The 144,179-nt window shown below is 44.9% G+C and overlaps 1 protein-coding gene across 1 annotated transcript; it reads left to right on the top strand.

The window, feature by feature from the left end:
• The first annotated feature begins 414 nt into the window (after positions 1 to 414).
• Positions 415 to 59,322, top strand: MAP1S (microtubule associated protein 1S). Its single transcript, XM_088478462.1, has 7 exons — positions 415 to 570; positions 7,077 to 7,178; positions 32,796 to 32,878; positions 32,971 to 33,114; positions 33,204 to 36,327; positions 38,475 to 38,716; positions 57,152 to 59,322. Exons 1-7 carry the CDS (start codon positions 456 to 458, stop codon positions 57,305 to 57,307), a joined length of 3,966 nt encoding a protein of 1,321 aa, XP_088334588.1. The 5' UTR covers positions 415 to 455; the 3' UTR covers positions 57,308 to 59,322.
• Positions 59,323 to 144,179: the final 84,857 nt, after the last annotated feature.

A 144,179-nucleotide genomic window follows, 5' to 3' on the forward strand; every position in this document is an offset into this window, starting at 1 on the left:
TAATAGCCATGTGCAGTTTGCTTCCAAGTTCCTGGACACTTCTGCAAGTATATTTGTTTACACAAAAGAATCGCAGATGGGCAAACAGTCTAACTGATGATGGGGCCATCACTCACACTTGCTGTTAACTTAGCATTATGTTTATGTAACTGGCGCTGGTATATGACATTATTTTGCAGCACTGTAAAGTACATGTTGGCAACACGCATTCTATTGAAAGGACAACACTGAGCCCTCGCTGCTCAGCTAGAGAGTAGAGACTCTGTCTACAGCATTCTATAGTGGCTGAATCTCCAGTATTCTCAAAGACAACGCGGTCACCACTGAGGGGCTTAGTGGGTGTGACTTTGGTTGGACTCGGCCTCCTCCGTGGGCGGGTTCCGGCTGCTGAGCTGACCGCCGCTGACTACATCACTCTCCGTGCAGCAATTGTGCGTGTTGATGTCACATGCAAGATGGCGGCGGCTCGGGTGGGTCCTGGGCATCCTTGCTGCTCCGGGCTAGTGGTGTGTGGCGAAATCTGTCGGGGACAAGGGCTGGTAAAACGGGCGGTGAGCGACCTAAAAAGAGGTGAGATGCCTGGGTGTGACCGGCTGTATGTGATTATACCGGCTGCTGCACTCTGCATGGATGTGTCTCTATTGCATATTAAGCTCAGGGCTGCTCTGATCTGGATGTGTACTGTATATTGCAAATTGCTTGAGCTCCGTCCCCGGTGTGCTTACTGGCTGCTATGCACGGGTTAATGCAGGCCAGGCTGCAGTTGAAATATCCCCAAAGGACCATGCATGTATGAAATCTCCTCCTTCACTTCATTTTATATATCAGATCTCAGCTGTCCAAACCACTTTGCTTTGCACAATCGCAGTGACTGTCAGTTACTAGTTGTGTTTGCACTGTGCACTCCTTACTTCTAGCTGTCAGAGAAGTTGTTGGGTGATAAAGTAACTTTGAGGTCAAATTATGTCAACATCATTCCTGGCCAAGTCTTCTCTAATTTTCTGTGTGTTGCATTTGACCTACTTTTATATACTAAGTTCTGAAAAGTGATAAAGTGGAGAGTAATAAACTACCAGCCACTCAGCTCCCAACTGTCATGCCACAGGCTGTTTGAAAAATGACAGCAGCTGATTGGCTGGTGGTTTATCACTCACCAATATATCACTTTCCAGAGCTTAGTACATCTGGCCCTTAGTGATCAACTATTTTTAATTAATGCATGTTAAGTTGATTTACTTTTGAATGGAACATAGAAGTGGGGACCCCAGTAACACCCATGGCACTTACATTTCTCAAACTCTTTCATACTAGAGTGATTAAATCTGACAGCAGCACTTCTAATTAACTGCAGTTGTATGTATTTTTTATTTTTTTAAAGTAACATATAAAAATGAGTTGTGTTGTGATTAAATGGGCATCCAAGCCAGGTCCTTGATTAATGCTGGGTACACACTACACCAGCGATGACATGGTACATTGCGCCATTTGTGCACACTGTATGATGCAGTGGATGATGGAGCACAGTGTAGTTCCATTCTGCATTTAGTGGCATGGCAAAGTTCATCGCATTGTCCCATCTGTCGTGCTGCACATCAGATGGGACAATGTGATGAATGACCTGCGGGCACGTGCGATCGGGCGTACATGCTATGCGTTCCGCATTATATATCGTTCCGATCCGCGTCGGAATGCTATATCGTGCAAAGTACTGCGTAGTGTGTACCCAGCTTTAAAAATAAAATAAAGCTTCCATTAGCATAACCAAATGTAATGACAGAAAAGAACCCAGAGATTAATGTAATCTACCCTTTTTTTTATATAGTTTTGTTTTTTTAACATATCGTCTGTAACAATAGTCATATGTTTGCATGCCTTCTTACTTTCCTTTAGTGTATAAGTCTGTTCCACAGTTGCTACTATTTGTTTTTTGTTTTTTAAGAAAAAGTTATGTTACATTTTAGCCAAACTTCAATTTCATAATTGTGTAATTCTCTTAAGATTACACCTTTCTGTAACTATTTAGGTCTATGCTTGGTGAGCAGAGCCAGTGGGGGAGATGTACGAAGCCCAGAAACGGTATCAGCACACGTTATGTGCGCTGATACCGCTTCTCCCCGTGCGCCCCTGTCATTATCGGCGCTGCTATCTATAAGATAGCAGCGCCGACGGCAGGGCCATGTACGAATGGTCATAACGCATGACCGTTCGGCCGGCTGTAGCTGTCGTTATCGACAGCTACAACCTGGCGCTAGCCTATCCCCACAGCAGGGACAGCGCTGTCACTGCTGCGGCGGATGCCGGCTCCAGGGCTCCACGCGGGGATCTCGCGATACTTGCGAGATCCCGCGCATGCTCAGTGGAGCTGGCCGGGAGAGAGACACAACGCATCAGCACTAGGCTGATGCGCTGCCGTCTCTAGCGGGTAGCGCCGGAGGGGGGAGTTAACGCTCCCCCTCTCCGACCGATGAGATGTTTATACATCTCATCGGTAGTACTTCCTGCTTCGCCTCGGTAAAGAGGCAAAGCGTTATAGCGGCACGTTAAGTGCCGCTATAATACATCTACCCCATTGTCTCCTACATGCACTGAGATCCAGGCATTGTGCTGGATGATTTCCCATATGAACAAGTCTTTCCCATTTACACTTCCAAGTTATGCCGGATACACACTATCACCACGGATTGGTCAGCAGACCGGTCTACAGTCCGCACGGCCAATTGGTAAGCTATACACACTTACCAATCGGCCTCTCGATATGTCTGGCCTGACATCACAGCTGGGTGGGCATTTAAACTTGCCCGCCCAGTTGAGATGTCAGTCCCTGCAGCTAGGGAATGGGTAGTCAGCGGGTCACCTGTACATTGGCTGTGCTGCAAGGCCAACCTGATATGTCTGTGTACGAGGTCATTTACAGGCATATCGGGTGTATACACCTGCTGATGTGTTTGTGATATATCTTTCATTGGGCCAAATTCATTTCAATGTGAAGATGAATGGCCGCGGGAGGGAGCTCCCGCAGCTATTCAATACACTGCGCTGTTTGCCTAGTCTGGAATTGGTTAAGTCGGAGAATGCCGGTTCTCGCGACTTAACCTGGGTGTTTAGTCATGAGAACCAGCATTCTCCAACTAAAGTGCCGGCCGCGCGGCTGTTAGTGCTGCGCTAAGCCGCCAAACAGCTGCGCGACCGTCACTTTTGTCGGATTTATCCTTGCTTCCCCAGGCGGGTGCGAGAAGAAATCCTTTAGCCCGCCCAAACAGTGCTGTGTATTGAATAGCTGCAGGTGCTCCCTCCCACGGCTATTCATCTTCGCATTGAATTGATTTCGGCCCATTGATTGAATAAATGATATATTGACAAGTGCGTACCCGGCATTATTCACTAAACTTGTAGATTGATGGCTGTGCTGAACACTTTATCATTAAAAAAAAAAATTGCCATATGTACTGTAAAGTTGTTCTGATTGTGTTGTTTTTGGGCCAAACTGAAATGGATTACACCAAGAGTTGTTGTAGATTAAGATTACATTTGTTCTTCTGCACCTCCTGAGTGCGAAAAAAAAAAGTGCTTTGCTGGTGGCCACAAGGAACCTGCATTCCAACAGTTTACTGGCACCATGCGGCCATTGTCGCTATTTGAATTGCCCCCTAAGAATGATGCTATATTTGGATTCTTAACTGCTGATTGTAGCAGGTATCATCAAAGAATGTACAGTGTTTCTGTATAATTTATATTTCTAGATTTATATTTTTTAATTTGTTAATAATCGAGTCAAATGATGACTTTAGAATAATTTTTAGTTTGAATAAGTTATTGCAAAAATCTTCTGTATTTTGGCTACCAAAAGTAAGCATTCAGTAACATTTATACCTCTTCCACCAAAAACCCTGGTCCTACCTGGGTTTTCAGACATGGTTCCTACCCAGGTCAGACACCGTTTACACAGCATCTGGGTTATTCTCAGGTCAGCCCCGTTCACACTGAACCTGGGTCTGCCCTGCTAAACTTGTGAGGTCATAAAAAGTGGGAGGTGACTGCTCCACAACCACCAATCAGCTCTTTTTAGGCATGACCCAGGTCGGATAACCCGGGTTGCGCCATTTACACTGTATCATTACCCAGGTCCATCCTTAGTCCGACCCTGGAAGCTACCTGTGTTGGATTGCTGGGTCACTTGACCTGGGTTATTTTTCAGGGACCCTTTTACATTTAGCTGCGACCGAGGTAGACCCAGCAAAAACCCAGGTTTTTGCTCTGGTGTAAAAGGAGCAAGCAAAATGTAGATCTGAGGTGAAAAAGTAGAAAAAGAAAACCCTAGTATGCTAGGGACCTACCTGACAGAGGTTACCCGGATGTGGTGGGCAGGCCCATAACCTTGGCCAAGATTATGCCATAAACCTCTATTCACTGCAAAAATGTATTTATATACAATCAGTTAATTTGGAGTTGAGCACCTGTATTTCTTCTTTTTGTGCATATATCAATTGACTCCACAGGTAGCACCTCCAATTATGTGTGTATGTGTATGTATATGTGTGTATATATATATATATATATATATATATATATATATATATATATATTTTAGTATGTATATATAATTAGTATGTATGTTCAAGGTGTGCAGTCTGAGGTCCATTTCCTGAGGTGAAATAGTACCTTTACCTAGGTGTTAATCTATTGGGGAGTTTGCAAGTTTGAAAGAGTTTAGTTCTATTGATAATTCAAGCCAACTTGCTATGTTTGAGAGCCTTGTTGGTAATCCAATCAACGCATGACTGGTCATTGCAAATAAGAAAATGTTGTCAGGCTTTTTGATACCCTGCCAAAACAGTGATTTGCATAGCGGTATCGGCCTAATGCCAAGATATCATTCTGGATGCTTTCACGTCTGTGTTTCCATAATATACAATACAGCACATCCCGGGGCGGGAATGGGATATATAACTTAATAGGCTGGGGGTTGTCATACAGTAATGGCTTTTAAGAAACATTTGTTCTCACTACTGATTAAAATCAAATATCAAATGTATGCTTCTCTGTACTGTATTTATCTGATGGAATTGTATTGGAAATGAAATTCACAGTGCAAGTGTGCTGTGAGAACGGCTCACAGGACTCAACACCCACCTAATTGAATTGCCCCCATAGGGTAGTGTAGTTTACTTTTATTTTGTAAGGATAAGGGTCCTCTTGGATGGGGGAAAGGAGTAGAAATGAGGTCTAAGATGTTCTCTATATTGTGCTGAAGATTATATTTTTAGCCAAAAATGTCATGATTTATAATATAATATTTTTAGAGACTACCTTGTTCTTATCAATATACATAATGTTATGTTAACTGCTGGTTGGTATATAATAAATTAATGGGAGAGTTAGGATGATGGTGACATACTAACACAGAAGTTGGGGATGGAAAAAATATGGTGCTTAGCAGAATAAAATTACACGTTCACTTATGATTGGAAAAATGGGTGGTGGCTAAAAAGTCACATGGCATGGGCAGTGTTTAAGCAAATGTTTAGTACCTGCTAGCTAAAGAAGAAGTCGAATAGATTATTGGGGAAATATAAATGGAAAAATAGATTTGTGTGACGATGAAATAATGAATACAGAAAGGTTGATATACGAGAGTTATCTACGAGCTGGTTGTTGGGGAGCATTTTTGGTTATTACATAATTAAATATTTAATTACTGATGTAAAGTAGTTAAGGAAAAAACAACCAGAAATAGAGTATGTTTAATGCCTTTCTTGTAGTTTTTAGGGGGAGGGGGGGATTATTCAATTGTTTCTTGGACGCTCTTACTAATAGGAGCAATACAATTGAATTGTTACACACAATGGGAGCAAATTCTGCGGGCACCCATATTTCTGCTTCTGAGGTGGCAGGCAGAAATAGTCGGTAAGTGTTTTGGGCACCCAAAAGGCAGTTTGAGCGTACTAACCAGTATGCGTTATGGTGCTAAACACTGTGCTTTTGGCTGCGACAAGCAGTGGGCGGCCTACGGCAGTAGTGCCCAATCAGAGCAACAATTGAATTGCTCCATCTGGTGCCCATTACTTAGAGCACCCCTCTCCCCCAAAAAAACAATTCAATCTCCCATGCAAGAGTTTAGAGTATAAATAATGCTGAAATAGAACTTCAACAGTGTGGATAATGCAGAACAAAATGCAGTGTTGGAGAAAACCATTATGTTTATGATTAAATTAGATGCATTGAGCTTGTATGGTAAAATATTTTGTTTAATAAACTGTATAGGAAATGGTAGTGTGAGAACAGAATGGAGAAAATGCAATTACAGGTAGAATAATGAAAATGCAATGTTCTTTTGGATACAAAAACTGTAATATTGTTATAAACTGAGAAAGCATAAAACAGTAAATAAATGTAGATGAATTACAATTACATACAGAGATATGCAATGCAAAGTAATGAGTCAAAATACTGATATGGTTATGAATAAAGAAGGCAGAATACCATAAAATAAGTGTAGATGATGGCGCTAACTAGAAATGCAGTTGGTGGTAATACAATGAAGAAAGTATCTTATTTTTTTTCTGTGAAATGGAATGAATAGCCACAGGTTTGGTTAGTGGCATATGATAACAATAGTTGTCGGAGAAGAAGGAAGATGCAATGATGCCTGTGGTGGCACTAGGTCAGTGACAGGGTAAGGTGCTATAAGCTCTTACTCTTAGAGCATTTTGGCTTGCATAGGCATGGAATAGTTTCTCATGTATTTAATGAAGCTATTTCTGTAGTAATTATGGTTTCAAGAGGGGCATCGGGTTGAGCAACCGTTGGCATGGTTTCCATGCAGGCTCGATTCTCTATAGTGGCAACACATAATAAGAAATTTGTTTTATAATGAATGCTGTTGCTTGTACAAAAGTCACTGTCTGGGTAGCGGAATTTAGCCTGTTTCGCGTCTGCTTCCTAAGGAATAAGTTTGGTTAGTCCATGCCCCATGGATGTTATGACGCACTAAATTTGTGAACGCCCTAACACTTGTTACTATTTATTTCTTTTTTTACTTTGCAATATGCACTAAACAGTCTTACTTTTCTTCATAGGTTTTTGTTCGTGGGACCTAGATTCATCTGTCTGTAACTTGGATGATCAGCTGAAATTATTTGTGTCTCGCCATTCGGCCACATTTTCCGCAGAGTTTAAAGGTATGGTAATTATGATTATCCTTTATAAATGTCACCACAGGTGTTCCGCAGCACCTTACAAAGTACATAAACATAACTGAACAAGAAACCAGTGACTTACAGTACAATACAGGACAATTTTAAAATCTCTATGATGAAATCTTTGTAGTTTCTGCTTTTAATTTGCAGGTTTGTGTATTATTTAATTTTTAAATCTGTTAATATCATACTTCTCCCTGTCACTTTGGCCACACATGAGATTGGGAAGGTTTTGTGAAGAAGTAATTCTGAATGCATTGTCTTTTCAATCTGATTTCATGACCTATAGCTTTCAATAGGAAGCACTGTTTCCTTGTACACAGGAGTGCTGCAGCTGTGAATGCATACAACAGGATGTTAATGGCTAAAGTGCTCTGGTCAGTAATGTTAGTGTGACAGTACCCAAGTACACTACAGTTTGGTAACCGCTTTACAGAAGCTAGTTAAAGCTCTGCAGGATTCTACTGTATTTATTTTCTAATGTTATCAAATACAAGGGGAAAACATGCCGCTTCCTTAAATCCCTATCGGTGATGTGGAAGAGTGGAGCTGGTAATACTTAAATTCACCATGATTGCAGCTAATTACTTGTCTTATTGGTTTAATTTGCTGCTAAATTACAAAAAAAAGGCCCAACGAGCAAGCTCACTGGAAGTTGGCCACATAAGGCAGATCCTACCACTTGACCTAAAGCTGGGTACACACTGGGACAATGTCGACACCTTATGTCATTTCCGGCTGAATCGGAACGTCATATCGGCCGCATCGCTCAGTGTGTAGGCCGATGTGTAAGGTATAGTTCTGTTCATTACCTCGTTTTAATGTGTACCCGAGATATGATATGTCGGCTCTTATGGCCGGCATATCGTACTAGTACACATCACTCAGTGTGTACCTGGCATAAGAGCCAAATAATAGGATACTTTTCAATTTAGCCACCTAGGGGTGACTACTGTGAACAGATCTGACCCGATTACATAGGCGCTGATTCGCACTCTGCTGTGACTGCTTTAGCGTCTTATACTGTAGTCGCACCTGTGACTTTGTGCTACTGCTGGTATCAGTCCTTCCCCCTGATGTACAAGCCTGCGTCTGAATGTGCATGGACCGAGACGCTCACTTTGAAAGCCTTTAGGTGCAATTATCGTTAGCACTATCAAAACTTGCGCCAACCCTATGGTACGTGCAGATTCTCATCTGAGTATGGCCTCCAATGTGAGAGATTAAGCATCTGTGTACACAACCAGTTTAGCGACACGCCTGCGGCAGTCCCATAAGCACCCATAAGACGGACCATCTCCATCTATTTGTTTAGCCACCTCCAGGCACCACCTAGGAACCAGTACATTTATGAGACCGTAAGTCTCAATCGCAACTGCGCCTCTGTGCACATGGACTCTGGACGCTTGCTCTGTGCAACTTAGATGCATAGGCAGTATTGAAATGTTGCTTATCTGTGTCTTGTTAAAGCATTATTTGCAAAACTTGCATCTATTCCAGTAGCCGAGTGTCTGATGTGTCTAAATGATTTAACAGTAGAAATGTGTTGATTGTAGGTTGGCTCGCTGTTATCTCTTCTACATGTTACGATCACAACCCCACATTACCTATGAATAGCAATTTGTGATTGCAATGATGCATGTAATTTAAATGAAAGAAATATTGCAAATCGTATTCTATATAGGACTGGTGATGAAGTAGGGTTCAGAGAAACCCACAGTGCATAAAGCACATGTAGTGGTTGTTTGGTTGTCGAAAAATTACTGTGGATGCGATCAAGTTAGTGTCAATCCAAGAATAAATCATTGACATTTCATGTGCAGATTTGATAACATCAATCAGTATGGCTGCAGAACTGTCCTAATTATTTATCAATATCTTATATATACTTACCCTATACTATACGTTTCCATTAGATTATTCATTAGAAGAGCTCGAACTTATCTGTATCTGACGCCTTGCAGTGAGAGATACAGATTGTAAACTGCAAAGAATATGGTGTGCTGAGTGAGACGGCATGTTCCTAATTGCATAGCAAAATAATTATTTCACTATTGTAAAAGGATTCACAAGAGATAATTGTAGAAAGTTTATTATATAGCAGATATGTTCATATAACAAATCCCAGCACAATTAGGATTGCAGGGTCCTTATGAGATCAAATAGATACAATATATAGCGGCTATAGAGCAAATGAATGTTAACTGTAAAATGGATTTGTTCAGTATGCCATAACTTAATTGCACCTGACATGTTATGGTGCGAGAGACATATTTTACAATGAATCCTGTAAATACAAGGGAACCAGTTCCATTGGCAGCCATACATGCCCACGCCATGACACTACCACCACCATGCTTCACTGATGAGGTGGTATGTTTTGGATCATGAGCAGTTCCTTTCCTTCTCCATACTATTCTCTTCCCATCACTCTGGTACAAGTTGATCTTTGTCTCATCTGTCTGTAGGATGTTGTTCCAGAACTGTAATTACTTTTTTAGATGTTGTTTGGCAAACTCTAATCTGGTCTTCCTGTTTTTGAGGCTCACCAATGGTTTACATCTTGTGGTGAACCCTCTATATTCACTCTTGTGAAGTCTTCTCTTGATTGTTGACTTTGACACATATACACCTACCTCCTGGAGAGTGTTCTTGATTTGGCCAACTGTTGTGAAGGGGTTTTTCTTCACCAGGGAAATAATCCTTCTGACATCCACCACAGTTGTTTTCCATGGTCTTCTGGGTCTTTTGGTGTTGCTGAGCTCTCCGGTGCGTTCTTTCTTTTTAAGAATGTTCCAAACAGTTGATTTGGCCACACCTAATGTTTTTGCTATCTCTCTGATGGGTTTGTTTTGATTTTTCAGCCTAATGATGGTTGCTTCACTGATAGTGACAGCTCTTTGGATCTCATATTGAGAGTCGACAGCAACTGATTCCAAATGCAAATGTCACACCTAGGGCGGAATTCAATTGTATTTGCGGCCCGCATCTCCCGTCTAAAGTGACAGGAGATCGCGGGCCGCTATACAATTGTCCAAGATGTTCGCGCTGATCGCGCCCATAGAGGTCAGGTTTAGCCGCGTAAAGCAGCTAAACCCGACCAAAGTGCTGGGCGCGATCGTGAAAAGTGATGTTTGGGCGCCCAAACATGTCACTTTTCGCACATTTCAGCTCTCATCCCCCAGGGGGTGCGAGCTGAAATGTAGCGCTGGCTGCTGATCGCGCCCGACAGGAGCAAGAATAGAATAGCTCCGTCGGGCGCAATAGCGGCTAGAAATAATTGAATTCCGCCCCTAGAATTAACTCCAGACCTTTTACCTGCTTAATTGATAATGAAATAATGAGGGAATAGCCCACACCTGTCCATGAAATAGCTTTTGAGTTGATAGTCCCATTACTTTGGCCCCTTAAAAAGTGGAAGGCACATATAGAAACCGTTGTAATTCCTACACCGTTCACCTGATTTGGATGTAATTACCCTTAAATTAAATCTGAAAGTCTGCAGTTAAAACACATCTTGTTTGTTTCATTTCAAAGCCATTGCGGTGGTGAATAGAGGCCAAAATATGAAAATTCTGTCAGTCCCAATATTTATTCACCTGACTGGTATATATATCGAACAGATCTATTGAACAGAAAGAGAAAATTAAATGCTTTGTAGATTTGAGTTTGTGAATTCAACACAGATTTAATAATCCCACTGTAAATTTATTGTGAATTCACTAGAAACCCACTGAAAATAATCCTACTTTGTACACCTATTCACTGTTGAGGAATTTAGAGTGTAACAGTTATAATTGCTAGAACTCTCATTAATGGTAACTGTATCCAATACACTCAACATTGATTTATATCTGATACATGTAACTAACATTACTATATTTTGGTGCATTGGTATAACGGATACACAGCTATTGATTTTAGGCACTAATTTCACCAGTTGGAGGTTGTTTGATAAATTTTTAGCTTACACCATAACTGAAACTGTAGTTCTAATCACATTTTCTTGGATACAGCAGAATGAGTTATAATTGAAAGCTACTAGAATCGACACATACTGACACAAATATAAGAGTACTCTTACTGAATATATGGAAATCTATTCTGGGTCAGATAAGCAATTATATTTGTGAAGATTATAGAAGTGTACCCTATATATTTGAGCAATTTAATAAGTCAAACATCAACACAGGATAATTAATTTAACATTTTATTGAGAGACAATCAAATAGACACCCGGCTACTTAAAATAATTTACAATCTTTTATTTGAATCATTTTTTTCACACTTTATACACAATTCTTACTTTATTTTTAAAAGGATATTTCACTTTTTGTAGTGTTTGATATAAAAAAATATATATTAGTTTATTTAAAAATATATATAAAGATTTCAATTTTAATATAAGTGCACCATATACAGATTCCCTTTTTTGTTTTTATTTTCCGTTATCGACATAAGGTGCGTCTCAGAAGCAGGCCCATAGTGCGGTCACATGAGATGGCACTCTTATATGATGTGCAGTTCTTTTAGGTTGAGTATCTACTGTCCTTGTGGCACAATAAAATTGGTGGGGTTATTGTGGAACAGCCCTATGACTTCTTTCGTAATTCAAGTGTTGCCAGATCGCCTCATCTGTAAAAAGTGTCAGAAATGTACCAATAATCATAATGTTCAGATCACATTTAGCGGCCAAGCAAGTTGGCTGCAATTGCACTTGCAGTGTGTGCATAAAACTAAATACAGATATTCACCTGTTACCTCTAAAACAGGTAAGCGGTTAGATTAGAGCTAGGGATCGCCAAGTGAGAATTGAATGCATGTACATACCTTATTTGCCATCCTGACAAATTACACAAATGCTTCAGAAACATGTTGTGAGCATCTTCACAATACAAATAATAAAATTGTCTCTTTTTGGAAACAAAGGTGCAAATATATTAATGACCTCTCTAACTGTGACGTCTTTTCATTTACTATGCACAAACGAAAAATGGGTGTCCCTTCAGAAATCAGAATGAACTTTGACAAAATTGGTTGAAAAAATAAACATCTGCACATATTTCTTGAGAATATATCTGCAGAATTATGGGCTTATGTATCAAGCAGGTTTTTTTACATAAAACTATGTAGAAGCTGCAGGTTCTGCATAATATGTATTGTACCTAATGTACAAATGGCACAATGCATGAGATTTCACAGAAATCTCCATCAAAGTGCTAATCACAGTCCCCATTATTAATAGGGACTACGATCTGACCCTATGTACAAAACTCCAAAAATCTAAGCTTTATGGAGTTTGGCCCCGGTAGATTACACCATTTTCACATGGTGTAAACTGCTTTAAGCCTATGGGGGCTTAGGAGTAGGGGACGGCTGGCTCTGGAAGCTTATCAGTATTATGTTACATGTACAACTAAATAGATGGTTTAATAAACAAAGCGTCTACACTAGAATCTGGGATGGATAGAAATGACTGAACATAACTTCTAACAACAATTACATAGCAACATTATCCGTGAAACAAACACTGTAGAAAGCACAACATATAATATGGTTAGGTATGTGGTGTGATCACTGGACACATGCTTTTCCTCTTACCATAGTAGTTTTTTATGATGTTTGTACTGGTAGTTTTATGCAAACTTTGTCTATGGGACACAGAGTAGGATAGCTACCCATGGGTGACTCATAAACTGGCTGGAAGTATGCACCCTTAGGAGCTCCTTGGAGTATCTTGCTCTATTTTGTTGGTGAATGTACATCAGACTCTGTAATAACTGGATTTTTCTGTCTGGTGACTTCTATTAGGGGGGGTGGGGGGGGAAATAAAATACAGTTCTTGTCATTTTTTTCTTTTTCCTTTTGGTAGACCGTTATAAAATTTTAGAATGTCAATATAAAATAGAAAAATACTATAATGATTTTGTTGAATAAACTTAAAGTACTACTGAAAGCTGAACGGGACCCAGGTTGCATCGACCCGGGTTACCCGTTCACACTGAACCAATGTTCAACTCTGCTCGTTACCCATGTTTAAATGCTAGACCTGGGTTATTTCAACTGGGCCCTTTCACACTGAGCAATGTGCCGGGTTGCTGCACGTTCGCAGGAAATAACCTGGGTTATTGCTGGAAGTGTGAAAGGACTATTATAACTCAGTGGTTCTCAACTCCAGTCCTCAAGTACCCCAACAGGTCATGTTTTCTGGATTCCTTTTAATCAGGCACAGGTAAGTTGATATATTTAGCTGGGTCAGTAACTACCCAGACAGAAATCCTGAAAACATAACCTGTTGGAGGTACTTGACTGATGTTGAGAACTACTGGTATAGAGGAATGAGTGCCTGCACATCAAACTACAGGATGGACATTTTTTTCTTTTATTGAGCAGGGGCTGTCCTGTGGGAATAGTACTTTAGGTATGTACATTTCTAAATAAACAAAACCTATCCCAGGCACAGTATAGATAGAAGGGCCCATTTTCTTAAAACCAAATAGAGCAGGGTTACTGCTTTTCTGTGTCAACTTGAAAATATAAATCGAACAATACTCTAAAAGTGCCTCATAATTAAGGCAAAATTGATTTTCAATATAACAATCAATAAAATTCAAATAAAAACACACAGCACAGATGCTGTAATGGTGGGTATTACTGCCTCACCAAACTGAGGTCTTGAGTTAGATTCCCACTATGGCCCTAACTGTGTGGAGTTTGTATATTCTCCCTGTGCTTGCGTGGGTTTCCTCCCACACTCCAAATGTGTGTGTATGTATGTATGTATGTATGTATGTATGTATGTATGTGTGCATATGATAGGGAACATAGATTGTAAGCTCCACTGGATCCGGGACTGATGTGAATTACTAAATATTATCTGCAAAGCGTTGCGGAATATGTCCGCTAAATAAACAACTGGTTATAAATAAATGGTATTAAACGTAAAAGGCTAAATAGCTATAACATTCCTCGTACTCATTTTAAATTCTATAAGCCCACGTTTGAGTCCCAGTTAGTGCAGTGAAAAATAACCCCTATCTCCAAAGTGAAGGCATGTGTAAAACTGCTTTTGCTAGTTTAGGATAAAGTTCTTGTAAATAAATGAATGTTAAGCCAATATATCTTAGGAACTCTTTGGCTGGTAGCAGCCTCCCTCAGGTTTCCGAGTCCTAGCTTTTGAAATCTGGCTTATAAGCAGGATCCTTGTTGACTTCTCAATCCAAAATGTAGTTCAGCAGCAGTGAAATCACAGTAATCAATATGAGAGGTAGGATTCCCCGCTTTAGGTTCCTGACTAGTTTCTGTGTCAGACACTTTTCTGAAAGGATCAGCATTTAGAGATCTAATAACTGCTGTTTTAAATCTCCTACTGACAGTGATTTACCTCTTTAATAACTGCTGCCGCAACTACATTTTGATTTGAGAAGTCAACAAGGACCTTATAAGCAGTATATCAACAGCTAGGACTTAGTAACCTCCCTCAGGTTTCCATCAGCCGAAAAGAGTTTGTAAGATATATTGGTTTAACATTCATTTGTTTATACTGACTAAAATGGCAAAAGTATTTTCTACTAAAGAGTTAAGCTTTCAGCCTCCCAGGATGCACTAGGTCCCCCTCCTATACCCCGCCCCCGAGCCAAGGCATCTCAGTTTCGTTTGGTGCCTGGCCGTAGTCGGAGGCACCTGCTAGAGGGGGGCTTAGAAGAGCCCCTGAAGCTTTTTCTTCATGCAGCTGTGGCTGCACATCTGGATGAACAGCATGGACAGTCAGTCCTGACGTCTATGCTGTCTTCCCTACACCCCGCCGGTACCAGAACGCCGGTACTGATCCGGGGATGCTGGTGGACATCTGGGGTCACAACTAGCGGTGACCCCAGATGTTCCGGACCATGGCCGGATTCAAAGGGGACAGAGGTAAGCAGCGGGGTCCCGCGGGGGGTCCCCGCTGATCACATGGTCCTAAGTCCCCAGGCAGGGGGCTCCCTGGGGACTGGCTGCAGCATGGAGCCAGGCGACCAACCTGCGTTTCCACTACCCCCTGGGACAGCGGACCGCAGCAGAGCGGTAGCGCTGTGGCGTCCCAGGGGTTAAATGCATGCCAGGGGAGCGCGCCTTCCCTGTCTCACAGCCGGCGCCTCCCCCGCTGCACACAGCCCTCTCTGCACTGTGCTGACTGGCCCTGTGTCAGCGCTCCTCACCCAGGCCAGCCTTCTCTCTGCTCCTCGGTGGCCATCTTTTCTGAAGCATGGTGAACGCTGCTGGAAGCCTGCATTGGAAGCATCGTGGTCTGGGTCCCCCCGAATACCTCTCCTCCGCTGTGGTCAGGTCTGTGTATGCAGCGCTGTGTCCTACCAGGCCCTGTGTCTGTGTAGTTGAGTGATCAGCGCTGTTAGTGCAGGAATTGTTATTTCTCTGCATTGTATGTGACTGTGCTAGCGCTGCTGCCTGTAACTTTTTTTTCTAAACGGTCAGCTTTATACTGTCCCTGTTTTTTCTGCTAAGCCCTTGCGGTGCGGTGCTGCAGGGTGGTCTCTCGCCTCTTAAATATATAATTGGTGAGAGGGGTCACATACGTGGTGCCATCATGTCTGAAAGTGATTTTCCCCTCCGGCTACAGTGTACTACGTGTAAAGTACCGTTAGCGGAGGGGGAGGGTAGCGCGGAGGGCCTCTGCCGGCAGTGTTTGTCTATGGCGCGGCCTCTTACGGTTACTGCACCGGTACAGGAGCCGCCCTGGGCTTGTTTCGCTCAAGCGCTTACAGCCTTAGTAGGCCAGTTAGCTCCGCAGCCCGCGTTTACACCGATGGGTTTGTCCTAGCAGTCAGTGGTGTCGTCACCCATGCAGGGTTTCCCACGACAATTGGTGGTACCCCACAGTCTCCCTATTTCCCCGCTCCCGGTTTCTCAGGAGCCAGCGTGGGTTAACTCCCTGACGAGTTCTGTACAGCACTTGTCGGATGTGTTGCAAGGGGAGTCTGTGATGCGGCCGCATAAACGGCCGGTGGCGCCTGTCGGCTCCTTATGAGGATGACGAGGGGACGTCTGATGATGGGGAGATTCTGGATCCTTACGATCAGGAACCTCTCCATGCTAAGGACGCTGATGCTAAGTCCAAAGTATATATTCCTGGACTTATTCGGGCGGTCCGCACAGCCTTGGTGATTGAGGACGAAGTTCCCCCAGCGGCTAAATCTAAGTATGCCTTTTTCAAAGATGTGAAGGGCGATGCCACAGTCTTTCCTCTTTCGGGTCAGTTGGTGGACCATTTAGAGGAGGCGTGGAAACAGCCTGGCAAAAGATACCAGCCGCAGAGACGCCTGGCGGTGGCTTATCCATTCGCGGATAATTATTTAGCAAAGTGGGAATCCCCTCCAGGTGGATTCTCACGTGACCCGTCTTGTCCGTAGTGCCACATTGCTGATGCCATCCATGTCCTCCCTTAAGGATGCTACAGACCGCAAGGTGGAGATGTGCCTGAAGTCCGCTTATTCCCTTGCGGGGGGGGCAGCACGGCCGGCTATGGCCATTTGCTGGGTTGCCAGAGCGATGGAGCGCTGGGCGGATTCATTAGAGGCTTCTTTTGATTCCGACTGTCCGGCCGAACAGGCAGAGTTGATTGGCAATCTCCGTGATTCGGCCACCTACATCAACGAGGCGGCCCTAGACATTAGTACTCTGGTGTCTAGGATTTCTTCAGCAGCGGTAGCTGCTCGTCGCACCTTGTGGCTGCGATCCTGGAAGGCGGACGCAGATTCCAAAAAGGGTCTGGAGGCGTTGCCGTTTACCGGAGAAGTTCTTTTCAGTCCGGATCTGGATAAGATTGTGGCCACGCTGGCGGCAGCCAAATCGGCTTGTCTCCCGTCGGCCGCTGCTCCTTCTGGTTCTGGACCATCGTCCTTTCGGTCATCTAGGGCCCAGGGCAGGCCCAAACCACAGTCGTTTCCTCGACAGGCTGGCCCTAAGAAATCGGTCAAGCCCCGGAAGCAGACATGGAGTACCAGACGTCCGGCCCCCAAGCCAGATGACAAGCCTGCGGCCTGACGGTCCGGGCCTCCCTTTGGGGGATCCCAGGGTGGGAGGCCGCCTGCTGCAGTTCGCCCAGTGTTGGTCGACCACTACGACAGACACTTGGGTTCTGGAGGTGGTCTCCCACGGGTACGCCCTCTCCTTCCGGCACAGACCCCCGGCTCGATTCTTCACCACTGGTCTACCATCAGACCGGAACAAGGCTACGGAGCTGCGGAAGGTATTGCACACTATGCTCCAGGCTGGAGTTATAGTGCCTGTTCCATTCTCCCTGAGGGGCCAGGGTTTCTATTCAAATCTTTTTTTGGTACAGAAACCCAATGGGTCGTATCGTCCGATTCTCAACCTCAAAGCACTCAACAGGTCTTTGCGGGTACCGAAGTTTCGGATGGAGACCCTACGGTCCATCATTCTGGCGCTGGAACCTGGGGACTACATGGTGTCATTGGACATACAGGACGCTTACCTGCATGTCCCTATTCTTTTGCGCCATCAACAGTTCCTCAGGTTTGCAATCCGCAACGACCACTTCCAGTTTCGGGTGTTACCTTTTGGCCTGGCGACAGCACCACGGGTTTTCACCAAGGTGATGGCGGTCATGGCGGCTTCTCTGCGGCTGCAGGGAGTCCGCATGTTGCCGTACTTGGACGACCTGTTATTGGTGGCAGGATCTCCAGAGCTCCTGTTACGCCACTTGGACCTGACCATTGCACTGCTGCAACGGCACGGCTGGCTAATCAACTGGCAGAAGTCCACTCTAATCCCGTCTCGGAGGATTCTGCATCTTGGAGCCTTATTGGACTCGGGACAGCAAAGGATCTTCGTGACGGAGGACAAGATCTCTGCTTTACAGTCAAGGGTGCGCAGTTGTCTGCACAGCCGCCGGGTGTCCCTACACTCGGCGATGAGGTTACTGGGCTCCATGGTGTCGGTGTTCGACATGGTGGAATATGCCCAGTTTCACTCCATACCTCTGCAGCACCTGATCCTGTCCAAGTGGAACGGGCTGCCTCAGTCTCTGAAGTCCCAGACGATTGTGCTCACCCCGGAAGTTCGCCTGTCCCTTGCTTGGTGGTTACAGACGACCCACCTCAACAAGGGACGTCCGTTCTGGGTTCCAAATTGGGTCCTGTTGACAACAGACGCCAGTCTTCGGGGCTGGGGAGCGGTTTTGGGTCCACACTTGTTCCAGGGCAGGTGGACGCCGACAGAAGCGGAGCTTCCCATAAATATCTTGGAAATCCGTGCGGTCTTCAATGCTCTCCAGCAGGCACATCGGTTTCTCCAGGGTCACCCGGTACAGGTCCAGTCGGACAACGCTACCACCGTGGCCTACATAAACAGGCAAGGAGGAACTCGCAGTCTGGCGGCTCTCGTAGAGGTCTCTCGGATCCTGGTTTGGGCGGAGCGCAATCTTCCGGCCATATCAGCGGTCTTCATCCCGGGAGTGCTAAATTGGGAGGCGGACTTTCTAAGTCGCCAGGACGTTCATCCGGGGGAATGGTCCCTGCACCCGGACGTTTTTCAACTGCTGGTGGACAGGTGGGGTCTTCCAGAGATCGACCTCATGACGTCCCGGCACAACAAGTTGCCGGTGTACGGGTCTCGCACAAGAGACGAAGGGGCGTCTCTGGTGGATGCTCTGTCCGTCCTGTGGACGTTCCGGTTCGCATACCTGTTCCCTCCGGTCTCCCTTCTTCCATGGGTAATCCGGAAATTCAAACAGGAAGGAGGGACGCTCCTGTTGATAGCACCCGCGTGGCCCAGACGGCACTGGTTCTCAGACCTTCAGGGTCTGTCCGTGGTCAGTCCTCTGCGGTTGCCGCTACGACCGAACCTTCTGTCTCAGGGTCCTTGTCTTCACCCGGACCTGACTCGGCTGTCTTTGACGGCCTGGCTGTTGAGACGGCCATGCTGAGGTCCTGGGGGTTTTCCAGCTCTGTGGTGCGTACCATGTTGCGAGCTCGGAAACCGTCTTCCGCGAGGATATACCATCGCGTGGGGCATACGTTCTTCCAGTGGTGTCGACCGAGAGGTTATGCACCGCGGGAGTTTCGTCTGTCTCGGATTCTCGCCTTCCTACAAGCGGGACTAGATCATGGGCTTCACCTTGCTTCTTTGAAGGTACAGGTTTCGGCCCTGTCTGTCTGGTTTCACCGTAGGATTGCTATAATCCCAGATGTGCGCACCTTTATGCAAGGTGTTGTCCGCATTCAGCCGCCCTTTGTTCCACCTGTGGCGCCTTGGGATTTGGCTGTGGTCCTGAGGGCACTCCAAGGACCGCCGTTTGAACCACTGGGCTCAGTGGATCTTAAATGGTTAACAGCTAAGACTGTTTTCCTTCTGGCTATTGCTTCGGCCAGACGTGTTTCTGAGTTAGGGGGTCTTTCTTGTAGACCCCCTTTCTTGGTTTTTCATGGGAACAGGGCAGTGCTCCGCACTCGGCCCGAGTTTCTTCCCAAAGTTGTTTCCCAGTTTCATGTTAACGAGGAAATCGTTGTTCCGGCCTTTAACTCACCGGGTCTTTCCGTGGGTGAGGCCTCTTTGGATGTTGTGCGGGCCTTAAGGACTTATGTTGACCGCACTTCTTCGTTTAGGAAGTCGGACGCTTTGTTTGTCCTCTATGGCTTCCGTAAAAAGGGTTGGCCTGCTTCAAAGCAAACTTTGGCAGCCTGGATCCGTATGGCTATTTCTGAAGCTTATCTTCATGAAGGCCTGCCGGTTCCTCCTTCTGTGAAGGCTCATTCCACTAGGTCTGTGGGTCCTTCGTGGGCAGCTCGACGTGGTGCCTCTGCAGTCCAGATCTGCAAGGCTGCTACGTGGTCCTCTGTCCATACCTTCGTGAGGTATTACAGGTTTGACACCTTCGCCTCTCAGGATGCTTCCTTCGGGCGGCGGATTCTCCTTTCTGCACAGGAGCGTCCCCGCCCTTAAAGGATACTGCTTTGGGACATCCCCAAGGTATCCTGTGGATACCCTATGGACCCTGAAGTAGAAAATATGAGATATGGTAAGAACTTACCCTTGTTATCTCTATTTCTACGAAGTCCATAGGGTTCCACAGGACTCCCGCCCTGTCGCACCTGTGCTGCAGATGGGCTTTGCTCTGGTCACCGGTTTTCCGTCTCCCTCTGGTGAGAATGTGATTCTTGTATGTGTCCAGATCTTTTTTCTCTCTCTTCCTTCTCCTCCTCCGGCCTATGGCTTGGTAACTAACTGATATGCCTTGGCGCGGGGTATAGGAGGGGGACCTAGTGCATCCTGGGAGGCTGAAAGCTTAACTCTTTGGTGCCCGATGACTGACGTCACACCTATACCCAAGGTATCCTGTGGAACCCTATGGACTTTGTAGAAATAGAGATAACAAGGGTAAGTTCTTACCATATCTCATATTTTCTCAAATACTTGCATTTTGGAGAATTAGAGGTTATTTGTCACTTCACCAACTGGGACACAAATTATTACCAGTTATTTATATAGCGCACCGATATTACGCAGCACCTTACAGAGTATTTTGGCTATTCGCGTCCATCCCTGTCCCAGTAGAGCTTACACTCTATTTTCCCTATCACATGTACACTTAAAAACACACACAATTTTTTTCTCGGTAACCAATTAACCTACCCGTATGTTTTGGGATTGTGGGAGGAAACCCACATATGCGGGCTTATGGAATTTATTGTGAGTAGCAGGAATGTTATGGCTATTTTGCCTTTATGTGCTTTTTGTTTTTTTTGTTTTTTCTTTCACAATTTGTTTATGTTGAATAAATGTCTTAATTACAAGGCACTTAGTATTATTTATTTATATTTTCAAGTTGACAAAAAGCAGGTTGTTACTACATTTCTAAAAAAAAAAAATCTATCTGATGGTAATTTAGTGTGGTTATGTAAAGTGGGGGCTTGCTGCTTATTTCAGGATAAGGTTACTGTTCTGCATTTGTTATTCAGTCCCTCTGACCTGTAAATTCAGCTGTTTACAGCTGTTACATCCATGGTCAGTCTATTATGTGTTTCACCAGATGCTTCAAGGATCTTGTCATCTCTTCAGCTTTCACCACTGTAACAGAAGTTGTGGTTTTAATATTTTACTTTGTGTAGGTATATAGGCAATCTACACATTATATCCTGGTTTATGTACCAGTCCCTAGTCATTCTTGTGTACATGTCACTAACACTTAGATTGTTACATAAACTTGGCTAGAAAGGGAAAGTATGCTGACCTATTTATTCTACAGTCGTGTGAAAAAATGGCTAAGCAAGATAACTGTTTTGAGAAACGTAATGTTTTCATTAGCTTTAGTGAGTAATAGATCAATGGTACATAATGCTCAGAAACCTCTCGCTGCTGGAAGGGTAGTGTCAAGAAATGGTATACAACAAATCTGTTCCAAGAGCTTTTTTATGTTTATATGATCCTACTTTTTTTATAATTGATTTTATGGGACCCCATTGTACATGGGCTGGTATAGCATTTAGAAGGTGTGTTATAATATATATTTGCCATTTCATCCCATTTTAATTTGGGAATTACACAGGTTCTGTGGCCGATTAAAACCAGGCGAAATGGGGACTTGAAGTCAGCCAGCCACAGAATCTGTATAATTCATAAACGTCCCGAATTAAGTGGAATATATCACTCCATCTTTAGAATGAACAAAGTGCCCAGGCGCCTCTGGAGGTAATCGCATATAAAAGTAAGCATAAAAGCTTAGACCAGCGAGCGCTAAATGTGATTACTTTTGGGTTAAGTGGTGACCCGACCAATAAGCTGCTCCCATTAATACCACCAGGTTTGTTTATTAGAGTGCACATACCATTTTCTACTGCCTCTGGAGGTAATGTTATAATCATGGAGGATAGTCCATGGCTCTCACGGGACTTGTAAGATGCAGAAACAGGCTGGTGGCTGACACCTAGCCAGTCTTGGAAATCTACATTTTATTTCCTTGAAAAATTTCATCAGGACAATGACATAAACAAACTAATCTTACCTTTATACACCTGGGGGTTGTGTGTGTGTATGAAATATATATGACGCACTCAGACACGTCACATTGTTATGATCAACAACTAATAGCCAGAGTAACCGCTATGTGCAGCACAGACAGATGGGCTGGGAGTGACTCAATAAGGTGCTGGTAGGTTGGCATAGGTATCTGGAGCCATGCTGACTGCAGTGCATCCCACAGCTGCTGGAGTGTGCGTGGTGGAGTATCCATAGAGCGAACACAATGATCGAGGTTGTCCCACAGATGCTCAATTGGGTTCAAGTCTTGGTCGTGCTTGTCCAACCACTCTCAAACATATATAGCCGTGTGACATGTCGCATTGTCTAGCTGGAAGATCCCATCTGCATCAGGGAAGACTATCAGCATGTATGGGTGTACGTGCTCTGCAAGAATGGATTCATAACCAAATTGGTTGAGGGTGCCTTCCACATAGATGAGTGGGCCCAGAGGATGCCATGAAAACATTCCCTAGATCACCACCAGCTTGTGTTCTTCCAGCAATGGTTGCGGGGTGTTTGTTCTCCTATGCTGGATGAAGCAGAAAACGTGACTCATCAGAGAACGCAACCCTTCGCCAATCAGCAGAGGTTCAATTGCAATACAGGTGAGAAAATTGAAGCCTTTTCCGCTGATGCACCTTTTATTAGCATAAGTGCAGTGACCATCCATTTGCTTCAGAGCCCCATACACAGCAGGGCTCGCTAAACTGTCGTTTTAGACACACGTCTGGTGGCCCACAGGTTCTTTTTTGGCAGTGAACTGTCCCACTGTAGTGTGTTGCTCTGCCCTCATGCACTTTCATAGTCAACGTTCACCTCTCACATCAATGGCACGTGGTGCTCCGCAGCTTCCACGTCTGTTATTCGCAATGGTGCATTTTGTCCAGTCACTATACACCTTCAACACAACAGCACGCGAACAGTTAACACACGTGATGCAGTTATTATACCTACAGCCTGCACCCTGGCTGACAAAATCCTGGCACCGGAATGCCACTATCCGTACAGAAGACCGGTGCCGGAATACCGACAGTAGTGGAGATGCTGAGGCCGGAATCCCGACAGCCGGGATGCAGATTGTAAGTATAGTGGAGCTGGTTAGGTCTTAGCCGCGGGGGGGGAAGGGAGGTTGTGTGGTTAGATTTAGGCATCACGCGGGAGGGGGGGGGTTAGGCTAGGGGAGGGGGCGGTAAGGTACCGCTGGAGGTGGCTTAGGCACTAAGGTGAGACGGTTAGGCACCAAGGGGGGAGGGGATAGTTAGTGTTAGCGTGCAGGAACAGAGGTAAGGGGGGGTCGGTTACCATACTCTTATTGGGATCATGCGCATCGGGATGCTGTTGTCGGCATATTGACAGCAGGCATCCCGACTGACTGACAGAATTCCATACCGATTCCTCACAAACTGCGCTGTTTTAGAAATACTGCCATTCTTGTCCCGAAAGCCAATAATCATGCCTTTTCTTCTTTGGGGTCCATGGGGTCCACAGCCATTATGTTGGGGTATATGGATTTATCCAGGCACCAAACAGTTAATCCAAGTTCTCAGCTCCCAGGATGCACTCTGTCCTCCCCCATATACCCCGCCCCTGGTTATAGGGTGTCAGTTGTTCTGTTTGGTGCGAGAAGGCACCGCACTACCAGTGGGACTGCTGGAGAAGTCTCAAAGACAAGTTTTTTTTTTTCTTTCCTCAGGCGGCATGTTCTGAGCAGCTAAGCGTCTGATAGGAGACACATGTCACCTGCTCCATCTACCCCGACTGGTACTTTCGGCAGGGGCATACGCTCTGGACCGCGACTGGGTACAGGGGATGCAGCTAAGTATGATTGCGGGCGGCTGCCTTCGCCGCAGTCACGTGTGGTCCATCCTCCGGCATGGAGACTGGCTAGGGGGACTGCTGTTGTGAGCAGCCAGGGAAACCTGCCTGCTTTCACTAGACCACCGGGACTTGATGTGCCTGACAGCCAGGGGGATGGTGGCGGTCATGTCAGTGTGCCGGGTGGGTCCATGCAGCATAGGGGGTGCTATGTTTCCCCGGCGACCCCAACCCTAACTACGGCCCTCACGAGGTTTCCTGCGTTTGGGTTGCTCGTCCCAGCCTCCAGCTTTATGAGTTTGCCACAGTCACTCCTGGGTGCTCTTCATGGCTGGTTACTCAGGAGGTATTGGATCAGTCTCCCTGTATGCCTCTACCTTTGGACCAGGCATACAGAGCACCATATGCTGCTAAGCTTCAGGCTGTTCGTAGTTCATTGGGAGCCTAAATTGCTTAAGCTCTACAGATTATATAGATAGAATAAATATATAGATATATATATGAGAGAGAGAGAGAGAGAGAATATTAGATATAATACATATGTATTGTTTGTGACTTTTGTTTGTTTGTTTGAAACTGTGTGTGTGCTAGAAAGTGCTAACCTATCACTGTTTCCCCTTTTATAGCCCTCTGCTACAGATGTGTGGGGTGATTAAAGGGATTAGCATTTTCACATGTGTACTCAGTTGCTTGCATAAGGAAAAATGATGTCAAAGGAAGCTGAAAGACAGGTGGCAGAGGCCCCTCTGTTGGTATCTTGTATAGCCTGTAAAGCGGGTTTATCCCCTCAGGATTTTATTCAAAATGGTCTGTGTGCTCACTGTTTTAGGGGGTCTCCACAGCAATTTAATTTGCCGGTTTCTAGGCAGGAACCCCCTTGTGCTTCTTTTTCCCAGATCCTGGCACAAGTGGCGGAACGGTTGGCCGTTCCATCGGCTCCAGTGATGAGAGATCCTCAGCCACTCAGCAGCTATGTCCTGCTACCTATGATGCCATCTTGGATGGACATGTATGCGCATACAAGTCAAGCTGTACCTTCCTCTTCAATAGCTTTTCAGCAGCAGCCACAGAAGGCCAGGCCAAAGGCCAGAAGTTGTTTGGTCGCTCATATGGCCCGGGACACGGACTCTGATATGTCCTCGGAGGAGGGCGAGGAGGCCCAGGTGTCCTCTCAGGAGTCTTTTTCAGGAGAGGAGAGAGATCATTTTCTGGTGTCTGATGTCCCCTTCTTAATCAGGGCAGTCAAAGCAGTATTGAATATTGATGAGGAAGAGCCGCTGCAGAGAAAGACGCCGGTATTTAAGCGCCAGAGAGTAGTTAAAGCTGAGTTTCCCAGATCAGAGCATTTGTCAGAGCTCTTGGGGAAGCATGGAAGGTTCCGGATAAGAAGTTCCATCATTCCAGAAAGATCACAGCTTTATATACCCGTTTCCTTCGGAACAGGGTTTTAGGTGGGAGGTCCCGCCGTCAGTGGACACACATGTGGCACATTGCCTTTGCCATCGGCCTGTTCTCTTAAGAACCCCACTGATAAGAGACTGGATGGTTGTCTTAAGGCAGTTTTTTTTCAATCTCTGGGGCAGCCACCCGCCCGGCTATGGCTAGAGCTTGGGTTGCCAAAGCAATCGAAGAATGGGTGAAAACATTTGGCGGAATCCCTGCCAGAATTCTCTAAAGAACAGCTGGAGATTTTGTGTCTTATGTCAAGGAGGCTTCGTCCTATTTGGGGGAGGCAGCATTAGATGCAGGGATACGATCTGCTAAAGCATCAGCTGCCTCTCTGGTGGCACGTAGAGCCCTATGGTTAAGGGATTGGAATGCGGATTCTGGGTTCAAAAGGGCCTTAGAGTCCCTTCCATTTACAGGCGGTCCTTTTTGGCATGGAATTGGACAAAATTGTGGCTTCAGTGGCAGCCTCTAAGGCAGCTGGATTACCCTCAGCATTGGCACCCAGGCAGAGAACTTCTTCCTTTTGGCCACAGGGGAAGGTCCGAGGTCAACCCTCTGCTAGAGCAAGCTTTAGCAGAAAACCTCTATCAAAAAAGCCCTGGCAGAATAAACGCCCAGGTTCCAGGTCCCAGGATAAGCCTGTGGCCTGATGGGGCGGGGGACCCCAGGATAGGAGGCCGACTGCTTCACTACTCCAGATACCTGGCATCTCACAACAACAGATGCCTGGGTTCGGGAAATGGTCTCCCAGGGTTATGCTCTGACATTCTGGAATTCCTTCCCGAAGGTTCTTTGCCGTATCCCAGCCAGTGGGTTCGGTGAAGGCTTTGGCCCTACAACAGGCTGTTCAGTCCCTGTTAGGGATGGGTGTGATCATCCGGGTACCAAGGGATCAGGTATGGAGGGGATTTTATTCCAACTTGTCCCTGGTTCAGAAGCCAAATGGGTCCTTTCGACCTATTTTAAATCTGAAGGAACTCCACAAGTTTATTCAGCTACCTAGTTTTCACATGGAGACACTGCGATCAAGCGTATTGGCCATGGAACCAGGGGATTTCATGGTTTCTCTGGATATCCAGGATGCCTACCTGCATTTTCCAATTTAGTCTTCCCAACAGCAGTTCCTTCAGTTTGTGGTGGGACAGGATAATTTCCAGTTTCAAGCACTGCCGTTTGGTTTAGCCACAGCTCCTCGAGTGTTCACCAATTCGATGGCAGTGATAATGGCACATCTCAGGCGCCAGGGCGTCAGAATTTTGCCTCTCCTGTTACTGGGGCAGTCCCCACAGGGGTTGTTGTGTCATTTCAAACTGACAATCTCCTGTCTACACAGGCACGGTTGGGTCATAAACTGGAAGAAATCTTTTCTCAAGCCAGTGCAACAGTTGGTGCATTTGGGAGCACGTCTGGACTCCGTGAGGCAGAGATTATATCTACCGGAGGACAAGATTGCGGTCCTGCAGGGGCGAATACGCAATCTGCTTCACAACAGACGAGTCTCAGTACACTCGGCAATGCGAGTGCTGGGGTCGATGGTGTCCACCTTCAGCAGGGTGCAATATGCTCAGTTTCACTCCCGTCCGTTACAGCAGTGGATCCTCTCACGCTGGAACGGGGAGTATCGGTCAATAAAGTCTCAAAGGTTCCAGCTGTCTCCAGAGGTGCGGTTGTCCCTGTCCTGGCGGTTGCGGACGGGCCATCTCAACTAGGGTCGCCCATTTTGGATATCGGAATGGGCTCTCCTCTCCACCGATGCCAGTCTTCGGGGCTGGGGAGCGGTGACGGGCCGGCACATCTGCCAAGGGAAATGGACAGAGTCTTCTGCCCATAAATGTCCTGGAACTGAGCGTAGTGTTCAGGGCTTTAGTTCAGGCCCAGAGTTTATTGCAAGGCAGACCTGTGAAAGTGCAATCCGACAATGTTACCACGGTTGCCTATCTAAATCGTCAGGGAGGCACTCTGAGTCGGGAAGCCTTGACGGAAGTGTCAAGGATCCTGGTCTGGGCAGAGCGTCACCTTCCTGCGATAGCAGCCATGTTCATACCAGGGGTCCTAAATTGGGAAGCTGACTTCCTAAGTCGGCAGGATATATAGACGCTGGAGAGTGGGCCCTCCATCCACAGGTATTCCAGAGCCTGGTAGACAGATGGGGTCTTCCAGAGGTAGACCTCATGGCTTCGAAACACAACCACAAGTTGCCCATGTACGAGTCCAGAACCAGGGATCAGTTAGCAGAGTTCACAGATGCTCTGACAAGGTGGAATTTCAGACTGGCGTATCTTTTTCCGCCTCTGGCTCTTCTTCCCAGAGTCATCAGGAAGCTCAAGCAGGAAGACAGTGTGGTGATTCTTATAGCTCCTGCTTGACCCAGGCGCCATTGGTTCACCGATATACAAAATATATCCGTGGCCTCTTCCTCTGAGGTGGGACCTGTTAGTTCAGGGTCCCTGCCTGTATCCGGATCTTCCTTGTCTGTCTTTGACGGCGTGGCTCTCGAGGCCTCCGTCCTCAGAGCCAAGGGGTTTTCAGATTCAGTGGTACAGACGATAAGGGCACGGAAACCTTCTGCCCGCATTTACTATAGGATTTGGCGCTCCGTTTTTCCAGTGGTGTAAACTGAAGAAATATGACCCTAGTGTGTTTAAGGTCTCTCGAGTGCTTTCTTACTTCCAGTCAGGTTTAGAGTGGGGTCTTCGTCTGGCCTCCCTGAGTGCGCAAGCTTCTGCGCTTGGGGTTTGGTTTCAGCGCAGGATTGCTCCGTTGCCTGATGTAAGGACCTTCTTTTTTTTTTTTTTTTTTTTTTGTGCAGCTACCTTTTGTTCCCCCGGCAGCACCGTGGGATTTGTCCTTAGTACTCAAGGCATTACAGGCTCCCCCTTTCGAACCTTTGAAATCTGTAGATCTCAAGTGGAAGACAGCAAAGACAATACTTCTTCTGGCCATCGCTTCAGCCCATAGGGTGTCTGACCTGGCAGCGCTATCGGTACGCTCTCCTTTCTTCGTGTTCCATCAGGATAGAGCGGTGCTGCGTGCCAGGGCAGGGTATCTTCCTAAAGTGGTATCACAATTTCTTATAAATGAAGAGAATGTGGTCCCAGCCTTTCAGGCCTCAGGATTGTCCAAAGGTGAGGCCTCCCTAGGGGTTGAGCGTGCTCTACGTATTTGTGGATCGCACCAACAACTTGAGAAAGTCCGATACTCTTTTTGTGCTGTATGGCTGTCATAAACAGGGTTGGCCAGCCAGTACCTTAGCAAGATGGCTTCGGATGACTAGATCACAAGCATACACTCAGGCTGGTCGTAGGTTGCCAGATTCGGTCAAGGCGCACACTACTCGGTCTGTGGGTCCTTCGTGGGCAGCCCGCTGGGGCACCTCTGTGGAACAATTGTGCAGGGCAGCCACCTGGACGTCTGTCCACCCATACCTTTATCAAGTATTATGCTTTTGACAGCTTTTGCCTCTCTGGATGCCTCCTTCGGGTGTAGGGTCCCCCTTTTTTTCCCGAGATACAGGAGCATCCACGCTCTTAGGGGTACTGCTTGGCAATATCCCCAACGTAATGTATGTGGTCCCCATGGACCCAGAAGAAGAAAATAGTAAGAGTTATGGTATGACATACCTTTTTGTTAACTCATTTTCTTCGAGGTCCATGGGGTCCACAGGACACCCACCCTAAACGCACCTGGTGTTATTGGGTAACACTTTATATCTCTGGGTGTTTCTCTCTTTCGTGAGGTTGGTCTAGAGAACAATGTGTCCTTCCTTCTTATCTGTTTTCCTTCTCTTGGTGGGCTTTATAACAAACTGACGCCGTGTAACCAGGGGCGGGGTATATGGGGGAGGACCGAGTGCATCCTGGGAGCCAAGAGCTTGGATTAACTGTTTGGTGCCTGGATAAATCCATATACCTCAACGTAATGGCTGTGGGACCTCATGGACCTCAAAGAAAAAGAGTTAACAAAGGTATGTCACTCAGGGCTTGACAAATTTTTCCTAAAATCTAGGAGCCAGGATGTAAGTGTAGGAGCCAGACCACCGCCCAAACCCCAAGATGAAAAAAAAATAAAAAAATTACATGAGTGAGGAGCACAGCTCTGTGCATTATGCAACTGTTCTACACACTATACTAGTCCACAAAATGGTCTCATCTGAATGGATACAGTAAAATGGAGGCCCCCACACTGCTCCGCACAGCTCCTCTGCTCCACCCTCCAGTAATAACAGACCACATTTCACATAAAACAATGGTGCTAGAAAGTACAACAAAACCCCCTCCCCTCGTGGTCACACCACTATTCCTCCAAAGCCACTCCGCAATTCCTGGCAACGCATAGACCCTATTACCGGAGAGCTCTATGCAGCCAAAGACAGTAGACAGCCGGGGATGTACAGGAGGATTAATGTAGAGTGGGACAGACAGCAGGGGTCAGAGCAGGCCAGGATGGAAAGGAGGAGTCGGGACGGAGAGGAGAAGTCGGCGCAGGATGGGACAGACACAGGCACAGCAGTCATCGTAGGCGACACTCATCACATGCACTCCTGTGCATGAAATGAACACCACAAAACTATAGGTAAGAATATCTGCCGGGGCTGATGTGGATCTGCTTCCTCCATCACTGCAAAATCTGGTAGCCAGGCAACAAAATCTAGTAGCCAGGCAGCAAAATCTGGTAGTCATGGCGACCTGACCACTGGGATTTGTCGAACCCTGCCATAACTTATTTTTGCAACTCTGATAATTCGCCCCTTTTACCCATGACGACAATGATTGATATGTGAGCAGACGGCTTATCGCACACATTATATACCCACCAAGCCAGCGCACAGCATGTGACATACTTCATGAGCTACGCTCTGCTTTGATGTATGCATGCTGTTCAGCAAAGCTTAGTACAGTGAGCAGATGTGGCTGTGGGGTTATTTTTTATTCTGCTCTCAAAGCTGCTTTTGTTTCTGGATGTTTCAGCTGCTTCTCAGCTGATGCTAATCCTAAAAATGTGTCCCTCTCTCTGCCCTTCCCAGTATGCTTGTGAGCAATACCAATAATATATGGGGATATTGTGTTGCATGGGGGTGGAAGTGAGCTTTGCCAATTCCAGTAAGCAGAAAATGAATTTCCTTTTATGACTGAACTGTGTTAATGTTTGTTTTGGATTTACTTTTGCCTGGAACTGTGCATTGTTTTGAGCCCAATCCTGGACTTAAAGTTGAATGTTTTAGTCTGTAGGTAGTGAACTCATTGGCCAATAAACTGTGGAAAAGGCAACTATGTTGCTTGTAGCTATTTCCTGCCTCCTCCCACCAGAGGGCAATATAGCTGCCATCAATGGCTCATCATTTCATGTGACAGAAGTGTAAATCACTAATTGGAAAATGGTGGAAGTGCGGTTTAGGAAATGCTTGAATGACTTCCATGTAACAGTCACTGGATGACCGAGGTTAGAAAGGGGTCTCTGTTCCTATGGCGTTTTTGGGCTTTGCATTCATAAGAAATGTAACTGCGTTCTGCCTTTTAACTGTCTCGATCCTATTAACTGCGATGATCTCGCTGGTGCGAGTCTTCGCTGCAGTGGCCGCACTTTACGGCAGCCCAGATTCGCTGACTGGCTGCGAGTAAAATTCAGTGAATTCTTGCTCTGAGTGGGCCGTGAAGGGAGCCAGTTGCCGGCGTTTTAACGCCGTCACAACGGCAATTCGCACATAATAGGATTAACCCGTTTGTCTTCTCTATACCTCACACCCTCTTTTGACTCCTCTCTCAAATATCTGTCACTTCTAATCCCTGTTTATACTCTGACATTAACCTTATGTACACAAACAGAAATCTATTAGACACGACACAAGAAAAGATAAGATTTTATCTGGTGCACTGATGGGATACAAAATATCCTAATATTCTATTGTAACTCAAGATTCATATAAAATATAACTTATTTACATTTATTAAAATAATAGCTGTGTCCAAAAAATAAGGCGAAATATAATTAAAGTGGTTTAAAATCCCACCTGTCGTCGGTCATTCACACGTATTCAATGTGATACCCAGTATTTATAATGTGTAGTTTGTCAAAAATACTCGCAGTTTCAATATTGCTGCAGAACGTTTATATGACATATATTTGCACCTACACAAAAATTATAACATAGGTAATGTGTATGGGAGATAGTATTAACCTAACACCAGCATAGGTTAATTTGGTTTTTGTTTAATGGGGAGTATACAAGAGAAGTAGTTCATATATTGCTGTTAGTAAGTTTTCTCAGGTTCTGCAATGTAATATCGGTATTATAAATAGTCCCAATATTAATTAGCTTTCTTCCAGCAGTTGATACATCTTATATGCATATATATGTAATGTGGATTCTAAATAATAGCATTGTCACTTAATAATTTTTCTTACATATGTATACACATCATCTTCATACTTCTTTATTTTAATTATATTTTCGCCTTATTTTTTGGACACAGCTATTATTTTAATCTAAATAAGTTATATTTTATATGAATCTTGAGTTACGATAGAATATTAGGATATTTTGTATCCCATCAGTGCACCAGATAAAATCTTATCTTTTCTTGTGTCGTTTCTAATAGATGTTACTATAAGATTTCTGGTAGCACCTTCATTTACATAGAACATTTTCTATATGAAATAGGTGAAGATGATGGGTTCTGAGAGATTATAAGATACTATTTTTTCGTAACTTATATATTGATATATATATCATTGCTGCGAGATCATATTTGTTGTTTATTTACAAACAGAAATCTGTCTTACACACAGTGCTATCAACAAGTGTAATATATAGCACCATTCATTTGTATGTTTACTATAATTAAATTGTAACAATACCTTTTGGGCCTTACATTATTTCTACACCACATAACCACACGTGCAATTACTATAATGTGTCAGAAGAGTGTGGATCATATTACCAAGCAGATAAAGCTTAGATCTGCAAAAGGACATTTGTGGTTTTCAGTTCAGTTTTAAAAAAGTTTCATTAACTGTTAATAGTATAATGGTTGGGGAGCTTGTTTTCTTTTACCCATATAGTAGCTGAATTACATCTACACACATTAACCAGGTTAGGAATGTTTCTGTAATGGGCAATTTTAGCCCTATAATGACCGAAATGGGGCAACAGGTGGTAGACCGTTACCTTTATGTTCTGAATTAATATTACTATTCTTTATTAATGTGCCTTTATGTTCTGAATTAATATTACTATTCTTTATTAATGTGTACTATTACCTGCTTTTCCCTCTGACCTGACCTGTCTTATTTTCTTTATAGGTCAAAGAAGTCTCCATCATGTAGGTGACACATTAGAGACCTTAGTTCTGATTAACCCTGCTAAGAAGTCATTATGTGATGAGGTATGGTGGTGATTTACAATTACATGTCCAGGCAGTGTCAGTCTGGTAATTGATAAGGAAATCCTTATTTGATGTTTGTCTACCGATTTCAGATTCGTAACCTGATCTGCCACTCATCCAGCCACAAGCTGCTAATATTTACTGGCCCTTTTCTAGAAGAAACAGGGGAAATGCTTTTGCAAGGTGGTGGGGGTTTCTCCATTGAAGACTTCATTCATATTTTTACAGACCTAAAGGTAATTCCTCTTATTAATCATAAGGAAACTTTGAGTGGAGATATAGTAAGTGGAAACCACTAAACCTTAGTATCTCTCTTTCTGTTCAGATTGGGGAGGCATTGAGCTCTTCTGACCCAACAGCCCGTGTCAGTCTGACTGTTTCCTGTCCTGAGGATTGGGATTTATCACAGCTGGACAAGTGCAGCCTACAAGATTTTATTGAATTACGGTTTAACAAATGCCCAATGCTGCCAGAGACTGAGGGCCTGCAAGAGTTGGCAGAGTACCTCTCTGAGTCTCTTGAGCCCACATCTCCCTTTGAACTGCTGGAATCCCCCTCCACAGTGGGTTTTCTGAAGTTATTCAAACCATGCTGCTATGTCTTCCCCGGAGGCAGGGGCGACTCTGCTTTCTTTGCTGTCAATGGATTTAACATGTTGGTGAATGGAGGTTCTGATACTAGATCCCCATTCTGGAAATTAATTCGCCATTTGGATAGAGTGGACTCCATCCTTGTCACACACATGGGCATAGATAATCTTCCTGGTATCAATAGTTTACTGCAAAGGAAGATAGCAGAGGTAGAAGAGGACACTTCTCAAGTTCCACAACCCAGTGATGAGTGGTTAAAAAACTTAGTATCTCCAGAGCTAGGAGTTGTGTTTTTGAATACTGCAGAGAAGCTGATTGCTGAAGATGATCCCAGTAAAGTTAATATTAGAGAGGAAGCCACTCTCACACTGCGGTGTTTAGAGAAATTGGGTATTCAACCAGAACCATTATATAGAAACAGTGGAGCAACTGTGGAACCAACTATTCTTTTCCAAAAGATGGGAGTTGGCAGATTAGAAATGTACATGCTAAACCCTGTGAAGGGAAGCAAAGATCTGGAAGCTTTCACAAAGCACTGGTCTGGAAGTGAGAAACAAAAAGGATCAGACTTACCACTGACCTCTCTGACCTCTGGATGTGCCCTACTTGTGTGGCATCCATCTGCACCTTCTGAGAGGATTGTACGAGTATTGTTCCCAGGCTGCACCCCTCAGCACAAAATTCTTGAAGGTTTGGAAAAGCTGAAACACTTAGACTTTTTGAAAGATCCAGTTGTAACACAAAAAGATTTGGAGATGACTGGAAGTAGTCGCATAGAGCGGATTGGTGCAAAACCAAGTCGGACTGCGAGCAGAGAGAGTCTGGGATCTGGTTCAGGAAGACAGAGTAGTGAGCTTAAATTTGGACCAGTTAAAGAGAAGTCCTTGGAAATTCAAAGAAAGGAACTGAGGCCAGATGGGAAAGCTAAAAGCAAAACTGTTATAGAATCCACCAAGGTATCTGCAGCAGAGGCAGACAAACAAAAAGAAAGCAAAGGTAAAATAGAAAGTACAGCTGAAAAAATGAAGCCTGATTCAAGATTGAAGACTACGAAAGAAAAGATTGGTGTAAAGCGAGAGCAATCAAAAGAGGAGAGGAAGCCTTCTGTAAAAAGAGAGGATATTCAAACTGATAAGAAGAGGGAAATGGTAAAACCAGAAATAAAGAAGGATTTGAGGCCCACTGTCAATGATGTCAGAGCAGACACGCCAAGGAAAGATATAAAAGAGAGCAAGGGAGAGGAAGCAAAGACCACAAAAATAGGGGGAAAAGACATAAAGAAAGTAGCCATTACACCTTCTGATTCAAGAAGACCCATTTCCAAAGTAGGATCTCTAAAAAAGGAACTTGGAAGCCTAAAAAAGGATGTGGCTGTAGGTAGCAGAGTGGTGAGCAAGGGCAAGCCTCCAAAGAAGGAGCAAGTAAAGGAAATTATCAGTCAGCCCTCTGGAAAGGTTATAGCCACAGAGAGTAGCAATACAGTTTCTGGTGCCCCAATGAATAATGCTGAAGAGGCTGGTAAAATTATTGAGGCTGCTGTGTGTGGTGCTGCTGGTAGTGATGGTTATAATAAAAATGGACAGAAATGTGCTGAGAATGGTTTATGCTCAGTTGAACCTGAGAGCCCAAATGGATTCCGTTACATGGAAACAAGTCCTCTCAAAGGCCTAGCACCTGTGTCCCCACTAGCTAAAACACCCAAAAGTGAAATTAGTGTGAATTTTGACCTGACACCCACAAACCTGGAGATTCAAGAAAAAAGTAAATCTGTGCACCATGGCCAGGAATGGTTGGATGATCCCTGTGGAAGCACAAAAGAAAGAACTATGGAGATGGTATCCCCTGTCAGTTCAGAGCATCATTCACCTGCCATGGCACAACAGAAAAATTTAAACTCCTCTTCTTCCTCCTGGAGGGCTCCACCCAAATCTTCCCAAGAAAATTCAAATTCCTCTCAGGGTAAGCAGACAAGCTGTTTATCCTTGAGTCCATTTCGGGAAGATTTACCTGATGTATCGCCAACAATCACCACTCCCTCTTTGCCCGCTGAAGTAGGCTCCCCACACTCTACAGAGGTGGATGAATCACTCTCTATCTCTTCCTTTGAGCAGACACTCCCTCCAGTCAGTGAGTCTCCTAGAGATGTCTCACCAGAGACACACAATGCAAATAGAATGGGTCTGAGCTTACCTGTACGCCCATCACACTCCAGCGAACCTGATGGACAACATGAAAGGTCAGCATCTCCTCATGATGTTGACCTGTGCTTGGTTTCTCCTTGTGAGTTTGAGCATCCTAAATCTGATGCTGTAATAAGCCCACGAGACAGTGACAGTGATCCATCCCAGGAACTACCCAAACCCCCATGCTCTCCTGCAAAGAACTTTCTAAATGGCTCTGAAACACCACCTACTTCAGTAAGCGAGTCTTTGCCAACAATCTCTGACTCTGGGCCGGAGGAGTGTCCTTCTATAGCTGCTGATGGAGCGTCTGATTCTGAGGGGGACAACACTCCAAGACTTTTAGACCCTATCCCACCACCTCTGAAGGACCCTCACCCTCTGCCACCTCAACCAGGAACATGTATGGTGGACCCAGAAGCCATACCTACAGACCATGGGCACAAAAAACCCATAAACCACTCCTCGCCCTCTCCCCTTCATAGTACCATCAGCAAAATATCAGGGGTGTCTGGCAAAGCCAAAGGTACTGGAGAAAAAGTGGGTAAGTTTGCCTCGGGCAGAGCTGAAATGTCTGAGAGACCTCGTTCTACAGCTGACACCAGACCATCTGTTGCCAGACGCAGTGTAGGGAATTCTTTCAAGTCAACTCCAACAGGAGGTCGTTTGTATTCAGCAGGTGGGTGGTCGCTTATTTGTTTGCCTAGGAAAAATTAAACGCAAGCTATGTAGTTGTTGTTAAGCAGACTTGACCATTTCAGCTGCTATCATGTTAAATATTAGGTTCAGCAGTTTCTAATATGGACAGACGTTTGAGCCAGCCATTTTCTACTATGAATTTATTTGCAAAAAGCTAATGACGTGGGGCTATGCACAAATACAACCGTTGCACAGCATATTAACATAGTAGGTTATAGTCAACAATGAGTGAATTTTATTTTGTCAGTTTTATAGATTTTCAGGCCAATATATATGTTACCATATACAATTCGGGTGCATAAAAATATTAATGAAACAATAACTCACTGTATTCATATCAGCTGCTCCTACCAGTGATTGAATCTGTTAATCCCACCAATAATTACAACAGTCTGGAATTACTTCACGTGAGAAATGTAGAATATTTTAATAAGAAGACGCAGTTTTAAATACAACACACACTACAGATTTAGTAATAGATTTTTCATAAATCTACCTACAATTTATTTGTATCCTGATATATATTATACAGATGATTCGGATAGTACATTTACCTAATTGCCAATGGATCTTCATTGGTGGACTTGGGTTTAAAATGAAGCACCGAATCACCGGGAGATGTATCCTCTGATGAAACCGCTGATCTATCTAGCGGAGAAACACTTAAGGACCACCTTACTTGTCAAACTGGTGACACATCCAATGAGTCGGGAGTCAGGTGGACAGCGCTTCTAAACTAATTTAGTGATAGGTAGTCACTGAGAGCACCAGCGACTCTAAGCACTTGGGTACTGCTGTGGGATAATTCTAAACTGTGTCCCCACGGATAAGCACAGACTGCTGCCTGTTCCATTTAAGCCAGTCGGCTGTAAGATACATCTCATTGTAAGTTTGGGTATTGATGATTGCTGTCATATGCATATGCAGGGAATAAGCTTAATAATAACTTGAAGTACCAAGAAAGTGACTCACGCCCCTAATATATCAACCATTTGGAGTTAATCCATAGAGAATGTGGGCTATTTGGAATTCATCAGAAGCTATTGGGACATACTAGTTAAAGTGCAAAGGCTAGCTCCAACGCTAATAATCCCAGACTCCCCCCACATTTCTAACTTGAATCAAGACCGGGTGATTATACTTTTCTGTCACCATGTCAGTGCTAATAGATTGTGGCTTTTTGTTATATATATTTTTAGATCAATTTTTAAATAGTATATTGATGCTCAATAGGGACACCTACTGCAGAGGTGATCCCTTCCATGAAGCGTGTTTATTAATGCTATAAACTAAATGTATTCTTACCAGTTTGACACATTGTGGGTAGTGTGTGTTTGTTGTATTTTAAATTGTCTCTCTTTATTAAAATATTCTGCATTTCTCATATGTTAAGCGCTCCTTGTTTGGAAAAATTCCCTTTTTTTTTCAATTTATGTATCTATTCAAGCATTATATTCTGTGGTAGTGAAGTAATTCCAGACTGTTCTAAATTTTATAGACCATATGAACAACATACTACACCAGGCTATATTAGTTTACATTTCTGTCTTTCTTTAATTTTTTGTTGTTTGCCATTATATTAGAATTGCATCTTTATTGACATTCTATGGTGTCCTTCATTAGGTTTATTGACCAGAAATGCAGTATACTACAAATGGTGATGATGTTAATGTATTTATAGTTTTATACCATGATTCTCCTCTGTGTACAGAGCTTTGTAATTTGTGCAAATTATATGTTCCCTGACACAGATGAAGTAAATAATTTTTGGTTTTAGGCTTACTGGACATATTTAAATATGTGTGTGAAATACTAGCTTTGGGTAGTGTGTATATAATCTTAAATGAAAATCACATGTGTTCCAAAACCCCCCCACCCCCCCCCTCTCTCCCATGTGTTGATCTGTCTGTTCCCTTTCTAAAGGATAACATAGACACATGCTGCTGTTGCTTTGCCCATTGTTTTGGCTCAGTTGGCTGCCATAATTAAAAGTTGAATATAAGTTGTCACTACACCAAAACCCTATTTTTGTAATTCTAACTTATCCATAGCCAATCTGCTGCCTTTACAACTGTGATTCTTCTTGTGCTATTAATGGTAATCTTCTTATTGTTGTCAATGTTCTAGCTTCTGCTTCCAGCAGAAATCCGCAGTCTAGCTCCCCTTCACCTCCTGCTCTGCCAGTATATGTGGACCTTGCGTACCTGCCTGGTGGGCCTGCTGCCCAGACCGTAGAGGAAGAGTTTTTTAGGCGTGTGCGTTCCTATTTTTATGTTGTTAGTGGGGATGATCCTGTGAAAGAGAAATTTATCCGCAAGATTCTGGACTCCTTGCTGGCTGGAAAAAGTCATTGGGCACATGAGTTACAGGTAATTACATTCCATACACTATATCTCTTGTAGAAGTTATAACCTACAGTAACACTCTTAATTTTCATTATCTATTTAACTTCCATTTCATAAAACTACCTAATTTATTTGTATCATGATTCGCCTCTGTGTAAAGAGCTGCACAATACGTATGCACTGTATATTCCCTGGCATAGAAGAATTAAATCAATTTTAACAAATTATGAAGTTGTTTTCCTTGTTTTTGCATCTGAAAACAAATCATATTAAACAGGTCAAACCTTACATGCACAGCTTATCCACTTCCCAAGCATACAATAATACCAGGCATATTTTATTGGTTTAAGTTGTTATACACCTTCCATATTCAGTAACGGTAGGTCAGGTCCCCTTCTTTCTTAAAGAGATAAAGTGCTTCAATTAACTGACTCCTTATTAGGACTGACTTCCTTCTTTCATCTTTCCAGGTACACACTATCCAATGATTTGTCCTATCTACCGATAATTGGGTAGTGTGTATACAGGAGAGTTAGGCGATAAGTGGCTTCAAACGCTCCTGCAATGATCAGATTTGTGAGGCTGACGACCTAGTGTGTACTGCACATACAATCTTCTTCCTGAACCTGTTGAAGAGCTCAAAAGAAAGTACACACTGATCAAGAAATTGCTCAGTGTGCACACTGATCCGATATCTGCTCCTTCAGATTACTATCATTTATCGGGTAGTGTGTACCCAGCTTAACCTCTCCACTGTCCTCTGCAATACATTATTTTTTTTTCTCTACTTCAGTCCTTGGTAGGAAAAACTCTAATGCTCTTTACACCATACACAAGGATTACACTTGGCCAGCAGAAAAGACAGTTTCTGCAACAGAGCAACAATCGCTTGTTCTATCCAAAATATTTTAGAAGCAGCCAGCATATAAAACCAACATGGGAGCTTTGTGACATTGTTGAATGCCTGTCAAATACTTGTAGTCTTAAATCACCCCTTGTTGCTTCAGACAGCTAATTATTTAGGCAGTTTGCTGAAATTGCTACCTAATGTTTCAAGTGTCCTCTAGACTTCTAAGATAGACAGGACCATCTTCATCCTTTTTTTTTTTTTTTTTTTAGGTCACTGTTTGTTTGTAGCCTGATCCTCTGTGTGCAGCACTGTATAATACACTGGTGGCCAAAATTGCGGACACATTTTGAAATTTGATTGTTTTTCAACTTCGAATGCTTATAAAAACTGTTTCACTTCACGCAGTGTAATGATTCATATATCAAATGAAAGGAAATTTGAAGCTGAATTCAACACAATAAACAGAGGGCAAATATTTGCATTACAAGGGAAGTTATGCTACTTTCAGTCAGACAAAGAAGCACAGATGCATGAGATTCAAGAACCGAATTGTAGTAACAGCTACTACCAGCCAATTGGAATCATCGTTCTGAGGACCAATTAGCTGTTGTTTATGAGCAGGTGCAAGGTCATGTTCAAAGGTGGGAAAGGTCAGTTTGGCAGTTTCATTTTGCAAATAAAGTTGGTTACTGACGTGCAATTACGGTTGGATGTTTGTGTGTATTGTTTAGTGCTATTGACTGTGTTGTCCAGGCAAAGTGGTGACTGGTCAGCCAGGAAGAGATCCAGGATTGTGGTGGTACGTGTAAATGGTCTTTCGTATGCAGCAGTTGCAAGAGAAGTTGGTGGAAATGTGACAACATCAGGAATATGAAAGTTTTGTTTCCGCTATCAGGAAACACAATCGATACAAAACAAAGAAGGAAAAGGCCGGAAAAAGTGCATAACAGCTGTTGATAGAAGAATAAAACGAATTTGCGTCAGGGACAGATGGATGTCATCTGCGACCATTAGCAGTGAACTGAGTTCAACTGGTGTTTTTGTCGGTGCAAGAACGGTACAGAGAAGACTGAAATTGGCCTAAAAGGTAGGATTCCCAGAAAAAAGCCATTGCTGAATAAAAAGCAGCGGCAGAAATGAATACAGTGGGCAAAATAACACATTGCATGGACAGAAGGTCAGTGGAAACAAGTGATATGGAGTGACGAAACTAAGATATCAATATTTGGTAGTGATGGGAGAAAATATGTGAGACGTCACATCGGGGAAGAGGTACATCCAGATTGCATTCAAGCGACAACAAAGAATCCTACAAGTGTTATGATCTGGGCATGTATGACAGCAGATGCTGTAGGCCACCTTTATGTCATAGATGGCACACTGAACAGCAGAAAGTACATTGACACCATCCTACAACCAAAACTTCTACCTTCTATCAGGGATCTTTTTCCAGATAAAGCCCCATCTTTTTCCCAGCAGGATTTGGCTCCCTGCCACACTGCACATATATGCAAACAGTGGTTCACGGAGAATGACATACAGGTGCTGGGATGGCCAGGAAACCGCCCAGACCTGAACCCCATAGAACATTTGTGGTTCTGTTTGAAAAAACTGGTACATCTGAGGCGTCCATCCAATAAAAGACAATTAATTGAGGCTGTAATTGTCTCATGGCATTAAATAATAAAGAAGGAACAGCTCCAAACATTGGTTGGCTCAATACCACGTCGCTGTGCTGCTGTCTTGAAAAATAAAGGATACCCAACGAAATACTGATTGGATAGTAACATCATAAGTACACAGGGATTTTCACCCTAGGTGGTGTTTTCACTGCATAACTTCCCTTGTAATGCAAATATTTGACCTTTTTTAATTGTGTTGAATTCAGCATTAAATTTCCTTTCATTTGATATATGAATCACTGCACTGCATGAAGTGTAACAGTTTTTATAAGCATTTGAAGTTGAAAAACATTAACATTTAAGTGTCCACAATTTTGGCCAAAACTGTATATTGTGCAATCATTGCATATAGGTCAAACTATATTAAATGGGCCAGAATTGGTTGCTTGACCATTTTGTTTTTTGTATGTGATGACACCTGTAAGTTAGTCAGAAACCACCATTACTTTATTATTATTTACCTTCATATGAAGATGGCGGCCATTTTTGTATCATGGCGTATGACATTTTTCACTTGTGGACGTTTGGGGTAAATGCAGTATCTCTGCTGAGAAAAGTCATAGAAAGATGGGATAAAATTTCAGCACATTTCAAGCTACATTTTCTTCTTCGGGTTCCATAGAGTCCACAGACATTACCTTGGGATGTAGCTGGAGTGATCCAGGCACCAAACAGTCAACAAGCTTTAGTTCCCAGGATGCACTGGGTCCTCCTCCATACATACCCCGCCCCTGGCTACAGGAAGTCAGTTTCTTGCTGTTTGGTGCAGGAGCACCATGCGGTCAGTGGGACTGCGGGAGCAGTCCCCAAACAAGTTTTTCTGATTCTGTAATACAGACAATGTTTAGGGCACGGAAACCTTTCTCTGACAAATTCTGTATTAAATGCGGTCACTCATTTTTTTTTTTCAGTGGCATGAACTGAGGAAGTATGACCCTAAGGTGCTTTCTATTCTTCAGACCGGGTTGGACAGAGGTCTCCGTCTGGTTACTCTGTGAGGGTGCAGGCCTCAGCACTGCCTGTTTGGTTTCATAGAAGGGTTGCCACCTTGTCCGATGTAAGAATATTTTTTCAGGGTCTTCTGAGGGTTCAGCCTCCCTTTGTTCCCCCGGTAGCCCTGTGGGATTCGACATTGGTACTCGGAGCTTTACAGGCTCCTCCATTTGAACCCCTGAAATCAGTAGACCTGAAGTGGTTGACAGCGTAGACCGTTTTTCTTCTAGCTATCGCTTCGGCCCGCAGGGTCTCTGATCTAGCAGCCTTATCTTTTCGCTCTCCTTTTTTAATATTTCATCAGGATAGAGCTGTTCTTCGTACCATGGCCGGCTACCTTCCTAAGGTGGTATCTCTGTTTCATATGACTGAAGAAATTGTGGTTCCGGCTTTGCAAGCTTATGGCCTTTCGGCTGGTGAAGCATCATTGGATGTTGTGCGGGCTCTACATATCTATGTAGACCGCACTAGCTCCATTAGAATGACAGATTCTTTATTTGTGTTGTATGGCTGTCATAAGCGAGGCTGGCCAGCTAATAAACAGACTTTGGCCCAATGGTTGCGTATGACAATTTCTCAAGCTTACACACAAGCTGATCTTGTTGTTCCGGACACTGTTACAGCACATTCTACGAGATCTGTGGGACCATCGTGGGCGGTGCAACGGGGTGCATCTGCTGAACAGATTTACAAGGCAGCTACGTGGTCTTCTGTCCACACCTTTGTCAAATTTTATGCGTTTGACACATTTGCCTCTCAGGATGCTAACTTTGGGTGTAGGATTCTCCTTTCTACTGAGACTCAGGAGCGTCCCCACCGCTAGGAGGAACTGCTTTGGGACATCCCAAGGTAATTTCTGTGGACCCTATGGAACCCAAAGAAGTAAATAAGTTATGGTATAACATACCTTTTTGTTAACACTTTTTTTTCTTCGAGGTCCATAGGGTCCACAGAGCACCCACCCTAATGCACCTGTTGTTGTTGGGAAATTCTTTTCTGTTGTATTTCTATGATTCCCTCTTCTTACAGAGAGTGTGTCTGGAATGCAAGGATACTTCCTGCCTTTTAAATTTTCTTTCCTGCTTGGGCTTGATAACAAACTGACTTCCTGTAGCTAGGGGCGGGGTATGTATAGAGGAGGACCCAGTGCATTCTGGGAGCTAACACTTGTTGACTGTTTGGTGCCTGGATCACTCCAGCTACATCCCAAGGTAATATCTGTGGACCCTATGGAACCCGAAGAAAGGGTTAACAAAGGTATGTTATACCATAACTCTTTATTTTTTTTGGTCACAAAACGATTTCCCTACCTCACTTCCTTATGACTGAAATGTAAGCCCAAAGTTAATTGTCAGATTTAAAAAAAAAAAAAAAAAGTATATTTTTTGGATTGTATTTCAGTGGGAAGGAATAAAATTTCAGAGCTGTAATTTCTACTTCAGGGTCCATAGGGTATCCACAGGATACCTTGGGGTATAGGTGTGACGTCAGTCGCAGGGCACCAAAGAGTTAAGCTTTCAGCCTCCCAGGATGCACTAGGTCCCCCTCCTATACCCCGCCCCCGGGCCAAGGCACCTCAGTTTAGTTTGGTGCCCGGCCGGAGTCGGGTGCACCTGTTGGAGTGGGGGCTAGAAGAGCCCCTGAAGCTTTTTCTTCATGCAGCTGTGGCTGCACATCTGGATGAACAGCATGGACAGTCAGTCCTGACGTCCATGCTGTCTTCCCTACACCCCGCCGGTACCAGAACGCCGGTACTGATCCGGGGATGCTGGTGGGCGTCTGGGGTCACAGCTAGCGGTGACCCCAGATGCTCCGGACCATGGCCGGATTCAAGGGGGACAGAGGTAAGCAGCGGGGTCCCGCGGTGGGTCCCCGCTGATCACATGGTCCTAAGTCCCCAGGCAGGGGGCTCCCTGGGGACTGGCTGCAGCGTGGAGCCAGGCGACCAACCTGCGCTTCCACTACCCCCTGGGACAGCGGACCGCAGCAGAGCGGTAGCGCTGCGGCGTCCCAGGGGTTAAATGCATGCCAGGGGAGCGCGCCTTCCCTGTCTCACAGCCGGCGCCTCCCCCGCTGCACACAGCCCTCTCTGCACTGTGCTGACTGGTCCTGTGTCAGCGCTCCTCCCCCAGGCCAGCTTCTCTCTGCTCCTCGGCGGCCATCTTCTCTGCAACGCATGGTGAACGCTGCTGGAAGTCTGGAAGGAAGCATCGTGGTCTGGGTCCCCCCGCATACCTCTCCTCCGCTGTGGCTCAGGTCTGTGTATGCAGCGCTGTGTCCTACCAGGCCCTGTGTCTGTGTAGTTGAGTGATCAGCGCTGTTAGTGCAGGAATTGTTATTTCTCTGCATTGTATGTGACTGTGCTAGCGCTGCCTGTAACTTTTCTTCTCTAAACTGTCAGCTTTATTACTGTCCCTGTTCTTTCTGCTAAAGCCCTTGCGGTGCGGTGCTGCAGGGTGGTCTCTCGCCTATTTAATACTTAATTGGTGAGAGAGGTCACATACATGGTGCCATCATGTCTGAAAGTGATTTTCCCCTCCGGCTACAGTGTACCACGTGCAAAGTACCGTTAGCGGAGGGGGAGGGTAGCGCGGAGGGCCTTTGCCGGCAGTGTTTGTCCATGGCGCGGCCTATTACGGTTACAGCACCGGTACAGGAGCCGCCCTGGGCTTGTTTCGCTCAGGCGTTAACAGCTTTAGTGGGCCAGTTAGCTCCGCAGCCCGCGTTTACTCCGATGGGTTTGTCCCAGCAGTCTGTGGTGTCGTCACCCATGCAGGGGTTCCCATGACAATTGGTGGTACCCCACAGTCTCCCTATTTCCCCGCTCCCGGGTTCTCAGGAGCCAGCGTGGGTTAACTCCCTGACGAGTTCTGTACAGCACTTGTCGGATGTGTTGCAAGGGGAGTCTGTGATGCGGCCTCATAAAAGGCCGGTGGCGTCTCTGTCCGCTCCTTATGAGGATGACGAAGGGACGTCTGATGATGGGGAGATTCTGGATCCTTACGATCAGGAACCTTTCCATACTAAGGACGCTGATGCTAAGTCCAAAGTATATATTCCTGGACTTATTCGGGCGGTCCGCACAGCCTTGGTGATTGAGGACGAAGTTCCCCCAGCGGCTAAATCTAAGTATGCCTTTTTCAAAGATGTGAAGGGCGATGCCACAGTCTTTCCTCTTTTGGGTCAGTTGGTGGACCACTTAGAGGAGGCGTGGAAACAACCTGGCAAAAGATACCAGCCGCAGAGACGCCTGGCGGTGGCTTATCCGTTCGCGGATAATTATTTTGCTAAGTGTGAATCCCCTCCACAGGTGGATTCTCACGTGACCCGTCTTGTCCGTAGTGCCACATTGCCGATGCCATCCATGTCCTCCCTTAAGGATGCTACGGACCGCAAGGTAGAAATCTGCCTGAAGTCCGCTTATTCCCTTGCAGGGGGGGCAGCACGGCCGGCTATGGCCATTTGCTGGGTTGCCAGAGTGATGGAGCGCTGGGCGGATTCATTAGAGGCTTCTTTTGAATCCGACTGTCCGGCCGAACAGGCGGAGTTGATTGGCAATCTCCGTGATTCGGCCACCTACATCAACGAGGCGGCTCTAGACATTAGTACTCTGGTGTCTAGAATTTCTTCAGCAGCGGTAGCTGCTCGTCGCACCTTGTGGCTGCGATCCTGGAAGGCGGACGCAGATCCAAGAAAGGTCTGGAAGCGTTGCCGTTTACCGGAGAAGTTCTCTTCGGTCCGGATCTGGATAAGATTGTGGCCACGCTGGCGGCAGCCAAATCTGCTTGTCTCCCGTCGGCCGCTGCTCCTTCTGGTTCTGGACCATCGTCCTTTCGGTCATCTAGGGCCCAGGGCAGGCCCAAACCACAGTCGTTTCCTCGACAGGCTGGCCCTAAGAAATCGGTCAAGCCCCGGAAACAGGCATGGAGTACCAGACGTCCGGCCCCCAAGCCAGATGACAAGCCTGCGGCCTGACGGTCCGGGTCTCCCCTTGGGGGATCCCAGGGTGGGAGGCCGCCTGCTGCAGTTCTCCCGGTGTTGGTCGTTCACTACGACAGACACTTGGGTTCTGGAGGTGGTCTCTCACGGGTACGCCCTCTCCTTCCGGCACAGACCCCCGGCTCGATTCTTCACCACGGGTCTACCATCAGACCGGAACAAGGCTACGGAGCTGCGGAAGGTATTGCACACTATGCTCCAGGCTGGAGTTATAGTGCCTGTTCCATTCTCCCTGAGGGGCCAGGGTTTCTATTCAAATCTTTTTTTGGTACAGAAACCCAATGGGTCATATCGTCCGATTCTCAACCTCAAAGCACTCAACAAGTCTTTGCGGGTCCCGAAGTTTCGGATGGAGACCCTACGGTCCATCATTCTGGCGCTGGAACCTGGGGACTACATGGTGTCATTGGACATACAGGACGCTATGGTGGTCATGGCGGCTTCTCTGCGGCTGCAAGGAGTCCGCATGTTGCCGTACTTGGACGACCTGTTATTGGTGGCAGGATCTCCAGAGCTCCTGTTACACCACTTGGACCTGACCATTGCACTGCTGCAACGGCACGGCTGGCTAATCAACTGGCAGAAGTCCACTCTAATCCCGTCTCGGAGGATTCTGCATCTTGGAGCCTTATTGGACTCGGGACAGCAAAGGATCTTCGTGACGGAGGACAAGATCTCTGCTTTACAGTCAAGGGTGCGCAGTTGTCTGCACAGCCGCCGGGTGTCCTTACACTCGGCGATGAGGTTACTGGGCTCCATGGTGTCGGTGTTCGACATGGTGGAATACGCCCAGTTTCACTCCAGACCTCTGCAGCACCTGATCCTGTCCAAGTGGAACGGGCTGCCTCAGTCTCTGAAGTTCCAGACGATTGTGCTCACCCCGGAGGTTCGCCTGTCCCTTGCGTGGTGGTTAAAGACGACCCACCTCAACAAGGGACGTCCGTTCTGGGTTCCAAATTGGGTCCTGTTGACAACGGACGCGAGTCTTCGGGGCTGGGGAGCAGTTTCGGGTCCACACTTGTTCCAGGGCAGGTGGACACCGACAGAAGCGGAGCTTCCAATAAATATCTTGGAACTCCGTGCGGTCTTCAATGCTCTCCTGCAGGCACAGCGGTTTCTCCAGGGTCACCCGGTGCAGGTCCAGTCGGACAATGCTACCACCGTGGCCTACATAAACAGGCAAGGAGGAACTCGCAGTCGGGCGGCTCTCGTAGAGGTCTCTCGGATCCTGGTTTGGGCGGAGCGCAATCTTCCGGCCATATCAGCGGTCTTCATCCCGGGAGTGCTAAATTGGGAGGCGGACTTTCTAAGTCGCCAGGACGTTCATCCAGGGGAATGGTCCCTGCACCCGGACGTTTTTCAACTACTGGTGGACAGGTGGGGTTTTCCAGAAATCGACCTCATGGCGTCCCGGCACAACAACAAGTTGCCGGTGTACGGGTCTCGCACAAGAGTCGAAGGGGCGTCTCTGGTGGATGCTCCGGTTCGCATACCTGTTCCCTCCGGTCTCCCTTCTTCCACGGGTAATCCTGAAATTCAAACAGGAAGGAGGGACGCTCCTGTTGATAGCTCCCGCGTGGCCCAGACGGCACTGGTTCTCAGACCTTCAGGGTCTGTCCGTGGACAGTCCTCTGCGGTTGCCGCTACGACCGGACCTTCTGTCTCAGGGTCCTTGTCTTCACCCGGACCTGACTCGGCTGTCTTTGGCGGCGTGGCTGTTGAGACGGCCATGCTGAGGTCCTGGGGGTTTTCCAGCTCTGTGGTGCGTACCATGTTACGAGCTCGGAAACCGTCTTCCGTGAGGATATACCATCGCGTGTGGCATACGTTTTTCCAGTGGTGTCGACCGAGAGGTTATGCACCGCGGGAGTTTCGTCTGTCTCGGATTCTCGCCTTCCTGCAAGCGGGACTAGATCATGGGCTTCGCCTTGCTTCTTTGAAGGTACAGGTTTTGGCCCTATCTGTCTGGTTTCACCGTAGGATTGCTACAATCCCGGATGTGCGCACCTTTATGCAAGGTGTTCTCCGTATTCAGCCGCCCTTTGTTCCACCTGTGGCGCCTTGGGATTTGGCTGTGGTCCTGAGGGCTCTCCAAGGACCGCCGTTTGAACCACTGGGCTCAGTGGATATTAAATGGCTAACAGCTAAGACTGTTTTCCTTCTGGCCGTTGCTTCAGCCAGACGTGTTTCTGAGTTAGGGGCTCTTTCTTGTAGACCCCCTTTCTTGGTTTTTCATGGGAACAGGGCAGTGCTCCGCACTCGGCCCGAGTTTCTTCCCAAAGTTGTTTCCCAGTTTCATGTTAACGAGGAAATAGTTGTTCCGGCCTTTAACTCACCGGGTCTTTCCGTGGGTGAGGCCTCTTTGGATGTTGTGCGGGCCTTAAGGACTTATGTTGACCGCACTTCTTTGTTTAGGAAGTTGGACGCTTTGTTGTCCTCTATGGCTTCTGTAAAAAGGGTTGGCCTGCTTCAAAGCAAACTTTGGCAGCCTGGATCCGTATGGCTATTTCTGAAGCTTATCTTCATGAAGGCCTACCGGTCCCTCCTTCTCTGAAGGCTCATTCCACTAGGTCTGTGGGTCCTTCGTGGGCAGCTCGACGTGGTGCCTCGGCAGTTCAGATCTGCAAGGCTGCTACGTGGTCTTCTGTCCATACCTTCGTGAGGTATTACAGGTTTGACACCTTCGCCTCTCAGGATGCTTCCTTCGGGCGGCGGATTCTCCTTTCTGCACAGGAGCGTCCCCACCCTTAAAGGATACTGCTTTGGGACATCCCCAAGGTATCCTGTGGATACCCTATGGACCCTGAAGTAGAAAATATGAGATATGGTAAGAACTTACCCTTGTTATCTCTATTTCTACGAAGTCCATAGGGTTCCACAGGACTCCCGCCCTGTCGCACCTGTGCTGCAGATGGGCTTTGCTCTGGTCACCGGTTTTCCGTCTCCCTCTGGTGAGAATGTGATTCTTGTATGTGTCCAGATCTTTGTTCTCTCTCTTCCTTCTCCTCCTCCGGCCTATGGCTTGTTACGAAACTGAGTGGCCTGAGGCTCGGGGGCGGGGTATAGGAGAGGGACCCCAGTGCATCCTGGGAGGCTGAAAATGTAACTCTGTGGTGCCTGGATGTCTGCCACCATCGCCTATACCCCAAGGTATCCTGTGGAACCCTATGGACTTCGTAGAAATAGAGATAACAAGGGTAAGTTCTTACCATATCTCATATTTTTTGGGGGGGGAATAGCTATATACTCAAAGATTTGCCAAATTTTTAGTTATCTATTTTACATTTTAGTCATAAGGAAGTGAGGTAGTTATATTACAAAAAAATAACGTAGCTTGAAATGTGCTGAAAATAATGGTTTTTATCCCAGCTTTCTATGACTTTTCTGAGCGGAGATATTGCATTTACCCCAAACGTCCGAAACAGTAAAAAATGGTCATACGCCATGATACAAAATGGACGCCATCTTCATATGAAGGTAAATTAAAAGTAATGGTGGCTTCTGACAACTTACAAGGGTCATCACACGCAAAAAATGGTCAAGCAACCAGGCCTGGACCACTCCACATGGATTAACCCATAACCAGACCCCTAAAGGGGTCCTATAGCAATATGATGCAGCATGCAAATGTTAATATATTTGTTGAATAGGGGCTGACCTCTCACCATGACTGCTTAGTTGGGGGTTGTCGGTATTAAAATGCCAGGCAATATACCGGTAGGTCCATATATATTTGGGCACTAATACAATTTACAGTGGCTCTGTATGCCACTACAAAGGATTTGAAATTAAACAATGAAGATTTCACTTTAATTCAAGTAGTTGAACAAAAATATTGTATGAAACGTTTAGGATTTACAACCATTTTTATTCACAGTCCTTTTCAGGGGCTAAAATGTAATTGGACCAATTAACACATTCATTAATGAAATGTTAATTTTTACTGCTACAGTATGTAGAGAATCCTTTGCAAACAATGATTGGTTTCCTCCTTTGTTATGTTTTGCCAAGCTCTTACTGCAGCTGTTTTGAGTTGTTTGTGGGTCTTTCTACCTTTTCAGCAAGTGAAATGCATGCTTGATCGGGTTGAATCAGGTGATTGACTTGGCCATTGAAGAATTTTCCACATCTTTTCCTTAAAAAACTGGGCTGCTTTCGCAGTATGTACTGTGAAGCACCGTCCAATCAACTTTACTGAATCTGGGCAGATAAGATATCCTTATACACTTCAGAATTTATCTTGCTGCTTCTGCATTGTCACATCATCAATAAACACTTGTCACCCAGTGCCATTGGATGCCATGCATGCCCTTGACATCACACTGCCTCCACCGTGTATTACAGATGATGTGGTATGCTTTGGATCATGAGCCATTCCAAGCCTGCTCCATGCTTTTGTCTTCCCATCATTCTGGTACAGGTTAATCCAAGTTTCATCTGTCTAAGGAATGCTGTTCTAACTGGGCTGGCTTTTTTAGGTGTTTTTTGGCAAAGTCTAATCTGGCCTTTCTATTGAGGCTTATGAATGGTATGTACCTTGTGGTGATCCCTCTGAATTTGTTCTTGTGAAGTCTTCTCTTTATGGGAGACTTGGATAATGGTATGCTTATCTCCTGGAGAGTGCTCCTCACTTGGCTTTGATTTTGTGAAGGGGTTTTTCTTTACCATGGAAAAGATCCTGTGATCATCCACCACTGTTGTCTTCTATGGATGTCCAGGCATTTTTGTGTTGCCGTGCTCACCAGAATGATTTGGCCGCTATCTCTCTGATGGATTCTTTTCTTTTAGTTTTAGGCCTGTGTCACTTGCATTGAAAGTTTATTTGACCACATATTGTGGGTTCACAGCAACAGCTTCCAAATGGAAATGTCTCACACTCAATAAACTCCAGACATTTCTACTTCAGGGTCCATAGGGTATCCACAGGATACCTTGGGGTATGGGCGATGGCGGCAGACATCCAGGCACCACAGAGTTAAATTTTCAGCCTCCCAGGATGCACTGGGGTCCCTCTCCTATACCCCGCCCCCGAGCCTCAGGCCACTCAGTTTTCGTAGGTGCCTGGCCGGACGAGTCGCACCGTACAGAGGGGGGTCTTTTTAAGGCCCCTGAATATTTCTTCGCAGCTGTGGCTGCACAACTAGAGTGCTCCAGCATAGGACAGTCAGTATTGACGTCCATGCTGTCACTCCTACACCCCGCCGGTACCAGAACGCCGTTACCGATCCGGGGATGCTGGTAGGTAGCTGGGGTCACAGCTAGCGGTGATCCCCGGCTACCTGGACTGTGGCCGGATGCACGGGGAACAAGGTAAGCGGCGGGGTCCCGCGGTGGGCACCCGCCGGTAACACAGTCCTGTTTGGACCCCAGGCAGGGGGCTCCCTGGGGACCGGCTGCACGTGGGGCCAGGTACTGATCCTGCGCCTTCCACTAGACCACCAGGGACAGCGGGCCACAGCATGTGCGGTACAGCGCGGCGTCCCAGGGGTTGATAGTACGCCAGGGGAGAACGCCTTCCCTGTCTCACAGCCGGCGTCTCCCCTGCTGCACAGTGCCATTCCACAGCGGTCTGAGCGGGCTGTGTCAGCGCTCCTCCCCCGGGCCCTGCCTTCTCTCTGCTCCTCGGTGGCATTTTCTCACTACATGTGCTGGGGATGGCAAACGCTGCTGCAAGCTGATACAGATGCCATTGCGGTCCGGGTCCCCCGCATACCTCTCCTTCAATTAAGGTCAGTGTATGCAGCACTGTTTCCTACCAGGCTCTGGTCTGTGTAGTTGATCGCAGTGCCTGTAATGCAGGATGTTATCTGTGCATTGTTTGTGACTTAAATGCTAGCGCTGTTTGCCTGTACTTTCATTTCTGACTGTCAGCCTTTTCCTATCCCTGTTCTTCTGCTACAGCCCTTGCGGTGCGGTGTCGCAGGGTGTTTATTACCTCACAGTAAACGTGGTTTTTCTGTGTGGGAGGTCACATACGCTCCGTTCACACTCCTCATGTCGGAAAGTGAACGAGGATATCCTCTAGCTATAATGTACTGATATCATGTGCAGTTAGCGGAGGGATATGTAGACGCTGAGGGTTTATGGAGGGCATGTTGTATTATATATCACGCCCCATTTCTGTCACTGTGCCTGCACAAAAAAGGGGACCGCCCTCGGCTGGCTAAAATGCTTACAGCCTTTGTGGGCAACGCCCCCTGCGTTTCCCCAAGGGGTTATCGCAGCCTGTGGTGGTCTCATCACATGCAGGGGTCCCTGGACAGTTGATGGTACCCCAGTGTATCCTGTTTTTCGCCCCCCCAGGTCTCGCAGGAGCCTGTGTGGGTGAATTTATTGTCCAAATGGTATAGCACCTGATGGACGTTTTACAGGGGGAGTCACCATTTCGGCCTTCTAAACGGCCTTTCGGGTCTCAGACGGGTAAAGACATGACGTCTGATGACGGTGACATTATTGACTTTTTCAGACACGAGCCCCTTAGTGCAAAGGAGGCGTAGTCTGGGTCTAAAGTCTATATACCTGGCCTTCTACGGGCAGTCCGTGCGGCTTTGGTTATTACACATCCCCCGTGGCTAAATCCAAATATGCCTTTTTTAAGGATAAGGGTGTTGCCACTGTAATTCCTCTATTTGGTCAGGTGGATCATTTAGAGGAGGCGTGGAAAATCCGGGTAAGCGGTTCCAGCCTGAAAAACGGTTGACATTTTGCATACCCCTTTTGCGGATAATTACATTTCCGAATTGGAGTTACCTTTACGGGTAGATTCTCATGTTACACGCCTAGTGAGGAGTGCTACGTTGCCCATGCCCTCCAGGTCCTCTTTGAAGGAGGTTCCAGATTGCAAGGTGCTAATATATCTAAAATCCAATATTCCCTTGCTGGAGGGGCTTCCAGGCCGGCTATGGCCGTGTGCTGGGGGGCCAGAGCCATGGAACACTGAGTAGGTAACTGGATCTCTGCACACTGACTCTCCAGCAGAGCAGGTGGATAGTGGCAAATTCTCAGAGACTTTGCCACGTTCATAATGAGACGGTCTTACATATAGCCTACTCCTTTCCAGAATCTCCTCGGCAGCAGTAGCGGCTTGCCGCTCCCTGTGGTTGCGCTCTTGGAAAGCGGACGCAGATTCCATTTGGAATGCTTTGCCTTTTACGGGACAAGTCCTGTTTGGCCCTCGTCTGGACGCAATTGTGGCCCTGCAGGCAGCAGCTACGTCTGCGTGTCTGCCATCGGCTACAGTCCCATCAGGGTCTGGGACTTTGTCTTTTCGGCCCTGTGATGCCAGGGTAAGTCTAAAATACAGCTTTCCAAGACAGTCAGTAGCCAGGAAATCTGCTCAGCCATAAGAACAGGCTTGGAGTACAAGACGTCCTACTCCCAAGTTGGACTATAAGCCTTCAGCCTCACGGGACGGGCCTCCTCTCGGGAGCCCCCAGAGTTGGAGGCCGGCTTCTCCAGTTCGCCCAGTGCTGGTGTCTGACCACCACGGACACTGGGGTAAGAGAAGTATTTTCTTGAAGGTATGTCCTTTCCTCCCGGTAAAAGCCTCCCAGAAGGTTTTTCGTTACAGGTCTTCTGTCAATTCAGGACAAGGCCCTGTAATTTTTGAGGGTGTTACACTCTATGCTCCAGGCAGGAGTTATAGTACCTATTCCGTTGCCCCAAAGGGGAACGAGGTATTACTCCATCCTCTTTCTGGTACAGACACCCAATGGGTCTTACCAGGATATTCTCAACCTCGAATCCTTCAACAAATTCTTAAGGGTTCCTCGGTTCGGGAGAGGGACCCTGCATTCCATCATTCAATGGAGCCTGGGAATTTTGTGGTGTCGTTGGATATATTCAGGGTGACTACCTGAATATCCCTCTTTTCTTAGCACACCAGTGTTTTCCTCAGGTTTGCAGTGGTCGATAAGCATTTCCAGTTTCTGGCATTGCCCCTTGGTCTGGCCTCCGCGCCTCACGGTTTACCAGGGTCATGGTAGTTATGGCAGCCCACCTGCGGATGCAGGGGGTCCTGCTTGTTACCCTATCCGAGTGACCTCCTGTTGTTACCACGGTCTCCAGAGATACTTCAGTGCCATATGCAACGGACAATATCTGTGTTGCTACTTTAGGGCTGACTGATAAACTGGAAATGGTCCTCTCTGATTCTTCACAGAGGATGCTCCATATCCCAACATCTGAGGATCTTTGTGATTGAGGAAAAGATCTCTGCATTACAGGCAAAGGTACGCAGTTGCCTGCAGAGTCGCCGAGTGTCTATTCACTTGGCAATGTGGTTCCTGGGTTCCAGGATGTCGCTGTTCGACATGGTGGAGAATACCCAGCTTCACTCTAAAGAACTTGATCCTCTCCGGATGGGATGGGTTGCCCCATAGGATAAAGTCAATAGGCTTTCCCCGGAGGTTTGTCTCTCTGGCCTGGTGGCTGCAGAAAGCTCACCTAAACAAGGGGCACCCCCTTTGGGATTGCGTACCGGGTCCTTCTGACGACGGACGCCAGTATCCGTGGCTGGGAAGCATGACGGGTCCACACTTGTTTCAGGGAAGGTGGACACCAGTAGTTTTTGCGCTTCCCATTAACATCTGAGAACTCTGAGCAGTATTCAGGGTTCTCCAGCATGCAGGACAGGTCCTCCACGGAAATACTGTGCAGGTACAGTCTGACAACGCCATCATGATGGCTTATGTAAACCACCTAGGAGGTTCCCAAAGTCAGGCGACACTAACAGTGGTGTCCCGAATTCTGGCTTGGGCGGAAGGCTATATCCCTGCTGTCATCGGCAGTGTTCATTCAGGAATCCTCAGATGGAAAGCAGGCTTTCTCAGCCGTCAAGACGTGCGTTCAGGGAAATGTCCTCTTTATCAGGAGGTGTACAATCTTCTGGTGAGCCTTTCAGAGATGAGACTCTTCTGATAGACGTAGGTAGGTCCAGTGGACCTTCCAAGTTGTGTACCTCGTCCCTCCGTTATCCCTTCTTCCTCCAGTAATAGCAAGAAGGAGGCACGCTCCTGCTGATGGCTCCAGCGTAGGCCAGATGGCACTATTACTCAGATCTTCGGAGCCTCTCAGTTAACACTCCGAAGCTGTTGCCTCTACGCCCGGACCTGTTGTCTCAGGATCCTGGCTGATACCCAGACCTGGGTTGTCTGTGGTGGAGACTGCCCTCTTAAGGTCTAGGAGTTTTTTCCAGCTCTATAGTTAACAGGGGCTGTGTCCATGCTAAGAGCTCGGAAGTTTTTATCTGCAAGAATTTACCATTAGGTATGGTATACTTTCTTTCAGGTGTCGCCCTAGAGGCTAGGCTCCTCGGGTATTCCGGATATCCAGAGGTTGGCTTTCCTACAGGTGGGCTTAGATAACGGTCTTCGCCTTGCTTACCTCAAGGTGCAGGTTTCTGCCCTGTTAGTATGGTTTCAGTGTAGGATTGCTACTCTTCCTGATGTCCGCACCTTTGTGCAGGGTGTACGTTATATTCAGCATCCCTTTGTTCCACCTGTGGCTCCTTGGGATTTGGCTGTGGTCCTTAGGGCTCTCTGAGGACCGCCATTTGATCCACTGGGCTCAGTGGATTTCAAATGGCTTACGGCTAGGACTGTATTCCTTCTGGCTCTTAATTTGGCCAGTAGGATCTCAGAATGGGAGGCTCTGTCATGTAGACCTCCCTTTTTCTCATCTTTCCTAGGAACAGGGCAGTGCTTGCCTTTACTTCCCCAGTCCTGTCTGCTGGTGAGGCCTATTTGGCTGTGGTACGGGCGCTAAGAATTTAAGTTGACCGTACCAGTCCATTTAGGAAATCAGACTCTCGGTTTTGTCCTTTCTGGTTTCCATAAAAAGGGTTGGCCTGCCACTACGCTAACTTTGGCAGGATGGATTCACAGGTCTTCCTGTTCCATCCTCTATTAAAGCTCTTCCACTAGGTCTGTGGGTCCTTCGTGGACAGCTCGACGTGGCGCTTCAGCAGTGATTGGCAGCCACTTGGTCATCTGTCCATATTTTTGGTAAGGTATTATGCTTTTGATGCCTTCGCCTCTCAGGATGCTTCCTTTCGGCGGCGGATTCTCCTTACAGCACAGGAGCGTCCCCGCCCTTAAAGGATACTGCTTTGGGACATCCCCAAGGTATCCTGTGGATACCCTATGGACCCTGAAGTAGAAAATATGAGATATGGTAAGAACTTACCCTTGTTATCTCTATTTCTACGAAGTCCATTGGGTTCCACAGGACTCCCGCCCTGTCGCACCTGTACTGCAGATGGGCTTTGATCTGGTCACCGGTTTCTCCGTCTCCTTCTGGTGAGAATGTGATTCTTGTGTGTTCCAGACTGTCTTCTCTCTATTTTTTTGCTCCTGCTCCGGCCTATGGCTTGTTACGAAACTGAGTGGCCTGAGGCTCGGGGGCGGGGTATAGGAGAGGGACCCCAGTGCATCCTGGGAGGCTGAAAATTTAACTCTGTGGTGCCTGGATGTCTGCCGCCATCGCCTATACCCCAAGGTATCCTGTGGAACCCTATGGACTTCGTAGAAATAGAGATAACAAGGGTAAGTTCTTACCATATCTCATATTTTTTCCTGCCGAAATAACAAAGGAATAGCCCACACATGTCCATGACACATCTTTTGAGTCAATTGTCCAATTACTTTTGGTCCCTTTTTTTAAAAGGGAAGGCTACATGTTAAACAGCTGTAATTCCCAAACCCTTCCACCAATTTGGATGTGAATACCCTCAAATTAAAGCTGGTAGTCTGTACTATAAAACCATAGTCATTCTGTAACTTGAATATGTTTTGTTAAACAGCTAAAATTAACAAATTGTCAGTGTCCAAATATGTATGGCCCTAACTGTATATTTCTGTATATACTAATGTGTTCAGCTATATCTAAATTATACATTTAAGTTTTGTTTATAAAATGCTTTTTTTCTTTATACAGACTACGCTGATTCCAACGTTTGAGTCAACGGCAGTCCATGGATGGTATGAGGAAACGCATGCCCTTCAACAGACTCTGGGTATCACTGTGTTGGGCAGCACCAGCAGTGTGTCAATGCAGGGAGAAACGTTCCCTGCCTGCAAAGTGGAGTTCTAATCCTATTTCCGACCCTACTATCTATATGCACATCATGTATTGTTTTGGAACGTTTTGATACAGGGGTGCTTTTTTTAGATTTCGGATGCCCACTTCGTTTTTCATTGCACACGCTTTATTATTGGCAGATGCTGCAATGTTCAGAGGTGGGAGCATGCACATTCCTACCAAGCGGTCACAAGAAGACATTACTTTCTCCTTTACTGGGCTACCATAATACCACTTGGGGGTGGGGGAAGCGTGCACAATTGAAGAGGAATTTATTTGCACATTCACGCCAATGCTCATCCCCCACCTTTTATTTTCATGGTATTCTGCAGCTGCCAACCATTGACTTTCCCTCCACCTGACCAGGATACCTTGATAACACTTCACTTTCTGATGTTTACAGTTCAGCTGTCTTTTGTACGTGAGGGGTTAGTAAGTAATGTTAGCTGCTTCCAGTGGTATATGAAAGCTGCACCACCGGTCACTGCTAACAGGTGACTTTCACTTTAATGGCTTACCCATTTCAATGAATCATTAGGATGATTTTCCTAGAGGTTTGTATGTATAAGCTTGTGGTTACTATCCCATTCTAAACCTTTAGTGTCATTTTTACTCCCTGTAAATGTGATGGGTGAAGTGTGTGTAGGTTCAATACACCCTAATTCATCTGTGGGTTAGGTCTTGCACAATAGTTTAGGGGTACTTAACAAGTAGCACTTCGGCTGTTAAATTCACCTATAGTTCTCTAGTTTTCAACCACATTTGCAATAATGTTGAGAAAGCTACTATTTAGCTGCCCTTGTCGGTTAAGCAGGGTACTGATTTCTGAGTTGCTTGATAAGGATCATAGTAGCATTAAATTAAATGGCTAAATTATTTTTTTTTATTAATGACACTCCAACAATACATTACAATTTAATACTGTCAGATATATTTTGATATCTGCATCTGCCCTTTCCTATATACTGTAGCAACCTCTGTTTCATAGACCGTTATTCAGACCATTATGAGATGGATACAATGTTAAAGAGAGAACACATTTAGATCTGATAATCTCTATCTGATTGTGCAGTCAGTGTTTTATATAATGCGTACCCATTCCCATGGGCAGTTTCAGATGATTGCTAACTGCACACTCCTAGGAAAAAATTTAGTAAGTGAGGGGATTGCTCATTTCAAGCTCCTTTTGCTATGAAAAATCTAAGCTTGTAGAAGTTACAGTATGTAGTATGGCTACTTGCAGTGTGATCCAGTGAGGTGTGCGTTTCCTTCCCTGCTCACGAGGCCTCTGCAACTGTAGTCTTTGCAAGTAGGTTTTTGGATATTTTTAAATTACACCAGGTGTTACGGTCTTCATAAAGGAATCCGTTTTGTTTTACACATTCCAACTAAGGTCCAGTTTTTATCACTTCTTTACCAGTATTGACCCTTGCACCCCAACCCCCCAAAGAAAGTGAAAACTTCCCTTTAAGCTCACCCTAATACTGTCCTAATGTTAGAAGTATTCACCTTGATGCGTACAATGGTTTGGGGACAGTTTTTATTTAAACTGTTGCTGGGCTAAATAGGCCCAAGATGAAATCAGTCTAGCTGCAATATCTTATGTGGTTGTAATTTGTATTGCCATCTGTTTTGTAAAGTCTGCTATGTCTAAACACTAAACATTGTCCTCCTGTGATATATAAGGTTATACTAGTTTGTTTGTTTTTTAAATGTATTATTGTAATGGTAAATGAAGGATTATTACCTCCTACCCTCTCTCCGCACACAAAGTATGTGGGGGGGGGGAGGTTTCTTAGACATGCCTAGCAATTCATGTTAAGTGCCAGTCAGCCCCAAAAAGGAGCTACAAAGGGGATTTAAACCCACTGTCTTGTTTTATGTCCGATGACTAAGATCAACATCCAGTCGTGGAGGGAAAGGGCAGATTGTATGGATTATGAACCACCACAATGTTAGACGGGAATTGTATTGTGATTTCACATTGCCTCTAGTAGTTAAGCAAATTAAAATCTGATTTAAACAAGTGTCTGGCTTCTTGTATTCATGTTCCAAGTCATGTTCTGTAAATTATTTGTGAAAGGCCATAACACTTGGTGGCTGAATTGGAGTCACATGCTACTGCTTCTGCTTTAGAATCTTTTACTGTATTTGCATGTGCAACTTTATACTAATGTTAGTATAAGCCCTTCCCTAGGTGTACAACCGCACCTCTAAATGTACAAGGACAGAGATGCCCACTTCGTGCATCTTGAGAATCAGCCATCGGTCGCATCCCCAAAACTTGCACCAGCTAGTTCAGGCCTGGCCACCCTGTGGCTCTCCAGCTGTTGTGAAGCTTCAGCTGGAGAGCCACAAGTTGACCTGGCCTGAGCTAGGTGCAAGAATCTCCATCAGAGTATGTCCTCTTATGCAAGTGATCAAGTGTCAACCAGATATGTGACACCAAATTACAAAAGGATCTGATGGTGCTAATGAGCATTGTGTATTTATACAGTGATACAAAATGCAGCAATTTAAAAAGGGTTATCTGTGTAACCCATACTCCTGAAATTCAGAAATAAGACATAACAAACAAATAATTGTGCTATTCTAAATAGAGGGTATTCATATAAACTATTCAATAGAAGTATGGTTCTCATGACACATGTTTAATTGTATAATAAATATAAAACATGACATCACAACAATAAATCACATTTTCTGATGAACCTTCATTAATGAAAGGAAACTTGTTAGACTGCGGGACTTTCAGACTGCATCTGTCTTCTTACATTTTCCCAGCAGAACTACCTGCCACTAGCCGTGACGACAGTGAATTACTGGCCGTTAGCGGATTAAGCCGTTTTGGACCATTTTCATTCTTTATTAAGGTCCTCAAACAAGCACATCTAGGTAATACCTGCAGACCTGCACCACGGAACCAGCCGTTACACTGGCACCGCTATTGGGTACAGGCCTGCCAGACGCACCCGACTGGTAAGAGCAATGTCTCACAAACTCCAGGGACACTCCGTGGGAGATTGTTACAGAGCCTGCCTGCCTGCTGTACTGTATATCACTACCCCGCACAGATATGTCAAGTTCACGCCGCATTTGGAGGAGTAGTATGTGACCACACGATTATATGAGGTCACAGCTGCCTTGATGGTGCTGCTAAAGCTGGGCATCCACTATACAATTTTCTGTCAGATATCTGTCCAATCTGGCTGGTTGGAATGAAAACCTGGTAATGTATGGGAGCAAATGACAGTCGTCCATTTGCTCACAAACACTGGAAAATAGCCAAAAATGGTTGTTCAGACAAATTGGTTAAAAGTTAAAACACACAACTGTAACAATTTGAACAATTATTTTTTTGGTCCTTTTTTCAGTGTTTAAAACCATATGATAGACTGTCATTTGCTCCCATACATTACCAGGTTTTCATTCCAACCAGCCAGATTGGACAGATATCTGACAGAAAATTGTATAGTGGATGCCCTGCTTTATACGAACAACGCTGCTTAGTTTGTGTACAGCAAGCAGCTTGGAAACCAAACGACTACACGGGGAGTGAGTAATGACTTTTAGGGACACAGTTACTATTGTCTGCAACATTGTAAACTTTATTAGTGTAACTTCTTCATGTGGCTGGTACTTCGACATATGCTGGAGAGACTTACACATTGTGTATATATATATATATATATATATATATATATATATATATATATATATACACACACACACACACATGTATATATACATAGTGTGTGTGTGTGTGTGTATATATGTATATATATATACGTGTGTGTGTGTGTGTGTGTATATATATATATATATGTGTATATATATATATATATGTATATATATGTGTATATATATATGTGTGTGTATATATATATATATATATATATATATAGTGTGTGTGTGTGTGTGTGTGTGTGTATATATGTATGTATATATATATATATATATATATATATACACATACACATATATACTGTTTCAAACGGGATGTTCTCCATCTGATATAATCTAAATCTCTGGATTTTTTTTATGAGCAGTGGTCACCTCTTTTATTTTAACATAGTACTGATTTCTAAAGGGCTTTAACACCTTTTACCTAGTCTACTGTTTAGGTGGTGGTATTGTGATTTATTGTACAATTAAATGTGTTATATGTGAACCAGATTCCTTTTAAAATGTTAATCTGAATACCCTCTATTTAGATTAGCGCAATTATTTGTGTCAGATATGTGACACCTGCGATACTCCAATAACACACACATAAGACAATGCATCTCCCAGTCACTGGCTAGGAACGCCCAATACATTTGAGACCATGCATCTCAATGGATACTGCACCTCAGTGCTTTAGACACCAATGGACGCATGTGCAGTGCGACTTGTATTGACTTAGGCGCATGCGCAGTTAGAAAAAAAAAATATTGGCTATTTGCATGAGTATTGGCATTGCGTACGTCTCAGAATGAGGCCCTTTGGGTGGTGGAATGTGACTGTACACTTCTAGCTATAAAACCTCAATGTCTGCTGTAAGTAATGGGAATGAGGAATATTTATCACTGGGCATGCAGTAATCACTCTTCTGTAACAATGTAGTAGTTATTTTATTTCAACATGTCTGCAATTAAGCTCCAATGAATTCCCCTTTTAGCATTCATGAGCGCTCATCTTACAGCACTGTTTAGTTTGGAACTTCAGAGTTGCAACCCTAATATGTTCTCCCCTCCCTTTTTTCATTGTATGTATCTCGTTCACACTAGCAGGCTGCTGGGTAGTCTAAATAACCTCTTGTGTATGTTGGTGGACAACACTGCTCATTCGTGCGTGTGGTTTTTTGAGGGGGGTAATTGTTTCATCACTGGTTGATTTTTGGGTACTGGTTTCAAACTATGACAATGCCCATTACATTCAGAATATATTGTTGTGGTTCAGGAGTTTACTCCACAATTATACCATGTACATTTTCTTCTTCTTAAAGAAAAAGTAGCAAATTCTACTCGCCGATAATTCCATTTCTTCATAGAGACCTCATGGCAGCCATTAGAATGGGATATCATCCTTCCTCCTATAGTTTAGACAAGATGTTTTCTAGGGACCGCCCACCTGCTGGTATATAGCCTCACTCTTCCCCTTTGTCTTTTGAGTGTCTCCATATAATCGGTACCTGGAAAACACTACAAGGGGATGATATTCTGAAGGCTGCCATGGGATCTCATTAAAGAATTGGAATTACAGGTGAGTATAATTCGCTACTTTCTTCTATGACCCTCCATGGCAGCCATTACAATGGGATATACCAAAGCAGAATGAGGGGTCGGAACAATAAAACCAGTAAGCTATTTATCATGCCAATTTATTCGGTAAGTACCCCTTGCAACATATGACACCCAAGAGGGTGGTAGAAACTTTAAGAGCATTATGTATGAATTGAAGACCATGTGGCTGCTTCACTGAAGCTTGAGCCTTCCTTGCCATTGAAGTAGCCATTGCCCTAGTTGAGTGTGCCTTAATCACAACTGGAACTTCCTGACCTTCATTTTTGCACACTAATACGATCCGCTCCCTTATCCATCTTGAAATATTTTTTTTTTTCGTGGGAGCATAACCTTTTTTAATTCCACCTGGAATAACGAACAAGTGTTTGGATTTTCTAAGATACTTCACTTTTTCAAGATAAACAGTAATTCCTCTGAGAAGGTCCAACATATGCCATCTTTCTCCTTTTCATTCATAGGCTCAGGTTAAAATGAGGGTAATATGATCTCTCGTTTTAATGGAAAAATTTTAGCTAGAAAGGTTGGGTTTGTCCTCAACACCAACCTATCAGCCATAACATTTATAATAATAATTTTATTTATATAGCGCTTTTGTCCCATAGGACTCAGCCTGATTCAGAGCCGCTCGTTTCTTTATGAGGGATGTTCGCACAACTGCGCATGTGTATGGGTCTTAATGGGCATGCGCAAACCAGTCATTGTGGTCGGAAATCGAGCGCTCGCAAAACAGCGAGGGGCTGCTAATTTGATTGACAGAATGTACCGTTTGTGGGTGGTAACAGGGGAAGGTGCTTGAAAACGAGTGGAGATCCGAACGCAGGCGTGCCTAACGGTAAAAAGGGCGTTTAATGGGAGTGCATAATTAGTAAAGGAGCATAATCGACCACGTCACTTGGTTGTCTTTTAGCCTGAACTCTTCGCAGTGATTGCGGTAGGAAAAACCTACCACAAGCACTGCGAGCAGTTCAGATGCCTTTTCGATGTTCCCGATTAATCAAATAAATACCGGAGATGACGTTTGATGCGAACGGCAAAGAGGTGTCTACAAAATAGCGAGCGCATTTTCATTCGCTCGCTCGCTCAGACATAGAGGCGTCAACAAACCGCAATGAGCAAGCGCTCAATTCAAATAGCCGGCCCCTTTTTTGGAATGACCGTCAGCAAATAGCGTCCAGCTCTGTATCAGGCCCTCAGTCGCTTTACAGACATCAGAAAACATGGTACATTGTACAAGGATTTGGTGTTGCAAAACAGAAAACCACACCAAGATAATTAAAGTCAACCAAAACCTAGAGAGCACAATAAGCATATTGCAGGGTTGGTGCAGACGTTTTGGGAATTAATTTCCATGGGTTATATATTCCACCCACAAAAGGTACCAAATGAGGCAGTCGTCTTGGGCGCATTATGTAGGATTACCTTGGGTGGAATAGGTTACGCCTAGAAAAAAAGACACAAAATCGGTTGTTGCATCATCCTAATGCTAGGAGTAGGGTCCCACCATAATAGTCTGGTCCATACATTTTTCATCCCATCCACGAGGGTACCAGGTGAGGCAGCCATGGTGGGCGCACTACGTAGGCTGCACTGTGGGAGATAAGCCATACAAGGACCCAAGGAATATATGGGAAAACTGACACATTTGTGGCAGTATGATATAGCCTGTGTGAATAGATCCACATGAAGTACATCCTGCCCATGGAGATTGCACTTCAGTGGATGTATAGCACACCAGTATATCATACAGTGGGGTGGAAGTACATTTTACAAAACAGGGAATAGTAAATACAGCAAACAGTGCTGCAGTTCGGCATGAGATTTACGGGTGACAAAGATTTGAAATATGAAATGCACTGAATTAATAGATCCATGTGTTTGTTCATCCTGCCCAAGAATGAACCATCCGAGGCAGCTATCTGGGGCGCACTGCATAGGTTACATCTGGCAGAGTGTGCAAGTAGCGGAAGTATAACATCCAGGTGGAGAAAAAAAAATTTAAAATGGTGACTGCATTTTAAGTTAAAACCATGTTAAACTTAATCAGAAATTAAAAAGATTATAGTGATCTGCAAAAAGCCACTGAGTCTCATTCGCTCGTGTGTGTGGTCTTGTCGCATCCAGCAGTTTGTGGAGTTCGGTTTGGCTGCAGCATGAGACAGCGGCCGACCCCAGTCTCAGGGGAGTGTAAATGAAGATGGAGTGGTAGCATTCCTGTGTGTTCATGAAATGGTTAAAATTTTGGTTAGAAAGTAGTCAAAAGTCCTAATCCAGTTCTAACTCCGGTTTTAACTCCATACTTTAGATGACATGCTTAATATGCAGGCTAGAGTGGCAGGCCAAGTCTGTGTGTGCAGGCTTTAAAATGAGTCCCTTTTGCAGGAGAAGCTAGGTCAGCTGGTACAGTGGGAGGGAATGTTTGAGTAGTTTGTTCAACAAGCTAATTAATGGTGGGGGGAAGATGCAGCCTCAGTTGGAAAACAAACTTTCAATACAGACTATTCTTTCAATGAAAGGCATCAGATTACCTAGAAAGACATGAAAGATGGTATTAAAACTCAACTCCAGTTCTAACTCCATGCTTCAGATGACCTGCTTAAGATGCTTAGAGTGGCATTTAAGTAGGGCTATTCTGCACACAAAGCTTGTAGATCACTTGCTCTCTTAGCTGAAGTAATTGCTACGAGAAAACCATTTTCCAAGTCAGAAATTTTAACGGAACATCCTGCAGAGGTTCAAATGGATGTATCATTAGGGAGTTCAGAACTAAGGTTTTGAGTCCCAAGGAGCCACAAAAAATCTAATGGACGGATCCTGGTAGAATCTTTTAATTACATGTTCTTTTGCCAGCCTTCTATCCAATAGGACACTCAATGCTGCTGTTTGTCCCTTGATAGTTGAAGTTGCCGGACCTTTTGAAAACCCCTCATGGGGGAATTGTAAGATTTACAGTCAGGTGCATAAATATTGGGACATTGACAGAATTTTCATATTTTGGCCTCTATTCACCACCACAATGGTTTTGAAATGAAACAAACAAGATGTGCTTTAACTGCAGACTTTCAGATTTAATTTGAGGGTAATTACATCCAAATTAGGTGAACGGTGTAGGAATTACAACGGTTTCTATATGTGCCTCCCACTTTTTAAGGGGCTAAAAGTAATGGGATTATCAACTCAAAATCTATTTCATGGACAGGTGTGGGCTATTCCCTCATTATTTCATTATCAATTAAGCCGGTAAAAGGTCTGGAGTTGATTCTAGGTGTGACATTTGCATTTGGAATCAGTTGCTGTCGACTCTCAATATGAGATCCAAAGAGCTGTCACTATCAGTGAAGCAAGCCATTAAGGATTCTGGATTCTAACCTCTATACACTCCTGCCTATACCTTCTAATATCCTGCCTATAAACCTCTAAGGTTGACGCAATTTGCGTACGCAGTCATACATTAAATAAAAACTCCAGACCTTGAACCTGTGGTTCCAAAGTACAAAGTATTATTCAAGTAAAAGTACAGTCAGTTACACGCTATGATCTAAGTACAATTTAACGCAAAGAAATTATACAGACCCAAGTACAGTTTTACATACGCAGGCGCTCTGGACCAGATCCCGGCATCAGCAAGATAACCTCCGTCAATCAGCAAGAAGACTTGAAACCCAGGGTCAGAGCACACATATTTATACCCCCCCAGAAATAGACAACACAATAGAAAGGCTTATTGCTGATGCCATTGGTTCCCAAGGGGGACGCATCTGTTACAGAGCATTTAACAGGTTGGTTCAAATGGACACAGAACAGCCTCTAACAGCTTGTTGCCTCCTCTATTTCCCACCTCATGCACAAAAATACATTTTGGTTCTTTATGTCTTTACGGTCCATAAGTTGCTAACGCATGGTCCGATCTTCACACCGTTGATACCGGGAAGCTGTGGATAAAGTGCGGATCAGTATAATATCAAACACTGCTTACTTATTATGTATTAAACCTTAGATGCCAAAATAGTCTTTATTTCACAGCATTTGTAATAAATGAATAAAACTTGAATCTTTTACTTTATAGCTATGGAACCTTTTCTGTAAGTGTGCATTATGTAAGTATTAGGGATACGGGAAAAGACACTAGTTAGGTTTATCTGATTTGGGGCAGCTCATCTGTGCGTAGTGTGCGGTGTTCATGCATGAGATTATATATATATATATAGATAGATATATATATATATATATATATATGTGTGTGTGTGTGTGTGTGTGTGTGTGTGTGTGTATACATACACACATATATATATATATATATATATATACACACACACACATCTCATTCCTTATTTACAGTTTCAAACTGTAATGCAAATGTATTACCCCCAGCTGTGAAGCCGGGGCCATTCTGTCTGGGTGTGGGACTAAAACCTGTTTAGGATTCAGACATTCAATTGTGTAGATCAATGCCTGGGTTATATTACAATTGCCACAACTATACTTGTCTACATACAGGGATTCCCAATTTGTATGTAAAACACTCACAGTATTCTGGTGTATTGTCTATTCTATTTACTTTTCTCAGGGGCTGTATTTCTAGTTGTTTTTGGTAGATTATCAAAAACATTGCCATCTGTACTTAGCTCGTGAGTTGTAACTTAAAATGGCGCTGGTCGCAAAATGGCGTCTTGCAGATTCTTGTTTCTAAAATGGAGTCTAGCTGTCATTTGCAAGATGGCATCGCGCATGCTAATTTCTACGCTGATTCCATCTCAGCCACTAATCCAGATTCGACACCATCATTAGGCTGAAAAATCAAAACAAACCCATCAGAGAGATAGCAAAAACATTAGGTGTGGCCAAATCAACTGTTTGGAACATTCTTAAAAAGAAAGAACGCATCAGAGAGCTCAGCAACACCAAAAGACCCGGAAGACCACGGAAAACAACTGTGGTGGATGACAGAAGAATTATTTCCCTGGTGAAGAAAAACTCATTCACAACAGTTGGCCAAATCAAGAACACTCTCCAGGAGGTAGATGTATATGTGTCAAAGTCAACAATCAAGAGAAGACTTCACAAGAGTGAATATAGAGGGATCACCACAAGGTGTAAACCATTGGTGAGCCACAAAAACAGGAAGACCAGATTAGAGTTTGCCAAACAACATCTAAAAAAGCCATTACAGTTCTGGAACAACTTCCTATGGGCAGATGAGACAAAGATCAACTTGTACCAGAGTGATGGGAAGAGAAGAGTATGGAGAAGGAAAGGAACTGCTCATGATCCAAAACATACCACCTCATCAGTGAAGCATGGTGGTGGTAGTGTCATGGCATGGGCATGTATGGCCAATGGAACTGGTTCCCTTGTATTTATTGATGATGTGACTGCTGACAAAAGCAGCAGAATGAATTCTGAAGTGTTTCGGGCAATATTATATGCTCATATTCAGTCAAATGCTTCAGAACTCATTGGACAGCGCTTCACAGTGCAGATGGACAATGACCCGAAGCATACTGCAAAAGCAACCAGAGTTTTTTAAGGCTAAAAAGTGGAATGTTATGCAATGGCCAAGTCAATCCCCGGACCTGAATCCGATTGAGCATGCATTTCATTTGATGAAGACAAAACTGAAGGGAAAATGCCCCAAGAACAAGCAGGAACTGAAGACATTTGCAGTAGAGGCCTGGCAGAGCATCACCAGGGATGAAACCCAGCGTCTGGTGATGTCTATGCGTTCCAGACTTCAGGCTGTAATTGCCTGCAAAGGATTTGAAACAAAGTATTAAAAAGTGAAAGTTAGATTTAGGATTGTTTAGTTTGTCTCATTACTTTTGGCCCCTTAAAAAGTGGGAGGCACATATAGAAACCGTTGTAATTCCTACACCGTTCACCTGATTTGGATGTAATTACCCTCAAATTAAATCTGAAAGTCTGCAGTTAAAGCACATCTTGTTTGTTTCATTTCAAAACCATTGTGGTGGTGAATAGAGGCCAAAATATGAAAATTCTGTCAATGTCCCAATATTTATGCACCTAACTGTATACAGTTGTTGACTTGGTAATATCCTCAGCAGACACTTTCCAGGCAATAAATCTATTCTAAACTTTATAATCTGCCTTTCTTTCTTGCTTGCAACAGGACCTGGATTACCTGTACCGATTAAGCCTTTATCCTTTACCAAGTTCCATTCAATCTCCATGCCTTCAGGTGGTTTGTTTGCTGGTCCGGGTAGTAGAACTGGCCCCTGATGTAGAAGATCTGACCTGATTGTCAGAGTTCATGTCTCCTGCACTGCTGAATTCATGGCAGTTGCAAACCAGGTTCTTATTGGCCAGAAAGGAAACGCTGCCACAACTTCCACCTGGTCTTCTCTTATCTATATAGGGATGTAGTCAGTATGCCGGCAGTCAAAATGCCGACCGCCAGAATCCTTGACACTGAAAGCCCGGCATGGAACTAAAGATAGGCGTCCAAATACAGATGCCTATCATTTAGCCCCACGCCGAAATCTTGACGCCCGGCCTACCGAACGTAGGTAAGCCAGGTGTTGCAAGCTGTTAGCCATGGGGGGGCGCGGGATAGGTTTAGGAATCCCCAGGGGGGGACTTAGGTTTAGGCTAGGTGAAGGGGGGTTAGGGTTAGGCACCATGGGGGGGACTTGGGGTTAGGAACCACCCCCGGAGTCTTAGGGTTAGGCACCCCCAAGGGAGGCTTAGGGGGGGGCAGGGGAGGGTTAAATATATTTACCAGACGGCATTGGGATTTCGATCTGACGGACCTCCAGGGTCGGAATTTGGACCGGCGGCTTTTAAGCCGTCGGTATTTCATACCCAAAGTTCTTCCCAATACAGAAGCAGGCGGCACTCATCCAGACTTAAAGAATCAAGTGCATGTTTTATTTAAGCTAACGTTTCAAAGCTGGAATGGCTTTGTCATCAGGTTGTGAAATGAACATACAAACAGTGTAAGTGCTTACCTTTATCTAAGATACAAATGAAGGTAAAGTGCATTTGTGCATTCTCGTGCCTCCGTCTGCCGTGGGACAATGACGTCATCAGGCTGAGACCAACAGCAAGGCACTGTGGGTCTGTAACTAGGGACTCAATCTGGTCCCGGCTGTCCGACAACCCCATGGCAACGGTCCCCGGTGAAATTTGGTAGGGGCGGGTAGAACTGTCGCTCGGTGCTGCATGCCCAATTTCAGGGCAAAAGCATAAAAAATGAGGACATGAGAGTAATCTAAAGCTCCAACTGTCACTTTTTTCTGACATTCTCAATTAGGAGCCCTTTTCTGCTATAGTCTATGGGGGGGTTTTGGGAAGGCATAACTCAGGGCAGGGGTGGAATTTAGTCTTGGGGTTTGTTTTATTAGGTAGCTATTGTGCCAAGGTACATGCTTTTGTGATTCAGGTAAATTAGAAAGTTAGTTTTTAAACTATTACCTCAAGAATGCGCCATTGTAGAGATAGGACTTTTCAACTTGTTGTGCAGGCGCAGTAGGAGCCTCCAGCAGGTGTAATAACTGTGGCTTCACTTGGGTGCACCAAGATGGCCATAGTTTGTGAGCTTTAGTGGTGGTGGGCTCGGGGAAAAGAAGCTGGCATTAGCTGCAGCGGGAGCCGGCAGAAAGGCACAGGAGGGTAGCGGGCGTCAGCTGCAGCCAGAACCCGGGGACAGTAGCAGGCTTTAGCGGCAGTGCGGGTAGTGCAAGTATTAGGACCCCGGGGGAGGTAGCAGCACAGATCTGGTAGATCCATGATACCTGCTTCTGTGTTTAATTTAAAAAAATGGTGTGGCCCCACCCCCCAGAAAACAACCAGCATCAGGCTTTGGAGCCCCAGTACTGGTTGTGCTAAATACAGGGGACAAACGATGTAGGGGTCCCCCGTATTAAGCACAACCAGCACCAGGCTTTTCAGAACCTGTCCTGGTTGCCAAAATACGGGGGACAAATGATGTAGGGGTCCCCCGTATTTAGTGCAACCAGCAGAGGGCTCAGAGCCGGTCCTGGTTCTGGAAATACAGGGTGAAAAAATGCGTAGGGTCCCCCTGTATTTGCCAGAACCAGCACCGGACTCCTAGCAGGGGGGGTGATGCCACAGCCATGGGAGCCATTTCACCTGGCCCCCCAGCCGCAGAATCACCCCTGACCACTAGTTAGCCCAGGCCAGGGATCTCTGGGGAGTTGGGGACCCCCCAATAAAGGGGTCATCCTCAGGGCACCCAGGCTGATAGCCCAGGGCTATCCCTAGCACCCTTGGGCGGTGGGTGACAGGTTCCCAGCAAACCTCCCCCGCATGCTGGTACTTGGAGAACCACAAGTATCAGCATGCGGGGAATTATGGGCTTGCGGGTGCTTTTTAGTTCCATAGCAAAAGCAATATAAAAAAAAAACAACACACCGTAGAAAAGAACAATTTTATTAAAACATACATGGGTACACACATGTACTCACTGTCACATACTCACCTAGTATCCCTGAAGCCATTCTGTCCTCTTCTCCAATAGACAAGCCAATGGGGGAGTACCTGTAATAAAAATTCCATACTCCCCTCCTCCTATGCGTAGATCAGGTCCTCTTCACACAATCCAGGGTCTTGGCAAATTTAAAAAAATGAGATACCCGGACCCTCGCACATTAGTAGTGTTCTCTAAGAACACTACTGCCCGAATGACAGCTCCACCTGGGATTTCAGTACAGAAATTCCGGTGTGGAGCGCTCATTGGCTGAGAGGCGAGCCTTCCACCTCAGCCAATGAGCTGTTCTCACCATTGACTTCAATGGCGAGAACTGAGCGTGCCCTTTTCAAAAATGGCGCCTCAGTGCCATTTTTTCAATTAAAAGATGGCCGCCACGAGCCAATCATGGCTTGCAACGTCATTGCCCCGTCCCCTCGACTGGCTTAAATATAGCCAGTGTGAGGCCCCATCCATCAGTCGACGGCCGCGGAGCTGGACAGACCAACTGAAGAAAGAAGACACCGCGGAAGCCCTGGATGGGCGGTAGCTGCGCAAAAGAGCATAATGGCCACCACACTCCAGGTGTAGACGCTGTAGAATTCCTGGGGGAGCGGCAGCCATGTAAAAGAGCTTAAAGGCTGCCGCCCCACAGGAGAAGGTGCAGCATAATAAAATACTTTAAAAAACGGTGTCTGTTTGTTTTATGATAATATTTCTCTTGCAGGGGTACTATAGGTGCCAGCAGGCCCTTAATGCTCCGCCTGCTGGTACTTGTGGTTCTCCAAGTACCAGTATGCTGGGACCTGTAGTACTACTGCAAAAGACAATATTTATATTTTCATATGCACCACACTTTACATAATCAACCTGTCACCCACCGCCCAGAGGTGCTGGGGATAGCCCTGGGCTATGGGACCCCTTTATTGGGGGGGTCCCCAACTCCCCAGGGATCCCTGGCCTGGGCTGTCTAGCGGTCAGGGGTGATGCTATGGCTGGGGGGCCCGGTGAAAGGGCTCCCCTGGCTGTGGCATAACCCCCCCCAATAGGAGTCCGGTGCTGGTTCTGGCAAATACAGGGGGCCCTACGCATTTTTCCCCCCTGTATTTTCAGAACCAGGACCGGCTCAGAGCTCTGTGCTGGTTGCACTAAATATGGGGGACCCCTACGTCATTTGTCCCACGTATTTTGGCAACCAGTACTGGTTCTGAAAAGCCTGGTGCTGGTTGTGCTTAATATGGCGGACCCCCACGTCATTTGTCCCCTGTATTTAGCACAACCAGTACTGGGGCTCCAAAGCCGGTGCTAGTTGTCCTCTAGGGGGAGGGGCTATGCCTTTTTATTTTACACATTAAATTTTTAACAGATGAGTAGATGGCTCTCACTGCTGCAATCGTGCATCTGTGACTTATTGTTTTGATTTTCTCAGGTGCATACGCAGTACCAGTGAGCCCTCTGTCGCCCACTGATGCCCCCTTTGCACTTCACTGGTGCCACTGCTCTGCACCACCACTGCTGCCGCTACCCCACACGCCTACAGACGTCTCATACTCTGCACCTCCCAAACCTCTCTGCACCTCCTGTGTGCTGTCCCCTCTTCCACCTCCGTTAGTGTACCATTTTGTTGCCCATCTCACCTGCAGGTGGCCCGGTTTGCTCATCCAAACCATGATAGTTAACAGATTTTAAAAAAGCTATGAAATTCCATAGACAAAAAACCTTACGGTTTCACATGTCCCATTAAGGCTGCTTAGACATGATCTGAACTTTCACAAAATCTTTTGATTTTCTGCCACTCAAACTTCAAAAAGCAATGAAATTACGATCATTAAGGCTGACTCCTTAATGGACGTATGGTATGCCTTCACACCCTGTGGTGAACTGCAGATTCAGCACTCTCACAGAATGGGATTGCTGTCACTCACAAAATAGTGGAGCTGCTAATTCACAGAATTGTGTGCTCATTGGAATACACACATGCAGTCTATGCAACTGAGGTCAAAGCAGAAAATAGAGCTGTGCATATGGGATAAAAGTGTGGATGGGGGTAGGAGACACAGCAGCATGGATAGGTGAGACACAAAGGTGTGTAGAAGAGGGAAGGTTAAGCAGTACAGAGGGGGGGTAGCCAAAGTAATGCAGATGGGTGGAAAACTGGTGCGGATGGGGGAAACAGTGGCACGGTTTGGGAGGACAGCGACGTGGATGGGGGAAGAGAGTGGCATGGACATGGGAAGACACAGCAGTGCAGATGGGTAAAGACAGATTGGTGCAGATCGGGAATACAGACTAGCACAAATAGAACACACAACAGTAGGGATTGGGGAAGACAGAGTAGTGCGGGTGGGGGGAGGAGACAGAGTTGCACAGTTGGGGGACAGAGTGGTGCAGATGGAGGAAGAAAGTGCCATAGAGAAAAGGAAGACAGCGGCATGGCTTAGGAGAAGGCAGTGGTACAGAAGGAAACAGTGGCACGGATGCAGGGTGGTGCATATGGAGAAAAACAGATTGGTGCGGATGAGAGAACCCAGACTACCATAGTTCGGAGACCACACAGCAGTAGGGATTGGGGAAGACAGATTGGTGTGGATGGGGAGGAAGACAGAGTGCTGCGGGTGGTGGTGGGAGACAGAGTTGCATGGTTGGGGGACCAGAGTGGTGCAGATGGAAGAAGAAAGAGTGCCACAGATGAGAGAAAGACAGCAACGTGGCTGTGGAGAATCACGGATGCAGGGCAGTGCGGCTGGGGAAATACATTGATGTGGATGAGGGAACACAGACTATCACAGTTGGGAGACCACACAGCAGTAGGGATGGGGAATATAAAGCAGCATGGAGGCATATAGGGGAAGACAGTGTACATGCATAGACAGAGTATGATATTTTTAAAAATAAGGGAGCTGAACGTGTATTCTAAATGAGATAAATGTATGCAGTGAGAAGGATGTTGGAAGCCAGTGAGATTGTTTTGGTGATCAAATGGGAAGAGTGGGCACTGAGTGGGATGTGGGAGCCACATAACTGCTCAAACGTCAGTTGCATAGACTGCATGTGTGTATTCCAATGAGCACACAATTCTGTGAATTAGCAGGTCCACCATTTTGTGAGTGACAGCAATCTCGTTCTGTGAGAGTGCTGAATCTGCAATTAACCACAGGATGTGATGGCATACCATATCTGTATTGCGCAAGGAACACGCCAATAAGGCGTCAGCCTTAATGATCATAATTTCATTGCTTTTTGAAGTTCGAGTGGCAGAAAATCAATAGGTTTTGTGAAATTTCAGATCATGTCTAAGCAGCCTTATTGGGGAATGTGAAACTGTAAGTTTTTTGTCTATGGAATAATATATAATATTCCAAGATCTGGAACCTGGCAGGTAACTTGCTTGGGTGCCTCCCTTGGGATCGTGCAACCCCTTAATCCTTCCAAGAAAAATGAGGTGGCACTCCAAGACTTTGAACAATAGTGATAACAGGTGTTTAATTCAACGTATCGGGGTCCAGCATCCCTTCATCAGGACACACAACAGTGAAGCATACAGTGTAACTTATATAATAACCTTAATCAGGACTCATCCAGCCCACACTCCCGCAGGTCCCCTCCGTCCAGCGCCGCACCTCCGAAACCGGAAGTGACGTAACCAGGGTCTGACCTCTGGAAGAAGGGATCTGAGTTGTGTGTGTCTCCATAGAAACTGCTGCCTGCACAGTCCAACTGGACCTTGTGCTGCCTAAGTGTACAAAAAAAGCATATAAATTAAGTGAAATAAAAAAATGAACAACAATTATTTGAATTTTGAACATGTGAAAAATAGTAAAGGCTGGAATGTTACATAACAGTAACATGATCCCTGCACCTAATGATATACTCTTGTCTCATTACATAACACAAATAAATAACTACATATACAATGGAGAAACGTGAAAATGACATAATAAAAACAATGGGCAATTTTACAGAAAAATACTTTTGGTTAAAAGTGCCTACACAGACAACATGGGACTCTACTGATAGTAATGTCTCCAGAACGAATACTGCTCATGATGATAAACCATAATATCACATAGCTATAACACGGTCTACATTTTAACTTGTGATGTGTCATAAAATATTAGATCTATTTACCATGATAACTATTCTACAAATTCTTCATCTGTGAACAGTCACTACACCCACAAAACTACTAAAACCTGTTGGCATAGAAAAAATATATGTAATAATGACATGTACAAAGAAAGCTCTACTATAAAAAGCATCTTAAACTAAAGGCTTCATTAAGGCCCTGTTTCAGAGCCGCTCGTAAGCGGCCGCTCGTTCGTTCTGACCGATGTTCGCACATCTGCGCATGCGTACGGATTTTAATACGCATGCGCGAACCAGTCAGTGCGGCCGAAAATCGTTTGTTCGCTATATAGCGAATGCCTGCTATTTTGAGTGACAGAAGGAGGCGTATGTGGGTGGTAACAGGGGAAGGTGCTTGAAAACGAGGGTGTGGAATTCAAACGCAGGCGTGCTTAAAGGTCAAAACGGGCGTTTTAAGGGAGTGCATAATTAATACAGCAGCGTCATTGACCACGTCACTTGTTTTTTTTTTACTCAGAACTGCTCGCAAAATAGCGGTTTAAAAAACCAGCCACAAGAATAGCGAGCAGTTCATACACTGTTCGATGTACTCGATTAATCTAATAAATAGCGGACATGACGTATGGTGCAAGGGGGCGTATTTTTCAAAATTACAACCGCAAGTTTTGCTCGCTCGTTCAGACTTAGAGGCGTGAACAGACCGCAATTAGCGAACGGTTCATTTGAATAGCCACCCCTTGTTTTAGAATGAACGACCGCAAATAGCAAGCGGCTCTGAATGAGGGCCTAAGTCCTGTCGGGCTGACTGTATATAAGCAAAAAATCCACTTACATTCCAATTGTAAAAGTTTCCTGGATCTATCACTTCTCCGCAATAAGGGTGGTACATGATCGATGATCTTAACATTGCCATACTATGTTTAGCTTCTACGAAGTGTCTGGCCACTGCTTTCTCACTAGTGCCAGACACTAACGCAGCTTTGATGGCTGCTAGATGCTGTGCCATACTCTCTTTAAATTGCCTATCTGTCTTGCCCACGTAGTGTAAGCCACATGGGGGAGACAGAAGGTATACAACAAACATAGATGTATATGTCACTGGATACTTGATGGAAAATAGCTTGCCTGAAAATGGAAGCGAAAATTTCCTACCAGATATCATATAATTGCACGTGGCACATCCAATGCATTTGTAACATCCACCCTTTTTAACCATTCCAGGATTGGTGCTCCAATTGGTGATGTCCGTTTTGACAACCAGATCTTTAATATTAGGGCCTCTAGAAAAACTCGACATTATTTTAACATTTCTAATTCTGCGTAAATCAGGGTCTGACGTGATCATGGGCCATAACTCTTTGGCTCTTTTGCTGGTCTGGTGACTTTTGTTGTTATATTTGTTAACCCAGGCAACATGTTACTTTTACTCTGTCTACATTTGTCTGTAATAGTTCCCCTCGTTCATTATACTTAGCCTTGTTGATGGCTTGTCTCAACAATGTTCTTGGGTAACCTCTTTCGACAAATTTTTCAAACATACAGTAACTGCTAGTTGGATGTCTTTCATGGGAGTTACTGGATTATTTTTTAAGAAAACTTCGGTGAGTAACAACGTGTACAGATATTTTCGGTACATAGATGATATTTTGGTTTTGTGGCAGGGGTCTGAGCAAGATCTTGTTAAACTAATTGATGAACATAACTTGTCTGGTTGTCCCGCCAAATTATAATTGGTTGTCAATAAGCAAAACAGCAATTTTCTTGATGTGAATATTTCGGTAGATACAGCAGGGTTGCATACTAGATTGTCCTCCAAACCCACAGACCGCAATATGGTATTAAAATTTGATAGCTTCCACCCCAGGTCTAATATTGACAGTTTACCTTACTCACAATTTGTGAGAGTTGGTAGGGTCACCAGTAACTCCCATGAAAGAGATATCCAACTAGAAGTTATGTTTGAAAAATTTGTCAAAAGAGGTTACCCAAGACAATTGTTGAGACAAACCATCAACAAGGCTAAGTGTAAAGAACAAGGGGAACTATTACAGACAAATGTAGACAGACAGAGTAAAAGTAACATGTTGCCCTGGGTTAACAAATATAACAACAAAAGTCACCATACCAGCTAAAGAGCCAAAGAGTTATGGCCCATGATCATGTCAGACCCTGATTTACGCAGGTTTAGAAATGTTAAAATAATGTCGAGTTTTTCTAGAGGCCCTAATATTAAAGATCTGGTTGTCAAAACGGACATCACCAATTGGAGCACCAATCCTGGAATGGTTAAAAAGGGTGGATGTTACAAATGCATTGGATGTGCCACGTGGAATTATATGATATCTGGTAGGAAATTTTTGCGTCCATATTAAGACAAGTTATTTTCCATCAAGTATCCAGTGACATGTACATCTATGTTTGTTGTATACCTTCTGTCTTGCCCATTTGCTTACACTACGTGGGCAAGACAGGCAATTTTAAGAGAGGATGGAGCAGCTTCGGGCAGCCATCCAAGCTGCATTAGTGTCTGGTACTAGTGAGCAAGCAGTGGCCAGACACTTCGCAGAAGCCAAACATAGTATGGCGATGTTAAGATATCGGATCATGGATCATGTACCACCCTCACTGCGAGGAGGTGATAGATCTAGGAAACTCTTACAATTGGAATGTAAGTGGTTTTTTTGCTTATATACAGTCAGTCCGAGAGGACTTAATGAAGCCCTCAGTTTAAGATGCTTTTTATAGTAGAGCTTTCTTTGTACATGCCATTATTACTAGGGGTGAGCGGGTTCGGTTCTACTCGGATTTACTCGGTTCTTATCGCCACTTTACCGCAAATTCGGATTTATTATATTGGCTATCCAAAACACATGATAGGCGATAGCCAATAAAATGCCGTTTAAAGATCCGAGTAAATCCGAGTAAAACCGAACCCGCTCACCCCTAATTATTACATATATTTTTCCTATGCCAACAGGTTTTGGTAGTTTTGTGGGTGTAGTGACTGTTCACAGATGAAGAATTTGTAGAATAATTGTCATGGTAAATAGATCCAATATTTTATGACACATCACAAGTTAAAATGTAGACAGTTTTTTTTAATGTCTGTTATAGTGGCTCAACTAGTGTTATAGCTATGTGATATTATGGTTTATCATCATGAGCAGTATTTGTTCTGGAGACATTTCTATCAGTAGATTCCCATGTTGTCTGTGTAGGCACTTTTAACCAAAAGTATTTTTCTGTAAAATTGGCCATTGTTTTTATTATGTCATTTTCACATGTTCTTCATTGTATTTATTTGTGTTATGTAATGAGACAGAGTATATCGTTAGGTGCAGGTATCATGTTAGTGTTATGTAACACTCCAGCCTTTACTATTACATGTTGTTCACTTTTTTATTTCACTTGATTCATTTATATGCTTTTTTGTACATTTAGGCAGTGTCACGACCCTGACTAGTTTTTCACCTTTTTTGCCTTTAGACTTACCCCTGCCAACTGTCTCATGGAGCTGTATGTGTAATCTGCCTGGGAGATCTGCTCTTATCATGCTGGCTACAGCACTTTTCTGTATGCATTTGGACTATGCACTCTTAAGCACAGTGTTATTCACCTGGGTCCTTTCCTGTCTGTGAACACTGCTAGTCTTGATTGGAATTGCAGGTGTAGTTCTGACTCTCAGTACTGCAGATATGTTTGCTCCCTCTACAAGTTATGCCCTCCACCACTCAGAATGCTACAGCCAGACCACCTGACTGTATCCACCAATTCCTGTGAGACCCAGGGTATAAACATCCTCCTCTGAGAGCATTCAGGGCCTGAACATCTCGCTACTTCCCATGGTGTACAGATTGTGCTATTTCTGTCTCTCTGTGTACTAGTGTATCCTAGGCTCCTGCTGGCAGTAACCCCTGGTGCATCTGGAACACCTGCTGGTTCTCAGACCAGTCATCCTGCTAACAGCAATACCTGGCATATCCAGAAATCCTGCTAAAAGCAATAGTTGGCATATCCAGAAATCCTGCTAACAGCAATACCTTGCATACCCAGAAATCGTGCTAACAGCAATACCCGGCATACCCAGAAATCCTGCTATAGCTATACCTGGTGCATCCGGAAATTCCATTGGTTCCCAGACCAGCTCAGCAAGCCTTCCTGCTGGTCCCAGTCCGGTTCCTCCAAGTTATCCACTGGTTCTAAGTCCAATTCTGCAAGCCTACCTACTGGTACCCCATCCAGCTCAGCAAGCCTTCCTGCCGGTCCCAATCCGGTTCCTCCAAGTTTTCTACTGGTTCCACTCCAATGTTACAAGTTTCTTGTTCTTGTCATTTATCATCAAAGGCAGTTCTCACTGCCATACATCATCCATGGTTCCAGTAAAGCCGGTCTCCGCTGAATCCAGTTCAACACCTGAGTCAGGTAACTCGCAAGCACAAATCGTGACAGGCAGCAGCAAGGTCCAGTAGGACTGCGCATGCAGCCATTTCTATGACCTCCGTTTCTCAGATCCCTTCTCTCGGAGGTCAGACCCTGGTGACATCACTTCCGGTATGACATCACTTCCGATTTTGGAGGTGTGGCACTTGATTCCGGGGACCTGCGGGAGGATGGGCTGGGTGAGTCCTGATTAAGGTTATTATATAAGTTACACTGTATGCTTCACTGTTGTGTGACCTGATGAAGGGGTGCTGGACCCCGGAACTTTGAATTAAACACCTGTTATCCCATTTGTTCAGAGTATTGGAGTGCCACCTCATTTTTGTTGGAGACATATATATATATATATATATATATATATATATGTATATAAAATAAAAAAAATATTTAGCATTAAAGGTACAGTTTCCACTGCCTGGGAAGCTGTCAGTTATTTCAAACTCTTCTCCAGTGCTCTGACTTGTAGATTCATTCTCGGTAGTCTCAAGATCACATATCTGTTTCATTTTTGAACCTTCAGAAATTCTATGTGGTAAGCCTGGGCAATTAGATAGATCACCTATTTGTCCTAGACAGAACATTTTCCACCTTTTGGCAAAGTAGCATTCAACTTTTGCAGTCATCGTCTTGTATTAGTTCCTCCAGAGACATATCTTCTGCCATGCTGTCTGTCAGGTCTATAACTTTAACCTTTCTGAATTGATGTCTGGAAGATGTAGGTAAAGAAAATTGATTCCTTCTGTCTTGCAGCAGTCTGACTGATCTTCCACCGGATAATCTCTGGATCATAGCATCAAACGGTAAGATACCTTTAAACGGTAGTGTTGCCAGCCTATTCATGGAATGGGTGTCTGCCGCCCAAGCTCATAGCCATAAAGCTCTCCTTGCTGTTAGACCAGCTGCTAGAAATCTTGCTGAAAAACACCACATCCAATGATGCTTCACATAGGAATTCTATGGCCTTAGCATAATCTCCAAATTTCTCATTATATAATGTTTAGTAATCTTTCCTCCAGATCTGTATTCATATTAGAACTCTACAATCTAAGGGTCCCAGCTCCTGAGGCTATAGCACTCCAGATTTTAAAAGATACAATCTTCTTGAGAATTTTACATTCTTCTATCCATAGAATCACAAAATGATGCATCATCTTCCCAGGGTATTGTAGTTCTAGAAGTCAATTCTGCCCCAGCTGCATTTACCTTAGCCACTACACACCAATTAAGGAACTGTTCATCCCTAATGGGATACACACAATCTATCTGAGACAGTTTTCAATTTTCTTTTGTCCAAATTTTGCCACTCTTTAGAATTTAACTCTTTGCACAGGAAAACCTCTAGCTTTCTTTATCCTATCTTAAATAATGGATCCTGAAGGATCTACAGTCTTTTTATAAATCACTAGCTGGAGTACCTGGCGTTGCCCCGGGAGTTTAAGAATGTTTGTTTACACATCATCCTCCAACAAACCTCTCCTTAAGCTGCATATACACACACGATTTTTTGAACGATTATCGTTAAACTATATAGTTTAATGATAATCGTTTGAAAAAATCGTTCACTGTCTGAGTCTAACGATGAACGATTATCGTTCATGCGTGTTCACCATGTGTGACCATCTACAGCGACTCCTTGTTTTCTGCGCATAAAAACTTTGGGAGAAGCATTTCATGTGTAATATTTTGGCAGCTCAGAGTACAGCAGGGTCCTTGCAAAGTCATCATTTTGACACAGTTTGAAGAAAGAAGTCAATGTTGTTGCGTAATTTGGTACAGTCAGACAGCTGAGAATGCTGGGAAAGCCTGCTAAAGCTCTCATCGATAATAAACATCAAGATCATGACAACACAAAAGGCTCACTCCGAGGCCCTACCCATATGCCTTGAGGGTATGCAGTCAGGAAGCCAGTGGACGTAATCCCGACGGCCGGCTTCCCTACTGCTTTATCCCGGCGAATGTAAAATTATTATTATTATTATCCTTTATTTATATGGCGCCACAAGTGTTCCGCAGCGCCTTACATAGTGCATAGAACTAACAAGTGAACAAGAAACAAGTAACTTACAGTACATTACAGTGCAGGACAAGGACACAATTTATATACATTGCTGCATTAGCAGTTAGACACTCACAATAAGTAGCAGGGAGTTGGCAGTCATGTGTTAGGTGCCCTAATGGGGAAAAAAGAGTCAAAGAAAATGTAAAAGAGAAGCACATGAGGAAAGAGGTCCCTGCTCATGAGAGCTTACCTTCTAAATGACAGGCGTCTAAATTTTACCGACGCCGGGGGGTACCGGCGCCCGGCATCCTGACTGAAGTGATGCCGAGCGCGGACAGCTCTTTAGGTTTAGGGCTCCCGGGGGGGACTTAGGGTTAGGCACCCCCGGGGGAATGTTAGGGTTATGCACCCCCACCGGGGTACTTAGGTTTAGGCGGCGGGGAAGGGGGGGTTAGGTTTAGGCATTTAGAGGGGGGATTAGGGTTAGGCACTGGGGGGAAGATTAGGGTTAGGCACCCCTAAGGAGGGCTAGGATTAGGGGAAGAGGTTAGGTTAGTAAATACTTACCTGGGGATGATCAGGATTTTCACCCATGTCGGGCAGCTGCTGTCGGGATTCAAGTCTGGTGGTAAATCATACCGACTCCGCCGTGAGGCCCCACAATGAGCGTACAGCAAAAATTTTGGTTTTTAATTAATTAAAAATTAACAGTAATTTCAATTTCTAATTTCAATAGTTGCCTCGGCCGGGTTTCAATTCGCTCGTATTTAAAATTTCACGATCTTGGCTTGTAAACTGTGGATTTGTATAGAAAGACAGAAGGACAGAAGTAGGGATGGACATTGATGATCGATGTTTGTCGACCATCGATGTTTTTCTTCCGATGTTAGTGTTTTTACCATTTGATGACAGCATTCCGATGTTTGCTGCCATCGAATGGTAATCATTTGATGGTGGCTTCTTTCCTTTAAATACTATAAGCTATGCCTACCGTGGCTGCTGTGTGCTGTGTCTCTGCTTCTGATAACCTTTCTGGCTCATGCTGCTGGGATCGTTGGAGGCTGTCTCTCACTGCCTCAGACCTGTCTCTCCCTTCCCTCTCTGCTAGCTCTGATTGGCTCACTGAGACTGTGAGAGCCAATCAGTGTGCAGCCTTGGCCCAGCAGCAGCAGTCACTCACAGACACACAGAGTGACAGCTAACAACGTTTATACCAGCAGAGGTGGGGAGTGATTTCTCTGCTGGTGCTTTAAGAGGTTCCTTTTCTGTGTGTTATAAGTATATTTAATAATGTTTTTAGACTTCAGTTTATTGTTGCTTTAAGTGCCCACAGCAGCAGCAGCGTGGCAGTGACAGTGTGTCTCATTCTCCTCCTCGTCCTCAGTCAGCTCTGCCTGCCTTGCCTGAGTTTTTTTTTTTTTTTGTTGCTTCGTGTCTGAGCCCCTCCCCCAACCCCGCCCCTTTACTATTCATATGAATAATTTTTACCAGTGAATGCTTTTGATACGATGGTTAGTTACCATTACATCAAAAGATTCAATGGTGGAAGCATTGCCATCATATGATGGTGGGCTTCCGATGTCCATCCCTAGACAGAAGGACAGAAATAGTATAAATAGTATAGATAAGAAAGTTCTTAAAATATCACCACTGGAGGCAGCAGTACTGAGTGCAAGGCCCCACAATGAGCATCCAGCAAAAAATGTGGATTTTAATTACTTAAATATTAACAGTAATTAATTTAGATTTCAAATTTTTTTTATTGCCTCGGCAGTGTTTTAATATGCTCGTATGTAAAATTTCACGATCTTGGCTTGTAAACTGTGGATTTGTATAGAAAGATAGAAGGACAAATTTTCGCTTTTATATAGTATATAGTTCCATCTCATATGGGTACTTAGATACAAAAGGGGGTTTCTACTCAATGCTGCACCTGTGTGGTGTTTGATGTCCTGTAAATAAACACACTTAAGTGTTATGGGTGTGGTTGATGCAGACTTAATTATTCATTTGGAGAGACAGTGCTTCTGATTAAATATGGTAATGAGGTGTGTTCACTCTGTTTGATGGAATGGAGCAGAGTTGTCTGGGATGTAAGTTGGCTTTCAACCAGATCAATATTAAACATTCTATCTTCTTCCCATATCTCACCGGATTCTTCACTAGAAAGGAAACTGCATCATCATAGTTTTGGTAGTTTCAGATCTAGATCTCTTAACACTCTGCACTCTTAACACTCCATTCCATTAAAGGCACACATCCACTTAGCGATAATACTGAGCGATGTCGTAATTGTGCAATTGCTCAGTAATCGTGCACAAATTGTGCACTCTTATGGCGGAAACTACCAGCGATGTGCTCTCCCGCTGGTCGTTTCCGACATCAATCATCGCACGAAAATGCTGTACAACCTGACAATAACATCAGGTTGAGCATGGTAGGGGATGATTGATGTGTCTACACTGAACGACTGAATGTTCAGTGTAGGCACAAACTGACAAACGACTGCATGATTACAATGTCATAATCGTGCAGTTGTTTTGATGTCTGTAAGTGGATGTGTGCCTTAACTACTGAAGCTGATTAGACTGATTAGAAACAGAAACTGGATTGTTCCAACAATCCTCACAAAAAGTTTTGTTCTGAGTCCCAGAAAAAACTTTATCATAGGCAGCACGTTAAGGATAAATGCTGCTTCTTAGCCCCCTTCTTTCTAGGTCCTGAAGTTACTGCAGGTACAATGAAAATAATAATAATAATAATACCTATCTATCTTAAAAACAACAAACAATAAAACTAAGCCTATTTAAAAAAAAAAAAAAAAGGACTTGCCTAATTCGGGTATTAACAGGCTTATGGGGGGGAAGGTTCCTTATCCATTGTTTAGCAGAGGTAGCCACAATTTCGTAAGCAGCTCAGTCTGTAGATAAGAGCTGCAACACAGTTTAAACTTGTTTGGTCTGCAGTGCCCAGCGCCATCTTATAAGAGGCACCGCGCATCTCAGAAGTAGCGGGGAACAGCTCCGGCAGCGTGGGTGAATTTCCCACGCCCATAGTACAGCATGTTCTGGCTCTTCTGGCAGCAGCATGGGCAGGAATCTAAAAAGGCTACTTTCCCAGATGCTGTCCTCTTACCCCCGGCGCCATTGTCCTTGGTGACTGCTTACAGTTCAGTCCCAGCAGCATATTTTAGGCAGGATTCTATAAAAGGCCACACTCCCAGATGCTGTCCTCTTACCCTTGGGGTGCCACCCCGCCACAGCTGTGGAAAAGCACGCATAAGCTGGGTTAAAAGAAGGTAAGCCCTGAGCAAAGAAAACACAACTTCCCTACACTATCTAAACTCACAAGGAGAAAGGAGAAAAGTCACAGAGGAAGGGGAGGAGAGAGGCTATATACCAGCAGGTGGGCGGCCCCTAGAAAACCTCCTGACAAAACTATTTTTGATATCCCATTGTAATGGCTGCCATGGGGATCGTAGAAGAAAATACGTGTTCACTTCATACCTTTTATTTAAGCATTAAATTAATAAACTTTTTTTCTCTTTCAATTACCTTAAGTTTGCACATGTTTAGGTCTTAATGGAGTCAAAACCTTTATTACATTCCTCCAATACTATTAGTAAAATGTGTCATCTAATGTTGATAAACAAGGTAATATTTGAAAAACGAAATAAAACTTTCTCGGAAACAGTATGCAATTGCATGTGGGATCAAAGCGTAATACGTAGGCCTGTTTATCAAGAGTTTAATGCAGAATTCCAACTTTTATGGATGTATTTGGAAATTGCTAACATCCCCATTATCTGAATTATAGGATCACTCCCCCAGCACCCTGTCATATGTCTTTGTGCCGTTTGTGTTTCTTTCTCCCACACTGAGGGGCCTATGTGTAAATAGGCCACAAGATTGAAGCCTACCGATCCTGTCATTGCACGGTCTTAGGCTGGTGGTGATTAGTGACTCTGCACAATAGGTCTTAGGGTGGTGGTGATTAGTGACTCTGCACAATAGGTCTTAGGGTGGTGGTGAATAGTGGCTCTGCACAATACTTTTGCCAAGAGAGCAGTAGCTGTTTGGCCCATGGCCGAATGCATTATGGCCCCCGCCGTCACTCCAGGCATCGGCAAGTGTGTACGCACTTGCCAATACCGGGACTTGCTGCCTACAATATTGTACTGGGTACACAGCGGCTAATGTGTACCTAGCATAAACCTTTATAGAAGAAAAGCTGCTTCAACTTATTCAGTGTATTCGCATTTGAATGCAAGGTTACTAAAGTAAGGGTTGTATTGTCACTTTTGGAGCAGATGGCAACCATTCAATTTGTCTTTTGGGATTAGTATCACATGAAATGTTTCTTCCTATTCCATGTTCTTAGTAATGCCTTCTGCAGCATCTTTAAACAAGTTCAAGATTCCTTTAAAAACAAAAATATCTGGTCTGTTACAAAACGAGAATGAATGTAATGAAGGGAACAGCATGATCAAGAGCAGAAGAATGTAAAACTTGACAGATGACTGAGTAATCCTAGCGATCCACATAGGCCAGCTGAATGAGTTGCAAATTTCTCTGATTCTTGTCAATGAGAAAGAGAGCAAATTGTCATACTTTAAAGGTACAATACAGTCTGTTCCTTCATGCAAGTTAGCATCATGGATTCTTATTGGTAGGTGCTAAAATCAAAGGGTTGCCGGACAAGGTAATATCCACCCTGGTCCAGATACAAAACATAGTAACTAGAAGAATGTATTATAAAATGTTTTATTTATTGTTATTGTCCAAAAAATAATTCTCAATTCTCTGTACATGCACAACCTGATATTGCTGGGGCACACAGGACGCAGGCTTGTTTTATTTCCCCAGTGCACCACAACAGCAAAGTAGGGGTGACAATCCACATGGTTCTTATAATGTGGGTGTCGCTAATATGCAGTAAAACTTGAGAAATCCGTAACAAATGTAAGCAAGTTTATAAATACAGTATCTTAAGTGAATATTATAATATTTTTCAGCTTACACAGGTAATAAAATTGGTAATCCTATGTTAAACACCAGTTTTTGCATCGAGGAACAAAGTAAACTATTCAGCGATAATGCAGCAAATCAATAGTTATTACACATACCATAAAAAGATTTTGCAAATATTGCAAGAAAAGGTGTTATCCTCCCTGATGTATATTGTCTTTAAACAGTCTGCCTTTTGTAAAGTCTCTAATGAGAGAGGTCCGTTTGGTAGAACGGATTTCATATAGATATTTACTTAGTTGTACTACTAAGGACCAGATAAAGAACACCTTTTATACAACAGGAGACCTCTGAAAGGTGCAAATCGATAAGACTGAGATAAACACCCATACAAAAATCAATTCTGCTTAATGGACCTCTATCATCAGCGTTGTTTTATAGTGGGTAAAGGGGGTGCAGTTGTTACTTCCCCTACACCCAATTTGTATTGGCATCAGTATCAAACATCATAGTAAAAACAAGTGACACTGTATTGAATACAGAAACTAACAGCCTACAACAGGGGTACTCAACGGGATGGGTAATGGAAGCTGGGGGTGAATCCCACTGCCAGCATCCCGGCCAGGTTACAATCCCGACGGCTAAGTAACCCTAAGTGAACCATTAACCCTACCCCTCCCCGGTGCCTAAACCTAACCTCCCCCTCCCCACACCATAAACCTAACCCTCCCCCTTAGTGCCTAACTGTAACCCTCCCCCCTAGTTCCTAACTCCACTACTTACCTTTGGGTATCCTGCCAGTTGGGATGCTGGTGCTGGTATTCTGAACTCCGGAATCCCCGCTGTCGGGATTCTGAACGTATCCCATACTCAACATGCGGACCTGCAGCTAGAACTATACAACCCAGCATGTCTTCACATAGTTTTAGCATAAAAGGAGATGGATTGAATGCTAATATATGCTGTATTAATGGTGTATGAGCACTGATAAAACGGGCGTTTAAATTATTTCACAAGAATATTAAAAGGTGAACATAAGCATGGATTAAATAGAATTAAATAATTAAAATAAAATAATCCAGCACAATGATGCTTATACTCTCTTGCAAAATGATGGGCTATAGCCAAAGTCAATATTGGTAACTTTCTCTAGCTCTTACCCTACCTGGTCCGGGTTCTTCAGATTGATGCTGCAATCCTTCCCGGGCCGGCTTGGTTCTTGGTGCCATGTGTATTGCGGCCTTGGCGGCTAGGGATGACGTTGCATCCTGCTCGACTGTTCTTGGTGCTACTCAGCTTTGTCTTGGCTTGCCTGGTCACGTCCAATGCGTTTCATAGTGCTTGGCTACTTTTTCAAGGATAGCTAGTGATGTATCTGGATCTTTATTTATAGCATAATACTGTCAAAAAATTTTTTGATAAAAAAACAGGAAGTATCCTTGATTAGGTGGGAATTACATGTCCCCTCTCATTAATAAAGTACATTGGTGCTGGATTTGAAAATAAAAGTATAATTAAATAAATATAAAGATAGTTTAAATAAAAACAATAGGAAAAATAAATAAAAAGAGGGAAGGATAAAAATGTAAATAAGAGTATGAACATCATTGTGCTGGATTATTTTATTTTAAGTATTTAATTTTATTATTTTATTCTATTTATTCCATGCTTATGTTCACCTTTTATTATTCTTCTAATATAATTTAAGCTTCCATTTTATCAGTGCTAATACACCATTAACACAGCATCTATTAGCGCTCAAGCCATCTCCTTTTATCATTACTACTTCATATTGAGCAGCTCTCCAATACTGACAAAGCGCAGATAACTTCCCCACTCTACATAGTTTTAGCATGCCATAATAACAACACTGACAGGGCCTGTTGGGATGTGTAGCTCCAAACAGCTTGAGGGCAGCATGTTGAATATCTTGGTCTACAATCGGTATGCAGTCGGGATGCCGATGGTCTAAATGCCGACCGTCGGCATCCTGACTGTCTAATCCTGGCAAGTGTCTAATGACAAGCATTGAAATCCTGACGCCTGTCAATAGACCTACGCCGGGAGCCTGACACCCGGCTTACCGATCGAAGGTAAGCCGGGCACGGACAGCTGCGGTGGGGGGGAGGGTTAGGTTAGGGGAAGGGGGGGGTTATGGTTAGGCACTTAGAGGGGGGTTAGGCACTTGGGGGGGGATAGGGTAAGGCACCACTAATTTAGGTTAGTAAATAGAAAAAATACTCACCTGTCGGGATCTTCACTGCCGGGTTTCCGCTGTCAGGATTTGAACTGCTGGCCTTGCGACCAGCGGTAAATCATACTGACAAACTACTCGTAATAATGCTAGTGTATTGAATGTACTAGATCAAGTATAGGCAACCTCCGGCTCTCAAGATTCTGCGCAATTACCCATCCCAGTATGTCTTGCCACAGATTTAGCATGCTCTACCAGCAAAACTGGAAGGGCATGCTGGGATGCATAGTTCCATAGCAGTTGAAGTGACAGATGTTGTCTACCCCTGCACTAGAACATGATGCATAGTTTGTAAACTGTCCCTTTCTACCAATCCACTGCCTTAGTGGTTTGCGTGCAGCAGATTCAAAGTGAAGTACAAGGTGGAAAAGAAAGTGTACAAAGTCAAGGAGTGCAGTGAGCAGGGGACTGCCAATGTGTACTGGGGACACTAAAATGTGGCATAATCTTACCTTGTGGTGCTACAGTGTGGTAAAATGTGAACTAGAGGATCTGTGGCATAATGTGAACTGGGGGCACTACAGTGTGGAATGATATCAACTGGGGGCACTATGTTTCCGTCAATACCATGAGGCATCAAATGAACAACTGCAAGGAGAGGTGTTCTAAAAATATTGGGGACACCTTTAAAATGTTGCTATGCAATCCACAAAGTTCTAGTTTCGCCCCTATAGGACATTCATATTTCTTGATCAATGCAGAAACTGCTGTATAGCTTATGATGAATTAAAATTTTCGTATCTATGTAAGAAGATTAAGATTATAATTTTTTTTATAAGGAAGGAAATGTGTTTATACCTTGCTTCTGTTTGTTACCTATTTCATAAAGTTTTACTGCATAAATTCTGTATGACTACATTCATTAGTTAAAATAAATTCACATGCTTATCTATACATCTCTGCACCCGTGGGAGTGGAACCATCATTATAACTGGCTTAGGGGCATACCCAATAGCCAATTTCATCATATACGTAGAAATTGTATTGAAATAGGTGTGTATGAGGAACAAGCCAAAAAGCTTACTGATCAATTTGAGTAAAGGGTATGATATTAAGACTATAGAAGATGCTAAGGAAAATGGGTTTCAATTAGATAGACTAAATGCTATTTGCAAAGCAAAAAGTAAAAACAAAACACCCCAAAACAGTGGGATTTCATTCATAACCCAATACTACAGTCATTACAAACAAACAGAAAATATTGTACAGAAGCATTGGGGGGTACTTGTCATGATTGGTGTCTGCGAGTTACCTGTCTCAGGTGGTGATCGGGTTTCAACGGAGGCCGGCATGACTGGAATCACAGATAATGTAAATAGCTCTATTTACAAGACTTGGGTAGCAGTGAAAACTGCCTTTGATGATAAATGACAGGAACTGGCAGGAAGACTTGTTGAATTGAACTGATGAGCTTGGAACTTGACTCTGGACTGGAACAACGTGGACTGAACTGATGAGCTTGGAACTTGACTCTGGACTGGAACAATGTGGACTGAACTGAAGGAAAGTCAGGTAATGCTGAGATGAGGGCTAAACAGGGTAATCTGGAATTACTATGACAAAGGCTAGCACTCAGGTGCAGGCTGGACAGGATAATTGGAAACAACAGGTTTCAGGAAGGATTGGGTAGGTTTGGGAATTTGCAGGCTGGACAGGATAATTGGAAATAACAGGTTTCAGGAAGGAATGGGTAGGTTTGGGAATTTGCAGGCTGGACAGGATAATTGGAAATAACAGGTTTCAGGAAGGAATGGGTAGGTTTGGGAATTTGCAGGCTGGACAGGATAATTGGAAATAACAGGTTTCAGGAAGGAATGGGTAGGTTTGGGAATTTGCAGGCTCAGGGAGGGAATAGGTAGGTAACGGGCAGGAGTTGATCCACAGCAGGAAGCAAGGCAGGGTAACACGATGCAGGTTTACAGAGTGCCAGGGACCAACCAGGAGTAGGACTAGCAGCAGAGCACAGGCCAGGTATTCTGTAACAGGACGTCTGGATGCCAGGTATTACTGTAGCAGGTTACAGGGACAGACTTGAATGCATGAACCATACACCACGGGAAGACGAGATGTTCAGGCCCAGAATGCTATCAGGAGAGGATATATATATCATGGGTCTGGCAGCAATTGGTGGATACGGACAGGTGGTCTGGTAGTAGCATTCTGAGTGGTGGAAGGCACAACATGCAGAGGGAGTATTCATCTCTGCAGCTCTGAGAATCAGAACCACACCTGTGATTCCAATCAGGGCTAGCAGTGCTCACAGACAGAGGAGAGACCAGGTGCAATAATCAGAGCAAATCCTCCAGGCAAATTACACACACAGATCCATGGGGAAGCTGACAGGGGTAAGTCTCAAGGCAAAAAGGTAACAACTAGACAGGGTCGTGACAGTACCCCCCTCTTTATGGGTGGACTCCGGACACCAAAACAGAACTTTCAGACATCTTCCCAATTCTCAATTTCTTGGGAAACTTGGAGTGGAAAGTCTACAAAGGAGATAGTTCAAGACCTTCGCCGATTCTTCTTTTTGCTGCGAGAACGTTTTGTGCCAACCAACGGACCAGCAATCTTTGGTAACTCCTGTGGAAATTTGTGGCTGGGAAGGACAGGATCAGAATTTTGGGAGGAACAGTAGCAGAAAGGGGACAAGGAGGTGTGTGCACAAGTCATGTTCTGGGTTACAGATTCAAAAGTGCTGCTCTCTTGGGATGCCTGGAATTCGGCACGCTGGCCCTTGAAAACTTGACCTTGTTCGGATTTCAGAGGAGTGGAGAACGAATTCTTGGTAGCACAAACAGAGTGCTTGGACAATATTTTGGAACTGAGAACTTCGCTAGAATTTTGGTTTACAGGGTAAGGACCAAATTCTTTGACAACAGCTTCACTGAAAGTCTTTATATTTTGAAGCATTGGATCTTTGGAGTTGTAAATAGGGGCAACCCAGTCCCAAGCTTTACCTTGAAAAGATGAGATAACAAACTCTACAATATTAGTAGACTTGACTCCACATGGCAGGGAAGAATTCATCATACTGAAGAATTGTTTCAATAAAGCATAGTATTGAGTTAAGTCCCCATTAAAATAAATGCATGGTGAAGTATCTGACGAATCCTGTGTGTTCAAGGATTGTGGAGCACTTTCAGGTGCCTGGCAGGAGGAAATTTGAGGATGCTCCGATTGATGAGGAGTCGAAATAACTGAAGCTGACCGATGTTCGGAATTCGGACCAATTGATGGAACTGGAAGGAGTCCTGGGGAGCTAGAGACAGTAGCATCAACAATCAAAGCTGAGAACAGACTACAGAGATTGTCATCTTCTGGAACAATATATACAGGAGACGGTGAACAGGAACCATAATCAGATTTTGTAGCACAAGACACTTCTCCTTGATAACAGGAACTTGAGACCCCCTCCTGAGGCATGAGACTTGAGACCCCCTCCTGGGGTGCGAGACTTGAGACCCCCTCCTGGGGCGTGAGACTTGAGACCCCCTCCTGGGGCGCGAGACTTGAGACCCCCTCCTGGGGCACGAGACTTGAGACCCCCTCCTGGGGCGTGAGACTTGAGACCCCCTCCTGGGGCGCGAGACTTGAGACCCCCTCCTGGGGCGCGAGACTTGAGACCCCCTCCTGGGGCGCGAGACTTGAGACCCCCTCCTGGGGCGCGAGACTTGAGACCCCCTCCTGGGGCGCGAGACTTGAAACCCCCTCCTGGGGCGCGAGACTTGAAACCCCCTCCTGGGGTATGAGACTTGAAACCCCCTCCTGGGGCGCGAGACTAGAAACCCCCTGCTGGGGCGCGAGACTAGAAACCCCCTGCTGGGGCACGAGACTAGAAACCCCCTGCTGGGGTACGAGACTTGAAACCCCCTCCTGGGGTACGAGACTTGAAACCCCTCCAGGGGCTGCTGACTGGAGTCCCCTGCTGGGACGGGCAGAATCCGGGCTGGGACCGGAACGGGCAGAATCCGGGCTGGGACCGGAACGGGCAGAATCCGGGCTGGGACCGGAACGGGCAGAATCCGGGCTGGGACCGGAACGGGCAGAATCCGGGCTGGGACCGGAACGGGCAGAATCCGGGCTGGGACCGGAACGGGCACTGAGACGTTGACACTTAGAGCCACTGCTGGAGTTGCAAAGGAAACAGTCTTTAATGAAGTGGTCAGAACTCCCACAATAGAGACAGAGCTGTAAATCTTTGCGCCGCTGGCGTTCGGCCACAGAGAGCTTGGGGCGTGGGTAACTATGATGTCTGACAGTACTTGGTTCAGAAGAATCCTTGTTTCTTAGGGATTCCAAGGCAGAGGTTTTAGTCGAGACAGAGGCAGCTCTAAGAAATTCAGGAATGAGCTGAAAAATTTTGGTGAGTAGAGCCTGAAGCTGTTCCAGCAGTCGATGGAAGGTAGTTAGGGGTTCAGGTAAGGTTTGGGTAACATCTAGCCGGTTATTCAGGATTTTCAAAAGCTGTAGCACTTGATGCTGTACGGCCTCCTGTGAATCCAAGCGGGTGACCAGGTTACGGAAAGCATCTAGTCCCTTAATAGGTGCTTGATCCGCCACCATCGTTGGGCCTGAACATTCTGTCATGATTGGTGTCTGCGAGTTACCTGTCTCAGGTGGTGATCGGGTTTCAACGGAGGCCGGCATGACTGGAATCACAGATAATGTAAATAGCTCTATTTACAAGACGGGTAGCAGTGAAAACTGCCTTTGATGATAAATGACAGGAACTGGAGGGACCGGACTGGAACTGGCAGGAAGACTTGTTGAATTGAACTGATGAGCTTGGAACTTGACTCTGGACTGGAACAACGTGGACTGAACTGATGAACTTGGAACTTGACTCTGGACTGGAACAACGTGGACTGAACTGATGAGCTTGGAACTTGACTCTGGACTGGAACAACGTGGACTGAACTGATGAGCTTGGAACTTGACTCTGGACTGGAACAATGTGGACTGAACTGAAGGAAAGTCAGGTAATGCTGAGATGAGGGCTAAACAGGGTAATCTGGAATTACTATGACAAAGGCTAGCACTCAGGTGCAGGCTGGACAGGATAATTGGAAACAACAGGTTTCAGGAAGGATTGGGTAGGTTTGGGAATTTTCAGGCTGGACAGGATAATTGGAAATAACAGGTTTCAGGAAGGAATGGGTAGGTTTGGGAATTTGCAGGCTGGACAGGATAATTGGAAATAACAGGTTTCAGGAAGGAATGGGTAGGTTTGGGAATTTGCAGGCTCAGGGAGGGAATAGGTAGGTAACGGGCAGGAGTTGATCCACAGCAGGAAGCAAGGCAGGGTAACACGATGCAGGTTTACAGAGTGCCAGGGACCAACCAGGAGTAGGACTAGCAGCAGAGCACAGGCCAGGTATTCTGTAACAGGACGTCTGGATGCCAGGTATTACTGTAGCAGGTTACAGGGACAGACTTGAATGCATGAACCATACACCACGGGAAGACGAGATGTTCAGGCCCAGAATGCTATCAGGAGAGGATATATATATCATGGGTCTGGCAGCAATTGGTGGATACGGACAGGTGGTCTGGTAGTAGCATTCTGAGTGGTGGAAGGCACAACATGCAGAGGGAGTATTCATCTCTGCAGCTCTGAGAATCAGAACCACACCTGTGATTCCAATCAGGGCTAGCAGTGCTCACAGACAGAGGAGAGACCAGGTGCAATAATCAGAGCAAATCCTCCAGGCAAATTACACACACAGATCTATGGGGAAGCTGACAGGGGTAAGTCTCAAGGCAAAAAGGTAACAACTAGACAGGGTCGTGACAGTACTTACGAGTGACCCTGGATTAAAATATTCTATTACTAAAAAACCTAAATTCACATATAGAAAAGCTCGTAATATTAAGTGCTATCGCTGTCCCTACCACACTTTTTATAAACATCCAAAGGTTTTTATAGGTGTGGAACATGTAGCATGTGCAAAGCATGTAAGAGTTCGGCTACTAAAATTACCCAATACAGGTCCACTCAAACGAACAAAGTCTTCCAAATAGATGATTTTATTACATGTCACACCTAGTGTTGTATTTATTTGTTAGAATGCTCCTGTGGGAGCCAATATGTGGGCAAAACCATCAGAATGTTAAAATATCAATTATCTGAACATGTGCAAAACGTAATAAATGGTTTAGAATCACACAATGTATCATTGCACTTTAGAACAAAACATCAGTGTGATATAAAACATCTAGTTTCTTTTGCGGTATACAAACACTTAAAACTGATTGGAGAACTAACAATAAAGATAACATGCTTGCAAGAATGGAAATGAAAACCATCTATTTGTTAAAGTCATTAGCTCCAAAGGGCTTAAATGTAGATTTTGAGATGAAGTAGTTTTTATAAATCTGTTTACTGTACCACTCGTTTTTATTATTTCTTATTATCTTTTGTGTTTTTAGTATATAAATTATTTTATTATTTTATGTTACATGTGCTGTATATCTGAATTATATGAGCAGGGCAGGATTAAGGCCCACTTGGGCCTGGAGCTGAAAATATTCAAAGGCCTATACTGAGAAGAAGAAGAGCTGTGATCAGTGCTGTTTGAGTGTGTTCAGAGTCACCTTGGTGTGTACACCCCCTACACTCAGGCCCGCCAAGAGCTGCGCCGGGCCCCGGTAAAAAAGGTGCGTGGCCTAATTGCAGGAAGCGTGGCCATGCCCCCTTAGGTTAAAAAGAAAAAAGTTTTGCAGCGTTACGCTCTGGCAAGGGGGGCGCAGTGAGCCCCCTCAGCCCGGTGCATAACCAGCTTGATCGCTCCCCCCACAGGTACAGGAGACTGCTGTGGCTGCTTCTTAGCAGCTGCGAGCAGTGTCTGAGTGCAGCCCAGCACACAGCAGCGTGTGCTGGGCTGCTGTGATGTAAGAGGGGGGGAGCGGTAACGGGCTCCTACAGCAAGCCCGAGCCCAGGTAATTAGTACCCGCTCCTCTCCCTTCTCGGTGCCCCTGCCTACACTATAAACACTAACATAGAAATAGAGAAATTGCTTTTTTGGGGGGGGGGACTAGAAAAAATATTTAGATACTTAAAATGTATGACCAGTTGGCCACCTGGTAATCATGCTGTCATGTTGATGGGCCTATTTTTATGTGGAGGCCTGGAGCTGGAGCTCCATCCGCCCCTTTGTTAATCTGGCCCTGTCTATGAGGATTCCCTATCAATTTCACTTATGAAAATATAAGATTCCAGTACATCATTTTTAAATGAACTATGAGTGACAGCATTAATATTCCTATCTAATGCGTTCCAAAGACCGCAAGTGATGTTCTCTCTGTGTAACACCCAGCCAGAGTGTACTGTTCTAAGTGTGGGGTTGGAGTGTTGAGTTCTTACCAAGTTTACCAGCTTTCTTACCCTTTCAACTGCTCTGGTTCAAGTACAGTAAGGATTTAGACAATCAGGTATACTGACTAGTGTGTGAATTTATTCACAATTTCATGAAAGAGTAATTTTGCACAATAAGTAACACATTAACAAAATACATTACAGTACATTGAATACATGAAAATACAATAATGACACTGTTCCTAGCTAGATTTTATTACTCTGGAACACTTCTGTCTTTAGGCTGGAAAGATGTTTGTTAGATCATACATGTAACACATCAAATAACAATTCACAAAACATTGGTGACAAATGAAATGTCCTAACTCAACTACTGACTCTGGACCTAGTCAATGACCAATTATTTCTGCATGCAAGTAACAGTCTTATAAACTCTAAATTCCCCTTAAAGTCTGGCCAGTAACCTTTCGTTGGTGCACGTTTGAAGTTAAATAGGTTGCTCACAATGTCCTAGTACTGAAGAAATGATATACTCAATAATATTACTTCACTAAAGGATGCTATCTGCCATTGTTGTTGTGGACCTGTATGTTGCAAACCTGGGTTTGAAGATATCGTAGTTGTATACGGCTGATGATTATTAACCTTGTCTCAAACTGGTGTCTGATTAAACTCCGGACATCACTATAGAGTACTGAGTTCTGTAGTATATCGTATTGCTATAATGCAGTTACAGTACACTGTCCTTCTTTTTAGTAAATTTACAGGACCTGCACTCTGTTTGTAATTTAACATCACAATATAAGTCTGACTTCTGGACTTGCTTGGCTATTCTGACTGAGAGGTATTTTTGTTTTAGCTGGGACCAAGGGGTTAATATCGGCTGATACAGGTTCTATTTTAATCCTTTGCTGGAGGAAGGAACTGCTAACAGGATTGTACATAATTATTTACTGCAACTTGTATTACTGTGATGGCTGATGAGAGTGTAATATAACTGTCAGACCTGTGGTCCGTAGCTCAGGATAGTAAGTATTAAGTTCAGTACCTTGGAGGAGGACAGCATTCTCTCCTCCAGACAGATCCCCGGCTGTCAGTCACCAGCCCTGTGGAAGGTCTCTGGGCGGCTCCCTCCCGTTCAGCTTCCTGTTAGATCCAGATCCAGCAGTCTCTTCAGTACAGCAGCGACTGCTCACAGCATCCACTGGTCCCGGCAGCAGCTTCCCCCACTGCGCTCCGGTAAGCGCGACGCTCCTTCACCTCATCCTGTCACCACAGGCAGCCCCCTCCCGGCAGCCCCCGCGGGTCTCTTTATATAACCAGCGTTCGCGTGCGGGTCCGCTTCCCACCAACCGCACGCGCCGCTCTGCCCCTATTCATCAATGCTGTCTGTATACAGACAGTTTACCCCTCCATAGTGGCAGATTAGCCATGCGCCCATCAGCTCTCCCAGTCCAGTGAGGGCAGCCAGCACCATTTTCTCTACAGGAGGGGGGGCACATACATTTAGCAAACAAAGCAACATACATATTTATAATGTGTATATATGGGAATCCCAACATGGGGTAATACATTTACATAACAAAAGTACTCAGCAAAGGTACTCCCAGGTTCTGGGGTACCACATCTGTTTCCGGCAAGGATAGGCTCTCCAGTCAATATTCATGCCTGGAGGAACTAATAACTACAGACCTGTGTATCCAATGAACTATGTTCAAGTACACACGGATGAACGCTGACGAATGCGGATACTCTGCCACGACCGCATGACAACTTCCGGTTGGAGTTACTATGTTTCAATCCTACTTAATTTCCTGGTTTTGATTTGGTGCCCAAATGGATACCCAGAATGGAAACTAAAAGAAACTATGGACTGGATGTACTGGATCTGCTCTCCTTTGATATATATATATATATATATATATATATATATATTGTGATAGGATCACTGGTAAAGTGGTCTGTGGCAGGTACATTTGTCCCAGATTCCTGTCTTTTGTGTTTTAAACCCCCAGGAGAAAGTCTGCAGTGTAGCAGGCTTGAGTTTCGGCTCTTTGAAAAGCCGGTTTGGGACCTGGGGGTTGTGGGTGAGAGGAGAGGGAGGGCTCCACCCACGGCCACTCCAGGTTTTGGTTCTCGCAGCCTGGTAACAGGCTTGTTAGTTTTCCACCTGAGAGTGGCCAATATAAGCCTAGTGTGTTGAGGGCTGATTGTCTCACCTGGGAGAGCAGACAGGGAGTTTGCTCAGAGACACTTGAAAACCTAACTGTAAGTGTTGTGTTGTGCTGTGCTTTTGTTGCTGGTGAGGGCCTTAGGCCCTGCCAGGTTCTGGTAGTGAGGGAACTACCTGTGAAGTTAGTGCCCCGACAGGGCTAGGATTTACGTTTATGTTTTCTTTGTGTTATTACTGACATTGCACAATAAAGACTGGTGCCGACCAGCTTGTACTTGCATCCAGATGTTGTCTACCCCTGCACTAGAACATGATGCATAGTTTGTAAACTGTCCCTTTCTACCAATCCACTGCCTTAGTGGTTTGCGTGCAGCAGATTCAAAGTGAAGTACAAGGTGGAAAAGAAAGTGTACAAAGTCAAGGAGTGCAGTGAGCAGGGGACTGCCAATGTGTACTGGGGACACTAAAATGTGGCATAATCTTACCTTGTGGTGCTACAGTGTGGTAAAATGTGAACTAGAGGATCTGTGGCATAATGTGAACTGGGGGCACTACAGTGTGGAATGATATCAACTGGGGGCACTATGTTTCCGTCAATACCATGAGGCATCAAATGAACAACTGCAAGGAGAGGTGTTTCTAAAAATATTGGGGACACCTTTAAAATGTTGCTATGCAATCCACAAAGTTCTAGTTTCGCCCCTATAGGACATTCATATTTCTTGATCAATGCAGAAACTGCTGTATAGCTTATGATGAATTAAAATTTTCATATCTATGTAAGAAGATTAAGATTATAATTTTTTTTATAAGGAAGGAAATGTGTTTATACCTTGCTTCTGTTTGTTACCTATTTCATAAAGTTTTACTGCATAAATTCTGTATGACTACATTCATTAGTTAAAATAAATTCACATGCTTATCTATACATCTCTGCACCCGTGGGAGTGGAACCATCATTATAACTGGCTTAGGGGCATACCCAATAGCCAATTTCATCATATACGTAGAAATTGTATTGAAATAGGTGTGTATGAGGAACAAGCCAAAAAGCTTACTGATCAATTTGAGTAAAGGGTATGATATTAAGACTATAGAAGATGCTAAGGAAAATGGGTTTCAATTAGATAGACTAAATGCTATTTGCAAAGCAAAAAGTAAAAACAAAACACCCCAAAACAGTGGGATTTCATTCATAACCCAATACTACAGTCAATACAAACAAACAGAAAATATTGTACAGAAGCATTGGGGGGTACTTACGAGTGACCCTGGATTAAAATATTCTATTACTAAAAAACCTAAATTCACATATAGAAAAGCTCGTAATATTAAGTGCTATCGCTGTCCCTACCACACTTTTTATAAACATCCAAAGGTTTTTATAGGTGTGGAACATGTAGCATGTGCAAAGCATGTAAGATTTCGGCTACTAAAATTACCCAATACAGGTCCACTCAAACGAACAAAGTCTTCCAAATAGATGATTTTATTACATGTCACACCTAGTGTTGTATTTATTTGTTAGAATGCTCCTGTGGGAGCCAATATGTGGGCAAAACCATCAGAATGTTAAAATATCAATTATCTGAACATGTGCAAAACGTAATAAATGGTTTAGAATCACACAATGTATCATTGCACTTTAGAACAAAACATCAGTGTGATATAAAACATCTAGTTTCATTTGCGGTATACAAACACTTAAAACTGATTGGAGAACTAACAATAAAGATAACATGCTTGCAAGAATGGAAATGAAAACCATCTATTTGTTAAAGTCATTAGCTCCAAAAGGCTTAAATGTAGATTTTGAGATGAAGTAGTTTTTATAAATCTGTTTACTGTACCACTCGTTTTTATTATTTCTTATTATCTTTTGTGTTTTTAGTGTATAAATTATTTTATTATTTTATGTTACATGTGCTGTATATCTGAATTATATGAGCAGGGCAGGATTAAGGCCCACTTGGGCCTGGAGCTGAAAATATTCAAAGGCCTATACTGAGAAGAAGAAGAGCTGTGATCAGTGCTGTTTGAGTGTGTTCAGAGTCACCTTGGTGTGTACACCCCCTACACTCAGGCCCGCCAAGAGCTGCGCCGGGCCCCGGTAAAAAAGGTGCGTGGCCTAATTGCAGGAAGCGTGGCCATGCCCCCTTAGGTTAAAAAGAAAAAAGTTTTGCAGCGTTACGCTCTGGCAAGGGGGGCGCAGTGAGCCCCCTCAGCCCGGTGCATAACCAGCTTGATCGCTCCCCCCACAGGTACAGGAGACTGCTGTGGCTGCTTCTTAGCAGCTGCGAGCAGTCTCTGAGTGCAGCCCAGCACACAGCAGCGTGTGCTGGGCTGCTGTGATGTAAGAGGGGGGGAGCGGTAACGGGCTCCTACAGCAAGCCCGAGCCCAGGTAATTAGTACCCGCTCCTCTCCCTTCTCGGTGCCCCTGCCTACACTATAAACACTAACATAGAAATAGAGAAATTGCTTTTTTGGGGGGGGGGACTAGAAAAAATATTTAGATACTTAAAATGTATGACCAGTTGGCCACCTGGTAATCATGCTGTCATGTTGATGGGCCTATTTTTATGTGGAGGCCTGGAGCTGGAGCTCCATCCGCCCCTTTGTTAATCTGGCCCTGTCTATGAGGATTCCCTATCAATTTCACTTATGAAAATATAAGATTCCAGTACATCATTTTTAAATGAACTATGAGTGACAGCATTAATATTCCTATCTAATGCGTTCCAAAGACCGCAAGTGATGTTCTCTCTGTGTAACACCCAGCCAGAGTGTACTGTTCTAAGTGTGGGGTTGGAGTGTTGAGTTCTTACCAAGTTTACCAGCTTTCTTACCCTTTCAACTGCTCTGGTTCAAGTACAGTAAGGATTTAGACAATCAGGTATACTGACTAGTGTGTGAATTTATTCACAATTTCATGAAAGAGTAATTTTGCACAATAAGTAACACATTAACAAAATACATTACAGTACATTGAATACATGAAAATACAATAATGACACTGTTCCTAGCTAGATTTTATTACGCTGGAACACTTCTGTCTTTAGGCTGGAAAGATGTTTGTTAGATCATACATGTAACACATCAAATAACAATTCACAAAACATTGGTGACAAATGAAATGTCCTAACTCAACTACTGACTCTGGACCTAGTCAATGACCAATTATTTCTGCATGCAAGTAACAGTCTTATAAACTCTAAATTCCCCTTAAAGTCTGGCCAGTAACCTTTCGTTGGTGCACGTTTGAAGTTAAATAGGTTGCTCACAATGTCCTAGTACTGAAGAAACGATATACTCAATAATATTACTTCACTAAAGGATGCTATCTGCCATTGTTGTTGTGGACCTGTATGTTGCAAACCTGGGTTTGAAGATATCGTAGTTGTATACGGCTGATGATTATTAACCTTGTCTCAAACTGGTGTCTGATTAAACTCCGGACATCACTATAGAGTACTGAGTTCTGTAGTATATCGTATTGCTATAATGCAGTTACAGTACACTGTCCTTCTTTTTAGTAAATTTACAGGACCTGCACTCTGTTTGTAATTTAACATCACAATATAAGTCTGACTTCTGGACTTGCTTGGCTATTCTGACTGAGAGGTATTTTTGTTTTAGCTGGGACCAAGGGGTTAATATCGGCTGATACCGGTTCTATTTTAATCCTTTGCTGGAGGAAGGAACTGCTAACAGGATTGTACATAATTATTTACTGCAACTTGTTGTATTACTGTGATGGCTGATGAGAGTGTAATATAACTGTCAGACCTGTGGTCCGTAGCTCAGGATAGTAAGTATTAAGTTCAGTACCTTGGAGGAGGACAGCATTCTCTCCTCCAGACAGATCCCCGGCTGTCAGTCACCAGCCCTGTGGAAGGTCTCTGGGCGGCTCCCTCCCGTTCAGCTTCCTGTTAGCTCCAGATCCAGCAGTCTCTTCAGTACAGCAGCGACTGCTCACAGCATCCACTGGTCCCGGCAGCAGCTTCCCCCACTGCGCTCCGGTAAGCGCGACGCTCCTTCACCTCATCCTGTCACCACAGGCAGCCCCCTCCCGGCAGCCCCCGCGGGTCTCTTTATATAACCAGCGTTCGCGTGTGGGTCCGCTTCCCGCCAACTGCACGCGCCGCTCTGCCCCTATTCATCAATGCTGTCTGTATAGAGACAGTTTACCCCTCCATAGTGGCAGATTAGCCATGCGCCCATCAGCTCTCCCAGTCCAGTGAGGGCAGCCAGCACCATTTTCTCTACAGGAGGGGGGGCACATACATTTAGCAAACAAAGCAACATACATATTTATACTGTGTATATATGGGAATCCCAACATGGGGTAATACATTTACATAACAAAAGTACTCAGCAAAGGTACTCCCAGGTTCTGGGGTACCACATCTGTTTCCGGCAAGGATAGGCTCTCCAGTCAATATTCATGCCTGGAGGAACTAATAACTACAGACCTGTGTATCCAATGAACTATGTTCAAGTACACACGGATGAACGCTGACGAATGCGGATACTCTGCCACGACCGCATGACAACTTCCGGTTGGAGTTACTATGTTTCAATCCTACTTAATTTCCTGGTTTTGATTTGGTGCCCAAATGGATACCCAGAATGGAAACTAAAAGAAACTATGGACTGGATGTACTGGATCTGCTCTCCTTTGATATATATATATATATATATATATATATATATATATATTGTGATAGGATCACTGGTAAAGTGGTCTGTGGCAGGTACATTTGTCCCAGATTCCTGTCTTTTGTGTTTTAAACCCCCAGGAGAAAGTCTGCAGTGTAGCAGGCTTGAGTTTCGGCTCTTTGAAAAGCCGGTTTGGGACCTGGGGGTTGTGGGTGAGAGGAGAGGGAGGGCTCCACCCACGGCCACTCCAGGTTTTGGTTCTCGCAGCCTGGTAACAGGCTTGTTAGTTTTCCACCTGAGAGTGGCCAATATAAGCCTAGTGTGTTGAGGGCTGATTGTCTCACCTGGGAGAGCAGACAGGGAGTTTGCTCAGAGACACTTGAAAACCTAACTGTAAGTGTTGTGTTGTGCTGTGCTTTTGTTGCTGGTGAGGGCCTTAGGCCCTGCCAGGTTCTGGTAGTGAGGGAACTACCTGTGAAGTTAGTGCCCCGACAGGGCTAGGATTTACGTTTATGTTTTCTTTGTGTTATTACTGACATTGCACAATAAAGACTGGCGCCGACCAGCTTGTACTTGCATCCAGTCTGGCGTACTGTTTCCCAGCTGCTGTGTGTGAAAGGAAGGAATCCTCTACCCAGGAGAGGGACCCCCTAACCTAACTGTGTCACAATATATATATATATATATTTTTTTTTTTATATTGTATGTGTATGTATTCATGGAGTTTTTATATAAGGGCGATGTAACTAAATATTTAGTTTGGGTTTTTACTATGTTAGTGGTATATTGTAGGGACCTATGGAGTTATTAATTTTTAACTATTCATCCAGAGTTTATTGTGAACCATTTCTCTATGCTGGTCATGTGACCTGGAGTATGGGTATATATACCCTTTTATGTGTGGATCTTCGTTACACCCTAAGGAAGGACCTAAGGTCAGAAACGTGTTGGTATTGGCTGCAAGAAGGACTCTTTATTACCTCTGGATCTTTTTAGTTCCTGATAACATCTTGGACATTTCCATCCACTATACCCGGGAGTGGAGGAGGTGATTTTTTTAATGGGTCCAGAGTGTGAATATTGAGTTTTATCTTTTATTATTTTATATTTGTTGGTTTCATATTGTTTTGGAAACTATCCTTGATTTGATTTATATTCACCTCATGTTGGGATGCACTTTGAACTTTTCGTGTGGATGAATTATTTTTGGTTCTGTGCAAAAAGGATTATTCCTGGAATCAAAGAAACCTTTATGTGAACGTCTATACCTGATCCCAGGTGAGTCATAACTCTTAAGGGTTCCAATTGGGGAACGTGTGAATATATCACTATACGTCTATTGGTGTGACTACGATAAAAAGGTATCTTTATGTGAACGCATTGTTTTGTTAAGAGGGGAGTCCTAGAAGGAAGACTCCAGACAACTGATGTGTGTCCATGTTGTAGCATAATTTGCTGTATATTTTCTCTCCACTTCTGAGCGGCAGTCCTCATCGAGGCGGATATCTACTTACCATTCCAGAAGACAGCGCTCTTTGGACCACCCATTTGTTTGAAAGTAGGCTCTATAGTGTTGTACGATCTCCTCTAGGAGACGCTCAGGGACACGTCCTTGTCTCATAGAGGACGGAGGAGGAAGATGCGCAGACAAGGTACACGTGCTGTAGCGCATTGTGTCAGAGGTTCCTGTGATGTCAGATTACCTTTGTCGCTAGGAGACGGATTCCTGGGGGCCAGGGCTGCCATCAGGGGGGAACCACTGGGCCTCGAGTCCTGGGCCCAAAGAGAGGAAAGAGTGAGGGGGGCCTGGGTTGCATCGGTGCTGCACCAGCAGCCAGGGATGCAGGGAGAATTCATACTCCTGATTGGCTGTTGGTCAACGAGCTTTTTAACCCGGGCCCATATCTCTCTCCATATTTTAAAAGGAGTCAGCGCTGATTCTACCTGGCTGACTGCACCATCACAGCCAGCTGAACACAACTTTCAGCTAGGTATTCCCTGATCTTTTCCTGTGCTCCCCCCTGTTCCAACCAGCTTTTCCTGTCCACCCCCATGTTCCAGGCAGCCTTCCCTGCCCTATGCCTCCTATCTCTGTTACAGCCTTCACTGCCCTGTGCCTCCACCCTTGTCCAACCAGCCTACCCTGCCCAGTCCAGCCTGCCTTCTCTTGCCTGTGGCCTCACCCTAGTTCAACCAGCCTTTCCTGTCCCCCTCCCAGTCCAGCCAGCCTTCCCTGCCCTGTGTCTCCTCCCCCTAGTCCAGCCAGGCTTTCCTTGCCCCCCCCCAGTCCAGCCAGCCTTCTCTGCCCTGTCCCCCTATTGTCCAGCCAGCCTTCCCTGCCATGTCCTACACTACCCTTCCTTCTAGCTTATTTGCATGTATATGTATGTATGTATGTGTGTGTGTGTATATATATATATATATATATATATATTTATATATATATATATATATATATTAGGGATGTGCAGGCTCGGTTCTACTCGGTTCCGTTCGGTTCTTTTTACCGGATCTTATTGGGTTTCAGCTGTCATGAGTTTTGGATAGCCAATAAGATTCGGTAAAAAGAACCGAACGGAACCGAGTAGAACCGAGCCTGCACATCCCTAATATATATACAGTCAGGTCCATAAATATTGGGACATTGACAGAATTTTCAGATTTTGTCCTCTATTCACCACCACAATGGTTTTGAAATGAAACAAACAAGATGTGCTTTAACTGCAGACTTTCAGATTTAATTTGAGGGTAATTACATCAAAATCGGGTGAACGGTGTAGGAATTACAACAGTTTCAATATGTGCCTCCCACTTTTTAAGGGGCCAAAAGTAATGGGACTATCAACTCAAAAGCTATTTCATGGACAGGTGTGGGCTATTCCCTCATTATTTCATTATCAATTAAGCAGGTAAAAGGTCTGGAGTTGATTCTAGGTGTGACATTTGCATTTGGAATCAGTTGATGTCAACTCTCAATATGAGATCCAAAGAGCTGTCACTATCAGTGAAGCAAGCCATCAATAGGCTGAAAAATGAAAACAAACCCATCAGAGAGATTGCAAAACATTAGGTGTTGCCAAATCAAATGTTTGGAACATTCTTAAAAAGAAAGAGCACATCAGAGAGCTCAGCAACACCAAAAGACCCGGAAGACCACGGAAAACAACTGTGGTGGATGACAAAAGAATTATTTCCCTGGTGAAGAAAAACCCCTTCACAACAGTTGGCCAAATCAAGAACACTCTCCAGGAGGTAGACGTATATGTGTCAAAGTCAACAATCAAGAGAAGACTTCACAAGAGTGAATATAGAGGGTTCACCACAAGATGCAAACCATTGGTGAGCCACAAAAACAGGAAGACCAGATTAGAGTTTGCCAAACAACATCTAAAAAAGCCATTACAGTTCTGGAACAACATCCTATTGACAGATGAGACAAAGATCAACTTGTACCAGGGTGATGGGAAGAGAAGAGAAGGAAAGGAACTGCTCATGATCCAAAACATACCACCTCATCAGTGAAGCATGGTGGTGGTAGTGACATGGCGTGGGCATGTATGGCTGCCAATGGAACTGGTTCCCTTGTATTTATTGATGATGTGACTGCTGACAAAAGCAGCAGAATGAATTCTGAAGTGTTTCAGGCAATATTATATGCTCATATTCAGTCAAATGCTTCAGAACTCATTGGACAGCGCTTCACAGTGCAGATGGACAATGACCCGAAGCATACTGCAAAAGCAACCAAAGAGTTTTTTAAGGCTAAAAAGTGGAATGTTATGCAATGGCCAAGTCAATCCCCTGACCTGAATCCGAATGAGCATGCATTTCACTTGATGTAGACAAACCTGAAGGAAAAATGCCCCAAGAACAAGCAGGACCTGAAGACATTTGCAGTAGAGGCCTGGCAGAGCATCACCAGGGATGAAACCCAGCGTCTGGTGATGTCTATGCGTTCCAGACTTCAGGCTGTAATTGCCTGCAAAGGATTTGCAACAAAGTATTAAAAAGTGGAAGTTAGATTTAGGATTGTTTAGTTTGTCCCATTACTGTTGGCCCCTTAAAAAGTGGGAGGCACATATAGAAACCGTTGTAATTCCTACACCGGTCACCTGATTTGTATGTAATTACCCTCAAATTAAATCTGAAAGTCTGCAGTTAAATCACATCTTGTTTGTTTAATTTCAAAGCCATTGTGGTGGTGAATAGAGGACAAAATATGAAAATTCTGTCAATGTCCCAATATTTATGGACCTGACTGTATATATATATATATATATATATATATGTGTGTGTGTGTGTGCAGGAGAATTGTCGGATGGCACTCCAAGAGATAGATTTGCAAACCAGAATTAATGTATGAAAAAAATCACTCGGCACACCGAAGACACAGTTCACCGTTTCATGATATTCATCATTTCGTCATGAATATCATGAAACGTTGAACTGTGTCCTCGGTGTGCTGAGTGATTTTTTTCATACATTAATTCTGGTTTGCAAATCTCTTGGAGTGCCATCCGAATATTCTCCGACATGCTACTTATTCCTGGATAAAATTGGAATAAACATTGATTTTTATATATGTACAGCAGGTAAAATAAGTATTGTTTCTTGTGTGACACCTTGGTAATGAGACACCTTTTTATAGACCATCAGTTGGGACTGAACCAGCTGACAAGGTGCAGGATTGCTTTCTAATTACTGATAGATTTCAGCTGTTGTCTTCGCTTTCCATGCCTTTTGCACCTCCTTTTCTTTATGTGTTCAATACTTTTTCTGTGTTATTTCACATTATTACACATAACATAATTTAGGGACATATATGGTTTGATTTCCCTGCATGTGTGGATCGCATGGGATGTTCCTGACATTTGGTGAAAATTTCATTACAATAGCCCCATCACAAATATCTTTACTGAGAAAAATGTTGATGCGTTCAATACTTATTTTACCCGCTATATGTGTGTGTAATATATATATATATATATATATATATATATATATATATATTCTGTTTTTTTGTGTGTGTGTGAACTTAGATTTCTCTCGTATAGTTTCATAGTTTCATATATTATATGATAGATTGATATGCTATTTTAACAACCACAGCCCAAAGTTTGATAGTTTTTAAACACACCAATTGATGTCCAACCCCCCAGTGTAGCTCCGCCCACCTCTGCCTATTTTGTCAGTACCGAGCCCCACAATTTCTGATGGCAGCCCTGCTGGGGGCATGCAGCAGAGGAGACAGTGCAGAGAGCTCACCTCAACAATTTTTACATATCACACACAAAAGATCCATAGACTGCCAACCACCTCTCTGTACAATGTAGGTCATCAGCACAAATTAGCCACCTTATAAACTCAGTATTATGTACATACTATGTTGTCTATTTTATCCCCCTATGATGTATCTAATAATTTGGACTGTACTCTCTCTAACTTCCAAGTTCTCAATGGTATAGGTTATTACATACTCTTACGAGGTTGGCATGGAAATGTATTCTCCATTGTGATATACCAATTTGGAGGTCAAGGCTATTATATTACTCTGCAAACCTCTGTAGTATAATCTAAAATGTTTTGTTATTTGTTTCCTCCAGGGGTTTTCTAATTGGTCTTGGACCTTTCCTTAAGGCCCCCGTACATCAGCGTTGGATTGGGGCAATTCAAACATGTTGGATTTCCCCGATTTGAGAATCCCGACCAAAATATGATCATGATCAGCAGATCAGGGATTTTTAACCTGAATAATTTTACAGATTCACTGATTGGCCACCGATCAGCGTTTCCGGGAAAACGACAGGCAAATGTATGGGATCCTTTTCCTGTCTTAAACGTGCCTGTGTAAATGCCGCTTTATATCACTGTCTGTGGGATTTATTGATAATTAAGCTCTGGACCTAAGTCAAGCTGCATCATCTTGTTAATCATGTCCCCTTACTCTCTGAGTGGGCTATTTTTGCTGTTACCTTTAACTAATATAAGAATCGCTAGTGGTTGCTAGAAGCTCCTGTTGTCCATTTGTGCTGCAGCAAAGAAATAAAATTTGCAGCACTGAATTCTTCCAACTCTACCCTCTCTCACCCTCTTTAAGCAAAGGCTGTGTTCAGCCAGTCCTGCTGACTAAGGGCACACACTACCATCTGTACATTGGGGTTTCCCAAAATGGATGGAAGCAAAGATCGGCAGTACAAGTGAAAGCAGCTGTATATTGCACTCCTGGAAAGGGGAGAAGAAAGAGGCAGTTTACCTGGAGGACTTTGTGGAGGGCTGCAAAGTAGGAATTTGAGGCAGGTGTAGTATATTTTGTCGACATGAGAATGTTGACATGTGCATAACGTCGACATTATCCATGTTGCTATTCATTGTGTCGAAACTAGTTAATGTCGACATAATTAGAATGTCAACAAAACCTCCCTGGTTACTTACCTGACCCGGCATTCAGCTTATGCGGACTACCTGCAGATCCAGCTGCGCTTCCCACTCTATCACTAAACCTAACCCTCCCACTAGTGTCTAAGCCAAACACTCCCCTCCCACAGCATAACTCTGCTGATGGTCCATGCAGAATGTCGGCATTTCATATGTCCACATTTGACATGCTGATATTGGAAACATGTCGACATTCTGCACATGCTGACATGTTTAATGTCAACATTCTAACAATGTTGACATTATGAATGTCAACATTTTGACTGCATCCCATTTGAGGCAGCTAGGAATATTAGTATGTGAGTGTCAGTGCTGCATACAATAAGAATATTGAAAGAGCCTAGAGCTGCGAGACAAAAGGTGGCTATAAGCATACTACACGTTAAAGAGTTTTTCATCTACAGTATGTTTTACGCTTGTGCAGAAAGAAGGTTTATGAGAGTAAGTGGATATGTAGATATTGTAGCTTCCTTTGTTGACACCTAATAATGTGCAGGAGAAGAAAAATAGATGTAACTAGTAGTGAAAGCAGTGGCGTAACTATAAATTTTGCTCCCCCATGCCAAAAAAGTTTCAGGCGCCCCTCCCCCCACCCAAAGATCAAACACACCCAAAGACTACGTTTAAGGTGTGTGGTTACATGATACAGCAACGTGCCTTACACATTATGACACACTAAGTAATGCCACTTATAACAGTGTGCCACACCGGAATGCCCCTTACAACACATTATGCCACACCGGAGTGCCCCTTACAACACATTATGCCACACAGCAATGCCCCTTACACATACCACACAATAATGCCACATATAACACATAATGACATACAGTAAAGCGCTTATAACAAATTTATGCCATGCTGTAATACCCCTATTTCACATTATGCCACACTGTAATGCTACATACAACAGATTATGCCACATACAACACATTATGCCACACAGTAATGCCCCTTACACATTATGCCACACAGTAATGCCCCTAATAGCACATTGTGCACACAGTAATGCCAAATACACATTATGCCAAACAGTAATGGCCATTACAATCCACCCTGACAGATCTACTTCACAAACCCTCCTTTCTGCCCCTGCAAGTCCGTCACCTCAGCTCAAGACAGGTTGCACAGTTTTTATATCCGTGTAGAACCAGATTATTGGGAACATAGGCCCTCATTCAGACCCACTCGCAAGTGGGCGTACGCACGTTCGCCGTACGTAAAAAAATATTTAAATTCAAGCACTCGCTCGTTTTTTCCTACGCAGCTAAAAATCCGCCCCAAACTCAGGCGACCCCTCCTCTGACTAACGAGCGTGCCAAATAGCGAGCGTACATCCCCGAAATGGCTTGAAGGGAACGCACGCACAAGTACAAACCGGAAGTGGGACTGTCAGATTCCGATTACCTGGTAGTTTTTTCGGCCTACCTCCCTCAATCGTATCATGCCAATCAATGTATCAATTAGCTTAATTGTTTTTTTTTTTCAACACAATGCAATAAACTTTAATCTTGTCCGTGTTTGTATTTGCTCGCAGAATACGTACGGCTGAAACCTTCGCTTTTATTGTTCCAAAGACATGTTAGCCCCAATTAAACAATTGTTCTATTTGTTTGTCTCCCCACAATTTTTCTGTGGTTCATTTCTTTATTTAAATTTGCTTACGCATGTCACTGCATCAAGCCTATCATAACTCTTAACTCTCAAGAGATTTGTGGCCCTGTCGAACACATGACTCATACACTAACCAATAGAATTTGTCCTGTTAATTTCCCAAATACATTAGCCAATCAAATTTTTTTGTGGTGCTTTATTAAAAATATTTTGTCAAAAAAACACCATTGCCATCATGAGATCCGCCGCATTCACCAGGCGCGAACTGCTGGTGCTGACGGAGGTGATGGACAGGAGGATCACCAGTCAGCCTCCACCCATCTCCAATAGGCGCAAGCGTTCCGCATATGCGGAGGTACGTCGACGCCTGCGCTCCTTCGGCTCACGCCGACATATTGGCCAGCTGGAGCGCAGGTGGTCGGACCTGCACCGGCGGACGCCCCGCTTGCTGGCATGCTTTCGCATGCAGATTGCGGAAAGTAAGTGTTCTGGACTGTGGTTTTCAAGTTTATCTTGTGGGCCCTAACTGCGTGTGCATGTTTTCATGTCTGTCCTATTGAGTCATTGTAGTCATATCTGCATGTGCATGTTTTCATGTCTGTCCTATTGAGTCATTGTAGTCATATCTGCATGTGCATGTTTTCATGTCTGTCCTATTGAGTCATTGTAGTCATATCTGCATGTGCATGTTTTCATGTCTGTCCTATTGAGTCATTGTAGTCATATCTGCATGTGCATGTTTTCATGTCTGTCCTATTGAGTCATTGTAGTCATATCTGCATGTGCATGTTTTCATGTCTGTCCTATTGTGTTTTTTTTTTTTTTTTTTGTTTCCTGTTGAAACTAACAACAATTTTTTGGTCATTTTTTAGGGGCACAGCAAACACTACGGCGGCATCGCCACACAAGACGCCGGTCCCGGCCCCTCTCTCCAACCCCCAATTCCTCTATTCCCCCCTCCTCCCCAGACCCTGTGGCCGAAATTTCTGGCCTGCTTCCCCTCCAGCCCAATTCCCCCTCTCCTCCATCCGTCCCTCCTCCAAATACCCCCTCCCAGGATCGCGAAAACACCTTGCCCCTCGGGTTGGGGAATGTAGCCACCTCCGAGGTGGTCCAGGGAGTGGCTTCTGGCTCTCTCGTTTTGGAGAATGGTATGTTTTTAAAGTTTATTTTGGACACCACAAACTGTTTGTATGTAATCATGTGTCGTCCCCATTTTTTTTGTCTTTTTTTCGCCTTAGGGTATTTTTGGGGGATGTCTTTGCCTGTTCCTGCTGATGTCACCATACACATATCACACCTGTGTGCCTTTTTTTAGGGCCCTTGTATTTTTGGCATACGACATTTTTGGGTTCTCGGTTTTATCAGTGTAATTTATTTTTGGCCCACAAGCTTGTAAGTTTGTGTTTGCTTGTTTTTTGTTTTTTTACAATGTTGCTTCATTATCGATTTATTAATCCCCAAACTTTTGTCACCCACAGAGGAACAGAGGCGTCGGGAACAGATTGTGAATTGTGTGGGCCGTATGCGGGAGCAGGTCACCGGGCTAATGCAGGGTCTTGACCATCTGTTGGTCCTCCTTAGGAATTAGTTTTTTTTTTTTTTTTTTTACAAATTGTTTCTTAATAAATCTGTTTAAAATCAAGCTCTGTCTCATGCGTTTGGAGTAAATCCAAGATTCTTTACACTGACATAAGTAGACTCTTCAAGCAAGGATTGCCCCAGAAACTCACTACAGATTGTGTGTTGTATTTTGAATGCAAACAGGCACAAGAAACACCTCCCAGTACCAATGTCATTTTCCTTTTTTGTGGTGGTCAACATGATAGTTTACACCATTTTTCAGGTTCCTATTTGGTGGCCAAACTGCTTAGGACAATCTTACGAAGGCAACTGATTGTACACGATTCCTTGTTGTGTTGGTTAGTACCCCGAAAACATATTACATTTTAGCTCCACTTGCTTCATTACTGGGTTACCCCTTAGGTAAAATTAACGTTTGGGATTTTGTTTACACTTGCTTCTAACGTGCCCAAAAAGGAAACAAATTACACTCTCCAAATATTTATTCACAACAGAAATCAAAATACAAAGTGGTCACTCACAAACAAAACACACAGTGATAATCAGAAAAACTCCACATACCAAAAACACTAAACAAACACACAACAAATCAAGAACTGGTTGACGAAGGTCCATGCACACATGATTTCACAAATATGGCATTGCAATATTGGTGTCAGAATATATTCCCGAAGTTTCCACAGAAAGGTTTTTGAAGGGTAGCAGGAAGTAGTCATCGTGGGAGTGCCAAAGATTATGCAAACAAACAGAAGATGGTGCAAGAATTATTATAAAAAAAGATGAACGTTAAAAAACCATAACACATTGGGTATACACACTGTTGTTTGATCAATAATTACCTAAAATATCGGGCCACCACATCATCGCGTATGGCCCCCCCCACATACTGACCTCCGACCAACCTCGGGGGGGCCATCCTCAGGTAAGGCATCCTCTGGCTGCATTGGAACACCACTCCTTATGGCAATGTTGTGAAAGATCCCACACAGGACCACAATTTTCGAAACCATATCCGGCAAATACATGAGCTCGCCACCAGAGCGGTGGAGGCATCTGAATCGGCCTTTTAAAAGGCCGATACAGCGCTCCACCACTTGCCTGGTGGCTGTAAGTGCGGTATTAAACTCACTTTGTGGACCTGGTGTGGGAGCCAAGTAAGGAGTGAGCAGCCAGGGCATGCAAGGGTATCCACTGTCTCCTGTGAAAAAGAATAGACAACATCAGAATCACTGTGTATCAAGCTTAACATTGTTATGTACTAAAGGTCTACACTTACCCAGAAGCCACGCATCACCAGCTTGTAGGTTGTTTAATTTGTGCCATATCCCTGATTGCCGGATGACGAAGGAGTCATGTGCACTTCCTGGTAATTTAGCATTCAGGGACAGGATCTGGAGGGAGGCATCACATACCACCATTACATTCAGGGAGTGATAGTGTTTCCTGTTTCGAAATATGGCCTCCAGCCGTGCTGGAGGCTGAAGTGGTATGTGAGTACCATCCACAACCCCTATGATGTGTGGGAAGCCAGCTATTTGGTAAAAATTAGCCTTGGCCACACTAAGGGCACCCATATCCAAAGGCATTTGAATAAAATGATGGAGGTGCTTGAAAAGTGCCTCCATCACTGCCCTCAGGATCCGGGAAAAGGAGGATTGTGAGATGCCTGCCACTATTCCCACCATTGTTTGAAACGATCCTGAGGCACAGAAATGTAACACCGCCATAAATTGCGTAAGTGGTGGTATTGCTGTAGGACTGTCAATTTGCCGCTCAAGATCACTCTCTATTAATGAGAGAGTGTCTATGATGATTTTGGGAGGAAGACGGTAGCGTCTTAAAACCTCATCATCGGGCATTCCAAAAAGGGTGACACGTGTTCTAAATATCTGGGGCCTTGCACGCCTACGATGCCTACGCCTGGGACGAGATTGAGGTTGGTCGGCTTCTGGGAGCATGGCCAGAACAATCCGCCCTAGATCAACCTGAAATGGCAAGATTGTAATGTAAGGCTTTGGACCCACCCCAAAAGAAAATTCAAAACAACTTAGCTTGATGATACCATCCATTGCTGCTTACATGCCGGGGTATTGTCATGATACGTCCAAACTGAAATTAATCACAAAAATTATTTGAAAAATTTCACTCTGTGCATTTTTGTTTCTAAATTTTGTGCTAGACCAAACTTAAAATATGCGAAACACACATTTGGCAAAAGAGCAAAACGACATTGCACACAGTACATCAAAATGGGTTGAAATGTTTGCCCAAAAAGCGAAAGGGCAACCTCAAAAAAATTAAAATGATTAATAAGCATTTAAAAATGCGCAAATTAGTTCGCAAATACAAGTCACAATAGTAAGTAGTAAAAATGCGCTAATTAGTTCGCAAATACAAGTCACAATAGTAAGTAGTAAAAATGCGCTAATTAGTTCGCAAATACAAGTCACAATAGTAAGTAGTAAAAATACGCTAATTAGTTCGCAAATACAAGTCACTATACAAACTGTGAAAAATGCGGTAATTAGTTCACAAATACAAGATAAAAAATGGACTTACCAAGAGCAAATATATAAGAGTCCAAATCAAAAGGTCTTTGGTTCCGAAATTAATCAAAAGCTAAAATATATGAAATTATGGATCCAAAATTTACAAAAATGAAGAAACACAATGAAACAACAATTGATCAAAAGTTAGACTTCACAAAACTTACCAAATCAAGAAACGAGGTAAAAAAAATAAAAAACAAAAAAGAGAACGGAAAATAAAAACGCAAATCTACCAAACAAAATAATCTCCAACCGCCAACTCCTTTATACGCAAACAATAAACTCCAGCCAAGGTAACCTCCAACAATCCAAAAACGCCACCTCGACTCGAGACACACCAAGCCATAAATAGTGTTTCGTTTCCCGCACAAATTAAGGAGGGATCATAGGAACGCACAATCAATGATGCGACCGCAAAATAAGGACGCATGTATAAATACGTCACGAAAACACATTAAAATTCTGGTGTATTTCTTGTTTGGACCTCAGACATGGCGACAGACCAGGGAAACAATGCCCAAGAGTCAGGCGGTAAGTCTTTCATGTATTTTGTATCAATGATTAATTTGAAACAAAAGATTGGGCAAGTTGTGATTTTGTGAAATCTGAATATTTACACAAATAGGTGAGGAGGATGACATGGAAGAGGCTGCTGGGCCCAGTATTCCGGCCAAAGCTGCCAAAAAAAAAAGGCAGCCACATTTCACAAGAAAGGAGATGGAGGTTTTGATACAGAAGTGTGTGGACATCCTGCCACAGGCAGACAGGAATATGAGTCTAAGCCAGAAGTGGAGAATGTGGGAAGAGGTAGCCGTTGCTGTCAATAGGGTGGGTGATTATGTCCGTCTAGCCCGGGATGTCAAACGGCGGTAAGTAAACACTTGCCCCCCCTAAAAACAAACACCATTTTAAACAAAAGGATAATGGCTTCCATTTTTTCCCACAGATGGGGCGACTTCAAATATCGCCTAAAGCAAAAACTCGCGGACAGGGCTAGGCATGCAAGGGGGACAGGTGGGGGTCCCACCCCTGTGTCATTGGAGTTGACCGATTTAGAAGAGCTGGCACAGGGGTGTGTGCAGCCTGTGGAGGTGTTTGGCGTGTCCAACATGGATACGGACATGCCAGACTTTGCGGCTCCTCATGTTGTCCCAGGTAAATCTTTGGATGTCATCAACTCTGAAATGTTATTGTGCCAATATGTAGATTCTAATGTGAGGCTTTTCTCTTTTTTCCTAACAGAGACACAGGCGGATGAGTCTGCTCCAGAGGGGAGCCTTGGCCGCCGAATTTCTGCTGGCTCGGCAGGGGAGGAACCAGTACATCCGGCTGAGGACCCTGCAGAAGCCAGTCCAGGGCAATCCCCCTCGCAGGCAGTGTCCCTCCTCACAGAACTCAATTTCAAATCGGATTTCCATACGGAGATTCTGCAGAGGATGGACGCCAGTCTGCTACGGGTGGCTGAGGCCCTGGAGCAAAATGCTGCGGCCAACATGACCATTGGTCAGGCCCTGGCGGAAAATACCAGGGCCAACATCCGCATCGCCAATGCCCTGGAGCAGCTCGTTCGCCAGCACATGGTGGAGCCGACCTCCCTTCCTGCCGGAACATCAGGATCCTCCACCTCTGGCACAACATCAGCCAATCCTCCAAATGTGCCTAGCCCTGTGCCTAGTCCAGAGGCCACAACATCTGCCTCTGGACAGGCCAGCCCGATGACATCCCGGACCTGGTCTGGCGCCCTCCCTCCCCCATCCAAACGGGTGAAAAAACGGTGACAGCAATGGTGACTTTTCCCACAATCCTTCTGTGCTTGGCTCATATTCCTTTCTGGTCAAAACTTCCCTCTCCTTTCTTGTGAAATGTTTTTACATTTTTTTTGTATGTTTATGACAACAGTTATGTTGTTCCAATTTGTTTGATTTTGGGACATATCTTTGGCAAAAAAAGATGTTCCCAAATTTTTTTTTTTTTTTTTGTTTGAGCAATAAATTGAAACAAAAAATCTGACATTGGATTGTGAAATTATTGTACAAATGGGTTACATTTAATCCTGGACCAAAAGGCAAAAACTGGGGAAAAAAAATGGGCTCTTTAAGGAACGTTTAAAAAATCATATAACGAGGCAAATTCAAGAGGCAAAAATAAAATGATGCGAAAATTAAAACATGATGACATTATTGTTACAATAGGCCCTAACCACCAAATTGAGGGCAAAATAAACCCCCACAAATGTACGCAAATTGATTGTGTCATCCTGACATTAGCAGCTCTGATTTCCACCTGCGTACGGTTTTGTGCTATCCCAAAAAACTGATTTCAAAACACATACCAAGCCGGTTTTCAATCCAACACTAATTGCTTTTCAGCCCTCCCGCGATTAATCGCAACAACATCGTGGACTCCCGGGACGGAGGAGAAGGCCATCGCCAATGTGGTCGAGTAATCCAGACCCTAAGCTGTGCGAGCATTTTGAAGGGAAAGAGGATCATCCAGTGACGTATGAGTCGGTCCGAACACATTTTACGCTCGCATTTGCTAATGTATGTACGCCCCAAAAACGCCTCGCCACGCCTGCGTTTTTCCATCTCCACCCCCGTCAACACCCAAAAACGCCCTGTTCTGTCAATCACATTTGACATGTCACTTCCTGTACGCTATTTGACGAACGAGACCTAAAAAAATCGCAATCTGCCGTACGCACATGCGCACTGTTACACCGACGCATGCGCGGTTGTTCAACATCGGAACGCAACGAGCGTACTGCTGTTTGCGAGTGGCTCTGAATGAGGGCCATAGTTTATAACCTGTAAACTGTGTATCAAATTAGTGCCCCTTATACAGTGCCCCCTGTAGTTGTGACCCAAAATGCAATGCCCCCTATACTAGTGTCCCTTATGCAATGCCCCCTGTAGTAGTGCCCCTTATGCAATGCCCCCTGTAGTAGTGCCCCTTTTGCAATGTCCCCTGTAGTAGTGCCAATTATGCAATGCCCCCTGTAGTAGTGCCCCTTATGCAATGCCCCCTGTAGTAGTGCCCATTATGCAGGGCCCCCCTGTAATAGTGCCCATTATGCAGGGCCCCCTGTAGTAGTGCCCATTAAAGTAGTGCCCCTGTAGTAGTGCCCATTATGCAGGGCCCCCTGTAGTGCCCCTTCTAGTAGTTAGCCCCCTGTAGTGCCCCTTCTAGTAGTTAGCCCCCAGTAGTTAGCTGCCTGTAGTTAGCCCCCTGTAGTTAGCCGTCTGTAGTTAGCCCCCTGTAGTTGCCCCCTGTAGTTAGCCGCATGTAGTTGCTCCTCCCCTCCGCGCACACACAAACAAACACACACACACAAAAGAAAAAAACACAAACACTTACCTTTATCCCCGCTCCAGTGCTGCTGCCGTCCATACCCCGGTGTCCGCTCCTCGGCAGTATGGGAGTGACGTCATTACGTCACTCCCATAGTGCTCTGCGGGACCCGGAAGACGGAGCTCACTCCTGAGCTCCGTCCCCGGCGTCCGCTCCTCGCCACCATGGGAGTGACGTCATTACGTCACTACCATAGTGCCCTGCGGGACCCGGAAGACGGAGGGAGCTCCGTCCTCCGGCTGCCTCCGGGGGTTTGAATAGGAGCCGGGTGCCCGCTGGTTACACACTCAGCGGGTGCCCGGCAGATGGAGGGTGCAGGGGGTGCGACCGCACCCCATGCACCCTCCGTAGTTACTACTACTGCCCCCATCGCCCCCAAGCTACCAAGCGCCTCCAAGCCACCGCGAGGGCAGCGGGGGCAGTAGTTACGCCACTGCAATGAAAGTAATGCAGTGCGGGCCGGTACCACCCGACCTTCTTACACTCGCGGTGCCGCCATTTGCTGCACGCCTGCACCACTGAGTGAGTCATAGCGCTAGGCTGCATGGCAACAGCTCCCCTTATTTTTGCCTGCTGCAGCCAAGACAGCCCGGAGTGTGACACTGATGTTGTGATGTCATTCTCCACCTGGCACAAAGAGGAGCCAAGCCACCAGACACGCACATCCAGTGATGGTCCTGTCTGACCTGAGGAAGAGGAGCATGCAGGTGGTCAAATGAAGAAGGTAAGTTGGAAGGGTCCAGGCAGGGGGTTGGCTCTTGAGGTGACACCGGGGGCTGGAAAGACAGGAGTGACAGGGAGCAGGAGGCTGCAAAGACAGGAGCGCCTGGAGTGGCAGGAGGCTGGAATGACAGGTGGCAGAAGGCTGGAGTGACATGGGGAAGCAGTCTGGAGTGACAGGAGGTTGATGTGACTGGGCAGGAAGCTGGAGAGACAGGAGGCTGGAGTGGACATGGGACAGGAGGTTACACAGGGGGCATGAATCTGGTTGAACATGACATTGGTTATATTCTTGCACAATCTTCTGGCCCATGTCATTTCCTACAAGAATAGTAAATACCGACTAAAGACAGTGTCTGCCCAGGGAGGGTTATTTTCTTCAGTAGTTCCCCATGGCATAGAAACCACCATAAAGATAAGGTGTACTTTTATTTAGTACACACAAAAAAAAAAACAGTATAGATTTTTTTTTTTTTAAGGGAGGTACCAAAGGGATTTCAGATCAACTGTAGCCCACTTTTAATACATCTTATGCTTGTAAGTAAGTTCCATTAGTGACTGTGGGCCTGATTCAGAGCCGCTCGTAAGCAGCCGCTCGTTCGCTCCGAGCGATGTTCTCACAACTGCGCATGCGTACGGCTCATAATACGCATGCGCGAACCAGTCAGTGCGGTCGAAATTCATGTGCTCGCAAAATAGCGAATGCCTGCTAATTTCAGTGACAGGATGAGGCGTTTGTGGGTGGTAACAGGGGAAGGTGCTTGAAAACGGGGAGTGGTGATCCGAACGCAGGCGTGCCAAGCGGTCAAAACGGGCGTTTTAAGGGTGTGCATAATTAACAAAGCAGCGTCATCGATCACGTCACTTGGTTGTTTCTTAGCCTTTCTTGCGCCTTTCAATGTACTCGATTAATCAAATAAATAGCGGAGATGACATAGGATGCGATCGGCCAGGGGGCGTTTTTTACAAAATAGCGAGCACATGTTTTGTTCGCTCGTTCAGACATAGAGGCGTCAACAGACTGCAAAGAGCGAGCGCTCTATTTAAATATTCTTTTTCTGAACGACCGTTCGCAAATAGCGTCCGGCTCTGAATCAGGCCCTGTGTTCAGAAATACAAGTCACTAGTCATAGTCTAACTCGGGAAGAACTGAATTGCATTGTATACCTGCTGTAAAAGGCTGTGGCAATAATATTAGAATTGCCTATAGTACATGTGCTGGGGTTTTGGAATTGCCAGAGAGAGAGAAGCAATTCCACAGATGATACCTTTTGTGTTGCAGCTCATTCCTCTGCTCACGCTCTACAATTCCAAAACCCAGGGGCTGGCTGGCAACTTTCACCATGGGGAGCAGATGCAAGCAAGTGGCCCCGCTTTCTACCCATACTTGCCTACTTTTGAAAAAGCATTTCAGGGAGATTGTTAAAGCAGCACAGCAGTAAAGTGGCCGTGTACTGCTACATCTGAGAGGCATGTCATAAATCTGATTAACATCCAAATGTAAATGAGCCCCAAAGCAGTTAGTAAGATCCTCGTGTTAATAAATACAAACTGATACTTATCAGAAAATGCTTGTAGCCATAGGGATCATTGTGCCTTATAACCAATGCAGGCAAATTATACTAATGATTCAATTTGAATGTATATATCTCTGTATTCTTCTTCGGGGTCCATAGGGATCCACAGGGATACCATAGGGATATTATGGTTGGAGAGACCAGGCACCAAACAGTTACAGCTTTAGCTCCCAGGATGCCTCGGGTCCTCCTTCATATATACCCCGCCCCTAGCCATAAGACTTCAGTTGTTAGTTTGGTGCGGCAGGATCAAGATGCACCTTTGTAACAGGAGACTGCTTAGTCAGTCCTAAGCTTTTATTTTATGTTTTATTTGATTTTTATGTTTTTGGGTTGGCAGTACTATGCGTCTGAATTAAGACACATGTACTGCGACTCCATCTACCCCCGCCAGGCCGCAACACCAGTAACTAGTCTGGTGATTCCGGCGGATAGCGGCTGAGCTTGCTAGCATCTATGCTGCGACCCAGACTGCAACCGGATTCACGGAGATTTCAGATAAGGCGATTACTCACGGAAAAATGCGCACGGTAGTCCTTGCTTCTGGTATCTGAGATGCACCAGAAGTTCCTGCAGTCAGGGCCCGGGATTGTCCGCATCCTCACATAAACCACCAGGGCCTTATCGTCTGAAGCCGTGGATCAGCAGCAGACTCTTCTGCTGCCACGAGACCAGCGTACCCGGCTGGTTAACGCAGCTTAGGGGAGGTAGGTGCTCCCCGGCAGCTCCTTCCCCATTCCAGATGCGGTCCATACGAAGGGTTTTGCGTGTCTCGGTTGCTCCGCCTACCCTCCACGTGTATTTGAGATGCTCATGGTCCACACTTAGGCCCTGATTCAGAGCCAGTCGCTCTGACAGAGCGCTCGCTCTGAATCAGGGCCGGTCTTTTTTGTTTTTAGAATGGCCTCCTGGCTGCTAGCATTGCTGTGGGTGACCTCCCACAGCTATATCGAGCGGCCAGGAAGATGGTCGCGATGGTCAAGACCATCGCGACCATCGGGCTTGCGATGAGACCCTTGTGGTAGGGTCTCGTTGCCGCAAGCCCCAGAGAGCTTTCGGCTCAAACAGAGCTGAAAGCTCTCCCACTGACATCACTTGTGATGTCAGTGGGGCCGCCCCCAGACGGTAGGCGTTTTCATGGGAACGCCTCCGTCTGGGCAGCCACCCCCCGGCCTGCCCACCAAAGGGGGCATGCTGTACCTCAACATCGACAGCACGCCCCCTTTGGTGCAAGACCCGGAGCGACGTCTTGCCCGTCGCTATCCGGGTCTCGTGCATGCGCACGACGGAGACGGCTCCGTCATGCGCATGCGCTCTGGGCCACCATTGACCCGGTTGCGAGCGTTCAGCGCTTGCGTCCAGGTCTGAATCAGGCCCTTAGTGCGCTCTGTAGCTGTTGGTCTCAAGGTTTTGCTTCAGTCTCCCTGTATACCTCTCTCTTGGTTAAGGTATATAGGCCCTCATTCAGAGCCACTCGCTAGCGGCAGTACGCTCGTTCCGAGCGATGTTCGCACATCTGCGCATGCGTACGGTTTTTAGTACGCATGCGCGAACCAGTCAGTGCGGCCGAAAATCGTTGGTACGCAATATAGCGAGGGCCTGCTATTTTGAGTGACAGAATGAGGCATATGTGGGTGGTAACGGGAAGGTGCTTGAAAACGGGGAGTGGAGATCCGAACGCAGGCGTGCTTAAAGGTCAAAACGGGCGTTTTAAGGGAGTGCATAATTAATACAGCAGCGTCATTGACCACGTCACTTGGTTTTTTTTAACTCAGAACTGCTCGCAAAATAGCGGTTGAAAACACCAACCACAAGAATAGCGAGCAGTTCATACGCTGTACGATGTACTCGATTAATCTAATAAATAGCGGACATGACGTATGGTGCGTGCGGCCAGGGGGCGTTTTTATCAAAAAAACGAGCGTATGTTTTGCTCGCTCGTTCAGACTTAGAGGTGGGAACAGACTGCAATTTGCGAACGGATCATTTGAATAGCCACCCCTTGTTTTTGAACGAACGACCACAAATAGCGAACGGCTCTGAATCAGGCCCATAGTGCTCTATATCCTACCATTCCTTTGTGTTTGTGTAGTTGATCTAGAGTCGATTGTAATTATATTACATATGCATTGTATGTGACTGTTTGCTAGCTGCTGTTTTTCTGTCTGTCAATTATAACTATCACTGTTTTTCTCTCCATCTTCTGGGGTGGAGCTTTTTCTAAGTACTTTTATATTCATTAAGATTTTGTGAAGTCTGTCACATAACATTGCAATCATTGCCATGATTGAACATGTCAAAAGATAAAGGGAAACAGGAGGGGGAGCCACCTGTGCTGGTTTCATGTAAATCACGTATGGCTTATGTGTCCCCTCAGGACGTAAAGGATGGTTTGTGTGTTGTCTGTTATAAAGAGCCACCTCACCAGTCGGGTTTACCTGTCTCTGGACAAGAGCCATCATGGGTCTCGTCTTTGTCCCAGGTAATGAAGCAGGTTGTGGATCCTATGGCTGTGCCTACGTTGCCTCCTTGGATGGGGTGTCCACAGTATACTATGTTTGCACCTCCTATGAGTCCTTCCTGGAAGGATATTTATGCCCGTCATCTAATGTTGATAACAGACCGGTAGTGACTAAGGTGCCTAAGCGCAAGTTATCTTTTTATCAGTCTGTCCAACATATGGATTCAGACGCATCATCAGAGGAATCAGATGATGTTCAGGGTTCCTCTCCAGAGTCTAGCTCAGGGGAGGAGGATCATTCGTCCACAGTGGATGTTCCTTCTTTGATGAAGGTGGTTAAATCAGTCCTAGATATTCAAGATGATTAACCAGCTTATAGTAAGAAGACTCCAGTGTTTAATCACCACCGGATGGTGGCTAAAATGGAGTTTCCTGTATCTAAACAGCTTATGGATGAGGCATGGGGTAACCCGGACAATCTACTTATATGAATAAAAGAATAACATTGTTGTATATTTTTAAAGTTTCTGTATGTACTAAGAGGGAGGTACCTCCTACTGTGGAATCGCTCATGTAACGCATTTAATCAGAAATGCTACATTACCTATTCCGTCGGCATCTTCTCTGAAGGATTCCACAGATAGAAAAATGTAAGCATGTCTTAAGGCAATATTTTCATCATCTGGAGCTGTTACTCGTCCAGCTATCGCTGGAGCCTGGGTAGCCTAAGCTGTTGAAGAATGGATGGGGGCATTGGAAGATTCTCTAGCAGATGCTACCAGAGAACAGATGATGTATATCTCCCACATATGGGAAGTTGCTTCCTATCTGGAAGGAGCTGCAGTAGCTGCTGGAATTTTAGCTTCTAAAGCATCAGCAGCTTCAATAGTGGCACACAGGGCCCTTTGGTTAAGACCCTGGAAAGGTACTTTTTGGAGCAGAGTTGGATAGCTACTTTGGTGGCTTCAAAATCAGCAGGTCTGCCATCCATGGCTAAAAAGTCTTAAGCAGGTTTCTTTTCGGTCCTTCAGTCCTCAAGGATGAGCAAGGGAACAGTCTTCCTCTAAACCGACTAGTTTTCGCAAAACAGCAAGTCGACAAACTAAGAGGTCTGGCCCGGCAAGACATCCAGCTTCTAAACCGGACGACAAACCCTCAGCCTGATGGAGCGAGCCTTCTCCTGGGGTATCCCAGGGTGGGAGGCCAACTTCTTCAGTTTGCAGATTATTGGCATCACACAACAGATGCCTGGGTCCGTGAAGTGGTCTCTCAGGGGTATGTCCTCACTTTCAGGAGGCATCCTCCCCAGAAGTTTTTTTGCACAAATCATCAGATTCGGTCAAGGCCTTGGCCCTTCAGGAAGCCATTCACTCCCTGCTGCAGGTGGGGGTAATAATCCCGGCTCCTGTGTCGCAACAGGGAAAGAGTTATTATTCAAATCTATTTCTGGTTCAGAAACTGAATGGGGCCTATCGCCCTATACTAAATCTAAACACCCTCAACAGGTTTTTCCAGATACCCAATTTTTGTATGGAAACTCTGGTCAATTATTTTGGCAATGGAGCTGGGGGATTACATGGTTTCCCTGTACATTCAGGATGCATATCTGCATGTTCCTAATATACTATCCCACCAACAATTTTTAAGCTTTGCTCTCCTTCAGCAACATTACCAATTTCAGGCTCTACCATTTGGCCTATCTACGGTTCCCCGGGTATTTACCAAAATAATGGCAGTCATGACGGCCTATCTCAGGCATCAGGGAGTCAAAATTCTGCCATATCTAGACAACCTTTTGATATTGGTGCAGACTCTGGTTGTTTTACAAAACCATCTTCAACTGACCATAGCCTGCCTGCAAAGGCACGGCTGGATAATCAATTGGAAGAAATAATCACTTTCTCCAACACAGCAGATGGTACATCTGGGAGTGTTTGTGGATGATCTGGCACAAAGGGTGTTTCTACCAGAGGACAAGATTGTGGGCCTATCATTGCGAATACACAAGCTGCTACACAAGCGAAGAATATCCATTCTGTTAGCAATGCAGGTCCTGAGATCAATAGTATCCACCTTCGACATGGTGGGATATGCTCAGTTCCATTCCAGGCCTCTGTAAAAATTGATTCTCTCCAGGTGGAACGGACAGCATCATCTAGTAAGGTCCCAGAGGGTCCTTCTCACTCCAGAGATTTGTCACTCCCTCCTGTGGTGGCTGAGAAAAGACCATCTAAACAAAGGGCACCCGTTCTGGATTCCAAATTGGGTGCTTCTTCCCACAGATGCCAGTCTTCGCGGATGTGGGGCAGTGACAGGTCATCACACCTTTCAGGGAAGATGGGCAAATCAGAAAAGTCAACTGCCAATAAACAATGAGCAGTATACAAAGCACTTGTCATGGCACAGGTCCTGCTCCAGGGTAGGCCAGTTCAGATCCACTCCGATAATGCGACTATCGTGGCCTACCTCAATCATCAGGGAGGCAGGAAAAGTTATGCAGCCATGAAAGAAGTGACACAGGTTCTGGTTTGGGCAGAACATCATCTTTCGGCCATCTTGGCAATATTCATACTGGGAGTACTCAATTGGGAAGCAGACTTCCTAAGTTGCCAGGACATACACGCCGGAGAGTGGTCTCTCCATCCCGGAGTATTTCAGCTCCTGGTAAACAAATGGGGTCTACCAGAGATAGATCTCATGGTGTCACGCCATAACCACAAGGTCCCCAGGTATGGGTTCAGGTCCAGAGACCCTTCAGCAGCCTTTGTGGACGCACTGGCAGTAAGATGGGAGTTCAAGCTGGCGTTTCTCTTTCCTCCAATTTCTCTCCCAAGAGTTTTGAAAGAAGAAATTGAAACAGGAAGGCGGAACAGTAATACTGGTGGCTCCGCCTTGGCCCAGACATCATTGGTTCACCGACATACATAATCTGTTCATAGACAGTCCGAATCCACTTCCTCTATGGCAGGACCTGCTAATGCAGGGTCCCTGCTGACATCCGGATTTGCCTTGTCTGGCTTTGACAGCGTGCCTCTTGAATCTTCCATCCTAAGAGCGAGAGGTTTTTCCAGTTCTGTAATTCAAAAAATGATTAGAGCAAGGAAGCCTGCCTCTGCCCACATCTATTACAGAGTTTGGCATTCTTTTGATCAATGGTGTTCCCATAGGAAATATGATCCTAAGGTGTTCAAGATTTCCAGGGTACTGGGTTTTTTTCCGGCGGGGTTAGATAGTGGTCTCTGCCTGGCCACTTTGAGAGTGCAGGTTCTGCACTGTCAGTCTGGTTCCAGAGGAAGATTGCATCATTACCAGATGTTAGAATTTTATTCCAAGCAGTTTTACAAGTTCAGCCTCCTTTTGTTCCACCAGTAGCACTGTGGGATTTGTCTTTGGTTCTTAAAGGGCTACAAGCTCCCCCATTTGAACCTTTAGACTCTGTGATTTGAAGTGGTTGACAGCGAAGACACTTTTTCTTCTTTCTATCTCTTCTGCTCGCAGAGTCTCTGATTTGGCAGCACTATCTTGTTGCTCCCCATTTTTGATTTTTCACCAGGATAAAGCTGTTCTTTGTACAATGTAGGGTTACCTTCCTAAGGTAGTGTCCCGTTTTCATGTGAATTAAGAAATTGTTGTTCCAGCTTTTCAGGCTCCAGATCTTTCTGTAGGTGAAGCCTCCTTGGATGTAGTTCGTGCTCTCCATATCTATGTGAAGCGCACAAACTCTGTTAGAAAATCAGATGCTCTTTTTGCATTATATGGTTTTCACAAACGAGGATGGCCAGCTAATAAGCAGACTCTAGCGAGATGGCTACGCATGACTATCTCTCAGGTCTACACACAGGCTGATCTCCCTGTTCTAAGCATGGTGACAGCACATTCTACACGGTATGTAGGGCCATTGTGGGCATTCAGTCATGGTGCCTCTGTGGAACAATTGTGCAACGCAGCCACGTGGTCTTCTGTCCACACTTTTCTTAGGTTCTATGCCTCTGATACTTTTGCCTCTCAGGATGCTTTCTTTGGGCGATGAGTTCTCCTCTCTGCTCAGAAGCATCCACCACCCTAGGGGAACTGGTTTAGGTCATCCCCATAGTATATTTGAGGATCCCGAAGAAGAAAATCAGTTATGGTAGACTTACCTAGATAACTCCTTTTCTTCAAGGTCCATAGGGTTCACAGGGCACCCACCCTGACGCACCTGGCTGCATGGGTAATTTTGGTGTACGATTGCTCTTCCTTCTCCTGTCTTGAGGCTTGTTAACTAAACTGAATTCCTATGGCTAGGGGTGGGGTATATATGGAGGAGGACCCGAAGCATCCTGGGAGCTGAAGCTTTAACTGTTTGGTGCCTGGTCTCTCCAACCATAATATCTCCATGATATCCCTGTGGACCCTATTGACCTAGAAGAAAAGGAGTTATCTAGGTAAGTCTACCATAACTCTGATTTTTTCTTTTGTACAGCAGCTTCATAATGGGGGTAAGGTGCAGGGAGATTGCTAGACTCTTCAGAGAGTCAGGGAGATTGCTAGACTCTTCAAGGAGTCAGGGAGATTGTCAGGGAGACTCCCTGAAATAGTAACTCTCAGGGAGAGTTGGCAAGTATGTTTCTACCCGCACTTGCAACAGATTTGTAGGCAGCGCTAGAAATAAACACACAGTAAAACATATGCACACTGACAAAAGTGTCTCAATACACTGAAATGTTGCTCTTCTTGCTATGTTTTCCCTATTATGAGCCTGAGTCAGATAGAAAGAATTGAATGACAGCGTTATTAGATCAAAAAGCAGTATTTTTAGTAATATATAAAATGAAATAATTATATCACAAAAAACACATATAAACATTGACAATCACACATAAATTGCTGATATTTATAACCGTCCGGTAAAATAAGAACGTAAATAAAAATTTTAAAATTCAGAAAGGAGTGATTAGCTAACCGAATTTATGAGAAAGCATGTCATTCCATTCAGCATATATTTATGTATATCAAAATCTTCTCTATTTGAGACAAATACAACTCCTATAAATATAAGCAGTCAAATGACCATCTTGGTAAGGATATGCTAATGGTGCTACAAAGCCCATCCCTGGTGTACATCCGTGCCTCTACATGTGCAAGTACTGAGACACCCACTTTGTGTCTTTAGAAGCTCAAATACTGCTTACTGAGTCTTCAGACACCACCATCAGTCATGCCATTGAAACTTGCGCCAGTCCTATGGCTGGTGTAGTGTCTCCATCTGGATATGGTCTCCTATGTGAATGAATCTGCATCTTAGTACGCAATCACTATCAGCCACACATACCTGCACCACTCCCATAAGATGCAACATCACCGTGCATCTGATTAGCCACCCCCCTGCCACCACCCAGGAACGCCACATAAATTTCCAATACAATTCTGTTACCATGCGGCTTAATCTGTACTGTGACTCTGTACAAATTGGGATGCCTGCACAGACAGAAAACATCTCTACACTGCGTCTGACATCGCGTCTATGCCCGACCCAGAAACTAGCCCTATGTGTCCCTAATGTATAAATTGGTGTCAATATATATATATATATATATATATATATATATATATACATACATATATAGAAATCAATGTCACCCGGCACTCCTTAGGCAGCTGACACCTTATGTGTATATGCTTGGGTGCCTTCTAATAGGCATATACGATACCCCCTTTATATCCAGACAAATGAAGAGGCACTCCAAGGCTTGCATAACAAGCGTGTAATAGGAACAATCAACGTTTCGGGGTCAGTCACCCCTTCGTCAGGACACATGCTTGTGACAAACACAGTGCACATTAAATATCATACAATAGCAAATCAGGACTCACCCGTCCTCCCATGGGTCACCGGCGTCCTGCGGCTGCCGCGCCTCTAGTCCCGGAAGTGACGTCCACCCGGAAGTGACGTCATTCAGGCCTGACCCGGGGAGCAGGGGTTTCCATGGTGCCACTGTATCCATAACAACGGATACCAACAAGTGGAAAACAGCAAAATGCTGTAAGACAAAAAAACATGAAAACAAGCTCTTGAAAAATACTATGACAACTAATTATCATCTGTGAAAAAAAGGAAAAGATAAAAAGAAAAAAGCATTACAATTGCGCATAAAAAAGTAAAAACACCATACAAAATACATCGCATAATGAAATATAATTGACATGTGCTCTGCTACTATTAAGACAGATGGTAACCATCTGAACGAAATCAAAGTGAAAATACATAATCATATGTGCAAAAAGAAATTAAACGCTAATATGAACCGCAAATATGGTATCCCTACCTTTCTTAAATCACCTCATCAATATATCATATAAAAAACAATACTGTGTTAAAACTCCATAACGATGCAAATTTCTTAAATCCTGCTGCATAGCATAAATGTACACTAAATGGATACTTTCAATATCATAATTAGTTAGCTCTACGTTGAAATTTATATCATAATACCAAACTAGAATCATGTGGTCTCATCTATTCAACTAGCATCTAAACTGACATAGTTACTGTAAGGAAACTATAACGCCAAAATTGCATTTGTGATGTCAACTGTAAATAATGTCTCCTGGTCCAAATGCATATCTGTTTTTATTGACTATGATGCATATACATAATAACCTACCATTTAAAGGAAACAACTAAGACTCAAAGCCTCATTAAGACCTCTCGGACTTACTGTGTCCAACCGAAATATCCACTTACATTCCAGTTGTAGGAGTATCCTTGACCTGTCACCCCTCTGTAAGGACGGTGGTACATGGTCAATGATCCGGTATCTAAGCATAGCCATGTTGTGTCTAGCTTCCGCAAAGTGTCTGGCCCTGCTTGTTCGCTAGTGCCAGACACTAACGCAGCACGGATGGCAGCCCTGTGTTGAGCCATCCTCTCTTTAAATTGCCTATCTGTCTTGCCCACGTAGTTTAAGCCACATGGGCAAGACAGAAGGTATACCACAAACATGGAAGAACATGTCAAGGGGTACTTGATAGAAAAAGATCTACCTGTATGAGGATGCGAGAACGTCCTACCTGCCACCATATATGTGCATGTAGCACATCCTGTACACTTATAACAACCCCCTTTCTTCAAAGTACCAGGATTTGTTTGCCAACTAGTAATATCTGTATGCACTACAAGGTCTTTAATGTTGGGTCCCCTAGAAAAACTGGGCATGATTTTAACTTGTTTTAAGCTCTGTAACTCTGGATCTGTGGTTACTATAGGCCACAATTCTTTGGCTTTCTTATTGGTACAATGACTTTTGTTGTTGTACTTGTTAACCCAAGGTAAAACCTTCTTGTTCTTCTGTGAGCGTGGCCTAATGCATAACAATTCTTCCCTACTTTTTCTTTTAGCTTTCTGCATAGCCTGTCTTAACAATTTACTGGGGTACCCTCTTTCCATAAACTTTACAAACATCAAATCAAGTTGGACATCTCTTTCTTGTAGATTACTAGTGTTTCTGCATACTCGCACAAACTGAGAATATGGCAAACTTTCAATGGTAGCTCTTGGATGGAAACTGTCGAATCTGAGTAGGGTGTTACGATCTGTAGGTTTAGAGTATAATCTAGTCTGTAACAAACCTGTCTCAATTGAAATATTCACGACTAAAAAATTAATATCTGATGGACTCATCAATAATGTTAATTTAGCTGGACACTCTGATAAATTATGATCATTAATCAAAACACTAAGAGTCTCAGACCTACCATTCCACAAGACCAAAATATCGTCTATGTACCGGTAATATTTATACACCCTCCTACTAATCTTAGTATCCACAAAAAATAAATCCTGTTAAATTTTGAACATGTATGTGTTCGCATATGACGGAGCTACGCAAGATCCCATAGCGCAGCCCGTTAGCTGAATAAAAAATTGCCCATCGTAAATAAAAAAGTTATGTAATTAGGTGTATTCTAATAGATTCATAAAAAAATCTACATCTGGACCTGTATATTTAGGATTGCCTGTAATGAGCCTCCTTACCGCTTCCAGCCCCCTACAGTGCGGTATGCACGTATAGAGGCTGGTAACGTCAATACTAGCCAGTATTACTTCACTTGGCAATTCTCTCACCTCATTCAATGACCTAATCAAAGTTGATGTGTCTTTGAGATGTGTAAATGTCTCCTGGATGCACGGTTGCAAAAAGCGTCTAGGTACGCTGCAATTGGCTCACACAGAGACCCTCTGGCAGAAATAATAGGTCTGCCAGGGGGCCTCTGTGTGTCCTTGTGAATCTTAGGTATAGCGTACAGAATGGGAACCACAGGAGGGCTCTGGCAAGACCAGACCCACGAGACGGGGTGGGCAGAACCAGAGGCAGGGGCAACAGCAGACCACCCAGAGGCCTCAAAATTTGATCTTCAATTTGTCTAAAACTCCCCTTACTGCGAATGAGGAGAAAGTACTAAGCAGAGGGTTGAGTTTTGTACCGACTAATAATTTTGATGAATTTCAGTGGAAATTAGATAATTATAAACTACAGCGGAAGTTACGTTTAAAGGAACACTTTGATAAAAATAAAAAAGGAATGGTGGTAGATCGCACTTTGCCCTCTCAAGTCAAAAGACTAGGACCGTCCTCATCATATGATCCACAATCCACAAACCCCTCAATAAAAACTTTTTCCAGATTACTTGAGAAATCTGGTATGGAGAGTGCTCCTTTGAAATATCATAATCTTTCTAGTGAAGAACGGACAGCGCTTAAAGATCTGAGCGCACGCAGAGACATCATTATAAGAGGGGCCGATAAAGGGGGTTCAATTGTCGTAATGGATTTAGACATGTATAAGACAGAATGTGAGAGATTACTGTCAGATTCGCATACGTATTCTCAGTTGGATTTTGATTTTACAAGAGCATTTCAGATTGAGCTTGAAGATATTTTGGATAGAGCAGTATGTGACGGTATCATAGATGGTGATATTAAAAGAGTGTTGTTCAGGAAGTATCCTGTGGTTCCCATTCTGTACGCTATACCTAAGATTCACAAGGACACACAGAGGCCCCCTGGCAGACCTATTATTTCTGCCAGAGGGTCTCTGTGTGAGCCAATTGCAGCGTACCTAGATGCTTTTTTGCAACCGTGCATCCAGGAGACATTTACACATCTCAAAGACACATCAACTTTGATTAGGTCATTGAATGAGGTGAGAGAATTGACAAGTGAAGTAATACTGGCTAGTATTGACGTTACCAGCCTCTATACGTGCATACCGCACTGTAGGGGGCTGGAAGCGGTAAGGAGGTTCATTACGGGCAATCCTAAATATACAGGTCCAGATGTAGATTTTTTTATGAATCTATTAGAATACACCTTATTACATAACTTTTTTATTTACGATGGGCAATTTTTTATTCAGCTAACGGGCTGCGCTATGGGATCTTGCGTAGCTCCGTCATATGCGAACACATACATGTTCGAAATTGAACAGGATTTATTTTTTGTGGATACTAAGATTAGTAGGAGGGTGTATAAATATTACCGGTACATAGACGATATTTTGGTCTTGTGGAATGGTCCATCTGAGACTCTTAGTGTTTTGATTAATGATCATAATTTATCAGAGTGTCCAGCTAAATTAACATTATTGATGAGTCCATCAGATATTAATTTTTTAGACGTGAATATTTCAATTGAGACAGGTTTGTTACAGACTAGATTATACTCTAAACCTACAGATCGTAACACCCTACTCAGATTCGACAGTTTCCATCCAAGAGCTACCATTGAAAGTTTGCCATATTCTCAGTTTGTGCGAGTATGCAGAAACACTAGTAATCTACAAGAAAGAGATGTCCAACTTGATTTGATGTTTGTAAAGTTTATGGAAAGAGGGTACCCCAGTAAATTGTTAAGACAGGCTATGCAGAAAGCTAAAAGAAAAAGTAGGGAAGAATTGTTATGCATTAGGCCACGCTCACAGAAGAACAAGAAGGTTTTACCTTGAGTTAACATGTACAACAACAAAAGTCATTGTACCAATAAGAAAGCCAAAGAATTGTGGCCTATAGTAACCACAGATCCAGAGTTACAGAGCTTAAAACAAGTTAAAATCATGCCCAGTTTTTCTAGGGGACCCAACATTAAAGACCTTGTAGTGCATACAGATATTACTAGTTGGCAAACAAATCCTGGTACTTTGAAGAAAGGGGGTTGTTATAAGTGTACAGGATGTGCTACATGCACATATATGGTGGCAGGTAGGACATTCTCGCATCCTCATACAGGTAGATCTTTTTCTTTCAAGTACCCCTTGACATGTTCTTCCATGTTTGTGGTATACCTTCTGTCTTGCCCATGTAGCTTAAACTACGTGGGCAAGACAGATAGGCAATTTAAAGAGAGGATGGCTCAACACAGGGCTGCCATCCGTGCTGCGTTAGTGTCTGGCACTAGCGAACAAGCAGTGGCCAGACACTTTGCGGAAGCTAGACACAACATGGCTATGCTTAGATACCGGATCATTGACCATGTACCACTGTCCTTACGGAGGGGTGACAAGTCAAGGAAACTCCTACAACTGGAATGTAAGTGGATATTTCGGTTGGACACAGTAAGTCCGAGAGGTCTTAATGAGGCTTTGAGTCTTAGTTGTTTCCTTTAAATGGTAGGTTATTATGTATATGCATCATAGTCAATAATAAGCAGATATGCATTTGGACCAGGAGACATTATTTACAGCTGACATCACAAATGGATTGTCATTTTATGGCGTTATAGTTTCCTTACAGTAACTATGTCAGTTTAGATGCTAGTTGAATAGATGAGACCACATGATTCTAGTTTGGTATTATGATATATATTTCAACGTAGAGCTAACTAATTATGATATTGAAAGTATCCATTTAGTGTACATTTATGCTATGCAGCAGGATTTAAGAAATTTGCATCGTTATGGAGTTTTAACACAGTATTGTTTTTTATATGATATATTGATGAGGTGATTTAAGAAAGGTAGGGATACCATATTTGTGGTTCATATTAGCGTTTAATTTCTTTTTGCACATATGATTATGTATTTTCACTTTGATTTCGTTCAGATGGTTACCATCTGTCTTAATAGTAGCAGAGCACATGTCAATTATATTTCATTATGTGATGTATTTTGTATGGTATTTTTACTTTTTTATGCACAATTGTAATGCTTTTTTCTTTTTATCTTTTCCTTTTTTTCACAGATGATAATTAGTTGTCATAGTATTTTTCAAGAGCTTGTTTTCATGTTTTTTTGTCTTACAGCATTTTGCTGTTTTCCACTTGTTGGTATCCGTTGTTATGGATACAGTGGCACCATGGAAACCCCTGCTCCCCGTGTCAGGCCTGAATGACGTCACTTCTGGATGGACGTCACTTCCAGGACTAGAGGCGCGGCAGCCGCAGGACGCCGGTGACCCGTGGGAGGACGGGTGAGTCCTGATTTGCTATTGTATGATATTTAATGTGCACTGTGTTTGTCACAAGCATGTGTCCTGATGAAGCGGTGACTGACCCCGAAACGTTGATTGTTCCTATTACACGCTTTTTATGCAAGCCTTGGAGTGCCTCTTCATTTGTCTTTATATATATATATATATATATATATATATACAAACGTGTTATAAACACCCCACACACATAATGTATGCCAGACTGACATATAATTTGTACACACACACTAATATATACAAAAAACAACAATATAGTCCTGCACTCACAGTACCAGCAGCAAATGTCCAGGTGTCTGCACTGATAAAGTCAATAAAACATATGTGGAGGTGCGCCACTCACGGATCCCTCAATAGTAGTACTCCAGATGGTAATGTGAGTAATAAAGACACTAAAACGTTGAAGCAAGCTACCGTATATACTCGAGTATAAGCCAAGTTTTTCAGCACATTTTTTGTGCTGAAAAAGCCCCCTCTCGGCTTATACTAGAGTGATGCTTCTGGACCAGGGCCGGTTCTCCCGTTACGCAGCTGAGTAGGGCGCCACATATTGGAGGGCGCCTCACTCAGCTGCATACCTTGCGGGCCGCGGTGCAGACTGTGTCTCTGTGACACAGCTGCACCGCGTGTGTAGCGCTGACCGGACGGAGTTCGGTCAGCACTACACAGTGCCAAACACACAGCCGCCGGCAATGGCAGCTGTATGTTTGTTGCAATTAGCAGCCGATGAGAGTCTGTCAGACTCTCATTGGCTGCTGCTGCTCCCACTGCGGGAGCCATCTTCCGGCTCCCGCAGTGGGTAATGGGAGAGACGTCATTCTCTCCCATAATGCAAGCCAGTAGCAGCGTCAGGACCAGGAGCGGGGTTTCAGGTAAGTGTTTTTTTTATTTTTTTATTATGTCTCTACTGGGGGGGCTACTACTGGGGGCAGTACCGGGGGGGGGGATTACTACTGGGGGCACTACAAGGTGGGGATATTACCACTGGGGGCACTACCAGGGGGGTTACTACTGGGGGCACTACCAGAGGGGATTACTACTGGGGGCACTACCAGGGGGGATTACTACTGGGGGCACTACCAGGGGGGGATATTACTACTGGAGGCACTACCATGGGGGATTACTACTGGGGGGCACTACCAGGGGGGATATTACTACTGGGGGCACTACCAGGGGGGGGATATTACTACTGGGGGCACTACCAGGGGGGATATTACTACTGGGGGCACTACCAGGGGGGATATTACTACTGGGGGCACTACCAGGGGGGGATGTTACTACTGGGGGCACTACCAGGGGGGATTACTACTGGGGGCAGTACCAGGGGGGGGATTACTACCAGTATCTGCTGCATTTCCCACCCTAGGTTTATACAGTTTTTTGTGGTAAAATTAGGTACCTCGGCTTATATTTGGGTCGACTTATACTTGAGTGTATACGGTATGTCACTGGGAACGCTTATTATTAAGGGATCCATGTATGTCGCACCTCATACATATATATATATATAATTTAACAAAATATGTCCCATCTCCTTAATGCCTGCGCTACACAGCACAAACACACAGCCCCCGGAGCCAGCAGCTGTGTGTTTGCTGTAATCAGCAGCTGCTGAGAGTCTGTTAGACTCTCATCGGCTGCTGCTGCTCCCATGGGAGAGACGTCATGAGTAATGATGTCTCTCCCATGCAAAGCGGCCGGAGGAGCTGTTAGCGGCGGGACCAGGAGCGGGAGTTTCAGGTAAGTGATTTTTTTTTTTATTCTTATTACGTCTCTCTCTACTGGGGGGAGATTACTGGGGGCACTACCAGGGGGCGATTACTACAGGGGGCACTACCAGGGGGCGATTACTACAGGGGGCAATACCAGGGGGGGATTACTACAGGGGGCACTACCAGGGGGGGATTACCACTGGGGGCACTACCAGGGGGGGATTACTACTGGAGGCACTGAAAGGGGGGATTACTACTGGGGGCACTACCAGGAGGGATAACTACTGGGGGCACAACCAGGGGGAATTACTACTGGGAGTACTACCAGCTGCTGCCATTTCCCACCCTAGGCTTATACTCGAGTCAATAAGTTTTCCCAGTTTCTTGTGGTAAAAGTAGGTACCTCGGCTTATATTCAGGTCGATTTATACTCGAGTATATACGGTAATTTACGCCAGACTGACATATAAATTGTATACACACACATATATTTTGGGAAGGCAAAACTCAGGGTAGGTGTGGAATTTAGACTTGGAGTTTGTTTTATTAGTTATCTATTAAGCCAGGGTACGTGCTTTTCAGGTTCAGGTAAATTAGAAAGTTACAGTTTTTAAACTATTACCTCAAGAATGCGCCATTGTTGAGACAGGCGTTTTCAACTTATTGCGCAGCCTCAGTAGGAGCCTCCAGCAGGTGTAGTCATAGTGGCTTCACTTGGGTGCAGCAAGATGGCCATCATTTGCGGGCGATAGCGGTGCTGGAAAACACCAATGGTAGCAGCGGCGGGGACACGGAGACGGCGGTGGGGACATCAGCTGCGGTGATGACACGGATGTCGGCAGTGGCGTGGGTGTCAGTGGCAGGTCGCGGGTGTTGGTGGTGTGGGTGTCAGCAGGACCCAGAGGCAGTGGAGGGTCCGGCGGCTGTTGGCCGGTGGGTTGGTGCTCACGACGTCACAGTCGGCGGCACCCGGCAGCTGCGGGACCAACGTCTGTTCAGGTGTCGGCGGCAGGCCTGGATCCGAGAGGATCCAGTCCCCGCCAGCCATTCTGCAGAGTACGGCAGTGGCGCCCATTTAAAAAAATGGCGCCTCAGTGCCACTTTTGAAAATCAAAGATGGCGCTGAGGCACCATTTTCGAAATGGGTGCTGCTGCCGTACTCGGCAGAATGGCTGGCAGGCAATGGATCCTATTGGATCCAGGCCTGCCGCCGACACCTGAACAGACGTCGGTCCCGCAGCTGCCGGGTGCCGCCGACTGTGACACCGTGAGCCGTGATAGGCTCGCGGTGGCCATCTTTGATTTTCAAAGATGGCCGTCGTGAGCCAATCACGACTCGCGATGTCATTGGAGGTGGCAGCACCTGAAGAGGACCACAGAAGCCCTGGGAAGGTGGCAGCCATCCCCCAGGTGAAGATGCCGAAGCCCTAATGGGTGGCAGCCATATAAAAGAGCTAACACAGGCTGCCACCAACTAAGAGAAGATGCCGAAGCCCTGGCGGGTTGGCGCCCGCCCGGCGAAGATGCCGGAAGTCCTAGTGGGAGGCAGCCACGAAAAAGAGCTGACACAGGCTGCCGCCCACTAGGTGAAGACATCGAAGCCCTGGCGGGTTGGAGCCCTCAGGTGAAGACACCGAAGCACTGGCGGGTTGGCGCCCGCCAGGCAAAGACACCAGAAGGCCTAGTGGGAGGCAGCCATGAAAAAGAGCTAACACAGGCTGCCGCCGACTAGGTGAAGATGCGAAAGCCCTGGCAGGTTGGTGCCGCCAGGCAAATACGCTGAAGCCCTGGTGGGTTGGTGCCCACCAGACGAAGCTGTCTAAGCCCTGGGATGGTGGCGGACACGTAAAAGAGCTTAAAGGCCTCCGTCTCCCAGGTGAAGACCTGTAAAATAAAATATTATAATATTAAAGTGTGTTGTGTTATTTTATTATGTTTTTTTACAGGTGGCAGTGGGCCTTAATGCCCAGCATGCTGGTACTTGTGGTTTTCCAATTACCAGCATGCAGAGAGGCATGCTTTGACCTATAGTACACCTGCAAAAGAAAATATTCTTTAAAATGCACCACATAACATGATCAACCTGGCACCCACTGCCCAGGGGTGCTGGGGATAGCCCCGGGCTATCAGCCTAGGCCTGGGGTGCCCTGAGGAGGGGGACCTCTTTATTGGGGGGTACCCAGCTCATCAGGGATCCCAAGCCTGGACTGACTAGTGGTCAGGGTATATTCTGTGGCTGGGGGGCTTGGTGAAAGAGCTCCCCTGGCTGTGGCATCAGACCCCCATTAGAAATAGTCTGGTGCTGGTTCTGGAGAATACAGGAGAACCCTACTAATTTTTTTCCTCTGTATTTCCAGAACCAGGACTGGATCAGAGCCCAGTGCTGGTTGCGCAACTTACAGGGGAGCCCTATGTCATTTGTCATCCGTATTTTGGCAACCAGGGCTGGTTCTGACTAGCCCGGTGCTGGTTGTGCTTAAATACAGGGGACCCCTATGTCATTTGTCCCCTGCATTTAAGTACAACCAGGACTGGCTGTCTGTATTTATAAAAAAAACCTGTAAAAAAAGGCATGGCCCCACCCCCCAAAAAACTACAACCAGCACCGGGCTTTGGAGACCCAGTTGTGCTAAATGCAGGGGACAAATGATGTAGGGGTCCCCCATATTAAGCACAACCAGCACCAGGCTTTTCAGAACCAGTCCTGGTTGGCAAAATACAGGGGACAAATGACATAGGGGTCCCCCGTATTCAGCGCAACCAGCACTGGGCTCTGAGCCACCCTGGTTCTGGAAATACAGGTGGAAAAAATGTGTAGGGCCCCCCTGTATTTACCAGAACCAGCACCGGACCCTTTCTAGCAGGGGGAGAAGCCACAGCCAGGGGAGCCCTTTCATTGACTTCAATGGTGAGAACCGAGCGTGCCCTTTTAAAAAATGGCACCTCAGCACCATTTTTGAAATTCAAAGATGGCCACTGCGAGCCATTCACGGCTCGCGACTTCATCGCCCTGCCCACCTCGGCTGGCTTATATGCAGCCAGCGCAAGGTCCAGCCACTCACAGGAGCTCATTCAGAGTCGGTCGAAGCGGCCGCACAGTCGTACGCCACCGATGTTCGCTATACTGCGCATGCGTAAAGTTCACAATGCGCGTGCGCAAACTAGCTGCTACGATCAGAAATTTCTCTCTCCTTGAACACAGCCAGGTCGGTAGTTTGAGTGATAGATGGAGGCATTTGTGGGTGGTAACAGGGGAAGGTGCTTGAAAACGGGGGAGTGGAGATCCGAACGCAGGCGTGCCTCATTATGCGAACGGCGTTTTATGGGAGTGCATACAGATTATGGGAGTGCATAATTAACAAAGTAGCGTCATGGCACATGTGACATGGGAGGTTTTTACACTGACATGATCGTAGAGCTTAAGAGAGGGTATGGTCAACCTTAAGCTCTACGACCAGTGCCGATGGTTCCCGATGGTCTCGATTAATCCTTATATGCCCGGAGATGACGTGCAATGCGTACGAGAAGAGGGCGTATTTTTTTGTTTTCCGACCGCTTCCTGCCCTTGGTCGGCCAACTACTGATCCGAACTTAGGGATGCAACTTGCGAGGGAATCATTCGAATATCCGGCCCCTTTTTCCGTATGACCGTGCAGCCGCTTAGACCGACTCTGAATGAGGTCCACAGTCCTTTGGCTGGGAGGCAGCAGAGAAGAACTGCCGAAGACAGAAGACACTGTGTAAGTCCTGGATGGGTGGCGGCCGTGCAAAAGAGCTGAAAGGCCACCACCATCCAGGTGAAAATGTCGTAGAAGTCCTGGGGGAAGCAGCAGCCATGAAAAATAGCTTAAAGGCTGCTGCTCCCCCAGGTGAAGGTTCAGATAAATAAAATAATTGAAAAAACTGTCTGTTTGTTTTATATAATATTTCTTGTGCAGGTGTACAATAGGTACCCGCAGGCCCTTAATGTCCCACCTGCTGGTACTTGTGGCTCTCCAAGTACCAGTGTGTGGGAATGCCTGCTGGGACCTGTAATACTACTGCAAAAGACCAATAATTATATTTTCATACGCACTACACTACATAATCAACACAGTACCCACTGCCATGGGGTGCTGGGGATAGCCCGGGCTATCAGCCTGGGCCTGGGGTGCCCCGGAGAGGGGTACCACTTTATTGGGGGAGTCCTCAGCTCCCCAAGGATCCCCGGCCTGGGCTGACTAGTGGTCAGAGGTGATGCTTCAGCTGGGGGGCCCGGTGAAAGGGCTCTCCTGGCTGTGGCAATACTCCCCCACTAGAAAGAGTCCGGTGCTGGTTATGGGAAATACAGGGGGCCCTATGCATTTTTCAACCTGTGTTTTCCTGAACTAGGACTGGTTCAGAGCCCAGTGCTGGTTACGGGGGACCCCTACATCATTTGTCCCTTGCATTCTGGCAACCAGGGACTGGTTCTGAGAAGCCTGGTGCTGGTTGTGTTTTATATGGGGGACCCCTACATCATTTGTCCTCTGTATTTAGCACAACCAGTACTGGCTTTCCAAAGCCCGGTGCTGGTTTTTGGGGAGGGGGCATGCCATTTTTTTTTACACAGGTTTTTTAATCACTGAAGCAGAGATGGGTCTCACTGATCCCATCTGTGCTTTTGTGTTTATTTATACACAGATGCAGGTATCACGGATATTTCAGATCCGAGCCTGCATCTGTCTGCTTCTACCTCCCCCGAGTCCTTCCGCCTGCTCCACCGCCACCACTAATGCCCCGGGTCCCGGCCACAGCTAACATCTGCTGCCCCCGGGTCCCGGCCACAGCTAATGTCTGCTGCCCCCCTGGGTTCCTACTGTAACTTATGGCTGCTTTCTTCCCCCAACCCCATCCGCTGCTACCGCCCGCACTGACCTGCCATCTTGATGCACCCAAGTGAAGCCACAGTGAGTACACCTGATGGAGGCTCCTACTGAGGTTGCATATCAAGTTGAAACTTCCTATCTCTATAATGGCGGATTCATGAGGTAATAGTTTTAAAACTGTAACTTTCTCAATTGCCTAAACCCCAAAAGCACCTACTGTTGAACAATAGTTACCTAATAAAACAAACCCCAAGTCTAAATTTCCCCCCAGCCTGAGTTATGCCTTCCTCAAAATCCACCATAGAGAACAGCAGAAAAGTGGTAGTAATTGAGTGTCAGAAAAAACTGACAGTTGGAAATGTAGATTACTCCCAAGTCCTCAATTTGTATGTTTTTGCCCTGAAATTTGTACCAGCCCATGCCAAATTTCAGCTCCGTACCTCCCAATAGCTTTTGAGGTGTAACTCCTTAAACACCATGCCCCCTCCCTCCAGAATTCTCTATGGAGAATTCAATTTTTTTAGGGGACCCATATGTCATTTGCCCCCTGTATTTTGGTAACCAGGACTGGCTCTGATTATCCTGGTGCTGGTTGTGCTTTATACAGGGAACCCCTGCGTCATTTGATCCCTGTGTTTAGCACAACCAGCACTGGGGCTCCAAAGCTTGATGCTGGTTGTGCTGTGGGGGCACATCATTTTTTTTTATTACACATTCATTTTTTATAACAATCCATGGATGGATCTTGCTTATACGTCCATGCATCTGTGTCTTAGTGATTTGATTTTCTCAGGTGCATGCCCAGCAAGTCCCTCTGCTCCATACCCCTGCTGCTGCCACTGCCCCACACACTTAGAGCCTGCTCCCACAGCCATCTCTCCCTCTGCACCCTTAAAAAACCTCCTGTGTACTGTCTGCTCCTCCACCTGTGTTAGTGTACCAATTTGTTGACCTTCTGCCCTGCAGGTGGCCCAGTTTGCTCGTCAAAACCCTGATGGTTAATACATTTTAAAAAAGCTATGAAATTCCATAGACAAAAAACCTTACGGTTTCACATGTCCCATTAAGGCTGCTTAGACATGATCTGAAATTTCACAAAACCTATGGAATTTCTGACACTCAAACTTCAAAAAGCAATGAAATTATGATCATTAAAGCTGACGCCTTAATGGACGTGTTCCTTGCGTAATACAGATATGGTATGCCATCACACCCTGTGGTTAACTGCAGATTCAGCACTCTCACAAAGTGGCTAGAATGAGTTATTGTAACTTTTAGACTAGGGTTAGTTTCAGATATCAATTAAATTGTATCCATGTGGCCACTAAGTAGCAATTGATGCAATATATTCCACTTCAATCAGGCCCAGTGTTCCACATCAAATAGGGTTCAATCCAATCAATGGGGACATAAAGAAAATACACAAGTTAATCACAGCACAAGGTGCTATGGCTAGAGGTTACAGGTGAATAGAGACAATACTAAGTACCCAATAAAATCATATTAAAAAAAAAATAATGTGTATATATATATATATATATATATATATGGTAATAATACAGTGTTAGTAGCAGGAAGACCCAACTACCAGGCTTGGCTAATGCTGCAGATAGTTACTCAGCTGTCAGGCTAAAGGATAATATCATGCACTGGTCACCGCAGAAGCTCTAAGATCAGCAGCAATGTCTGCACTCACTCCTCCCCCTCCAAGTTGTCACCTGTCGAGGGCTTTTCTCCAACCTGTCGACAAACCTCTTACAAGAGCAGCACTCGATTACACTGGTCTGAGGCAGGCTGTTTAATGGATCAGGTCACCAAGCCTGCGCTCCTTGAGGCCAGCACATTGGGGTCGTGAATAGCGGGCTGCGGCTAGGACCTGCTGCCGTCTCCAATACTTTTTTTTTTAATATGGGGGCCTCGGTGGCGCCCTTCTAGGGCCGGTGCTCCGGGCCGACGGCCCTGTTAGCCCGCCCCTAGAACCGTCCCTGATCGTGCCTTATATAAGGGAAATTGCACTGACGATCCAATTTGAATGTATACATCTCTGATTTCTTTATTTTCTAAGTATATAAACAGCTGCATAATAGGGGTAAGGTGCAATCAGGGAGCTTGTTAGACTCTTCAGAGAGTCAGGGAGATTGCTACTATTTCAGGGAGTCTCCCTGACATTCAGGGAGGGTTGGCAAGTATGAGGAAAGCATCTCGAGCCCTATTAGCTGTCAATCATCCAGTATGAGGCAGAGAGGCTTGCGCTGATTATGGGATAAGGGGGGCCGCGTACCACTGGTCAGCAGCTGTGGCTTTACAGTTTTCTCCCCCTGAGTGCACACCTCTCAGGACTGGCTCTGCAGCTATAAACACTAAGCTGTAAATAGCAGCAGCCGGACCTAGAGAAGCATGTGCCCAGAGAAGGGGAGTCCAGGGCTTACCTAGGAAAGGTTAGCTGGCTGCTGAAGGGAGCTTGTCAGAGGAGTCCGTTCAGCCAAGCCTGTGACAGTGCAGTCGGGCTAGGAATGGCCCTAGACCATCGATGTTTTCAAAACATCGAGGGTGGTCAACCAATGTTAATTAGATTTGACATCAATGCTTTTTTTTTCCTTGTCAGGACAGAGCTTAGCCCTACCTCCTGGCAGCCACTAAGGCCCACCCTCATAGATTGGCCGGTGGCCCGCCATGCCACCAGCAACAGTGGCCATTGAGGGGGTGCACACCATTGATGGTTCACCATAGATGCTTTTTGTGCCATCGATGGTAATCACCAATGGGCCAGTTGATGGTGACCATCAATGGAGACCCCACCGATGGCCATCCCTAAGTCAGTCTCCGCCTCTTTTCTCAGACAGAGACTCTCCTACTGACCACCAATGGCACCTACTGTGTAAGAGCTGGGGGAGTGACAGCAGCAGGACTTCACAGGCAGCCAATTGGAAGTGAATATTGGTAGGGTAAGA

Source organism: Taudactylus pleione, unplaced genomic scaffold (genome assembly GCF_031769625.1).
Source record: "Taudactylus pleione unplaced genomic scaffold, aTauple2 ptg000214l, whole genome shotgun sequence".
Classification (NCBI taxonomy): Eukaryota; Metazoa; Chordata; class Amphibia; order Anura; family Myobatrachidae; genus Taudactylus; species Taudactylus pleione.

Excerpts from the sequence above, each read along its gene's own strand:
- MAP1S (XM_088478462.1), top strand. The coding sequence starts at position 456 with ATGGCGGCGGCTCGGGTGGGTCCTGGGCATCCTTGCTGCTCCGGGCTA. Across the intron at positions 7,179-32,795 it reads ATTTTCCGCAGAGTTTAAAG|GTCAAAGAAGTCTCCATCAT; the intron begins GTATGGTAATTA and ends TTTTCTTTATAG. Across the intron at positions 33,115-33,203 it reads ATATTTTTACAGACCTAAAG|ATTGGGGAGGCATTGAGCTC; the intron begins GTAATTCCTCTT and ends CTTTCTGTTCAG.